Raw genomic sequence first — 121,896 nt, 5'->3', positions numbered from 1 at the left:
CACACTCTAGAGGTCCCTGTAGGATCAGGCTGAAGCTGCTCTCCAGCTTACATCCTTAGCTTCACCATTACTTGGCTTTCTTCCCCTGCCCTATCCTTCTTACTCGCTCTCCTTTTCCTGAGAGTATTCCTTCAATACATCACTTGCCCAAGGATCCCTGTCTTGGGCTCTGCTGACCAGCAGACAGGGCGTAAGAGGGAGGCTGGAAGGGAAAAGGATGAGAGAAAGGGCTTACTCCTTCCTCTTACGTTGCAGTTCCTGTCTGTGCCACCCCGGCAATGACCCCTTATCTTGTGTTTTGGATTAAATTGTGTCCCCCCGAAAAGATGTTAAAGTCCTAACCACCAGGACCTGTGAATGTAACCTTATTTGAAAATAAGGTCTTCGCAGATGATCAAGTTAAGATGAGGTGGACCTTAATCCAATATGACTGGTGTCCTTAGAAAGAGGGGAAACATGGACACACAGACAGATACCCGCAGAGGGAAAAGGATGTGAAGACACAGGGAGAAGACCATCTACAAACCAAAGGAAGGAACCCCTGAGGCTACCAGAACTAGGCAAGAGGCCTAGAACGATTCTCCCTCATAGCCCTTGGAAGGAACCACCCCTGCTGACACTGATTTCAGACTTCCAGCCTCCAGAACTGGGAGAGAATACGTTTCTGCTGTTTGAAGCCACCTAGTCTGTGTGGTTCTTTGTTCCGGCATCCCTAAGAAACAAACAGATCCCCTCAGTGGCGGGTGGTTCCAGTCTCCAGTTTTCTTCCAGCACTCTCATCAACTGCCTGACTCCATCTTGGGGGTATCCACACCAGCTGGGCAGCAGCCCCGTCTGCCTCCACCATACCACCAGGGCTCTCCCTCAGCTTCTAGGTTCTGTTAACCTCGACTCCTCCCCCATTCCCCAGTCCCCAGAGATGGGAGCTGCTCCCTGCAGTTAGTTTTACTTCAGTGTTCCTTTTCTGTTTTTTCAGTTTCCTGACACACGTTTAACCCACTCTTCTATTTAATTCGCTCAGTGGAAAAAGGAAATGGCTAGCACAGTTTATTTCTGACTAGACCCCTGAGTGACTAGCATTTCATCCAGAGTAAAAGCCCCTGGCTCCTTCTCTGTCTGCATTTCTTGTCATATCCTCTGTCACCCACTCTGCTCCAGTCACACAGGTCTCTGCTAATCCTTAAACACACTACGCAAGCTTGCTTCACGGCCTTTGACTTGCTCCTCCCCAGGCATGACATCCACATGCACATGGCTCACTGCTTCAAGTCTCTGGCCCTACCTCAGGAGACACTGTTCCAGAAAATGTATATAAAATTATGGGGCTGGCCCTGTGGCCTAGTGGTTAAGTTCAGCAGGCTCTGCTTCTGTGGCCTGGGTTCAGTTCCCCAGCACGGACTTATACCACTCATCGGCCGCCATGCTATGGCAGCAACCCACACGCAAAATAGAGGAAGACTGGTAACAGATGTTAGCTCTGGGCAAATCTTCCTCAGCAAAAAAAAAAAAAAAAAAAAAAAAAATCCCCTCAACCCCTGCACTCTTTCTCCATGGTCCCTTTTCTCTATAGCACTCATCATCTTCTGGCACACTCTATACCCATTTGTTATCTGTCTGCCCCATTAGGATGAAAGCTCCATGAGAGTTTGCTCCATGAGAGAAGTTTTGCACACAGCTGTATCCCCAGTGCCCAGAGCAGGGTCCGGCACACAGCAGGTGCCAACTTTTGAAAGAATGAATAATTGTAGAAAAACTCCTACTAGCAGCCCTACCATTGTGTCAGTGTGCTTGAACTATAACCAATCTTTAATTTTTTAAAGATGTGTATTTATTCTTCTGTTTTGTCAGCTGCCTTTCCTCTGTGGAACCACTTGAGAGCAATGTCTCCTGAAATTCCTTAATGATACTGCACTTGAGGTTGTGTGTTCCCCTCCATTTAACAATCTAAAATTTTTAAAATGCAAGTATTTCCTCCATTTTAAACCTTTAAAAAGTATTAAGTCAAACAAGATTGGCCCATCAACAGCATTTATTAAGCGGTTGGTCACCGTACCACAAGACTGAACTAGACTCTGTTGAGGTGACTAAAGAAGGAAATGTAATTCCTGCCCTCATGGAGCTTACAATCTCATGGATATCCAACTCCCATGTACAAAAAAAATCTCAGACAGTTATCAACAATGAGCAAAAGAAAACAAAGAAAATATATACATAAGTGCTGATTAGATGAGATGCAACGGCTGAAGGGTTGTTTGAACTAAAATAATTCCTAGAAGTTGAGTGAAAAGCTAGGATTTAAAGAGCCAATTTGTCCTTCCTTGCAAAAGGAAATGACAAATACATGAGTAAAACTTCAATAGTTACCTGGAGTCTATAAATGACAATACGAATTCAGCTGTAGTCTCACCTTTCTTAGTTATCTACTTTATTCTCTGCTTTCCCTTAAATGTATCATATTCTATTCTATATTCAAATGCTTCTATACTTTAAACGGCAGGGTGGAGTCACTTCATAAACTCCTTCTGACTCATCCTCAGATCTCAATTGAAATATCATTTTCACAGAGAGGTTTTTTCCAATCACTAAATCTGAAATAAATGTGCCTTGTTATTCTCCATCTTGGCATTTCTTTCATAGCCTTTACCACAATTTATAACCATAAGTTTATTTGTGACCTTATCATTTGTCTTCCTGACTAGATTATTAACTACCTAGAAGCAGGGTGTTTTACTATTTTTCATTACTGCCTACATATTGCTTAGCACAGTGCCTGGCAATTAATATATAGTTGTTGTAATGGAATTAAATAGAATATATTTCTGTGAAGGCCAGAAATCCACATATATAAAACTGATTCCAATACTCAAAATAGTTTTATTTTTTTATTTATTTTTTTGTGAGGAAGATCAGCCCTGAGCTAACATCCATGCTAATCCTCCCATTTTGCTAAGGAAGACTGGCTCTGAGCTAACATCTATTGCCAATCCTCCTCCTTTTTTTTCCCCAAAGCCCCAGTAGATAGTTGTATGTCATAGTTGCACATCCTTCTAGTTGCTGTATGTTGGATGTGGCCTCAGCATAGCCAGAGAAGCGGTGCGTCAGTGCGTGCCCAGGATCCGAACCCAGGCTGCCAGTAGCGGAGCGCACGCACTTAACCTCTAAGCCACAGGGCTGGCCCCAAAATAGTTTTATTTTAAGTATTTACCAAATTTAAGTTGTGCTAACTTTGGATACCTAGAAATGTGTATCCACATAACTATATATGCATACATATATAAATACATACATACATAATTCATATCCATGGTAATATTTGGAGCTTTACCTATGAAATTAATTTCAATTTGGGTCAAATATTTCACCTTTTACAATAAACCTAATTTGTTCATGAGAATCTTTAATCCATCCGAGGTAAGGAATATAATCCTGGATAGGAATGGGATGTGAGAGTGGGATGGTCAGAGCTGCCTTTTGCCCATACAGGGTGCCTTGGTGCAAATTAGAAAAAGGAGCCACATTGTCTGGGTAGACATGGCCATGCACCAATAAACTCTGCTTAGTGAGTGGAGTCTTGGCAAGATTTTAGGTCCCATTAGCTGCCTCAGCCAGGTCTCTTGAACAGGGCATGATCTGCATGTGGGTGGCATTCCTGGAGGGAGCTACTCCATCGTGGCAGGAGCAGAAGACAGCAACCTGGCCACTCTTGTACAGCTCCATTCCTTGCTGGAAAAGACTGATTTAATTTGTCTGCATGAGTCTGGTTGGGTAGGGGTCCCGTCTTCTCACCACTTCTGATGATTTAGCTGAAGAAGGAGCTCTCCTTGATGGAAGAAGACCATTTTTCATGTTCAAGTGTGCAGATGGATGTGCAGCCTCCAAGTGGGCTTTCAAGGTTCCATCTTAAGAAATAATCCAACATTGATTCTTGATTCTTAAAAAATTATGTTGACAATCTGGCTGTAGGTGAGCTTTGCAATTTCCCTCTGCAAAAAAAAGAATCAGAAGTTAGTTCACTTGTGTAACACTGCTCAGGGACTACTGGGACATTCTATCAGTGGCACTGAGAATAAGCTCGGCTATTTCATCAGTGACCCAATTTATTGACTGTCATGACTAACAACAGATGGGATCAATTCTAGCTCCTGTGTATCAAGAAAGACCAAGTTTGTCTCATTTCAGTAATCTTTTATAAACTCTCTATATCTCAAAACGTAGGGTCATAGGTTATAACAGGTGCATAATTTTTTAAAACCAAAATTAAGCTACCTTTAAGTGTTCTTAATCTTGAAGTACAAACCATAAGTAAGGCCTGTTCCAAAACTACTAAGATGAGTTCATCACTTGGAGTGGGAGCTCAAATCACTGAAATATAATTTTAAAAGGATTTTTATTTTGGAAAAAGAACATAAAACTGGTATTTGGGAATAAAGCCTTGGATAGTGGAAAGCAACCTAAATTGGGACCCAGGGTCTTAGTTTTTAAACTATCTAATTAGATGAGATTGGGCAAGTAATTTAATCTTTGATGGGATTCATTTCCAGATCTGTTTCCTAAATGAGAATTTAAAGTCTTAAAGTCCTTATAGCTCTATGATTTATTTTATATTAAAAATCCTCAAAGCAGGAAGAATGTCAGATAAAGCAGTCTGTGGGATCAAAGTAGCACTTGTAATCATGTGTATAAAAAGTCACATGTATACAACAGCCCCTGGGTGAAATGTTAAGTATATTATTGGGGTCCTACACTGAACCCAGGACTGGACCAGATATCCCAGCAGATTCTTCTCAGTTCTTCTAATCGGTCACCCCTTTTGGGAAAAACCTAGCTCCACCAGTAAATCTGGGCCCAAGAAGTAAAAGGGGCAGAAGCCTTATCTAGCCACTGCGACCACTTTAACAGTAATTAGTTTAATGAGCTCTCCACCTCACCATCACCAACTTTCACATCAGCTTGGTGAAATCCATGTCTGAGAAGCAAATCCAAATATGGCGAACATTCCTCCACTGCCAAAATGGGAAAACCGCCTTATCTCCTCTTTAAGAATCCATCTACCAGAGAATCAGCTCCCCTGTTAAATACTCACGTGGGCAGAAAGCACATTGTGTGCAACTCGGTAGAGGCTTGTCCTGATGCCAGCTTACTGGGATCCCGTAAACGTCGTCACCACTCTAGATGAGGCACAGATCTTTTTAGAAATACTTTCTTTACGCAGACTTTGTCTAGCTGAGGGAAAGGTTAATTTATTTAGGTACACGGGATACGTAGGGCAACTGGCTTCTGGACGACGGCAAACTTGCTACTAATTCTTCCTCCAGAACTAACACCTCTATTTACACCCCTGGGGAAATGTCCCTGGGAAATTTTTTTTTCCCCCCACTTAAAACGAACGGTGATTCCGCAGCCAGCTTCTTCTCGCGTCCACCTGGGGCCGGAGACTCTGCGTTCCTGCCTTCCGGAGGGGAGTGGGGGTTGGGCGGGGAGACGTCAAAGGAGCCCTGCTGAACTCCAGGGCACAGGTGGGGGCTTCGAAAGGGGCGTCCCGGGCCAGCAAGCCCAGGCGGGGGCAGTCCCTCCGGGAGGCATTCCCAGCCCGACACCCCACCTCACCCCACGCACACGCGCTTGTGCCGCTTCAGTAGCGTGCAGGACCTTAGGCGAGGATGGTACCTCTTCTCGGAACAGTCTTCAAACCATCTCAACCTACTCAGCGGCTCGCAGCATCTGGGTTGGTCCCCCGCCGCTAAATCAGACCGCAAGGAAGATCTTTACCGACCCGAGCTTCACACTGAAAATCACCAAGGAACAGGGGGCGTCCATGCGGCCCCAGAAAGGGACCGAAAAGCTTCCTCGCGCCAACTCCAGCCCACTCCGTCCTTCCTGCCCCCGGGCGAGGGGCGGGCCGGGGTGGGGGAGGCCCTGGAAGGGGCCCCTCCCCTCTCACCTCCCGCAGCCCACTCTTACTCACCTTCTCTCGGAGCCTCAGCTCGGCCGCCTTTAGCCCGGGGCGGTGCGGAGGGGCTGCGGGCTGGAGAGGGAGCGGGCGGGCATCTCCGGGCGGCGCCCTCAGCCCAGGCCGGCCGGCGGGAGGACCGGAGCCGTGCACGCCCCCACCCGGCGCCACGGCGAGGCGGGCGCGCTCGGTTCCGCGCCCTCGAGGCTGGCTCCGACGGCTCCGCGGGGACCGCCCCCTCCGTCCGCCGCCGCGGCCCGCGGCCCCTCCCCGCCGCATCCCGGAGGCCGCCGGCCCGGGGGACGCGCTCGCGCCGGGGCCGCCCCCTCCCCTCCCCTCCCCTCCCCCCAGCCCGGGCGGGGGCGCGCGAGAAGCGGTGACGTCAAGGGGCGCGCGGTGGCAGCACCTCCCCGCGCGCTAGTTAAAAAGAAGAAGAAAAGAGGGAGCGAAACATGAGAGGCTGTGTGAGAAGCTGCAGCCGCCGGCAGAGGAGACCTCAGCATCATCTAGAGCCCAGCGCTGGCCCTGCCTCCGCCTGCCCCGCCGCCGCCGCCGCCGCCGTTTCTGTTCCTGCTACTGTCTCACCTAAACAACTCCCGTTACATGGACAAGTGAAGCTCTGTGGCCGTCTTCTCCTCCTCTTCTTCCTCCTCCTCTTCCAACTCCTTCTCCTCCTCCCACTTGCCAGCCGCAGCAGAAAGCCCCTAACCCACTTGACACTGGCACAACTGCAGACGGTGTCATCCACACAACTTTATCTCGCTCCTCCGGCTCCCCTAAGGCGTTGGACCCATCGCCTCGTCTTTTATTTTTTGCAAAGTTGCATCGCTCTACATATTTTCGCCCCCGCCACCTCCCTCTGCCTCTCGAGCGTCCTGCCGCCCCGCAGCCTGCTCCTGGAGCTGCGCCCTAGTGCCCCTGCTGGGCAGTGGCGTTCCCCCCCCATCCTCCCGCGCCCAGCCCCTGCCGCTCGGGGCAGACGATGCTGAAGATGCTCTCCTTTAAGCTGCTGCTGCTGGCTGTGGCTCTGGGCTTCTTTGAAGGAGATGCTAAGTTTGGGGAAAGAAGCGAGGGGAGCGGAGCGAGGAGGAGAAGGTGCCTGAATGGGAACCCCCCGAAGCGCCTGAAAAGGAGAGATAGGCGGATGATGTCCCAGCTCGAGCTGCTGAGTGGGGGAGAGATGCTGTGCGCTGGCTTCTACCCTCGGCTGTCCTGCTGCTTGCGGAGTGACAGCCCGGGGCTAGGGCGCCTGGATAACAAGGTAGGCACGCACCCGCCTCGCAGTTGCGAGATTGGCATGCTGGGTGGGGTTCCCCGTGGCTCCGGCAATGCTGGTGGCTGTAAGAAGGGCAAAACTTGTTTGGGGAGTTCTTTTTGATAACTTTTCTAAAGCTCCAGCGTGATTCCGTTGTGTGTTCCTCTGGGGTGCGCAGATGCCTCTCCCGCCCCCAAGAGTCCGCGGTCGGGATGCTGTGCAAAACTGCCTGTCTCAGAAAAGAGGAGCTTCTGCGGTACCCGAATTCTTGGCTGGGTAAATATTTTAAAAGAATCACGATTAACGGTGTGTTTTGGATCTAATTGGGCATTGGCTGCGGTGAAACTGTAAATTAAGGTGACTGTGGCTTCCGGTTTATTTTTCTAGAGTAAAAAGATTCGTGCAGTTTTCTCCACGTGCTCGGTTAGGGAGAGGATTGAATCGTAAAGGATGTTGAAGCATGGTTGGTTTATGATCCCCAGCCCCGTCGGAGGGGGTTGTCTTGCCTTGCAATAGTTCAACAGCGAAAAGGAACTGGTACTCCAGTTGAAATCCCGAAAAACTGGGGAAAGATTTTGCTGGGGCGTATTTATCACGTAAAACTGAGACGATTCTCCGTCTCAGTGTGTAATGTTTTGTAACATTATAAATTCAAGTTTCAATGATAGTTGTCTAGGAAGATCTCCAGAGACTTGTTTTAGGAGTAATGGCATTTACGTTTTCCTTGTGTTAATAAGTTTAAACAAATATGAAAATACTGTTGGTTGAGTGAAAAGACATACTTATTTTTGAGTTTGCAAGATCTTTCTCGCCATGGGATGCAGTAATGTGTGCTCTCTACTGTACTCCAAGGAAAGACTGTGGGATCACGTCATTAACAACCACTGCACGTGAAATAAACAATCAGGTGTCTTTGCTTCCCCTCCCCTTCCCCATTTTAGGTTTAATTAAGAATTCCTCTGTTACAACACTGCAGTTGTCAAGGTCTGAGAGACTTGGAAAACTTGTGCTTCAGCCTTGCTGGCCCAGGCATAAAAAAAAAAAAAAAAAAATACCCAGGCTGAATCTAATTTTTATGCTCAGTTCACGGTAGATTTCACTCTATTCTCATGTAAACAGCTCCTACGAATCAACATATGTGTCTGGGTGGTATCTCTCACTTTGTTTTGTAACAAAAAGCCATATTGCATCATTTAATTTGCTCAAGTCATGCAAATAGGAAAAAATCAATAGGACAAAAAGGGGTCGACTTATCCTCCTCCCCACTAAACTGCTGCCCACACACAGAGTCCTGTTGCTTATGGCAAAAGAATAACAACAACACCATTGTGTTTGTTAGTTGGTTCACTAATGGGTGAAACTAGAGAACATCATTCTCTTTCAGTCCCCAGCTCTGTCCAAATGTTCATGCCTTTTGAGGGAGCATTTGTCCAACTCCCTCTATTCCCAGATGAGTGAGAACTGTCTTGCTACAGGTTTTCAGCTGCAACTCTCTCTTTATTCTTACCATATGCAGCAGGAGTCTGAGACTCAGGGAACAGATATTTCAGCGTTTTATTCACAACAATGTCATTAAGCTCCTGTGTTGTAATTGAATTAAATCTCAAAATAGCTACATTCACATCATCTGCAGGATTTTACCAGGAGCCCAGAAGAACCAAGAAATTCAGAGAAAGGATAGGAAATATTTGCCATGAAGTCTCCCTGTGTACAATGTACACTGTGAGTAGACCGATGATCTGCAGACCCCTGCAGTACTGAACTTACAAGAACATGAGGAATGAAAATTTTGTTCTTAACTGCATATAGTGGGGAGCTGGGAGGGGGGAACTGAGGGGAGTTAGAACCCTTAAGAGAAGTTATATAAAAAATTTTTTTAAAGAAATCATTCTTTAGGAAGCAATCTGCTACGTTAGCTATCCACATTCCTTTCCGTTTTACATGCTTCCAATCTTCAACAAACCCCTACTCATTTGGAAAATGTGTCTGAATTAAATTTGGTACACTAGACTTTGCTGGTTCCGTTACAAGTGGTTTATAAACCAACAATACTCAAATTGTTCAAAACAGAGATTTGATATAGCTACGCAGATGCATTCTTGACCTATATTAGTTCTCAGGTTTTAATAGTTTTTAAAACATGTTATTTTATAATAAACTTCAGTGTTTCCCTTTTTTCCCCTAAGCCTTCCTGGCTTATAATATATGTTAGGGTCTTATTTCATAATGTGTGTACAGGAGAGATGATGGCTATTTGAAAGGGCCCTTTTTGTTTACGAAAAATTTTTTTTCCCCAGAAAGATTTCTGCAACTTTTCCAGAAACTATAGGAGTAGCTTTTTCCTATGAGAAGAAACTTCATAAACAAACAGATAGTAGCAAACTAGGTAGGAATATTGAGCATGCACAGCTGTGCAATTAAATCCAGTTTCTAGACCAACACATTTTCTTTAATGAACTAGCATTGACTTCAATTCCTTAGTCATGGTATTATGCTTTTATATTTTAATTTTTTGTATATTTTAATAATTTTGTTTATTGTAACATGATGGTTAACTACCCTTATAAATAAGTACTGCCAAAATTTAGGAAGTTATATTGTCTCAGCAATATTTTTGCAGCTCTTAAATACAACATGCTAAAAGAATCTAATTCCCATTAGCCAAATTGAATCCACAACCATCTGAAATACCCCCATTTCTAAAACTTGACTTGTAGCCACAGAGGCATAGAAGCTCTCTCTACCTTGGGTGGTTTCACAGCCAAAGCTGTCAAGGAATGGGTGAAAAGTAATTGTTTTCAAGTGTGCCCTTTTACAATCATTTGTTTGCTCTGGCTCTTTCAGGGACAAAGGCTATTGTTGAACACATCCAACTAAACAAATAACTCATCCTGGGGTCCCTTTAACAGCTGCCTTAGTACAATGATCTATTTACATATTAGCCTAAAATTGAAACTGAACTCTTTAATGACATAATCCAGCACTATAGTCCAGAGACGCATGTGTTCCACCCAACAGCTGAACAACCTTGTAGGCATATGATTTTTAGAAATAACTTTTTGTGTACCAAGTCATCTTAACGCGACATCTTAATATGCTGTCATGTATTTTCTCCTTTTGTCTGCTCATCCAACCCATGTGGGTGCCTTTTTATCCTCTTTGTTTAGTTACTTGATAAATAAAGAGAAATACAGAAGGTCTCTGTCACCCATTTTACTATTTGTTGATAAGCTATAGTTGTAGGGCACGCTTCGCTGTGTCTTCCCGTATTTATCGTACCTTTCTTCTATGGATTTTACTTTCATGTGGCTGAAGATTAAAGGATGACCTGCCAGATGTTATAAATTAGTCAGCAACAGCCACAATCATTACTAGGCATGCTGTAATAATGTTTCGAAGTTTTACATGATGTCCAAAGTATATTTAGTTTAAACCACTATGATTTGATGGTTTCATGTATGGCTTTTAAAAATCGAAACAGGAAATTAGCTTAAATTTCTTCTTAAGATTGATGACATTGTCAGACGTAAAGTAAAAGACCTCTATAGACACAGACACATAGGCAAAAAAGAAGAAAAAATATCCTACACACACCAGTACTCATCTGTCTAAAACAGTGTTGCAGCTTGGGCTGAGTCAGTTTAATTGACTTCAGTAAGACTATTGGTTCATTGAAACCAAAGCCAGAATGATGGCTCTATCTATCTTCAAATAGGTATTTACACTGCAGACCTCACACAGAGCAAAATGTTACCATCCTGCTGGGCCAGAACAGCATGAAACTTTACAAAGAATAATATTATACTTGATTTCAGATAATTTATTGAATCCTATTTCTGAAACTTTTGATGAGAGATCTTGTGGCCAGGACACATTCCAAAAATTGTAAAAGACAAAATTCTTTAGGCACTAAAATCAAGCTCTTCCTGGATAGCAGCTGGGAGAGTATATGGGGATCATTTTGTTTCAGCTATAAAAAATGGAAGTGTGCATATTCTCCATAAAACCAGAGGTAATTACATTCCAGATTTTCAGCCAGCAAAGGAGGTGGCTTCAGCATCGTGCAGTTGTTTTGTTCTTAGTGGACTGCTGTATGATAAACAAAGTTGAACAGTATTAATATTGAATAGATCTGGTGAGGTCTGCCAGAGTATGGACAATAAAAGACATTTAAAACATTCTTGGAATGCAAATTCTAAGTGTCTGGTGTGTGTTTCCTTTTAGAAAACTTTAACCATTTAAGCAATTGTTATTTAAATAAATTGATAAAAATCAAAATGTAAATATAATTGTGATTAGTAATAACTTTTCTGAATATCGTACATAGTTACAACACATCATATGTATTTTTTTTCCCCCCACAATGGGGTAACTTCTGTGGGACTTTCAATTACTGCAATGCTGAAGGTTCAGCAGGCTTTTTGTATTTAATGATTTTTTTTGGTTGCTTTGCTCTTGCAGATCCAAATTTTGTGATCACCTAGATTATCTTTATCCTAAAAAATAGAAGCCATACAATTTACTCAAATTAGAACCTCAACTTGTGAATGAAATATTTGCTTTAAACAATGATCTAGAGTTTAAAATGTTAATTTCAATTCATAGTTCTAAAGAAATAATTCAGTATAAATATAGTTATATAAACTAGGAAAAAGTATAAAATTCAACCCCATTATAGTGTTTTTTAAAACGAAAAATCAATGCTTGATTTAGACAGTGCTACATTTCATGTCTCAAATATTGTGCTGATATTATCTTATATATTTATTAGAGAAACTCCTGAAGTCAATTTTTTAAAGTTAATACTAGACACTGAGACCTAATTTTATCTACCAGTTACTAATCTCAATGAATCAATAATTCCCAAATTGGTCTTACTGAAATAAAAGACATAATACTGTATAAATAAGGATAAAATATGCATTTTTTCACTAAAACTCACTAGATACTGTACAAAAGCACTTTTATTAAACTCTTGTGTTTATTCATGCATATAACATACCTGAGGAACTAGTTAGATGGTTTTTCCTGGCTCTAATAAAATGAATAATAAAAATTGGTCTTAAACCTGTTTTATTCAGCTTCAGATATTATTTTTATAGAACATGAAAGAGAGAGATTTCTCCTACTTCAGAAAACTTTCCCTGTGCAATACATGGATTGAAAATTAATTGAAATTAGGAAAATGTAACTTAAGTAACATTTTTGAGAATATCATATTAGGAATTTCAGGAGTGAAATAGATTTTCACCTAAAGCACAAATAAGCCATGTCTTAAAAAATTCTGCTTTACATACAGTTGGATAAAGGTGTTTCGGAGTTTTAAAGTTAGATATCAGTCGGTATACACGCTGAGGCTGAGTAAAGTGATAAAGGGTTAAAGGGCCTAAGTATAATTGTCATTTAGTTTTTCACACCTGAAAGACAGGTGAACAGACTTTGATTTGCAAGAGTAAGAAGCACTTTCGTGCATCTTTACCTTTGCTTTCCCATCCCAGCCCAAGAGACTGGACTGTATCCTTACAAAGGTATTCTGTATTGTAATATGGTAATTCTTTTCAGACAACTGAATTGGCTAAATTATACTTTTATACTTACATGATTACAAAAAAATATAACTAAACCTAACTTCACATAACTAAAAAGAAGTGTGTTTCTGATTTATGGCTTTCAGATATTTTCTGTCACCAACAACACAGAATGCGGGAAGTTACTGGAAGAAATCAAGTGTGCGCTGTGCTCTCCACACTCGCAGAGCCTGTTCCACTCACCTGAGAGAGAAGCCTTGGAAAGAGATCTAGAACTTCCCTTGCTCTGCAAAGACTATTGCAAAGAATTCTTTTATACTTGCCGTGGCCACATTCCAGGTAAAAAATGGATCAATGAAATAAACTCCTGCAGAAAATCCTTACAAGATATTTGTTCTTAAATGCTTGCTTACGAGAGTGTAAAGTTTATCTTGCCTTTCAAAATACCTGTTTTTAGTTCATAATTAACCTTTCCAAATGTGTGACCTTTTATTGCTGCTAAAAGGATTACTGTCATTTCAGTCTACAAATGGTATATTGTTTTGTTGAAATGTTTTACATCTCTTGTTAAACTGATAATACAGTTAGTAATCTTTACACGCATTGGATTATCAGCACAAATTTCTTGTCGGTGTCTTCTTTACCCATCTGCGTCAATATCAAGACAGCCTCCTTTTCTGCAAGCTGATATGTAAGTGCAGGCTGTCCACTGACTTTTAACATATTTCCTTAAGTATGATTAGAAATCCAAAAAAGTAACACCTTTCAAAGCACTTTCACATATAGTGACTAATTTGCTCCTCCAAAACCCTGTGAGGTAGGTAGGAAAAGAGTGGGGTCATATCGGGGGCTGGCCTGGTGGTGTGGTTAAGTTCACATGCTCCGCTTCAGCAGCCCGGGGTTCATGGGTTTGGACCGTAGGCGTGGACCTACACACCACCCATCAAGCCATGTTGTGGCGGCGTCCCACATACAAAATAGAGGAAGATTGGCACAGACGTTAGCTCAGGGACAATCTTCCTCACCAAAAAAAAAATAAAAAAAATAGGGTCATCTCCATTTGATAGATGAGAAAAACTGAGCCTCAGGAGAAGGTGATAGGATAGACATAGACGTTCTTATGCTACAGTGTCGAAAATATACCTGGTCACTATCATATTTTGGACCCTAATAAATGTATAGATGCTTGGGCATTGATTAATTTTACCATCAAAAGTTTGTAAACTCTGGTTGTTATTGCCTTAGTTGGAAGAATCAACATAGAGGTAGAAGAGAATTTAACGAGACAGATTCTGTTTAGTTAGGCAAAGTCACACACAAATAAATCTACTGAAGCTAACAGTTTATAAAACTAAATAGTATCGAAGGAAAAGACAAGCTTTTTAAGAACTATAGGATGCACTTGGAGAATTTTTTTCACTGCTATACACATTTCCCTTTTTTCTCTGACCCAGAAAAGTATAGTTTTTTTGTCTTTTTTTATAGAGCTCTCTTAATAACTTAAGAAAACATTTTGACTAGGGTTGCTTGCTCCCTTTGGTGTACCATAACATGTATCTACACCCATTCAATGTGAAAATATTATTATTGTCTTTCTAAACTACTGCCATGTTTCTAAGGCTTTTCTTAAACCAGCTGTTTTTTCCTCTTTATCACATTCCCCAAAGCGAAGTAGAATAGGTCACGGTTGCCTAGATGGCCTGCCGAGAAGTGATAACAGATTAGGTCCCATAAAGGTTTGCTGCAAATTTCAAGTCTTGAAGGTTTGCCTTTACCGCTGTAAGTTGAAAGTGATATCAACACTTAGCATTTTCATCTACCTTGATCTCCTTGAGATAAATGTAACTGAGCTGGGTTTAGGGAGTCATCTGTGGGGGTCTTCATGTATCTGAAGTTATTTTAGCTTCCAAAACAAACAACAAAAAGCAATATCCAGTGAAAGAGAGAGAACAGCAAACAGCTCAGGAGCCAGAACTGCAAGCACCTCACTCCCCAGAACAACATATGTGGTGACGAATGACAAATTTATTTTTCTACAAAGTTTGTGTATATGTAAAACTGCTGAAGTGCATCAAGATGTCAAGTGCTTTTGGTGGCCACCCAGGCTGCCTTGAAAGATAACCAGATGAAAGCTCCACTCCAGTGGTGGATGGAGCAGCAACAGTCCTTTCCAGGGACGGGCTAAGCAGGCTTTAGCAGCAAGCGGAGGGGGCTTCTCTGCATCCGTCAAATGCTCATCATTGCTCTAAATACTTGTCCCCAAAGTGAGCTGTAATAACACGCTCTTTGTGTTACTTATGTTAATCAATTTGTTAGCCAGACTGATCCTTGGCTTGTAGGTTACCATTTCCTAAAGTATGATGAATAAGATGGTAATCCTCCCCTCAGCCCTTGCCCCCAACCCAGAAGGCTCTTGAGAATTCTAGAAGACTCATTTTGCGAACACGCATTTTTCAGAAATTGCTCAAAAAGCAGATTTGTAACAATTTTACCTTCTTAAGTCTATTTAATGACATGGTTTACTTTTCTCTGAAGTTCAAAATTGTGGAAAACAGCTACTTTGTAGTTTTTTTATAGGAAACAAGTCAACATATTTTAACTATCCTCATTAATAGCCTCATCTTTCTGCAAATCAAAAACATGAAGAGGAGGGTACCCTAAGGGATATATTTTGCTGAGAGAAGGCAAATGCTGAAAGGAGTTGGGAGACAGAAAATAATTCCAGAGACATCTTCATTGCCCAATACGTAAAGAAATAAATATATAAATGATTATCCCTTTGCTGTCCCTAAAATCGTCATAGCTTTAAGAAAGCGCTAGTGGCTTTAGAATAAATATAGCTGAAAGATAGCTACTTTCTAGCAACTTTAATTCAGAAATATTCATGGTCTGCTTATTTTCCCAAAAATGAAAAAAGAAGTTAAAAATCAATATAGTGAGGCTACACCAGTGTTTTAGTAATCATAATATTCTCCAGTTGTGAATTTACTTAAGGAAGTAAATGCTTAAAACTTACATTTTTACAACTTATTGGAAAATACCAATATTTTGTTAAAAAAACACAGGAGCTCCTTGCTCAACACCATGGGTCTTTTCTCCTACCTGAATTATGATGGACAGAGTGGATGCTTTGCTTCTCTAAGTGATGACATAATACACTGTGGAAAGCATATAAAAGGACATCTACTGGCCTTGCTTTTTCCTTTACACCCATTATCATAATGATTTTTATCACTCTTGGACTATCGTCTCCTCAGCTGTAGGTTATTGTGTGAAATGTCTGTATACAGTTAGTTCAATTGGTTTAATCCTGTTGCTAATGAGGCCAAGGTCAAGGGTTTGATTCCACTGAGTTTCTCTAGTTCATAGCCACTCCTGACCCCAGTCAGATATCTTACATATGTGTCTTATTAATCCCCGGGAGAGCAAACCAGAAGGAATGGATGGATACATTCACTACCTCTACAGTGAGTTTTTTCCTTATTGTGATGAACAGCAGATATAATGAGGAAAAATAACTTTTCTCTCTCATACATGCTGAGAGAAAACTAGAGCTTAGAATACTCCACAGAGAATATTTATTTACATGTCAGTATTTTATAGGGTGCTTTGTGGTGTAGTAGGATTGGGTTCATGATCCAGGAGAATAGTTACAGGTCCAAGATATTTGATAAATTATCAGGAGTCAAAAAAAAACAAAAAAAACAGCTGCTGGAATAATCAGCGTACTTCCTTCATTAGTAGACTTGATATGATGATGATCCATAACACTCACTTTCAGTAAAATGCTCTTCAGTGTATACTTCCAAACAGAAGGGTACCATTTGGTAAATAACGTCTTCCCTGGCAATAAATGTTAGCCCAATGTCCTGAAACCAGATCCCCTTTAGCTCTTCACAGCAAAATATATCTTATTCGTCACTGTCTGCAAAATTGAATCATTGAAGGTAAAGCATTAATAAAAGTATTAGATATTTCCATTCAAATGCCATAATTGTAAGAAAAATGCCTATATTTTTACGTGGAAGAGTTCTGAGTTCACTCCCTCCTCCATGCCTAGATTATTCAGTTAGTCTAGATTCTGTAAAAAGCTAGGAGTAATTCATTGTTAACATTCTGGTGTTTTGTTTTGTTTTTGTAATTTGCTAACAGAGCATAATACCTCTGGAGCCACAGAGTTTATGAATCTGCACTCATTAATCTTCAGATGTTCCACTTGAAAATGATTTCTCATTTCCTCCTGTTTGTCCCCAGCTAATAATTCCTTATCAAATGGAATCAGCCACCAGCATTGTTCATTAGTTTCCCCTTCAGATGGTAGTTTCCCCTTCAGATGGTATTGGTTTGCAGACAGTAATGCTAGAATACAGATATTTTTTAAAAAAGCAAACTCGAAATTTCTTCTGAATTGTACTTTGAAATTTTCCTGTGACCCTGCAGGCAAACATCACATTAAAACAAAATTTCTCGTATACACGTTCAGTTATAAATATATCCAGAGTATGATGGTATTCCTGCATGGGTAATATTGGCATGGAGATCTTGCCGCCTGATGGTAAATATATATATATCTCTCCAAAAAAAGATCTAGCCCAAAACTGCGAAAAGTTTGATTTAACAACTCAGTTTTCCTTCTCTTCTTTTTACCTCAAGCAAACTTGTTTAACACGACTAGGCATTTTTCATCCATATGCTTAGCCATTAATGAGTGGAGAAGACACTTATCCTTTGCCCGCAGTGAATTGCTGAAGATGCGTAAATGCTGCTGCAGCCTTCATTCCTCTTCCCAATTTCTAATCCCTGAACTTCTTCAAAGAAAGATGAACTTCCAGCTGCCTTGCCCCTCCCATGGAGCACCCTTCCCAGCTGCCAAGCCTCTTTTTTCTGGCCCCGCCTCCCCGCCTCCCTCCCATGAACATGCTCCCATGGACATCTGCTCTTACTTGCCTGGTTCCCAAAGAGATGTTTCCCAATAGCCTGGTTAGATATTGGCCTTGAAGAGTCTATCTCAGAAATTTAGGGGTGATGCATTTCATCCAAACATTAAGTCAAAATGTACATCAAGTTTTAACCATTTGAGACCCTCAGCTTCTAAGATTGGTTTTAGGTTTGAGGAGACCTAGATCAAGCTCACAGAAAATGAACTTTTGATGTCTTTTATGTTCCATGGATAACCTTCACTTGGTTGTCCCCAAATTCTTGTTCTTAGAAATCCTTGCAAACCTGCATCCATTATACAATTTCTAAACTTCAGCTCAGTTACCAGATGCCTTTATCACAAAATTGATGATACAGTAATCTAATTTGTTAGATTAAAATCAAAACGTTAGGCATAATTAAAGGGTCTGAGACCAGGAGCAGGAATTTAGGACATGATAGAAAGTCAACTGTGGTAGCAACATCATATTTTGATAGCAGAAATCATCAGAATATAGAAGTGAATCTTGTTAATTAATATGCTCTCCCTCCAGAAAACCAGTACCTTATTAACTCAAATTGTAAAACTAATGTCGAAATTCTTTTTTGTCATAAAGCTGTCTTCTTTCTTATTCAAATATAGCTGTTTATATTTAATAAAAATAAAAGTAAAAACATCTTTCTCTCAGATCCCTTTCAGTAAGTCTACTTTGCATTTTTGTTTTGGCTTGTTATAATTTTTTTTTTCAGTGAGGGGTGATATGTCAGCTATTCTCGAGAAGATTGAAAAGGTATTTTAAATATAATTTTTTATTAAAAATAATCATTATCTCCTGTAAGTGAGGTGTAGGAAAAATGCACCTATATATTTGAAAATGAAGCCTCTGTTATTAGCATCAATTCACTGTTTGATCATTGCACAGTGAGTCAGTCATTTATTATAGCATGTAGTGACCTTGTGATATTCATTAGATTTATTATTCAATTATATGTGAGTGACAACACAATAAGAATTATAAAATGACCAAAGTGGCACCTGATGGTCTATCTCTTTCTTGATGTTAATTTGTTCTTCTTGGGAAGTTACTGGTACTGTAGGAAAAATTGCTAAATGGTGGTCAGATAGCTCAGAAGTGCAACATATGGTAACTGGGGAAGCTTGAAAATAGAGTCAGTGCGATAATAAGATTAATACTGGGTTTGTATCATGTGTATTTCATATGAGCCTTTTAAAATATCCAACACAGTATGATTTCACTTTTACTGCAATTCTTAAATTTTTGTTAAAAAAGAAATGGGAATCCCAAGCCAAGAAAGGGTTTTTATTTCCTTTTATTTTTGTCTATACGTTTCCTTAAAATATTCATATAGTTTCTAAAAATTCTTTTTCCGATGTTTAATCTTTCAAATAGGGTATTTTTACTATGACACTAAATATTCTAATGAGTCTTTTTATATTTTTTTAAAGGGTTCCTTCAAACTGCTGCTGATGAGTTTTGCTTTTACTATGCAAGGAAAGATGGTGGGTTGTGCTTTCCGGATTTTCCAAGAAAACAGATCAGAGGACCAGCATCTAACTACTTGGACCAGATGGAAGAATATGACAAAGTGGAAGAGATCAGCAGGTTCATAAAGATAAATACTCTTTAATCTTAAAAAAAAAATGACAAATCTTGTGGTTTTGACAGTCAGTCAACTGTCTGTGCTTATATCCAGCAGCTGTATCCTCCAGATGTTTTTGGGTTTTTTTTCTTTTTGGTAGTTTGCTACTCTAAAATCATATTAGTTTAAATACTTTTAATGCTTAGACTTGTAATCTTCTATTGTGAGCTTGGCTTCTCTATGATTCATGTGAATTTTATGAATATAGTTTTAAACTTTAATTTTATGATTGTTATTAACTTATGGCACTGTGGAAATATTCAGCACAATTATTATTAGCAAATCAGGGTTTCTTAAATAGATCTTAGAACTTTCTCTGTGAATGCCTTTCTGTAAGGTTTAATTATTGTGAGTAAAGCTAATTTAATTATAGTCATTGAAAGATGAGATAATGAGCTTAGGAAATTTTAAAATACCTACATGTTTTTATTCTCTCCTTTACTTTCTGATAGAAGGCTGTTTTGTTTTTTTCCATTGAAAAGAATGTAAAAGAATCATATTGTGACCTTGGGTTAGCAGCCCTTAATGAGTATCAAAAACATTGATGCCTAGAGGAAATATATTTTGAAAAGGATGCTAAGTGCATCCCTTACCTCCTTCATCTCAAGAAAAGCTTACTGGTTTTCTTTAATTTGTTTAGAAAGCACAAACACAACTGCTTCTGTATTCAGGAGGTTGTGAGTGGGCTGCGCCAGCCTGTCAGCGCCCTGCATAGTGGGGATGGCTCGCACCGTCTCTTCATTCTGGAAAAAGAAGGTTACGTGAAGATACTTACCCCTGAAGGAGAAATTTTCAAGGAGCCTTATTTGGACATTCACAAACTTGTTCAAAGTGGAATAAAGGTTGGCTTTTTAAATTTTATTTATCTTTGTTCTGGCTATGTTAATTTTATTTTAGTGTTATCCTCACTGAAGGTATTTCTTTGTAATAAAAGAAGGAATATTTAAGGAGAAAGTAAGGAGACAACATAAGGGAACAATAATTATGGCAACTGAATCGGGACAATAACATTAAATTTTTAATGTTATTTGGTGACTATTAACCAGTACAATCAGATTGATATTTTGACATGCTTTCCCTATGTAATTTGCACATTTAAAATAATTCTTGGTTTTATAAAGTATTTGTTTAAATATCGTTTAACAGGCATAATACTTAGAATTGTACATCAGCATTTGCTAGTAGAAACAAAGAGGTCTTTTGGTTATTTTGGCAATTGCACATTTCTTTTACTGCATCTGTATTTTGAGTCTGTGTCATAAAAAAATGCTACTTTTACTGTGCTTTCCTTGTACAATGTTTTTGCAGGTAAGTCAAATATTTTTATCTATAATTAGCCATCTTTATAATATATAAGCACATCTATTGCCTTCTTCTTCACTTCTCCTATTTGAATTCTCATGTTAAGTAATCTAGTAGGTATACAAATAAAATTATTGTCAAGTTTGTTTCACAAGAGGGTAACACAGTACAATATTAGCAGTACTAAGCTGTACAGCAAATGTAGCATTCTAAAATTAAGATACATTTAACAGCTCATGACTATTTTAGAATGAAAAAAATATCTGTATGATTTGGGAAGAACTGGTTATCTTTTTCATTTCTTGACTGGACAATAAAATCAAAGGAGGATTTATACTCTTCTACTCATGTGAAAATAAACTCCTTCTTGCTTTGTTGAGTTCTATTCAAAGGTAAGAACGTCAAAACTGGAAGAAACAAGTCGGAAAAAGTATATATATTTTCCTGATATCTGTCTATTCAGTGCCTACCATGTAAAATAATTAGCATGACTCAATTAGAATACAGGGAGTGCCTTATTGTTGGGACCACCCAACCTCAAGCTCATGTTTTGACAGCATCACCAAGACATGCTGCATAAGAGAAGTACGGTATGGTACTAATGGCCCTTTAAGGAAAAAGACTTTGGCATCAAGACAGATCATTTGGAAAATCTGTTTAACTCAGTAGTTTCAACTTTCTCCCAATAAAATTTTTCATTAGAATTCACAGCAAATAATCAACAGTCTCTTAAAATGAAGCATTAGTGTTTTGCACATCAGAATTCAATAAATACATTCTGAAATGTGTTCTGATAACTCACTGCCTGTGGTACCTAATGAGCAAAGAATAAAGATGCAGCGACAAGTGCATTACTCACCCAGCAGTGTATTTTTCTTATTATGAAAGTTTAAACATACTGTCTATAAAAGAAAAAAATGGGGGAAAGTATTTAAAAATTCATCACCTATAATCCCATCAATGAAAGAATATCACTATTAACATTTTGATACACTTCCTTCCAGTTTTTATATTAAAATTAATTGAATTTTTCCTGACTACAAAGGTAACACAGGTCCTTATTAATAAATGTGGAAACACACAACAAGAACAGGTTTTCTTGTAGCTTTTTTCCTAAACAATTTTAAAATAAAGTTGAAATCAAGTTATATATACATCTTTTTAGCTTTCTTTTTTCACCTAACAATATATCATGTTGCAAGATTTGGAAACTTTTCTCAAAAACTTAGTTTTTATCTCTTTTAGGTGTTCTATTTCCTTATTATGAGACATTTAGGATGATTCCAGTATTTTCTTTTTATCATTTTAAATTGTGTCATTTGTCATTCTTGTATATGTTATTTAATCTGATCATGGATGACTTTCTTAAAATTCATTCATAGAAAGAACATTACTGAGTTGAAGGGCATACACCATGATATACATTGCCCATTTGCTCTAAAATATATTTTAAAGTATTTGAAAGAATCATATATCATTTTCAAATATTATTTTAGTAAAAATGTTGGTATTAAAAAGATATAAACATAGGTGAAAGAAATGGGCTCAGAATACTTGAAAATTTTGATGTTCTTGTTTCTACTTCAATTTAACTGCCAAAAGAATATCTTCCTTATTAGAGTGACTTGAGTCCCGCTTTTGTAATTTACAACCATTCATTGGGATATTGAATGAAAATTTATCTTCTCTGACATTGAGACGTTTCATCATGCAATAAAATTGTACAAACCAGGTTATGACGGTGCCATGTTCTATAGGCCTCTAGGAATTCTGCAGAACTGCCTTTGACCCTGCTTTCCTAGAAGAGCTCCAGGGCTTCTGGGGCTTGAAATAAACTTCAAAATCCATTATTCTACAGATGTAGAGTTACATAATATGACGTATTTTAAAGTGCAGTATTTTGAATTCCCTTAGTACTACTTGGCCCTAGTGATATCAATAAGATAGGAATCCATCACATAGATATTTGAGTGTATACTGTATAGTGAGCAATGAGACCACATCCGTATCACCCTAAGTAGGTTCTACTATAACTGGCCTTTATCTCGGTCTCCGTGGGACTCCTGTCACAAGTCACGGATTAAAAGTGTTAGAAGAGGCTGCTGTTGGTGTGATGGGCAGATGCCAACACATTCATGAGTTGACTATACCATTGATTTCTGTAGTATGCCCCTCAGAGACTTCTGAAGTGGAAATATTTCCACAACAATTTCATGTAATTTTTTCAGGCTTCCTGATATATGAATAGACAGTATGTTCACGGCAATATTCTGTGTTTGTTAACAATCGTTTTGCATAAATAATGCAAATAGGAATTTTCACAAATTATTATGCATATTACTTCTTCTCTATGCTTTCAGTTTTAAAATCCTAAGAGAGGGAAGAAAGCTGTTTTAACAGACCAAAGTATTGATTGCAATACTCAGATCACAGAATTAATAATGTATACTAAACCTATCTTTCATATATTTGAAATGAAAACAAGGCAAATGATAGTGGCAGTCCCCCCGTGATATTAATTAATGGCCAATATGAGGATATTACATCAGACATAAAGAGGAATTCCTGATTACAAGAGTTTCTAAAAGCTAGTGCTGGCTGTAAGAGAATCTGGGTTTCTTTTTCTGCTAATTGTCAATTAAGAATTGACAGTGATTTCTGTCACATGGTAAAGGACTGACCATTTTGTGGCAAGCAGCTGGACTTGGTTGATTTCCTTAAACTTCTGCCAGCCCCACTGCTCATAGCCACCAGCAAAGAGCCAATCATTCAGGGAACTTAGGCAACTCCTGCCTAAATGGGTCCTGACTGAAGCTAAAAATACGATGTCTTGTTTGAAACACCCAGATTGTGCTGCCTATATTGTAGGACGTCTCGGTACCCTGTGAATGTAACTGTCTACATTTACTAAGCAAAAGTTATATGCAAAAATGCGAAGCACAAACTAAGGAATTGACTTGTTTTTTTGCTATAGGAAATAAATTGTGGGGTTGAATTAATGGAATAAATTCTATGCCATATGGGTTTAAACTGTCATTTCATTTAGGAAGAGATGATTCCATTCACAACAGCTCAAATCCTAGAAGACTGAGCTTTGTGAAATCGCCATGTAAAGAATGAGTCAGAAATGTGTTTTAAGAATATGTAGTGATTTGATAGGTGTTTGGTGATAGTGCACCGTACAAGCTAACCACTCATACTGACACTGTGAAGAATGGCTCTGTTGTCCAACTGGTGAGCAGACTTTAAATTAGTCTTCATTTTTGTGTGTGTGTATGGGGCAGGGGGTGCACATGCATTGTTTGTTGCTGTTGTTGTTTTATCCCAAAGGGAGAAATTCCAAGATACCGGTGATTTGAAATCTTTAAATTGAGCTTGTATCTGAATTCTGAATCAGAGCTTCTGGCAAGTAGTAGAACCATCTTCATCTATCTGGAGTCCTTGGCAATGATAGACCAGAGGTTCTCACGAATGGCTACACAGTATAATTGCCTGGGAGCTTCAAAACATTCCATGGCCCCAAATAAATCAGAATATCTGGGGTTGAGACCCAGGCATTGTTTTTAAAGCTTTTCTGGCGGATTTCAACGTGGAGCCAATTTGAAAACCACTGGTCTAGATTAAGCCAAACCCCTGGGTCAGCTATATATTGAATGAGACACATTTTTCTCTGCCCAGTCTATGCCCAATTCATATTGCTGAAATGACCACTGGTAGCAAATGATTGGACACTGGTTGTCATTTGTTCTGTACCTTTTGTTATTTACTTGGCCCACACATATTACTTGTCTACTTTGAGTGAGGAGATGAGTTAACTCTGGCAGCATGTAAGATTCTTGATATAAAGTTTTGTGAAATGATATTTAAAAATCTCAACAACTAATTATAACTGGACAATTGCTTGACACATTAAATTTTTCCTGTTTTTGGTGGTTTTTTTCCTTTTTAGAATCTGATATTCAGCTAATTGGCAAAACTGTTATCATTTTCTTCTGAAAATATGTAGTTTGCTATTACATCTGAAAACTCTTGTAAAAAATGACAGGGACACCAGAAGTTACTCTAGTGTAATTTTACCAAACTTCCCGACTACCAAGGATCTGAAAGTCAGCCTTAGCTTTGCGTGTGTGCAGCAGTAAGGACAAGCCGGCACCTGTCACCTACAGGGTGGCCCCTCAAGGAAACCAACAAGCACCCTTCTCTGCCACTCAGTTCTCATGAGCAGTCAGAGGATGGAGGGCTCACACCCACAGCAGCCCTTTTGGCTTGCAGTGTGCAGAAGACAAAGCTGAAAGACTTGTCTATCATTGGAACAAGTGTGACTGGACTCCTGTCCCTCTCTATCTACTTGGATCCTCATTTCAAAAGATGCTTTTTGAAGCAGTCCTTTTACTGGAGGAGGAGAGGACATAAGGCTGAAAGCTGCCGATTGTCCGGGTGACTGAGCCCATTGAGGTGGGGCTCTTGAGAGACAGCGACCCGGGCGCCCGGGAGCCACAGGAGCATGTGGAGGAGGACGCAGGGTGCGCCAGGGCAAGCCCCGATGGGGCAGCCTCTGATTTGACATGCTTGTAAATCACACGCATAATTATGAGCATCGAAAGTTTAGTGAAATCCAAGTGCTCATCAACCCATTGGAGTTGATGTCCTACTTTTCTGAAGTTTGTCAGAGACCTAACTTGTCACATTTTCATCTCTTTAGTCTGCGATCTTATAGCAGCCCATGAAATGTTAGTGTGTTTTTGTTTGAGTGAAATGAGTCAGAGCTTAAGTGAGAAGCAATTTGGTAGTGTTGGAAACATAGCTCGCACACATATGCATATGGCGATGATTGGGCCATGTATCAAATCCTTCCTGAGAAAAACTGTTAGAACTCTGCTTTTAAGCATGCTTTAGGTTGGAAGAAAGCATGTGGTCGGTTGAAAGAAAGCAGCAAACTATATTTGGTAAATATTACAATGGAACTGTCACTATTTGGAATGTTTTGGTATACCTGACATTGTAAAGGTTTTCGACCTATCAGATTACTGCATTAGACATTACTAACCCTCATGTAAAAGAGAATTGCTATAGTGGTAGAAATAACCATTAGATAAATTCATTCTAAAAGTGGTAGAAAATTAATTGAATAGTGTTCTCCAAAATAAAAACTTTAAAATGCCTTCCTTTTTTGGTAGTTTAAAATTCTGGATCCAAACTGTTAAGTTAAAATGTTAACAAAATGTGAATCTGCATGTAAAATTTTTCACTACAGTTATTTTTTTATATCAAGGTAGTAATGATATGGTATTAAACCCAACTATCTTCATTTTATTGAGTGTTGTTGACACTTTACATCAAAATGCCCTGTACTCTCGAAAAATTTTGTTTTCCATTTTTAAATGTTTAATCTCATTTGCAACCTACTATGGATGTCCACAGAGAAATTATTTTTTGCAAAGCAAAAAGTCCCTTGGTCATGTGAAATAATCTCAGTGTAATTTTGTTTGGTCAAGTTAGTTTTCATTTCTGGTGTTCTTATTTCTTTATTTTGGCATTTACAATTCGATTGATAAAACATTTTAATAAATATAAATGTGCATAGATATGGTAGATGCCAGCATAAGCCAATTTACTCTATAAATTATTTTTCCTCATGCATCGTGTTTTTTACTGGAGTGGCGTATGCAGTGTCCCTCCAGTTGAGTAGAGAAAGGCCTGCCTTCTCCTACAGTTTAGGTCCCATAAGTCACAGCTGAGGTGAGGAAAGTTTTTACATTAATGTCTTTATATTTATCTAAGACTTGAAGGGCAGAGGAAATAGGGCCCATAAATCTCAGAAGTCCTAGGGTAATCATTTAAAACAAGTGGAAAACTAAGAAATCTGGACCCTAGAGAAGGCCCCTGCCTTTAAAAAGCATCTGTCTGAATGTGGCAGCCACCACCTCGCTGTATCTGACTGGAAAGAGAAAAGAGAAGAGCTGTTGGTGATGTTGGCATTGCTTTCCAGTGGCTATATTATCTAATAGAAAGGAAATAGCAGACATCACAAAACCATCTCTAAATGGCAGAAGGTAGCACAGCACTCCCTCTTGGATATATTCAATAGCTTTTCTTTCCCAATACTACGGTCTTCAAGCAAGCCATGTTGTTAGCAAAGATACTCTTGTCTTCTTTCTTGCTAATCGTAGCTGCCATTTTTTAAGCACTTACTTTGCTAAGCCATTGTATAGATTACCTCTGTAATCCTTACAGTAACAATGTGAGGCAGGTATTAATATCCCATTTCTCAGATGAAGAGACAGGCCCAGAAGCTAAGTAAACAGCCCAAGATAGCACAGCTATCAAGTGTCAGATTTCCAAGGCAGATTTCCAAGGCAGTTGTCTGCTGCCATGCTCTGAACCACAGTCTCTACTGCTCTGTGCTTCTGACCAGCAGCACTGCATAAGAGGAAAGACTGGGGAGCATGTTCAAGAAACAGACATTGGTGACGGTGGGTGTTAGCACCCTCAGTGCTGCTTGTCCTGGCTGGCAGGACAGTGAGGAGGCTGAGGGCCTAGACCTAGCGTCAAGCTTACAGACTTGGGTTCCAGTCACTGCATCCACACTGTGTGCTGGTTGTTTGGCTCTCGGCAAGATATTTAACCTCTCTAGGCTTGGTTTCTTCATCTGTAGAATAGAGATAAGAAAAGCTTGCATCTAACATTTTACATGCACGATGTCACATGAATCTGAAGTCCTTTGTAAGCATTAGCTGTTATCATCATCCATCATACTAACATGAAGAGGAGAGGAAGCCCCTAGAATGACTCACAAGCTGCAGTAGCTCCTGTTAACTCTACTCTCTTTTATTTAACAGCCCCCTTAGTATGGGACTGAATGATAATTTATGGAAATTCTGTGGTAGTGTTAGCGTTCACACCAAAACTATATGGCAGTCCCATGGAAACAAAAATTACAGTGATATATGTGTGTGGGTTTTCTTTAATTCAAAAAGATAAACCTAAGGGCCAGTCCTGTGGCCAAGTGGTTCAAGTTCCGCGCACTCCTCTCCAGCGGCCCAGGTTCATGGGTTTGGATCCTGGACGCAGACCTATACCACTCGTCAAGTCATGGTGTGGTGGCGACCCACATACAAAATAGAGGAAGACTGGCACAGATGTTAGCTCAGGATGAATCTTCCCAAGCAAAAAAAGAGAATGGGCAACAAATGTTAGCTCAGGGCTAATCTTCCTCAAAAAAAAAAAAAAAAAGATAAACCTAGAATATATTTTAATTTAAATGTATAACTAGAGAAAGACAGCACCTTCATTTGTGCGGCATTACCTTTTGACATTATGTGTGTGGCATTGCTACCTACCTTATTATGCAGAAGCTCCCAGTTCTGGAGTTTCTCAGAGCACATGCCTCACGATGATGAAGCACAGAGCAGCTGACCCATGAGTACGGCAGCAACCTTTCATCAGGATTTTCTTGCTTTCATAGTAGTTCTTCTCGACCTGGATATTATAGTAATGTAGGTCTTTTTGTGTGTTTATTTTGGAACACGGTGTGTGTCAATCTGCCATAGAGTTAATAAATTATAGGATTTGCAAAGGAAATATACTGGGACTGAAAACTAAGGCGGCACATATTTTTGCCCACTAGCAACTATTGCTCAAAGCACAGATTTAGAATCTCAGGATTTGGGAGGGGAGCAGTTGGGCAAAGTTGCTATAAAATTAACATGTAATGTCATGATACAAAGAGTGTATTACTCAACAAAATATTTTTTTAAAAAAAGTGGATCAGTAGATTGTACCATGAAGTTGGGGAAAAGAGAACTTTAACGGAAAGTTTCAAAGTTGAATAACAGCAACAACCATCAGTTAATTTATCAGTGAAATGTGCTGGCAATCAGGTGCAAGAATGTATAAGTGGATCTCAGCTACCTCCCTCTCAGACCCCAGGCTACAAGAGACACTTTTCCTGTCACATTAACTCAATATTTTACAGAAAGTTTCCTAAATGTGTGAGCATGTTTGCTCTTTTGTTTGTGTCTATCTTTCTAAGATCAATTTTGGGAGTTTGTTTATGTAGCATTTTGCTTTTAACAGACGTCTTTCATTTTTACGTTTATGTAATAAATATATAGAGAGATTTATTTATATAATTTATAATATTTATATACAATAAATATCTACGGTAAATATGTTATCAATTACTACAGTATATCTTAATGTATTTGTTGGTAATATTCATCAGTTGACATTTAGTTAAGTTATTTTAAAGTCTGTAAGGTCTGTGGTTATGTTGAACTATCATAATATAAAGTGGCCGGAACTGGGGACATTTCTAAAGTGTTTTTAAAAACTAGATCACTGCCTAGAAATTAAAATCATCTTTGGACTTTTCAATCAAAATACGCTTTGAAAAATAAGATGCTGTTTATCAAGACCATTCTGTAATGTGTTATAATGAGAAAAGCTTGAGAAAATCTTTTTTCTGAGAAATCATGTAATTTTCTATCTCAGCTTGACTTTGTGATACCTGGTGACAATGCATATGGTCACAGTGGCTCTCAGGAATTTCCATCAAAAGAGAGGGAAAATTTGAATCATTTTTTAGTGAATTTCCATTTTACTCTATCAGGGCATGCCATATACAATTTAACTTTAAATTCATCCATTTGTTCATTTTAAAATGTTGTGCAAGTACATAGGCCTAAACTTTAAATCACAGAAAATCTGTAAGAATAATTATTTGTTTAAGATAAACAATGGATGTGTTAACTAACCTAAAATATATGTGTATCAAGTCATCACATTGCACACCTTAAACTTACATATGTTATATGTCAATAATATCTCAATAAATCTGGAAAAAATAAATGCTAAAAAAAAAAAAAGATAAACTATGCACTAGTTACTCTTATCATACATATATGTAGTAGAACAAGAACAGAAAAAGAGAATATCAATGAATTTGATCTAAACAAATTCCATCATTGCTTGCAGTCAAAATTATTTAATCTGATTGTAGAACTGAGCCCAATAAACTAAAGCTAATATAGAAATGAAACATTATAACAAAGGATCTTAAAGGTTTATATATTGCCACAAAATTCTTGAGAAAAGAACATTCCTTTCAAGTATTCAAATATTGAATATTCTGGCTTTCTCTTTGAGAGTAACTTAATTCTTTACCTTTTTTTTTTTTTTTTTTAATTCTAATAAGCTGTTTCTAAACCAGCCTCTTATCCTAAAGTGCCTTTGATCCAAATGGATCACAAACTTAAATAAAATGACATCTGTCCTCAGGCTATTTCAAGATAGGGAAAACACATCTGTTCTAAGAACCCATAGCCAACAGTTTGAAACTCTACAGAAGAATTGCCTAAAAAAAGAAAAGCCTGTGTATCCAATGCAAATTGAAGATGGTTGGAGTTGGAAAAAAATTAGGAAAGCACTGCTCTTAAGAGGATAAACAGATAACCGAATTTAATTCCCATTAAATTCTTAGCCTTTCTCTGAAAGATTTGGTGATGAGGCTCCCACAGTGCAAACATCTTTGTGGATGGATGTGAACACACCTGTTCAGGAAAAGTGAAACAAAACTTGAACTGACTTCCCTCCGCACACAGGTCACCAAACATCTGTCATAAGTTATCAATTACCAGCTTAGACTGGACTCAAGCCTGTGACCTGAGGTTGAAAAAGCCACGTAGCTCATTCTCTCTCTTACCCAGTCTGTGGTTTTTTCCCTGTACCACCATTAAAGCTTCTGTTTAAATCTCCAGGGGTTTGGAAGATCAGATTGACCCCATGACATTAATAATGGATTTACGCCCAGGGTTTCTATGCACATCACCCTGGGGCTGATCTTAGGATATTGTGACTTGCAGTAACGTAGCTAGCTCCAGAAAGATTTACCCAATAGTTGGCATAGTTCCTTAATTGCAAAAGTTTCTTAATTGCAACCTCAAGACAGTGTCTCCTTGTCCAAGAAAGGTTGTGTGTGTGTGTATGTGAGTGTGTGTCTGTGTTAAGATTTTGGCTTTGATTAAGTGTCAGTACAGATAAAACTTCTGCACAAAAACAAAAGAACAAAAACAACGAAGTCTTATGGCATGACTGACTAAGTGAGCATCTTCCTTTGTAAATAATTATTAGAGGTGCTACTAAGTAAAACTTTGGGTGATAGTGTCAGTTGTCAACACCTTTGATCCCTATTGTGTCACAGTCCTGTTATATCCCACCTCAGTCGGGCTCAGTCTCAGCTCAGACCACTGCGTGGCCGTAGCTCTCATCCACTGCCAAGACAGTGGCACCAGTGTGCCAGTGGTTGTGTAACTTGGAGCAATCTGCTTTGCCTTCTAGGATCTCTGCATCCTGATCTTTGAAATCAGAGGATGAAGCTAAATGATACCTTAGGTCCTTTCTAACTCTCGAATTCTGTGAAATAGAATGCAGTGCAAGTCTCCAACTGTTTCCAGGAGAGAATCATGGTAAAGAAAATTGGTCAGTGTGACTCAGGCACTGGAAATGCATGCTTGACCAGGCTCAGAGTGGGGATGTTACTTTTTTTATTCTGATTATTTTTTCCTTGGTACTGATACAGAAACCCAGTCAGTGTTTCTGATGCAGAGCCCCCTGGGCAACCTTCCACATTACAAATAAGTGCACTCACCTTTCTGTATCGTCACCATTGCTCCACTTAAACTTTTTAAAGCTGCGTAACTCAGCATGAAGTGAGACTTCAGGTGTCAGTGAACGGCAGGATCATGTCTTTAACGTGTAGGGATCACAGGGTGGTAAATTTTCAAATGTAGATTTGAAGGTGAAGATATACCACGACCTTGAAGTGGGCAGGCTTGGTGTGCTGGGGAGGAGACCAGTATGGAGCTGAGTGAAGGAAGAGGGGAGTAACTGTAGGAGATAAGGTCTCAGAGTTGAGCATCTATCTATGTGTTGGTGGGATGGGAAGTGTGCATCAGTTAATGTAGCATCTTATATGTTCTACTATGGTCTTTGACTTTTACTCTGAGTGAAATGGGAATCATTGGAGGATTTTGAGCAGAAGAGTGATATGATCTGACTTAAGCTTTTTAACCAGTATCAATAGCAGCTGTGTAGAGAGTAGACTAGTTGAGGCAAGAGTGGAAGCAGGGATATAGGGGCAAGTCCTGACTTCTAGGCCAACTCTGCTATGAATGTGCTTTGTGCCCAGAGGCCAGTCATTGACCACTCCAGCTCAATTTTTCATCTGTAAAATGAGAGATCAATAATAGGTGAGTTTCCTTTCAGTTCCACCTTTCAGTGGGTCAATACTTGGAGGTAGAAGTCTACTCTATTAAATGTAAGCATTTTTACACATAGCATTTACTGAATTTACTTCTTTCTCATAGTTTTAAAGTGCAAATTTTGAAATTCAGTACATTAGCCACACAGGACCTTTAATGGGTTCTGGTGAAAGGTTGTAAATTACAGGAAAATATCAATTGTGGTAGTACAAAGAGGAGGGCTCATTCTATACCAGTTGTGAATGATAATTCATGAAAATGGTAACCACTAAAAACTATCTGTGTATACACACACACACAAACACACACACACATTCCTCTTTGGGAAATGCAGATTTAAATAGAGAAAGAGGGTCAGGTGATTATTTTTTAAAAGGATAATTATACTTGGATTTAGCACATAAGAGGCCAAAATCCAGGTATCCTGAAGTCAGAGAGGATTAGCATGATGACAGAATACAAAACTATAGACCTCTAATAAGGAGGATAGGCATATGTTGTTGTAGGGAATTTCTAACTTTAAATCATAAAATAATAATCTTACTTATAAAGTACCCATAATTCACTCTCAAAAATAGAATATTCCCAGATATCCTCAGTGAGTTTCTTCTTTGCTGTTCGCAGTGGAACCTCATTTAACTAATCAGTCTTTCGGGCTTTAAATTAAGCTGGCAAAAAACTGTCTCCTTTTCTACCTGCGTATGAATCTACAAAAGTTAATTTGGTTGTGGATAGAGTAAACTAGATGTGAAAAATTGAAAAGGGGAAGAGGTTAATGCTTGATCATTTTACTTGCATATGTAGGGATTTCAGTCCTCTGTTTCCTTGAGAGAAATCCCATGGTGCCAATTAACCTAACTTATTCCAAAACAATTCTCTGTTTGGAAAAAATAATTTTCATTGTGGGTGTTCCTTGAAATTGTATGCCTCATCCCCTGTTATTACTGAGATGTGTGCTGTGCAATTGAAAGTACCAGCTTCATTTCCATGCACTGTATAGATTAGAGCTGTATCCCACACACAGTGTCAGATAATCTGTTTTAATTTTGTCCAATGCACACATATTTTAACCTTTAGTAATTTTTTTCAATGTGGAAAAGCCATCTCTACCTAGTATTAAACCGAATATTTTGTGTCAAAATTATCAAAAACACTAAAAGCAGGAGATTTGTTTTAATCAGGAAATAGCTTTTCTTGCAACAATTTTACAATAAGTCAACTTTGTTGGCTTGGTTTAAATGGCATCTTCATTTTTCTTTGAAATGATGTGAATGCATTTTACCTCTAGTGTGAGACAAAACTGGACTAGAAAAGACTGAAAAGGATTTAACTAACGTGGTAAATGCATTCCCCATTTTATTAGGCTATGCTGTCTATTCGGATTTCTGGAGTATTTTTTTAAAACCTAATAAATCAATTAACCAATATTCATTCTAAGATTTAATTTGGTGAATAGAATATTTGTGCTTTTCATCAGGGCACACATCTTTTTTAAGTCTGAAACCACCACACACAAAGAATTTAATTCTGACAGACATTTGTTCTCAGCATAAATACTTTAGGGCCAATAGTTGTCCCCACTTAATCATGCTTCTTAAAAGTGAATTCCAGAAGACTTGAGGCCCCAGATGACCCCTGGTAAGGTGAGTTGTCAGTAAATTACTTTTATGATGTGCCCTAGGGAAGCAGGTCTGCTAGAAACTTGGTAGGGAGCCGGCCCCCTCTTGCCCGTAGGGGGATGACCTTTAACTTTATCTAACCTCTGCATTTCTAATTCTACATTTCTGAGAGGCATTTAGTCACATTGTTGGATATCATATTAAAAGAGAGACCCCTCCTGTGCCCATAAGATAGTGTTAACCACACATTTGTTTTTAAACTTCTAGATGAAGCATGCTTTCATAAATAAAAATAAAGCTTTTTATTTCTATAAAAGCTTTTTATTTCTATAACTTAATTTTAAATACTAAACATCAGTGAGTTGAAATGTAAATGAGTTCAAAACAGATTCATAGTTAACTGCCTTGGGTGACATTTGGAAAACGCAGTAGAAAATGTAATTCTGGAAATTTGGCTACTTTGAATTTATTGTGGCACTTGAAAATTTATAAGAGACATTGAAGATGAATGAAGATATTGCATCAGAATACATTTTTTTCCCACAAAATATTTAGTTATTGAAAACAAATCTTGTCAATATTTTTGTTGTCCTCATTCTGGGAAAGCTTTTATTGTGCTTTTTGGGGATTATAATGTACATTGAAATTATCCAATGTAGGAATTTAGATTCAGTTTTGGATGGAAAAAATATACCCTTATTTGGCTATATTATACTGAAAACATTGGTAAACAATGCTGTTTCACAGGATATAAAATACAAAGTGATCATTAATTTCCTATTAATTTCATTAATGAAAATTAATTAATTAAAATCATTAATTTCCTATTAATGATCAGGGCATAACTTAGGTAGACCCAGATGTCTATGTTTTAGTTCCATGAATATCTAATTTTTCTTCTTTTCCCATTAGTTTTGGATGACATTAAATGGGCCAGTATTTTTAATCCTTTCTTAAAGTATTTCATTCTCAGTTTTATTGTCTGTAAGTGCATTATATGATTTAAAAATATATATACACACACACATATTTACATATTTATAATAGAACACTGTGTGACTGAATGAAATATTACTAAAGATAAGCTTTGCAAAAAAATTACACACCTGACTTTTAATCAGAGTTTAGGTATATAAATGCATAGACTAAATGTAGAATATTTCTATAATCTCTTTGATTTATATTTCAGATTGTAGCATAAGCAAAGCCAAGCAATCTAAGCTTTGCATTTGATATCAACCCTTTGAGGAGATCAACAATACGCAGTTGTAGAAGCAATTAGTGTAACTTCGGTAATTTTTTAGTGGGGAAGGAAAGAGATCAGCAAATTCTTTCGTATAAACCAAAGGTTCTGGCTCAAGAGTGTATATAAACAAGATGTAAGTTTTAAATATAGCTTAAATGCCACCCAGGAGAGAAACTCAATGGTAAAAGAGTTGCCAACAGACAGGGAGCAATCTCTAAACGAAGGGGAACATATTAAATTGGTGACACTAATGTTAGGAGTACCCAGGCAAGTGCTTCCAAAAGATTCAGCACAGAAGGTCCTCTTCCCCCCAGCCACCCCCAACTGTTTATCTTGATCTAGGAGATGTTATAATAGTAAAGCAGAATGTAGATGTAACTCATTGATAACCGTAAGAAGATTTTACTTGAGAAAATGGCAGTCAGACTCACAATTTTGAAATGAATTTGGAAACAATAGTTAGAATAAAATAAATGACACATTAAGACACTAATATTCAAAGTGTCTTAGGCTGCTTGCTAATTTTAATCCTACCAAAAGCATTTATTTGTCTCATGTAGGCTCCTGGTGAGATATGACTAGGTGGTTTTTGTTTGTGTGTTTGTTTTGTTTTGTCAAAAATTTCATGTGAGAATATCTTGATGCTTTAACCATTACAGCCTGTTCATTAATATCATTGTCTGGAAACTTGCTGTTCAGTAACCAGTAAAAGTAAACATGGACCAAAAACCACATTCATAATATGTGTTAGGTGCTGAACAGGGCCCATCTCTGGAGCCACCTCTGGAACCCAACCCAAAACACAGGACCTGGAGTATGGAAGGCAGTTCCCCGAAGGAAAATCAGTGCTCTGACCAAAAGGGATGGATGGTGGGCAGGAAAAGCAACAGGGCTGTGAGAAACTCAAATCTAATGAGGGAGAAGAAACAGAATAAATGACCTGGTACATGCGATAATCAAAATATAAGCAAAGTCTGGGAGATCCCAGAGGAAAGAACAGGAGGTAACTCCATCCATCTGAGGATGGTGGCGCTTCACATAGAGAATGACTCTTAATGGGCGTGGACCTAAAAGAGGGAAGAGTCTTTCATACAGGAAGCATCATGAAGGGATTGAGATCATGCTAGACATGTAAACTGAGGCAAAAGATAGTACCCATAAGGGTCTTATATACTCAGCTAGGGATTTTGAGTTTCTTTCTCTGATAGACAGCGATGGCCAGTCCCCAGTGATGTCTTAGGCTCCTGTGTAACCACTTGGCTCCTTCAGGCTGCTCTGACTGCCCTACTCCCCCTTGTAGGGGATTTGGAAGCTTCTCCTTGTCTGGAAGGCAAGGCAGCTTAAGAACTGAATCTAAAAAGAATTGAAAAAGGAATGCAAAGGGAGAAGATCCTAGGAAAAACAGAAACTCGATTCAAACGGGCTTAATCATAAAACAAAACAAAACAACTCCCAGCTTTGCTTTCCCCTGTGTTGGCTTCGCTTTCCTCTGTGGTAGCTTCATTCTTGGGCAGGCTTTCTTCCTGTAGCACAGCAGCTCCAGGCTTACATCCTACCAGTTTAGCAAATCCAGGGGAACGAAAGCTGCTTTTCCATAAGAGTTCCAACAGAAGTCTCACAACTGATGCCCCTGGCTTGAGCCGCACAACCACCCTGGAGCCAGTCAGGGGTCCCAGAACATGTGCTACCCTAATGGGCCCAGCCTGGGTTATGTGCCCTTCTCTGGAGCCAGGGACAAAGATCAGCGTAGTGCAAAGCCCTGACTCCCAAGTGTGGAAGGGGTAATGCCCCAAAGGAAAAGCGGAGTATTGTTACCAGAGGAAGAGAGAGTGGATGTTGGGCAAACTGAACAACAGATATTCACTTTTCATTGGACAAATAAGACTACTTTGAATCAGAGTCCAAGCTCTTAATATTCAATCCTGCCTTCCTTCCTCCTCATGCTGCTTGTTACTGGACTTTCCTCTGTGTCATACTTTAGGGACATTCAAGGGTTGTAAAGCAACCCAACTAAAGCTTTCTGTTGGTACAATATACCTAATTAGGTGGAGTTTCCTTAATGTTCACATAATATTAGTTTCTTGCTTATGTCTACTTTCATTTTTAAGACATGTAGACCAAGATGCCTAGACTCGATGTACCAATAAAATATGCATCAGAAAGCATTGCTGAATCACCAGAAGCAATGGGGTTAAAAAGACTGACTTAATAACTTTTAAATTGCAGAAAATAACTCATCTCCAAAAACGGGTAGCTGAGGCCCTGTAAGATACACATCTGCACAACCCACAGTCCTCTCCTTATTTTGCAAGGCTTTTGTAAAATTTCTATTTTAATTCCGTCTATTAATGGTATTTATTAGTGAGTCACTGTAGAGTTTGCATCCAAACCTGCAAGAATACCAGAAATATACAGGGAATTGCCTTCAAAATGTTTAAATAGAGGACATGAAACATTTAATTATAAGGTTTTGTATTTTTGTGACATACAGTTTTGAAATATTTTGCACCCTGTGGCTCTAGGTTTTACATTTTCTTTCCAATGATCTTAAGCTCCATTATGTGCAAGTTAATTAACTTTGGTAAACAAGTATGACATGTTTTAATTCATCTTTAGTCATAATAGTGTAATTAATGTGCTGTAGACTACTTAAAGAGTAATATTGTCATTATTTGTTTATAGTTGAATGTTTACAGGAGTCTGTTAGTATGCCTTTGCTAGGTATTTAATATGCGTATTAAAATCTGTTCTTGTTTATTCACTTAAATGATAGCAAGAGAAAGTTTGAAAAGCGCAAATCCTGACCCTGCCCAAGAATGTGTGTACTTTTATTTCTAACAGTTAGGAAAACCTTTAAATTAGTCATTTGTTTTCTCGTTGAAAGCCTTTGTCACATTTAAACATGTTCTTCTTCAAATCAATGCTAACTACATGCAATAAGCATTCAAAAATAAAATGTTAATTTCTTTTTAATGAAAAAAACTAGTTTATGTCTTATATATCTGAGTTTTAAATAGGAATAGTATTACATAAGTATATGACAGGCTTTCCCTTTAGTTCTCTCATCCTAATAACGTGCCTACATTACTCACTCTCCCTCACTAAAAAAATTTACTTGTTTTCCTTAGCATATATTGTACCAGTGTCTCTCCTGTCCATTCCTTCTGAAAGCAATGTTTAATTGGCTCATGTAGAAAGTTGAAATGACTTACCCTTCTGTTTTATTTCACCACCTTGACTCCTTGAGACTGTTCACTCTGCCACTTGATTATGTCAAATGATGGGAAGGTATTTTTCTTTGAAACTTGCTTTTCACCCATAGAAGGTTCAGGTGGGATCCAGCTAGAGGATTGTTAACCAGAAGATGGTAATAAAGGTACTTTCCGTTTGATCAAAAAGCTGACAGAGCTGTGGAATTCAGCTCAGAGGAATAATCTGTTTTCTGAAGGTCTCAGTGAAGGAATTTATTGAATATCTTCCCTGTGCTTTATAGATTTGCAAAAATAATATGGGTCAGCTCCATATGGGGGAAGTGGCTCTAGGTATGTCATGCATTCATTGAGCTAATGTTTATTGGACTTCCAGCTGAGCCAGAGGAACTGGGAAAAGTCCAAAAATTATGTCTTTGTATGTTGATGGATTATGATGAATTAATTGTAAGCATTCAGACAGAGATTTATGATATTAGGAAGAGAGGAAGATGGAGGAAATGAGGGCTTTTGGATTTGTGTCCCAGGGTTACTTTCTAAGCAGGTTCAAGTATCTCCCCATTTGCTTGTTCACTTATTTGGAATGAGGCTGTCTCATTGTTCCCAGTATTGACCTGAAAAATACTAAAATGCATAAAATTTCCATTTGTCCATAACAGGGAATGGGGACTTCTTATTAACTGGATATTTTGATTAACTGATAATTTAAAAGATACATGGTGAAAATTATCAGTTTTCAAAGAAAGTATGTGAAAGTATCATGAAAAACATGTAAACAACACCAAGCACCGTTTATACTTAGATGCAAAATTTGAAATACTGTAGTACTCAGGTCAGCATTAGAAATATATCAGAAATACATCCCTTATCATCCTTTACGTAAAACCCTTGAGACTAGATAAGTTTCAGAATTCAGAGATTTTCAGATTTATACTTAGTCAATATGATATCATATTACATGTTACCTGACAATCCTGGTGGGGCCTGTGATAGCACCTCATAATAAATATATTAATATATCTGCAGATAGACTTCTGAATATTCAAACTGAATGGAGTAAATAAAGACTATAAACTGCTTCACAACAGTTCAGGTCTAATTTTGCTAACAAATAAATTTGCACTAAACTTATAAAAAAGCTTTTGCTTTTCAAAGCTTTTTGGATTTCCGAATTGCCTGGAAGCCATTGTGGACCTTTTAGATCACAGCACTGTGCTTTAGCATCGCATTTGTCCGGCAGTTAGTTCAACATCAACTTTTAGGGACAGAGCTGGGAGAGCAAAATTAAGCAAAAAAGGGCTTCTGAGCTTCAAAGAAAAGAGCTGTCACTAAGCACCATATGCTTTTGTCATAAAATCATAAAAACTTTTAGAAGTCAAAGGGACCTTTGGAATTATTTAACCTAACTCTTTCATTCTACAGTTGAGGAAACTAGACCCTAGAGCAATGAAATAATTTGAGGTTGGTTAGCCACATAGAGCCATACTGACATTGAATTATATGTAAAATTAGTTTTCATTATTTAACAAGTCTGATGTTTTGCTGTTAGCTTTCCCGGAATGTTCATGTTTCTGAGTGACACTGAACAGTGGATTAGAAATATGCGGACATAGAGGGCATTCTAGAGGCTGGTTTACTAGAAGTGGAAGCTGGTGGCAGGGTAGAGAGCAATAGATTTGCGGAGCACAGAAACCTTCATGCCGTAGCTACCCTGAAGACCAGACGGCAAGACTGTCAGATTCATGTCAGGATGACAAGACCTGTCGGTTGTTCAAATGCTCTTAATCAAAAGAAATGCAGTGTTTTTTCATGAACACAAAGTGAAGGTCTACTAGACGCTACTTGTTCACCTATTCACCCTGGGTTAGATTTATTTCTTTCAAAACATCCCCAAATGTCAAAGTAAAAAAGAGAACTGCATTCACTTCTCAATGATATTTCAATTAAGTGGAATTTCTTAAGAGGAGACATGAAACAGCAGCAGTAGTGCTATTGATAATTAGAGTTATTTTCAGGAAAAAATCTCCGCGTGTGAAACAAAATACAGGTGAGATCGTTTTTTAAAAGGAGGACACTAAGACAGTAAGAAAGAGTTAAAATTGTATTTACAAGAGCAAGGATGTATGAAATATATTTTTTAAAGATCATCAGTCAGATGTTTACTAGCTTGATCTCTATTAAAATTCAAATGTCCCTGAGAAAGCTGACTCTTGACCAGTCTTTTTAGTTTAGTGAAAACAAATTTCAGCTCTTTTCTCAAATGCAGATTTTAATGATGAGAAAGCTTGAGAATCTTTGGGTTCAGAGAGGAAGAAATAGATAGCTTTAAGCAGAGAGAGAAAGAAAGGCAGAACCTGAGAGAGTTTGAACATCGAAAACAAATCTCTGGTTTTGTAATCTGGCCCACATTAAAGTAGGAACTTCCAGAATCAAGCTCCGTTTTCAGATCATAGGATTTTATGTTCTTGGTCAGGAATTTTGAAACGTTATTAATTTGCTTAGGCTATTGATAGACAATCTGATGTCTCTCGTTTTCTTTTTAAAATAAAGAACCTTGGATCAGATTGAACAGAGATAAAATATTTTCTCAATCTTAATCCACACTTAGGATAAATGTCCAGAGCAAATGCTATTTACTTTATTCTTTATTTTTATAGAAGAAATAAAGAATGATATATTTATGAGGAGTTTCTGAATGTAAAAGTCGACCCATCATTTAAAAAACGGAGCTAATAACATCATTTCTTTTTGTTTTAGTAACGTTAAAGAATTAAGAAAAGATCACTGTGGTTACAGTGGTTGGTTCTTGAAAATTAAATTTAAGATTTTAGTTAAATAATGGAATTTAAAACGTAGTAAATTATACCAACTACTTCCACGTATGTGGATATATAGCTTGTGGGCCATAGTAAAGTATACTTAAGACATACTATGTGGTAATAACTTAGATTAGAGGTTGACAAACTAAAGACCAAATCTGGCCCACTGCTTGTTTTTATAAATAAAGTTTTATTGGAACACAGCCATGCCATTTGTTTACATATTATCTGTGGCTACTTTTATGCTACAACAGTGGAGTTGGGGAGTTGCCATAGAGAGACTATATGGCCCACAAAGCCTTAAATATTTACTATCTGGCACATTAAAAAAAGTTGGCTGGCCCCAAATTTAGATGGTCAATTAGTTATTCTCAATACACTCCTCTCTGAAAAATTACGTCACTTTAAATCTTTGAAGACACTGGACTATCATTTACACAATGATATTTTAATAAAATTAGGAATATCTTGATAAAACATGTTTATCTAACTGCATATTTTAGTCCTATCTAAAAGAATCCTAATGTTTTTTATGGCTTATATTTCTTAGGACTTTGAATTTTTTAAGACATTATTACAAAGAACTATTTTTGAGAGTTCCATACATGGGACTAGTGAAAAGAAAGTGGTGTAGGCACTTTTGATTGCATTCTGCAACTTTCTATTCTAAATGACTTAGATAGGCTTCACATCAGTCATTGGCACTCCCGGGGCTTTTATACATATCTCAAATCCCCATGGTCTTGTCCCCCTGGATACACTGCTACTCTTTACCATCAACAGCGCAACATTGTCTGTATATAACTACCTCCTTCTGCACTGTACAAAATAGCCTGAGAATGCTCTTTATGAGTTACATCCTTTACTGTAGCAATAACCACCTTACACTGCCATTGTCTCCCCATGTGGGCCATAAGCTCCTGGAGGACAAGGACCATACTGATGTCATCTTCCTACACTGGTGCCTTTGGCACCATTTACTATACAAAACTGATATTTTCATCTAAAAGTGTACTTTTAGAATTTTCTTTCTCTGCCCATGCTGAATAGTTGAAATATGTATTAAAGACAACCATTTAATTTATCATTCAAACTAGGATACTTTTGAGAGTAAAGGAGAGTCTCTAAGTAGTTTACTAGAACATAGACCATACCTGTGTCCAGGCAAACTAGGGCATATGGTCACCCTAAGTTTTATAAATTTTAAAATTACAAAATATCTTTAACTGTATACCATACCTGATCATTAACCAACTCTTTATCATAAAATAGACATAAAAATAACCTTGATGATGGCAACAAGATGACTAAAAACAAAAATGTTTCAAAAATTGAGGCAATGTCAGTTAACTTGAACTTAGTGTTTTGTGCCTGATACAGGCAGCATGATGACCAAGCCTCCTTCTTTTGCTCTCCTACTTCCATAATACCTTCACCTCCTTTCAATCATCAAGAAAAGCAGGTGGCTGTCACTGTAGACAATTGCCAATAAAAGAAGAAGAAAAAAAAACAAGAGTAAGCAGGGTGCTGATCTAGGATTGTGTCAGGATTAGGAAGTGATATCTTGTATAGCCATCTTGCTTCATTTTTCTTTTTAATCATTATTTTCTAAAGAAAAAGCATAATCAAGCATGCATCAATCTTGCAATAAGCTTCACTTATATGGTAAAACTTGGGCACATGTTAAATTATGCAGTTCACTATATTATGCCAGGACTTTCCAGTCCACCCAGAGTTTCCAGTAAAGTTCTGTTTGACCTTTGTATAAAAGACCACCTTTACTAGGTGACTTATTTTTGCTGCCCTCTTGGGTGGTCGAATGAAGCAGATTTCCCTGCTGAACAACATACAACCTTCTTTTTGCCAACTGAACATTACACTGGGATGTGGCTTGGAGGAACAGTTTCTCAATACTATAAACAACGGCTTTCTTGGAACAGCTTGTTGCTGAAGCATAAAGAGAGGTTACTCGGTTTCGCCTTGAGTAGCGTATGAATTGGTTAAGGAAGTAAATGTGGCTGACCCACCAAATTACAGTGGCCATAATATAATTAAGTTCAGTATCCTCCCTGGAGGCTCTAAGAAGTATTATTATGACACCAAACTTAAAGAAAAGGAATTTTTTAAGAGCCAGGAAATTAGTGAGAAGCGGTCTTTGAGGAAATGTTGCAAAGTTAAAAAAAATCAGTAGAAACAGCATAAAAGTTGTTCAAGGAAAAAGGCTGGTTAAAATACAATGTTTTTTTATCTGTGATCTTGGATATATTAAGTCATTATCTTTCAAAAGAGTAGGGTGTCTTGGGATTAGAGATGCTTTTGGAGTTAGCATAGGGAAGAAATGGAGGATTAAAGATGTATCTGAAATATTGAAAATAAAGAAAAATAGGAAATGTTCCTAAAAGAAATTATTGGGAAGACGTTTGCTCTCTGCTTACCCAAATTAAACTGTACTTAAAAATAAAATTTCTGATAACGACTTAGACTATTAAGTTATAGACTTAATATAGACTATTAAAAGGTTATTAAAGGGGCCGGCCCCATGGCTTAGTGGTTAAGTGTGCGCTCTCCACTACTGGCGTCCCGGGTTCAGAGCCCGGGCGTGCACCAACGCACTGCTTCTCCGGCCATGCTGAGGCGGCATCCCACATACAGCAACTAGAAGGATGTGCAACTATGACATTCAACTATCTACTGGGGCTTTGGGGGAAGAAAGGAGGATTGGCAACAGATGCTAGCTCAGAGCCAGTCTTCCTCAGCAAAAAGAGGAGGATTGGCATGGATGTTAGCTCAGGGCTGATCTTCCTCACACACACACAAAAAAGTTATTAAAGACCTAAAGGACTGAGTGGAAAGAAGGGGACAAGGGAATGAGAATGTCGAGCTATTTCCTGGCTCCCCATAAGGCCGCAGCTTCATCAGCAAAGTAGCTTGTGTCATTGTTAGAACTTCCCAATAAGACTTTAAACTGGCCGCAACAGTCACGGGGACAAAACGTTCCTCAGAATATGTATGAAAGCATAAACACTGAAAAGAAAGATGCTTAGCCTAGATTTCTTTCCAAATCATTGCTGTTCAAAGCATTGCTCTGTATCTCTTAGGTCCATGACAGATTGGCTTAAAGTAAATGATCAAGTCTTCAGGGCAAGCGGGATTTCTTCTTTGGTAATATACTACAGCTTTGTCGCTCTATGTAATTGTTATATTCAGGCAGTCCTCTTGTATTCGTTGGAGACAACTGAATAATGTAGGTAACCCTATTTATGTCTGTCTGTCTAGGCGGCAGCCATCCATGCAATAACTCCTTCAATATCCTAATAATATTCTCTTCATGTATCCTGCCCAGGAAGGCTACATTGCAATAAACATTGCTTTCATATAAGTAGAGTGCTTTGGGGTAGAGGAGAAGGACTGCCACTCAATGCAAAATGTGACCCCACAGGTGGTGCTGGTCAAACAAAATCAAGGGGCTGAGTGTAGTATCTGGCAAATCATCTCTGATACAGCCCGTCTTCTACATACCTTTGGTATAGAATAGACATTAATGCATTAACTGTAAACTAGTGTAAAACTTAATGTTACATTCCTACTTAATTTCTGCCAACTTTGTGGAGGATATTTCAGTCTCCTGCAAATAGGAGCCAAGAAAGCATTAGATGTGCTTAAGGTTCAGTGAGCCTTACATGAAAAAGGGAAAGCCAGCACCTTTCAATTCTTTGGTTCTCTGTGGAGTTGCCCTAGACTGAGCAGCTGCTGTGGGGTCTTCCTTCCTCACACAATCAATTGCATCATCCCCCACCACAAAGCCATAAAAATTATTGGTCTAGTGAGTTCTTTAGATGTTCCAGGTGCCTAATAATTTTTTGGAATCTTTTTGCTATTGGCCTGTAAGCCATTTCAGCCTTACCAAAGCTAAATTTGATACCTTACACTCTATTTGCATACATCTTTTAACTTTATAGGGAAGGTGATGCATCTTTTTGAAGTTGCAGTATGTTTCAGAAACTCTGTAAAATACATCCCCATTTAATCTTTACCATAGTCCTATGATTTGGGTATTATTATCCTTTTTATAGATAAGAAAACTCATGTTCAGAAAAGTTAAGTAATCTTCCCAATGATATATATCTAGTAACTGGCAGACCTAGGATTCAAATTCATGTCTATCTGACTCTGATAATTGTGCAAAATCGTCCAGTAACATCCAAAATCCAACCTGTGAATATTTGAAGAAATTTTGCTCCAGAATCAGCACTGATTTCCAACTCTGTTGTCTTCTGTGAGCATTACATAATAAACAAATACAAAGTTAGACTCATCATGTTCCTGCTCCTCAGCCTCTGTTCTCAAGTATGGGTCAACCTTGGAACAGCTTGTTGAAGCAGACAAAGAAGCTATGCTTGATTTGGCCTTGAGCAATAAGAATTGGAAAGGAAGTTAAGTGTGGCTTGCTAGAAGAGCCCCAGTTTGATGCTGGTTGACAGAGTGTTCTAGTGTAGAATAAATTAAAGATACTTTTTTTTTTGTGAGGAAGATCAGCCCTGAGCTAACATCCATGCCAATCCTCCTCTTTTTGCTGAGGAAGACCAGTTCTGAGCTAACATCTGTTGCCAATCCTCCTCCTTTTTTTCCCCAAAGCCCCAGTAGATAGTTGTATGTCATAGTTGCACACCCTTCTAGTTGCTGTATGTGGGATGCCGCCTCAGCATGGCCTGACAAGCGGTGCGTTGGTGCGCGCCCAATCCGAACCCGGGCCGTCAGTAGCGGAGCGCGCGCACTTAACCCGTAAGCCACGGGCCGGCCCCAGGAGATTCTTTTTTTGAAGTCCCAGGCGTTCGACAGGTGAAAATGCATTATTCATGCAAGTCTTGGGGAAAAGACTCACCACTGGTGAGATAAGCTTTCCCTATCCAGGACGAGTGGGAAGTTTGATTTTTCTGCCAAAATAACTTGGGAGTCTAAATGTTAGAACTTATGGAGAAGGGTTATGCCCTTCTAATGTATTTGAAGACCCCTGAGGCACTTTTGTTCTTTAGTTTTTCCAAAAAGACACATTTCATACTCCAAAAGACACATGTCATAGGGAGCATGTTAAATGTCAAAGAAACTATATAAAGTGGTAAACATTAATTAACTCTGCCAGATGAAACAGTTGCAGAATGGGGTAAATGAGGAAATGCATCATCTAAAAAGTTATGTGTAAGAATGGAAGGGTTGAGAATTCATTCTCATATACACAAAACTTCTCAATTCTCCTGTGTCTCCCATTCTGTGTAAGTTGTAATTACTTGTAAATTGGATGTGGATAAAGGTCAAATTCATTTTATGGGTTTATAGTGGAAGCACCAAAAACTGCAACTATAAATGTCATTGGAGCACTCATTTCTCCAACAAGTTTGGTGTGTTATAAATGTCATCTAGGGCCCGTTCCATACCAGTAGGCAGATATCATTTGGGAGCTGGTTTTAGATACTGAAACCGTTTTAGTGACAGATAAATAGCTTCCAAAGAGTTTGGGTTGCAAAACAGAAAAAAATCTTTTCATAACTTGGTGGATTAAGTCATACAATTGTCCCAGTCCATAGTGTTTAAGCTACACCTGCACACGTGTGACTTAAAAAGATAGTTTGACTTCAGAGGGCTTTTATTAATGTATTTTATTTCTCCCAGAAGGTGTTCTTTATAACAAACAGGAAACCTCACTAAATATAACCCAAAGTTTAAGCAATGGAAAGGCACATAGATGATGTCGTACATTATAAATATTTTTTGTACTTGCTAGTTTATTTCTAAGGAAATTATGAGAATGACATCATAATGATGACTGACTTTTATTAGTGTTTTTGCTCTGAAGCTCTAGACAAGTAGTTAGGAAGAAAAACAAATTGTCTAGTGTTATCCCCTAATATTTTACCTGATGTTTTGTAGTGACATTAATCCTAGGAAGTAATTCTAGGACTGTTATATTATCATTAGTTCTCTTTGACACATTTATCAGGAAAAGCGACATAGGAGTAAAGCACTAAATTTCTCAAAACTCCTGATGGGAAATAATTACCTTTTATTTTTGTCTGAATTACTGCTCAGATTAGTCTACAACTCAAACAACAATTTTAGACTAATATTTTATAGACTATTCCTTGCTGATGGAGAAAGTGTATTTATAACAGTTTATTATATATTTTAAGAATATGCTCCTTTGTTTTACTAATACCAAGTGGAAGTTAACTTTCTATTCTTACTGAAGCTTTACTGTATTACTTTTTCTAGATAAGTCCTTTTAAATGACGTTTTGATAGAATTGAGCCTTAGAAGAGCCTGGGGTAAAGATATACATAACACATGAGATGCAGCTATAGGTCTTATAGTCTTTTATTCATACCCTCAAATATTTGAGTGCCTATTAAGTGTCAGCCATTGGGCTGAGTGCTGATACAGTTGAAGAATAATAAGACTTGATTTCCATTCAAGATTTCTTCTTTATGGGGTAGGGAGACTGGTAGGTACAATCAGCACAAAATGACACGGTAGTGGTGTGGTGTCTTAGCAATGTGTAGAAAGTACTAGGAAGAAAAGAGAGGCACGATGAGCTCTGGAGTCAGAGAAGACTTGGCAGAAGAGCTGGAGCTGGGTCTTAAAAGATCAGGAAGTTCTTCCAGAGCAACTAGATGGGGATGGTCTTCCAAGCAGAAGGAATAGCCAAGTACAAAGCCATCAGGATGTGAACGTCTAGGGGAGCATCGAAGTTGACTGGCTGAAACGACAAGAACATGAGAGAGAATGACACAAGTTGAGGCTGGAAAAAAAGGTTAGGGCTGTCTTTTGAAGGGTCTTGTGTACCCTATTAAAACATTTGGACTTATTTTTTAGGTGATGAGAGTTAGAATGTTTTGTTTTGTTATTGTTTTAAGGAAGCAAAGTAAAATGATCAGATTTGTTTTTTATAAACCTGTGTGAAGGAAGTGGGGTAAGGCTCTTCTTGTCATCAAACATAACCAGTAGAAACAAAAAATTGTCATAGCCAAAGAAGAAAAATGAGCAGTCCTTTATCCTGTCCATGGTTTTCTTACCTCCATTTAGATTTATATCAGGAAATTACTGGATTCAAGGAAAACTTAGCTTTATGTATGTTTTAACCAGCACAACAACAATGGATGGATGCCAAAGTCACTCCAGCATTAATAAGGGCAGTTCTGTCTTGAGCCATTTCCTGCTTCTAGACTGTTCTAGAATGATGTGTGGTATTATACAAAATAATATTCATTGTATATTTAAGACTTCTTCAGATAATCACACATGTATCTGTGATAGTCTACTGTTTATCAGACAATGGAAAAATTGCCAATTTTCAATAAAAGCAATAACTTCCTTTATCATTTTTACAATGATAAAGCGTGGGTTTCCAGATACCTGAATTTCTAATATTCACATCAACATGGCCCTAATTTTGGTTATAGTGTAAGGAAAAAATCCTTAAAAAGTTTTATATTGTACATATTAATTTTGATAGGTAAAACTCACATTTCCTAAGTCTCTGATTCCTGCTATCCAGGCTTATAGGTGGAACAGAAAAGGCAATATACTTTGTATCTGGAAGTATTTAAGAAAGAGCAGAACAAGGCAGCCTGTTGATATTGCTGATATTTGTGTCCATAATTCGGCTGGTGAACCCCTGCTTCCGGAATTTTGCTTTTTGAACCATATGATGATTCTTGAAGTATCTATGTAGTTTTTGCTAATGTGTTTGTTTTTACATTTTCTTTTTTAAAAGTTCACACATTATGTATAAATACAAACACAAGTATCTTTATTTATGTAGTGAAATAATTCTGTGTAAATTTAGATTTCATACATCAGAAGGCCTTTTAAGTTGGTCCCTTTATTTGATTTCAAATAATTACTTGTTTGCACAGTGAAACAAGCAGCTGTCCCGCAAATGTCCCACACAAGACAACCAGGCGCCAGCAGTGCCCCTTCCAAGGCCCCACCCCTAAAGTTACTTTGTCACACTTGCCATCAAATGAGAGAAAAATCAAACATTTTCTCCAACTATAGTTTTCCACTTAAAACCATCAAAATGCAAAAAAAATTTTCCCTATCAAAATGAAAAAATTGGAAGTGCCTCAGAGGAATAATTGAATTATCATTTCTCTTAGAGCTGGCGTTATATATTTTAAGAGTGGCATCTTGGTTTGGAGTTACAGCTCTGATAAAATAATCAGAGAATGAATAAACAATTATTCATTCCTGGATAGAATCCTAAACTCTGGATCCTTCCTTATATGTCAGGACAGCACTCCTGTTGCCTACTGTCATGTACGTGAACTATAAGCCCAGCCCTCCGCCCCCCACCATGAAGAAGAAAAGAGCAGCTAATATGTGCCAGCTGAGTGGTAGTAACTTAAAATTTTTATTTTCTGTATTTTTCATTAAAAAAGAAACCTTATGAGGGGCTAGCCCAGTGGCATAGTGGTTAAGTTGGCGTGCTCCACCTCAGTGGCCCAGGGTTCGTGGGTTCGGATCCAGGGCACGGACCTATACACCACTCATCAAGCCATGCTGTGGTGGCATCCCATATACAAAATAGAGGAAGACTGGCACGGATGTTAGCTCAGCAACAATCTTCCTCAAGCGAAAAGAGAAATGAAGATTGGCAACAGATGTTAGCTCAGGGCCAATCTTCCTCACCAGAAAAAAAAAAAAGAAAGAAAAGAAACCTTATGAAGTATAAGTTATAATTCATTTACAATAGAAAAAAACCTGAAGCTCAAGGGTGCTAAATTACTTTCCCAAAGTTAAGCAGCCTGTAAGTCACAAAACAAGGATTCAAACCCAGCTCTCATACTAAAGAACCCACATTTGTTCCACTCTATTAACATGTGCCCTCAGATACTTAAAACTCTCCACAATCAGAGAGCAAGAATGGGAGAGCGTATGTACTTTTGTACTCTTCCCTTACACTTCTCTTTTCCCAAAGAATCATACTCAGTATTAATAGTGTCTCTCTGGGAGATGCTATTCTTTCTTTCCTTGGAATTTTCTTCCTTTTCACTCTCTGGACCCTTGAATTCTTAGCTTGAATGTATATCTTCAGAGAGGCCTTCCCTGACCCCCTGGTCTAAATTAGACTCCCTCTGATATGCTTTCCCCTAACACTCTATTCTTTTCTTTTATAGTCATCTCCAAAATTTAATCATGTATTTATTTGTAGGCTTACTTGTTTAAACTCTCTTTCCCCAACTAGAATACAATAGTCCCAAGTCATGGCATGTAGTCGTAATGGCAAACTTTTATTGAGCACCAACTGTGTGTCGAGGGCTGTTCTACATTTTGTCCATTAACTACCTCAACAACCACCTATGAGATAAAAAATGTTCCTGTTTTGAAGGTGATAAAGCTGAGACACGAGAGAGGCTAAGCACTTTCCCATGTCATAAAGCTAACAAGTTGAGGAGCCAAGTTGCAAACCTAGGCCCCTGAGCCCATACTCTTGAACACAAATGAACAGGAATTTTATGTACAATGACACGGAAGCAGCTGGCTTACCGTACTTGCCCCCTGATGATTGAGTGGAGTGCTGGAATCTGGGAGCGAGAGCTATGCAGTGAGCGAGGATGAATGGTAATGACGTTATAGATGATGAAGAGAGTGGGTGCTGGCAGTCGGGAAGTGGAACCTTTATAAACACTTCATTTACCCTGTGATTTAGAACCAGGAACTTGTCTCTGCAGGGTGATTCTGTGAATTAAAATGAGAAGCATTAATTTGCCATCAGTTTTGTCCAAATGGCTGCATATCTTGAATTATGAATGTATTAAAAAACTCTGGTCTGTCTTTCACTGTTTGGCTTTTCCTTCAGTTAGCTCAAAACAGAATCTCCTGCGATGTTAATTATCAGAAGTTCCTCCAAATTCTGCCTTTTGGTCCAAGATCATATTATCCCTAGATTTTTAAAGTAAATTTTGCATTAAGAATTATAAAGGAACGGAGCTTCCTTTGCATTGAAAACTCTCCTACTGGTGAAACTTCCATAGAAAAGGTGAACAGCCAGACACTGTCCTCCTTAAAGTAAATCTTCATGTATTTAAGGCAAGTTACTTATACTCAGATTTTTTTCTTTTTTAAACTTAAGAAATCCAAACCCTCCCTTTAGTCTTTCTTCATAAATCATATTCTGATTTTATAATTACTTTCCTATCTTTATCTGGAATTCAGATTTTTCAGGTACCTGTAATATATGGTTCCCACACTTATTTCATCTTAATGGAATAGTATCATATTGTCCTGCTTATAGAAAACATGAAACTGCAAAAGTTTATATTTTGTAGTGTTACATAATTTAATGGTAAAGATTCATTTTTTTCAGAAATATATATTGTTTTTATTCAGAATTAGTATAAATATGTAGTATATCAAATATCAAAGAGAATTGCTTAATTTGGATATCTGAGGCATAGCAAATTTTTGTTTTCTAAATGTTGATTTGTAAGTACTATTTTGGAATGAGAATGATTTTTTAATGTAAACATGAATGTTTGGATTGACCATTTTTTAGTCTTTTAGTATTGCTGTGTTGCTAGAATTCTGCATTTGATCATTTTGTAAAATAGTGATTAATGAAAATATCAAAGATTCAAAGAATTTGATTTTGCTGTTTTGGTAAATTGCAAGTTTAACTGACATATAAATCATGTAAATGCAAACTCTAGTCAGAAGATAATTTTAAAAGTACCAGAATTTTTATATGACCTTGAAGTTCCGTTGCATAACATTTCAAGAGAAGTCACATAGAGGAAACCTCATATTTTCTTAAATTTATTAGTGCTTCTTGGTGGTCTAAACTGTTGGAGTTTTTTTTCAAGGTTTCTTTTCAAAGCAGTAATCTTACTTAATTGTTTAATGTTTGTTCTCATATAAGTCAATTTGAGTTCTTTTTTTAGAGTAACAATAGGAAATATATAATGACAAAGAGCAGTGAAACATAACCAGGAAACTCAAGTGTACTAGTGTTATATTTCTATATAATGATGTGAAGATAATTCTTTTAGCTGCATGACCACCATATTAGCCACACATCATAAAAAACAAACTTTATAAAAGCAAGAGGTCAAATTCATTAAAAACAATTTTGTACCCTTTGCTATAGTTAAGCATTTATCTTTAATATTATGATTTTCCTTTCATTGAAAGGACCCTGAATTTCCCATTATCTGACAGGAGCAAAACTATTTTTCAAACTACAAAGGTATAAATCAGATGAAACTATCAAGAAACCATGCCTTCTATTCCTGGGTTTAATGTTTAAAACAAAATGGTCAGTCTTTATGCCTCAGAGATTTTTAGCTTTAAAGATGGTAAACAAAATCATATGAGTCCATTTTTTCTCATTAGTTTTCAATATAAAAATTTAATATTCCTAATAATGTCATTAAAAATTTTACTTTTATTCTTATAAAAGTTAATAGTCATTATGCTTGTAAGACCTTTTTTAAAAAACTATGATTTATACAATGTTATAAACCAATGTTACTGCAATAAACAAAAAATTTAAAAAAAAACTATGAAAAATTATTTTTCTTTGTTATAGACCAAGTTATTCTAAGAAGGATATTTCCAAGTCGTAAGACAATAGAAGGACATCTTCCTACTCATTAAGTAAAATAAATTTGGGGATTGAAGAAGTTAATGTGTTTTCTAAATTGTCTTCCTTGTTCCAAAGGAATTATTTGCTTTTCTAGCAAGGTTTGCCCAATATTTGTCAATTTAATTATTTTTAAAAAATATTTATACTCTAAGAATGGTCCTAGGAAGGAAATCCTTGAGGGAGTGTGAGAAGGAAAAATTGAAACTCTCAAAACGTAAACAAATATTTCCTTTATTCTTTAGCATCATCAGATCTTTGGGGATATGTATATTTTTAATGACAGTGCGTATTCTCACATACACCCTGAATAATCTTATATTCTTCCTTAATTTATAAGTGGAGATCCAAATTTGAATCTAAATTTAGTATCTTTTTAAATTTATATATATGTGCATGTTATATTAGTCAATATTGCTCTAAAGTAATTTTCACAGCTGTTTGCCAATATCAAGAATGCACATTTTTCTATCATAAATCTTAGAAGTGCATTTTTAATGGAGCTTGGTTTTGGTGGGGAGGAAATGTCATTGTGATTTGCCATCAGTGTTATCAGAGAACACGCAAATGTTGGGATCGATTTGTTTCTCCTGCTGCTTTTCCTTGTTTACTTAAGAAATTACTTTATAGTTCACTTTAGAGTGTACGAACAGTATATATATTTTTTAACTGAAACAAACAAACAAACAAACAAGTAATATTCCTGGGGTGGCCAAGTATGTAGTTTCAAATCTAGAATAAAGATTCAGATTACCTCAAGTCTTGCAAATCATTAATAAGGTACTGGTAATACAAGAAACCTAAATCTGCTGAAGAGATATAGACAGATCTTTATCAAAACTATGTTCTCAGTCTGATGCTAAATATAAGTATAAATGTGCCTTTCCATGCCTGTAATTTTCTGAAGTCTAAAAGTTCTTTGGATGGTAGGCAGCAAGCTAATACTTCCTCTACATGGCTTAAATACATTCCTCGTCTGATTAAAAAGTAGGGCTACACATTCTCTACTTCAAAATCACATTCCTATCCAAAATCTTATTATTTTATGGGTCAATTGAATTTGAGGATGGCTCTTACCTTTCTGTCCATTGTAATAGCTATATCCTCAATTCAAATATCACGGAGGAATTTACAGTAGTTTTGCATTCATTGCCTTCTTTGATTATCTAAGCAACCTTACCAGGGGAGGAAGGATACTTACCAAGAAGTTTTTGTTTGCCCCTCTACCCCATTAATAACCAAGTAAACTTGAAAGGATTGTTGAGTGTTCTGCTCTATTTTTTGGTGGTATGCTAGTTTTTATGTATGATTCATCTAAAAATCTGGTAAGAAATATCTCTTTTCTCGTGTTTAATTAATTATCTCTTTAATTATTTTAAACCCTTGTTTAATTTACAAAAAGATTTGAGTGCTTTACGTTGAAAGAACAGGCATAAAATTGTAAAGTGGAAAATTTTAAAGCGGAGAAAAAAGAAAAGAGCACAATAATAATGGAGAGAGAGAATAAAAGTGTGAAGGAGAACAGAAATATTCTATGGTGGTGAGCTTGCGAGAGCTAATTGTGCTCATCTCTTCACACACCACAGTCAATGGCATCAAGTTGCCAGGCTGAAATCGACCATGGTGAGAGTATATACACCACGGAAATGTACACAGATCGGGACTTTTTTTGTCAGCACATTGCCCTAAAACCTAAATTAACCTTTGTGTTAAATTACTGAGATATAAGTTTCATTTATTTCCCTGTAGAGCTTTGGGAACCTAAATAAGACTGTTTCATCACTGCCTCAGTCCATGAACAATGGGTGCTGATGAAGGAATACTATCTATTCTGTTTATTGATTTCTTCATTTAGAAGATATTTGGTGAGGCAGTGAAACATAGTAGTTTACGTTATTTGTCCTCCAATCACAGACAATCTCTACTTTGCCACTTCTGGTTATGCATTTTGGGCAAGTTACTCAAACCCTCTATGCCACTGTGTCCTTATCCAGAAAATAAGGATAATAATAGAATAGTGTTAAACTCTAGAGTTGCTACAAAGTATAAACAAGATAATGCTTGCAAATTACTTCACACAGACTGGAGCTCATGGTTAAGAGCTCAATACATGTTCTGTTTTATGACAAGGCTGCGGTAGATGAGGTCCTTTGTAAGACACCAGAAATACCAAAATAAGGTCCCTGCCTTCAGGAAGCTTACAGTCTAATGGAGAATTGGTAGTTCCTAATTTATGTCTCTGACATTCTGCTTTGTCTATGTGGCTGCCAAATATTTTACCCTTCTACAATTCAGTCTAGAAATGTGTACTTTTAGAAATCTAAGGTCCAACATTTATTAAACCTAGAGATTGTAATAGAAGAGTCTAGTGAAGTTACAAAGCTTTTTTTAATTGTCATTTTTAATTCCCATGAATATTCTTGTAGTTTTCATCAAACCTTTCTTTTCATATAGCCTAAACACACAGCAAAAGACCTTTGCTTTCTCAAAGTGTTGCCAACATTTCTATAAATTTTCTGTCTTCAAAAAAGTGTTTAGTACTAGATTTTGTTTTTGAGAAGAGTTTATAACTTTTTTGTAGTTTTATTATTTTGTTACTTTATTATTTAAACTAGAAGTTTCACACAGTTTAATTTCATTGAAGCATTTTGTCTTTTAGAGAGGATGTTTTGGAGAACTGAACTTTGGAATATTACAAATATTATTAACTTTTGACACATGTTGAGCCAATAGTCCCTAGTGTTCAAGCCATTCCCTGATACCATATTGGATTCCGTGGGCAGCTAACTGCTGTCTGAACAAGATAAAAGTCAACCCGCTATCTGTTATGCTATTCTCTATCCAATATCACAGTTTAAATAGGTAAAAAGCATAGGGAAAAATAGAAATATGACATTTATTCCATTTGACAAATATAAAGTTTATATAAAATAAATCCTATACATACATAAAATATTGTGACCATAATAATTTTTAGGTATGTAACTGAGTATGTATATACATTTTTCCCCATTGGTGTGAGATGTCAAAAGAGCATTAATTATATATAGAATAAGAAGCAGCTGAGAAGCTGGAAATTCTAGAAAATAACCACTTCTAGTATCTTCCCTCCATGTAGATCATAACTTAAACCCAGTGTGACTGATTTATTTTGTTTATGTTTGAAAAGAGTAGGGAAAAGAATTGTTGAAGGAAGTTAGTGTGACTTTCAGGTAGCTGGTCTCCATCTAGAATATCTTTCATTCTCACATTTGTACTTTTCTAATCTGTCTTTGCATTTGCTACTTTCAGAAGATAAAATGTACAGTCCTAAACACAGATTTGACACAAACCGATTGCTACATACCAGAAATTACATACCCCATGAGACACTTCCTAAACACTCTGAATTGCTGGGTATCTTCTAGCAACTCTCCCACTTCATTTGTAGCAGGACATATTTCTTTGTCAGGGGAGTGTGGTGGAGGTGAGCTTGGGTCCTGCCAGCATTTGAAAATTGTATATAATTTCTTAGAGAATTGGAACAGTAGGTAAATACAATTAAGCAGAAACGAGGCCTCAAAGAGAGGAGTTGAGCCTCAGCATTCTGTTGTCAGAAGTCAGAGAATAATTAGAGTAAGTTAAAAGACTTATTTAAAAGAAAAGCCAAATCTAGAAAAATAGAGGAAATTTTAAATAAAAGGGGAGAATTACTACTCTAAGTGATAAGTCCTCAGTATATTGTGGCTGGTTTCATCCTCAGAGAGTAGTAAAGGTAAGAAAAGCCAACAATGAATAATAAAATGACACAAGATATTTTATAAAAATGTTAAATTCCAAGGTAAGATTTGTATGAAAGACTACCACATTATTCCAAGTATTCTTTAACTTCAACTTCTTTGGTAGAGTTGATCATGATCTCCCTCTCCCTAGAAAGGAGGATGGGCTGAGGAACCTCTCAGGTTTTTTTCTGGAGTGTTTTCTGACACCAAATGGGAGGATTTTTTTCTCATGCCAACCCATTCTCCAGCACCAACTGGGTGTCCAACAATTCAATTCAATTCTGATGCGAACTATCCAGGTTTAACCCAGACCCTGCAGATTAAGGGCTCAGCCCCAGAAAACTGCTTCCACTTCAGGCATCAGCCACAGGTGGGGTGCCTTGGCTATCTACATTTCTGCCCAGCTGACTACAAATTCAGAGGTTCCCACAAGCTCCCCTCAGGCTCAGTAGTTCACTAGAATGACTCACCGAACTCAGGAAAGTGCTTTACTTAATATTTCGGGTTTATTATAAAGGCTACAACTCAGGAACAGCCAAATGGAAGCGACGCACAGGGCAAGGTGTGTGTGGGGGAGGGGGGTGGGGTTGGTGTGAGCTTCCATGCCCTCTCCAGGCGTGCCACCCTCCCAACACCTCCATGTGCTGACCAACCCAGAAGCTCTCCGAATCTCATTGTTTAGGGTTTTTATGGAGGCTTCGATACACAGGTATGATTGATTAAATCATTGGCCATTCATGATTGAACTCAACCTGCAGTCCCTCTCCCCTCCCAGCAGGTTGGGGGGTGAGGCTGAAAGTTCTAATCACATTTTTTGGTGTCTCTGGCTACCAGTCCCCATCCTATAGCTATCTAGGGGCCCACCAAGAGTCACCTCATTAGCATAAACTATGGTAAGGTTGATAGGGGCTCATTATGAATAACAAGAGACACATACTCATCACTTAGGAAATCTCAAATGTTTTAGAAGCCCTGTGCCAGGAACTGGGAACAAAGACCACATATATTTTTCATTATATCACAGAACCAAATTATATAATCCCTCCCGTAAGCTAACTCGGGATCCTCGGGCGATTGACTGCTCTTCTGAGACCAAATTAGATTTTTGGAACTAGTGAAAAGCAATGCTTCTCATCTTTCCCAGGATTTGTGAAGAAATTAATACTCTACAATGTGTTTCAAAACTTATGAACAAAGCAAAATAATACAGTTTTAGTGAGCTTAAAATCCTCCAGTTAGTAGAACTAACATTTAGCTAACGTTTAACTTTACCTTCTTTGCATCCTATGATTAACACAGGAGCTTCGCTCTTGACTGAGTTTATATATGAAAGTGTCACGTGCCCACGTTATCAGATGGTTTCCTCCTCCTCAGGTGCTTTTCCTTCCTTCTCTTGAGTGTGTTCTGTTGAGAGTGTTGGTTGTTCTTTCAATACTGACAGCTAAGAGAGAATGCTTACTATGGCAGAGCTTTCCTTAGGTATCTCCTTGTAAACCTATAGATGAACATCAATATAGAGGAGACTATCCTCTTTCAGGGTGCTCACTTGAGGGCATGGCCAAGACGGCTCAAGTCATAAATGCCTTGGATCCTTTTTTAAAAACAGATGAAAATATTCCATGTGGTAGGCAGAATAATGCCCCTCCCCAAAAGATGTGCTCATCGTAATCTCCAGAACCTGTGAATATGTTATATCACCTTTCATGTCAAAGGGAAATAAAGTTGCAATGGAATTAAGATTGTTAAACAGCACATAGGGAGATTATCCTGGATGACCTGGATGGGCTCAGTGTCATCACAAATTCTTCAAAGTGGAAGAGGGAGCGGAGGAGTTCAGAGATATGAGATGTGCTATATGATAAGGACTCAACCCACTGTTGATAGTTTTGAAGATGGAGGAAGGAGGACACAAACCAAGGCGTGCGGTGGCTTCTAGAAGTTGGAAAAGAAAAGGAAATGGATTATCCCTTAGAGCCTTCAGAAAGGGATACAGCCCTGCCGACACATTTATTTTAGCCCAGTGAGACCCATCTTGGACTCTAGCCTACAGATTTTAAGATAATAGATTTGTATTGTTTCAAGCCACTGAGTTTGTGGTGATTTTTACAGCATCAATAGAAAACTAATATAATCTGGTATTGTGTTTGAACTAACAATTCTAAAACAAATCTATTTCTCATTTCTGAACAGCAAAATGTTCCAGTCTAAAAGAAGCAAAGGTTTGCACAAAGAGAGGCCAACATTGGTCCCCAGGTCTTCTTGTTCCTTTCCTGATGTCTGCCAGCAAAACATAGACATGTGAATTAAGATGTGAATTAATTAAGACAATTAATAAAGGAAATGTGATGGCCTGCCTCATAAAAAATTTACATTTGTTAGAGAATTAAAAATACCACCACTCCGTTCTTATGTTAATTCTTAGAAGCTTTTCATTATTATGAGAACAACAATTCTGCCAGAGGTCTTCATTCATACCTGTGTGCCTGTGTCATGTACATAAAATAAATTAGAGGATGGTCTTGCTGCTTGCAGAAACTCTGCCTAATTCTTCATGTAACTTAGTTTTCATATAACCAAGCTTTTTTCTTTTCCTTAGCAAGTTTGAGAATGGAGAAACTTCAGGTGCTAATATACTAATTAGTCTTTGTGTCAAAGTTATGCAGAATACATATTTATTCTCTTTAATACATGTTCTTTGGGCCATGCACATTTCTAATAGTGTAGCATTGTTTAACCTCCCCAAAAGTCAGCATCATCAAGAAGTATGGTGGGAATGAAACAACTGAAACCTCTACTTTGTTATCTGCTTCCATTTATATGCTCCTTGAGGGCAGGGATTGGTTCTTATTATCTTATCCCTAATGCCTATAATAAATAGTTGATGATTGAATGTTAAATAGAAACTTTTTTTGACAAGGTGGTAAAAAGGAATATCTGGAAGTTAACACTGCATTATTTACTTTAATTTACATTTTATTGCTTTCTCAATGCCATAGGGTTATTTTACAGACTACCAAACTTGAAGCCAGTCACTTGCCAAAAGGTTATTAAGAAAAACTTGGCAAAAATGAGAAATGGTGCTTCCAGTTCAGTGCTACCCAGTCCTGTTCCCTAAAATATACAAGTCAGCATTCCCTGAAAGAGATTAAGGCAAATTTTAAAGAGGTCAGAAATCGGGAAAAATTAACTTGAACCACACTGAAAGTATAAAAGGAATGTTTTCTCTAAAATAATATCACAACGAAAGACTGCACCACAATTTCTCTTAAAAAAGAAAAAATACTTTCTGTTATAGTCATTTTGTGATTATCTCTCTTTTTCAAATAGATACTTCATTTTCTTCAAAACTGAGGAATATTCTTAGTCAGTTGGCTAGAACTTTGATCTGTTCACTAGAGAAGAGTTTATCCCAAAACTACAGGACTAGATCTGATCTTGTACTTACATTAAAGTCATCAATACTCTGTTTGGGGTTTTGTCTCTTTTCTGTTGATCCTGTGAAATTGCTCCTGAGAGCTGAATGATAATTGAATGGCAGTTAACTCCTTATTAAACATCCCTAAGGGGGTTTTATGATTTACTCTGAAACATGGGTCAGTCTCAATGTTCCAAATGTATAGGGACATTATTTTCAAACCATTCAACTACCTGATTTTGAGGAGTTATTTGTGCTTGGCGTGGGGCTGTCCAGAAGTTGATGTAGTACTGGGAGGGCTCAGCAAAGGGGAAGGGCGAATCTCATGGTAGACTACAATGCTAAGCTTGGGTGAGGCTCCAGTCAGGAAGCTTAAAAAAAGGAAGCATAACCCAAATAGAGGAAACTCTAAAGTATTATTTGTACATTACTTGTTGCCTGGTTGGTTCTAGCAGTGATGTCCATTCCCAGAAGTACAACATGCACACAAAGCGTTCAGTATTAATACTGAAGTACAAAGTATAAATGTGAATATTTGGACAAATCACTGATTTTCACATGGGTAAAGATAAACATTTTGGACATTGGTTAACAGTTTTCAAAAGTATAATGTTAAGAAGTCAGTGTCTTTTTGAAAGGTGTGGCTCCCCGCACCACGAATCTTCCATGTGCCATTCTATTCCTGTGGTTTTCTCCCTTTTTAGCCAGCTTGGCTGAACTAATCACTAGAGATTCCTTCTCCCCAGATGCTACCTAGAAACAGTTCAATACTTTGACATTTCTGGAAGGAGTGCATGAGTTTAATTCCATAAAACTACACGTAATGAGGAAAAAGGATGGGAAGAAGTAAGAAGAAGATAGTCAGTAATATTGGCACAGGGCTTTCTGCTGAGCCTGGGAGAGCTGGTCTGCTGACCAGTCCTGCTCCCAGGCACCAACCTTCAGGCTCTCAGGCTGGGGCAGTGTCCTGATGAAGACTACAGTTGAGGCAACCATTGAGGGCCTGGAGGCCTCAAATGTCTGGTAGTGTTTCTGGTGTTGTGGCCTCTGACCCTGGTCCAAAGTTAAACCTTCGATGCTCAATCAACATTCTTCTCCATATAGAGCTTGAAAAATGACCCAGATCTCTAAGATAGGTTTGCATTTGAGAAGTAAATCATGATTTGTCACTAGCATGCTTGAAATAGACAACATAACTGAAGGCTGATCCAAGCTAAATGTGAGCTATCAGTACTTTAATCTCCTGATAGCATTAGTATATCCCTCTTTCCCAATCTCTGAACATGTAGGAGTCGTGTTATACCATGTAATTTAAAAAACTAATTTCGAGAGATACTCTAGGTTATTTACATAATACGTTAAATTTTTTCATCCATATAGTTATGAAAATGAGTATTTCTCTGAAAAGACTTAAGAGTTATTAGTCACATTTCTAAATCAACCAGAACAATACTTCGCACCTGGAAGTTGACTTAAAAAATATGAAATCATTTGTAATGATTAAACAAATGTAAATCCTATAACCTGAAAAATTCAGAATTACGACATTTTTTAAATTGCTTTTTTGATTTACTTTTTTGTCATTCAGATATCTCATTCAGTTTCCATATTTGGCACTTTAATAAATGTCGGTGATGCCCCCAAATTCATTCATGTGATAGGTGAATCTCTAAGATGAACAACTATCTTCTGTCACTTGTAGATTTGTTTAAATCTCTTTTCCCATCTGTCTTTCGACAGTGCATGAATTCTACATTCCTAATTCCTGAAAAGCAACCAGCAAGTTTTAAGCCAGGTTGCTATCCAATTCAAACTGTATTTCAGATGATTTGATTAAAAACTACAAAAGAACCACTTGCAACAAAAGCTTCTTAGAGTGGAACAGAAACATTTGTGAAGGAGGCATGTAGGACTTACCCCACACTCACAGCTTCAGAGGGAAATATATGCAGAAAAGGAATAAATCACAAACTAAATCCCACCCCTCAGCCTCCTTACACATGCATCAAGGAGGTTTAAATGTGCAGTGGCTTTTCTACAACTGAATCTTAGTTACACATCCCAGCTTTCAATGCCTTACAGGAAAGGCAGGAGATATTTGATTAATGAAGATACAAAAAGAAAAACAGCAACATCAAGTCAATATTAAAGTCATCGCAAAAACAGAGGCTCATTCATAAATCATAGTCATCAGAGCCTTACCCTTCAATGAGATCTTTCTTTCGATTAAAATTCAAAGTAAGCATATTGTGATATGCAAATGAAAAGGTTGACTTTTTTGATACTTGAATGATGATCAAGTAGTTCTGGGATATTTGCATCCAAGTATTATTTATGCACTCTTAAAGTTTGGATGTTTCCACTTTGAATGGCATATATTTGAAAGCAGCTTTTCTCTAATCCAGGAAACAAAACAAACGATGTTTATTATAAGTGAGCTTTTATGCCCAAAATATTAAATTTACAAATCCATGTCGAATACAAACTACAAACAGTTCCATGCTTTGCTAATAACACATGCTGTTCCGAGGGACAAAATTGCAAGAGTACTTCCATTATTGAGCAGAACCTTGTGAAGAAGTTGCAGTGTTAGAGATTTTTCCCCTTCTCTAACACTTCTGAGGAGTAACATACAGCTTTTTGCCATAGGAGATGTTTAATGAAATAGTGTGTATAAAGTGATGTACTAGAAGCAGTTGCAACATTCAATTCTTATGTCATGTTTTTCACCATTGTGGATAACTCATCAGACTACAGAGAAAGTGCTCACTGGCTTACTAGATTATGAACTTTAAGTCTCTGATCTAAATAATTTTAGGTACTTTGATTTCATTATAGAAATTCCTAGACTACTTATGGGATAAAACAAATGCTAAGACCATATTGAGTTTCATCGAGCTGAATTAGCAGAAAATAAAGATAAAATGCCTTTCTATTTAAGAACATGATGATGTTTTAATTGTTACAGCATTTGGCATGCCTAATGTATACAATCCTTGACATTCACATAATCACAAAAGAAAGTTGTTTGGGATTTTTCTTTTATTTCCTAGTGTCCCTTTTCCTCTCTAGTATTTCTCCCACCCCCACCTCAGCCCTGGCTTTTAGCTCTCCTCCCATCTCTCCATCCTTCTATAAGGAAAAACTCTATGCAGTAAAGGGATACATGTAAAAATACCTCATTTCTATGTAGATAGGCCAAAGCTGCTTATTACCTAGCTATGAAGAACAGACCACCATCGTTGTGACAACTGATGTAGATGCCTCCGGGGTAAAACAAAGGTTTACATATTACACAAGCAATTTAACTGTTTTCTAAACATATTGCCAAGACAGTGGGAGTTGGCAGCCCACACTGTGTTTTAGGTTTTGGAGACTTGGATTAGAAGTGACTGCTGATTATGAACCTTTTTATTTGTCTTCTATGAACTACCAGCAACCTAGTAACCCAGCAAAGAATTCTTCACAGCACTTAAACTTGTCTTCCTAGCTTCCCAAGATTACATACACAAATCACTTGACAAAAGTGGTGCAAGGGTCTTGCGCATAGATAACCACACAAGACAATTGTCTTGTTCTAACCCTTAAAGAGTTCCGCAAAGTGAAATGTTTTATAATCCTTTTTTGTGAGGTAGGCAAGGAAGAAAAGAAAAGAGTTTGGGCAAAGATTATCCAGAAGAAAGAAAGAGACTCTTTTGGGGTTCCAGTTGAAACACAATAAAGAACATAATTAACTTCACAATTCTTTGTGTTTTTCATTTGACTGCAGGGAGGAGATGAAAGAGGACTGCTAAGCCTTGCATTCCATCCCAATTACAAGAAAAATGGAAAGCTCTATGTGTCTTATACCACCAACCAAGAGCGGTGGGCTATCGGGCCTCATGACCACATTCTTCGAGTTGTGGAATACACAGTATCCAGGTATCACTAAAATGCATTGAGGCATAAATATTTTTTAATCTTATTTTCTCATTATCTCTTCATAATTTTTTATTTAGAAGTTACAAAGAAATAGCCATAAGGTGGCAATAATTAAACCATAATCTCCATCTTGCTTAAAACCCCATATGTGTCTTTAAGGAAAATTGAGAAAAATGATAGCTTTGGCACTTTTCCTCAATTATCTTTCAACTTAAGTACTACTTCTGAAACTTAGAAAATAAGGTAATTTTTCAGTCATTTTTATTAAAATGCTCCATTTCAATTATGTTTGCTTATTTACATGCCAGGTATTTGCTTCCCTGTTTGTGTACATTTACTTACTAATGGATTCACCTTACATCTTTAACAATCATGGTGTATTGTTTCCTCCTCCCAATGTAGAAAAAATCCCCATCAAGTGGATCCGAGAACAGCCAGAGTCTTTCTTGAAGTTGCAGAGCTCCACAGAAAGCATCTGGGGGGACAACTGCTCTTTGGCCCTGATGGTTTTTTGTACATCATTCTCGGTGATGGGATGATCACACTGGATGATATGGAAGAAATGGATGGGCTAAGGTAAAAAAAAAAACAACAGGTTCCTCTTGATGTTAAAATGTTTTAAGTGCCAGGAAAAAAGGTCAAAGCCAGTGAGTTAAGAAGTCTTTGACTTAATATCCCCTTGGCTAAGTATTTAACTGTTGTTATCAGTGTCTGCATTTATAAAATGCAGAGGAATTCAATAACACGCTGATACCGTATTTTTAGTCGCTATCCCCAGATGTCCTAAACTGAGTTACTGCTGTGTGGCTTGTGCTCGACACACAGCTGTATCCACAGCCCCGAGAAACATGCAGCACCTCGTGCTCTGCTCAGCTGCTGTTGTTCAGCCACCCTGCGCATCCGTGCTGCCTTCAACACTGCGTAATGAGCTAACATGGTCCAGTGAAGCTTCCAGGGGGACATAAGAGACATGGATTGGCAAAAAATAAAGAGGACAGATGCAAAAAGTAGCACACTACTGATGCTGCCGTCCTCGACCACCCTCGAGCTGTGTCTTGGCGCTGTCACTTGTCTGAAGCCAAACTGCCCCGGGTTTCCTTTCCCACGATACAAAATTTGGAACCTTAATAATTTTGTCTCAAGTCAGGGATGATTCTTTTATTCATAGTGCAACCTCCTGCATTTAGTTTAGGTGAAATACATAACAGAAACAGAAAACACTCACGTCGTCATCCAATTTCTTAGTGATTTCACAGGTTCGGTGCTCCGGCTGGATGTGGACACAGATATGTGCAGTGTGCCTTATTCCATACCGAGGAGCAACCCGCACTTCAACAGCACCAACCAGCCCCCTGAAGTGTTTGCCCATGGCCTCCACGATCCAGGCAGGTGAGCACACCAGCCTGTCCTCTTGCCTGCTATGAAGCCAGGCTGGGGTTTGGGAACTGGGAAAAGAAGGATGGGTCCAGGCACAGGGCCAAGAGTGGTGTCCAAGGTTGTGCCTCTAAAATCACACCAGCTCATTATCTGAGCACTCTTTCTCCTGGTATTAATGTGTGAAGCATTTTGAGAAGGCAGATTAGACACAGAAAAGGACAAATGCATGGAGAAAAATCACCTTAAAGTTTTGGAGGGTTATTATTAGGTAAACAGTGTTGGACTAGTGTAATGAGTAAGACCTTAATTGGTCAAATTCAGAGAGATATTAAACCTTTTAATTTGTCTCCTTAAACCCCTCTAAATGATCATTTCCTTATATATTGGATGGAGGTGGTAATAGCTACCTTGCAAGGTTGCTGTAATGATTAAATGCACATCTGTAAGTAAAGCACAAAATAGAGTGTCTGACACCCCTTGTAGGTTTCAAATAAATTATAGTTCTTATCATAACTTCACTTAACATATGATGATTTAGTATCAATTTGTAAGGGATTGAGCTAAATGTTAACATTTTTTCACTTGAAAAAAATTACAAATACTAAAGGAATTCATATTAACAGTCTACTATAATGAACCACAAAGAAAGGAACATTAAGAAGTATGTGGAGTGAGAAATTTGGGGAACACTAAAAAAATGCTATGAAGTGTGTAGCAATTCTATGATGAAAGCTTCATCCAATCTGTGGTCTGTTATTCATACGAAGGGATATCTGGCCACATTCATTCATTTACTAGTGAAGTTATTATTGCTATTTAATGTTTATTGAGTGTTCACTATGTGCAAGGTGAGTATTTTTCGAACTTTTTATTTTTATAATCCCTCATGCCCTTCTTCTCCCCTCCATCAAAGTCCAAGTCTACAGTTCATTTCCTTTTTGGCATCTCAGCAGATCTTAAAATCTGTGCGACAGGGAATACTTAAGGTGGGTTCAGGATGTGGAGGAAACTGTCACATTCCATTCCTATAGCTCAGAACTCACAGATACCAACACAAAGCAGCACTTTGAAGTTGAGCAGCCTGAGTCACCACAATCCCACTGGAGCTTTCGTGCAACCTTCCCAGGGGTCCTGGACCCTCGGTGCAAAAACGCAGGGTGAAGTGCTTTACAGACCTTACATATGCAAGATGCCTGTGCTGTGGAGTCTTACCTCCTCTGGCCGCAGAAAGCTGAAGGAAAAGTTCACCTCCCTCCAAAAATATTTCAAGCAGAGGATGATTTAATAAAGCAAAAAGGAACTAAAATAATTACTGGCTAAAAGTAAAGCTGACTTTTATTAATCACCTTGGTGCAGAGTACTGAACTAAGTATCTTGCACACATTATCTCATTTCTGCCTCTCAGCAATACTCAGGTAACTGACATCAAGCATCTCCCTTTTTTTTAAAAAAAGATTTTAATTTTTAGAGCAATTTTAATTTCATAGCAAAGTTGAGCAGATATGGGAAACAGAGATTTCCCATATCCCCCTGCCACCACATATGCGTCCCCCATTATCAACATCCCCCACTAGAGTGGTCCATTTGTTAGAATTGATGAACCTACATTGACACACCACAATCACACAAAGATCATAGTTTACATTAGGGTTCACTCGCTATTGTACATTCTATAGACTTGGACAAATGTATAATGACATGTATCCACTGTTACAGTACCGTACAGAGAAGTTTCACTGTCAGGCCTCTTTTATTACATAAGAAACTAAAGCTTAGAAGCATCAAGTGGTTCCCAGTGGACCTAGTCTTCAGCCAGAGCTAGACCCATGGCCCCCAGCACCCCCGCCTTCAAGAGACCTGCCCTTTTCTTGCAGATTTGCTCTTTCTTGTTAGAAAGAAGTCGAACTTTTTTTTTTTGTCATAGTTTCTCCATCTTCAAAAAAAAGGCAATGCAGGAAAATTTTCTCATCCTGTATGGATTTAGTTCCACCTTAAGTCACAGCATGTCTATGTCATGATCCATGCCAGGCATTGTATTCTGTGAATCATGGAATTAACGAGGACAATAAAGAGACTGTTGCCACAGAACAGCTAACCCATCTTTGGCAGGTCAGCCTTATAGTTTCCCCATTATAAATGGGATCATTTGGAGCCAACAGTTTTTGTTTTGTTGTTGTTGTTGAAATAATTGCTACATTTGACTCATGTCTCTTAAGCCCTAGAACCTACTTTCAGATTTTTTTATTTTTTAATTAATTTAATAGCCCCAATGGTTTTCTTGTTGTTGCTCGTTTTTTGTTTTTTAAGTCATTAAGGTATTTGTTGGTCTAAAACAGTGATTCTCAATGGGATGATTTTACCCCCAAAGGACTTTTGGCAATGCCTAGAAACATTTTTGGTTTTCACAACTTGGGAGGAGGGGATCATGCTACTGACATCTAGTGGGTGGAGGTCAGAGATGCTGCTAAACATCCTACAATGCACAGGACAGCACCTCCCTCAACCCCACCGAAAGAATTATCTGGCCCAAATGTCAATAATGACAAGGTTGAGAAACCTAAAAAACAATGCAACACTGTTTTCCACATTTGTGAGAACTTCAAAAGTTATGTTATTCAACTTCTTTCTTCCTCCAACCCAAACTCCACATGCCCAGTCCGTCACTGACTTAAACATTCAACTAATATTGAGCCCCTTCATATTCCCAGGTTTGAACTAGGTAACAGAAATATATTGATAAAGAAGTTGGAAGTGGTCCCTGGTCTCAAGGAGTTTACGGTCAGTGGCTTAAGTCACAGAAATATTCTGGCCCCAGGTTAGAGGTGACATGAAGACACAGTCAATGTAAAAGCCCATAATGGTTGTGGGGGCCAGCTTTATTTTATCCCCTAAATTGGAATGCACGCTTTCCTTTGTTAGAGCAGGCTGAGCTTTAGAATACAGCAATTCCATGTAAGAAACACAAAACTCACAAAACTACCGCTGTAATTCTATATTGTGTGTTGCAGGTGTGAGTTGATGCTGCTGCTGATTCTTATACTTTAACAGTGTATTATATAGGTGATATTCCTTAACAGCAGCCTAACAAATGTTTTAAGTCAGTGTGCACGTTCATAATGGAGGGAGATACCAGGAGAAATTAAGAAATATTCTCCAGAGATCATTAAGCTTCAGCAGAGTAAACAAACACATCAGGATGTTTCCTTCAGCGGTTTCTAGAGGATCCAAACTAAATAGCCCATAGGATCCTTGCCAGCCCACAAAGGGTTCCTATGTCAGGAATCTTCAGTCTGAGCTTGGAAGATACCCTGGTAGGAATTCATGGGTGTCCCTCCTTTTCGTTATTCAGATGTGCTGTGGATCGACACCCCACTGATATAAACATCAATTTAACAATACTTTGTTCAGACTCCAATGGAAAGAACAGATCATCAGCCAGAATCCTACAAATAATAAAGGGGAAGGATTATGGTAAGTAGAGCATAATTTGTTGATTTGGCTTTAGTTTGTGCTTTGTTTTATTTTAGTCTGTTAATTGAAGAGAAAAGCATTTCTGCAAAATGAGCATTGGGAAAGCATAAAAACACTGGCCTAACAGTGGTGAGGGAGTAAATTGCTCACTTTTTAAAGGTCCAGTGACTCTTACAAGCCCTAGGTGTTCCATTTGGGTAATTACCTTTCCCATGGATTGAATGGTTCTCTGTAGGTCCAACAAATTTAATGGACCTTTAAAAGTTAGCAGTTTATATTTTGCTCATCTGAGAATCAAGATGAATAACTTCTATTTATTTAATATATAAGAGAGAACTTGTCTTAGCTAACATCTTATACACAGAGGGAAAAACAAGTGTTAAAGGTAAGAAATTTCTCAATACCCAACATACTAGCCTCAGCAATTAGGAAAATTATAAGTGTTTCAAATAAGAATGTAATTTTTTTAAAGGTGTTTATTTTAGAGAAAACAAAGTAATAGACTTGTAAAAACATGTTATTTACCCAAGGGATGGAAATGGGACGTTTAAACATTATTTTTAATAATATGATTACTAGAGTGTTTAGAGATACATATACAAAAATAAAGTTGGATAATCATGAAGTCCAAAAAAGTGAATATTTTTCAATGTTTTAGTATTTACTCCTTTTGGAGGAAGCAATATATCAAATATTATTATGAATCAGGGAACGTAGTAGATTAAGATTATTAAATTGATTGCTTCTTCTCTTTACTCATTTAATACAGATATTTATTTAGTACCAGGAATGAAGCAGCTGTGTTAGTTCATGTGGTATTCAGTTATTTTACTTTATTTTTTTTCAGGTATTCATGTATGTGTGTGTATGCATCTTATAAAAGCCAAACCAAAGAATAATGTGGTTTGAAAAAAAATGTAATGAGTCACTAGCTTGATGGAATTTTGGCTATATTTGTAGATTAAATTAAATTCTACAATCACATTAATTGAGGTTTAGCTGAATTTGGCTACAATATTGGCAGCCCTACATTTCTGTATTAAAAACACATCCATGGAATCCTCTCACAATGGATAGATATATCAAATCACCACAATGTACACTTTAAATGTCTTACAATTTTATTTGTCAATTATACCTCAATAAAACTGAAAAAAACAAAAAGCCAAAATAACTGCATCCGCAGTGCTTACTACATGCCAGGCCCTGTAGTAAACGTTTTATAAACTCTACTCATTTTATTCACAGAACAAACTTATGTGATAGGCTCTATTGTTAACCACGTTGTACGGAACTCAGACACAGAAAGGTTAGTTATCACACAACATAGAGTAGCAGGGTCTGGATCTGAACTCAGGCAGCCTGACTCCAGAGTTCGTGACCTTAAGCATTCAGTTACGCTGCCTCTCAGTGAGCTGGTGATTTAAAACTTATCTTTTCTACTTCTTATAATATCATACTCACCATAGTCACGTGGGGAGGGGAGAGGACTTTATAATTACTGTCTTTCCACAAAAGCTTTTTCCTAAAATACTGCCTGTTGATAGTGACTTTTTAACATTAAGTATGTAATAATTAATTTTCATGTTAATTTGCGACTGGCTTTAGATCTTTTCCGTTGCAATTTGCATAAATGTATTCAAATATAGAGTGACATGCTTAGAAAGATTGAGATACATGACTATACACTTGTAATTGAAAAGGAATGACAGCAGTAGACTGTTAACCACACAACTCTATAAACAAAACTGTTAAAATATTTTAAATGAGGATATTACTTGACTAAGTGACAATGGTTTTAAATATACAACAAATGTGGTTTTAAAGACATTTTATGTACTATACTTTTTTTTCCATTAAAGTATGCACTGTTAAACATTTTATATAACTTGACAGAAGTCTGGCTCAATTTATTAAATATATGCAGAAGTATTTCTACAAATGATTCAACATTTAAGAAGTTAAGTATTATTTTTTTTAAGTATTTTGATTCTAAAGTAAATAACCATGATTTCCAAAGTATCCAGATTCTAATTTCATTAAAATTTGGTATGTCTTGACAATTATAACAGCAAGCATTTGCAGAGCATTCCCATTTCATTAAGCTGTACATGGAATTTTATTTAATTTCATACTATTTTTATACTATGCTTTTAAATTTTATACTATTTAAGCAAAGGGAGTAATTATTTTCACTAAATATCTATAGCAATGATTCATCTTATGCATCATGGAACATGTTTCAGAGTTAAATTACTGTAATAGTTTTTGCTTGGCCTACATTACTTTTACTTTATGGAAATATTTTTCATTTGATCTAATGCTTTGTTTATTTCTTTCCAGAAAGTGAGCCATCACTTTTAGAATTCAAGCCATTCAGTAATGGTCCTTTGGTTGGCGGATTTGTTTACCGAGGCTGCCAGTCTGAAAGACTGTATGGAAGCTACGTATTTGGCGACCGTAATGGGTAGGTTTCCTGATACCAGTTTGATATATCAAATGACATATCCTTTGATTAGTGGGCAAACTGCCATAAAATAGTCAAATGATTGCCTCCCTTTGGAGGTCAGGTCTGGGACACACATACTTTTAGTTTCACTATATGTGGTGGTTTAATTAAAGAACTTCCTAAGAGATGCTTTTTAAACAGACTTGATCAAGTTCATAAAATAATTTTTAAGAGCAGAGAAGTCCTCTGATGGACTTTTCATATTATGTAGGCTCTTCCCTTCACCCTTAACATAAATTTACCATGATAATGAGTAATTTGAAAACTATTATTTTACATGAGTTGTATAAATATTTTAAAAATTATCTTGGAAGGCTAACAATTTTTGTTTTTGCCAGACTTTCAAGACTTTTGGCAAAAGAACTTAATTTGTCTCTATTAGTAGGAATGCTAAAAAATTAAATTTTAGAAGTCACGTTGTGGATATTTATTAGAAACTCTGTGATGAAACCCAAATTAAGAATCTTGTTTCCCAAGTCGCTGGCATTCAGGCATATGGCAGAGCTGATATGCTTGGTCGCTAAAAGGAACTAGACAAGTGTACTGACCCCATGATCTTCCCCCTGTCCCTCTCTCTGATTAATAGCACAGCATGGAGTCTAGTCCTGGAGAGGAAGTATCATTCTCTGGATGAAGGGGAGGGCTTTTCTCATACTCAGGTACTTTTAGTGCCCCCCTCCAAACAAAATATTATCTTTAAGTACTTTTTCCCCACATGGGAATTTCACAGTAGTCACACACAATATGGGCTATATTACTTTTCCCTTTAGAAGCCAGGTCTATGGCACAACAATTATTTATTGTGTTTTATTTTAAACATTTTTATTGTGTTTTTTAAGCCAAAGCATGTTTTCATTGTAGGTTTATGGTCCGTTTTTGTTGTAGGAATTTCTTAACTCTCCAGCAAAGTCCTGTGAGCAAGCAATGGCAAGAAAAACCACTCTGTCTTGGCAATAGTGGTTCCTGTAGAGGTTACTTTTCAGGTCACATATTGGGATTTGGAGAAGACGAATTAGGTACTGTATAAACTATTTCTATTAAGTTCCATTCTCACTCCCTTTCCCAAGAGACTTTGTTCTTCTCTGAGGAATAAGCATAACAATCTTATCCTACATTTGTCGGAAATGTAACCTACAGCAAAGATGACCTACTGTAGAGATTAGATATGGTCCAGCTATGTATTCTCTTCCAATAACCTTTCTCTGAGCCTCTTTAAATCTTACTTCCACTCCAAAAATATAAAAGTAACAAAGCAGGAAAATGGGAGGCAGGAACAAAAAATTTTGAGTCCTAAAGAGAGAGAAAATTTTAAATGTCTACTGATATTTGTGATAAATCTGAGTCATTTGTTTATATTCTCTTTTGAAAACCCGTACACTTATCCATGTCTCTTGGAATAAATAAAAAATTTGTTGCAATCTGAATCTCACCTTATCCTCTATTTCCTAATTTTGTATTTTTTTGCCCATTGGGGCATGAAATTTGTGCAAGATAATCTGAGTTTGTAGATCTGCTTTCCAACAGAATAGAAATTATCTTCTCATTGATGATCTATGGGATAACATACAATATATGTTATCAAAATGTATGCAGCTTAACAAGCAAAAAGAAGTTGAAATTGGAATGTGATCAATCAAAGAATGAAAATGCTACTAGTTTTAAATTACAGAGATAAATGCAGCTTTTAGAATGACTCTCTTTAATGAACAGTATCCAAACAAACCATAGCTACTATGCTCCTTTAGCCTCAAAGATGAATTTCTAGGTATTAAGAAAGAAGAATTATGTTTCTCATCTAAATCAGAATATTTTCTCTAAGAGTCCAGATTTTGTTTATCTATATATCAAATGGAGAATTCATCAGAAATAATTCCATGTCATTCATTTGGGTTAACAAGGGACTTAGACAAGATTCCTGAAACACATAATACATATTTCAGAGCCACAGGAATATAATGATTCAAAGAAGAGAAGTCCAATCTATTCTTTTCTTGTTCCAGCATTAAAAGCATTTTACAATTAATTTTCCCTTGATATTCTCCTACCCCACTCAAAGGAACCAGAAAGATACTCTTTCTCACTTAATCCTCTGTAATGTAATTTAAATTTCATTGGCTAACTCTGATTTTAAAATATAAATTATAATTAAATTGTTTTCAGCAGTTAGAGATGAATTTTTAGATGTTGTGACTGAATCATTTTGATTTCCCCAGACCTTACTACACATGACTCACCATCAGTCATCCTGTTAGCATCACCACCATTGGTTAAAATATCCAGACATCTATCTACACTTAATTCTGTGTTGGAGCAGAACCAACAAATGAAGCATACACAATCCTTACTGTCCAAAAGCTACAACATCATGTATACTTTATAATTAAAAATAAATATACTTTCACTGAATTACACTTTAATGTGAAACTCTTTGGCTTTAGTTAAAAGCCATATAAGAAAATGAGTAGGTTTTTACATTTTTTGAAACAAAAAGTATTGAGAGTCTTTTTTCTGTTTTTTTTTTTTAAGTATAAAATCAGGAGGGTTTGTTATAAGGATTAAATGAGGTAAACTATATAAAATACTTGATGAAATAAATAGTAATTTTTTTGCTTATATTCCTTTGCTTTTTAGTGCAAACCCCATAACATCCTTTTCAGAAATAAAAAGTAGTAAGGTGTGCTTAATATACAATAATAGAGTGGAATGGAGAAATATAGACTAAATCAAGGACTATTTCATGAATGAGAACCAAATATAAATTTTAAAACCTTATAAACATCTAATCATAAATACAGCTTATAATTCCCTATTCATGTGATGCATTCTATACATTGAATTATATGGAAGTGGTGGTAATAATTCTCTCCTAAAAGGGCGCTCCATCTGCTGTGTTTCATCATCACGAACACAGCCGCGCATCAAGAATTAGAGAGGTAGAGCTGAGGGTGAGCATGAGGGTCTCTCTCTTCCCAAATATTTATTTTAGTATATTCTGTTTTTAAAAACTAAAAATTAAAAAAGGAGTACCCCAATTCTATCTGGCCTCAAATTATCAATTGACAATAACAACTTGGTAACCAAACCTTTCAATCTTTGGCAGACTAAATCAAGATATAAAACTTACCATTCAACACTCATTCTGCAAGTATTTATTGAACTCCTATTCCGTGCAAAGGTCCGTTCTAGGTGTTGGGGACACAGCAGGTGATAGACATGAAATTTATATTCTAAAGGAGAAGGACAGTAAAAATAAATGTTGCTTTGGTTTTTTTTTTTTTTTAATATACTGTATGTCAATTGGTAATAAGTGTTTTAGAGAAAAATCTAGTTGTGAAGAGGGATCGAGGTTACTAGGGTTGGGAAAAGTACAATTTTAAGTAGTACAGTCAGGAAAGATGATGTTTAAGCACAGACTTGAAGGAGGGGAAAAAGTCAACCTATTGGAGATCTACTGAAAGGCAGCAGCCTGAGACAGAACCTGGGACAGATGCTGAGACAAGAGCCTGGGACAGAAGCTGAGATAGGAACTGAGTCAGGTGCCTGGGACAGGACCCTGCCTCAGGTCTTCAAAGCCCAGAGGCCAGTGAGGCTAGAGAGGAGTGAACAAGAGGGCAGAACATTGCAGATGAGATCAAAGCAATAAGGGGATCACAAAGACCACTGTCAGGACTTACCTTTGCTTGGAAAGAGATTAGCATCCATTGGAGTATATTGAGTGTGATCCAACTTATATGACCTTAATTGCTTAAAAGAATCACTGTGGCTGGTCTATAAACATAGAAGAGCAAAGTTAGAAGCAGGGAGATCAGTTAGGAGGCTGTTACCATAATCCACGTGAGAGATTAATATCTGCTTGCACTGGAGCAGTAGTGGGATGTGGAGAGAAGTGATCAGAATCCGAATGCACTGTGAAGGTAGACTTGTGAAACTCATTCATAATCTTTTGGCAAGTGATCTTCCTGAGGATGTATGGAAAAAAAAAATAGATATATATATATACACACACACACACGCACACATATACGTAAATGTATATACATATATATACATATACATAAATATCTGCTAGGCAATAGGAAGTAAGGCCTTGTAGTACTGTGAATTAACTTATTGTATCTCTCTCTTCATAGGTGAAGTTTACATTCTATCAAGTAGTAAAAGTATGACCCAGGCTCACAATGGAAAACTCTACAAAATTGTAGATCCCAAAAGGTGAGGTTTTTTGATATTCCTTTAAGTCAAGTAATATTCTTCACCAAGTTATTTTAGTGCATTCAGATTAGTGATAGACGAATTACAATAGCAGTCAACAAAGATGAACACTTCTGCCCTGTCCATATGCTAAGTGCTGTCCGGAGAGGAGCTTCAACTCCAGTCTCTGAGGGCTAGACTTGACCATGCTGAACTTTAAAAGCCTTATTGCTATCATACATTCATGTCACTCTTGTTGTCATCAGAGAGCAGCATTATATTTGTAGAATCAGAGTCCTCAGTCAAATGCCAGAGGACCCTGACGTGTGAGGCAATGGCTTCAGCTCTCCTGTTGGAAGCAATAAACCCTCCTTTTCTTTTGAGAAAACTAGAAACATACTGGCAGACATTACAGCTGCTTAGTATGATTTGTGTTAGGTAATCAGGATAAGTTATTTTGACAGTTCAACATCTGAGCCTTATTTCAAAACTATCTGGAAGCTCACAGCTCTCAGGCAGGCTTCTGTGACTAAACAAATGAAAACTGAAGTGTTTTGTTATTTACCTCAGGAAAAGGAAGATTTGAATGTTTTAATCCTTTAAAGAATATATTTATCCCTCCCCTGCTCCTTCTACCCACCCATCACAACTTCAACACGCACAACTTTCAAATTATCTGGAATTATAATTAATCACTTGTTAATTTTGTGGACAAAATAGAAACTATTGAAGCTGCTAAAATTATATACTGTCAAATAGATATTAGTCATAAGTTTGGAAACAACTATTACAGAACTGAAGTACCCTCACAGATATGACTATTGTTGAACACCAATAGTTGTCAGACTCTAGCTACACCATGCTGTGAATTTCAGATTCTTTCTATACTAACTTATCTTCATGAACCCATTTGCAAATTTAAATTCTCAAATTTCAAGTCTCTTTTGGAAGAATAAATTCTAATAGTCTGAAATGTTTACTAAAAGCATTAATTTAGTTCCATTTTAAAAATATTATTTGCGACTTGTAAATTGTGTATGTTTTTCTGAAAAAGTCACTGACTGATAAAATGGAGATTCTTGTCCTTTTTCCATACCACAAAACTCTATCTTTCCTGAGAAAAATATAGGCTGACATTGGTACTGCAGAACAAAAAGAGAAATAATCAATGGTAAATGGTCTCTCTGCAGTATCACACACACTCATCTATCACACAATGAAAGCATTCCTTCTCTACATGACAGTAAACATTTTCTTTCACAATAAGAGAAAAGTACCCATATATAACCTGTAGGAGTTCTTTTCCTCCTTGATTGTGAAACCAATGTCCTCTTTGTGAAAAGCAAAGTAACGAATGAAAAAATTATCAGACATTTCAGCAAATGTTGAAGTTGGCAATATTAAGAACAAAAATCAAACTAATGTTAATTCATAAAATAGCAGCATTCTAATGATTCATAATGAGGTCTAGGGATTTCACTCAGATGTAATGCCATTAGTTTCGAAATAGTCTTTGTTATTCCATTATATTCATCAAAGTTGATATGCTTTTGCAAGCTTCCTGATGGTGTTATAATTCTCCCTCCTCCTCACAAAAGTCTTTTCCTCTTCGTCTGGATTGTTTAGTCTGTTGGTGGTGAGTTGAGGTGAATTTTACACCTTCAATCCATTATTAGTGTCTAATTACCAGCGTTGCCGTTAGGGACCTTGGCTTTGTGATCTTAGGGCCTCCTCTAGTAGGGTGGTCTCAGAGTGACATACCTGAAAGGCCTGACTTCTCATTATGGTGCCTGTTTCTGGTGAGTTTTGTCATGTGTGGGGCCAGGGTTAAGATTTGTGTTTGGTTTTCAGAACGTGGGAGGAGTAACAGAGTCCCAAAGACATCGTCCTTGTACACAGGCATAGGCATAAATTTCAAAATTAAACTGACTATAAGAAAACAAATGTTTGCATAAACATTTGTTGGGGGCCTCATGCTGTTTCGATTTGGATGCCAACGTTCATTATTACAGTATTTCTCCCTAGATGAGTTGAAGTTCTAAATAAGCAGACACATTAGTGTATGTGAACGGGATCATTTTGGAAATATGAGCTAATTACTAGCCTAGCAGTGTTCAGGATGTCTGCTTCAGAGCAAAACAGTTTTTCTAAAACTTTTGAGGGAGAATTTGAAGAAAGAGCCTCATCAACTGAAAAAACAGTATACAGACATTTCTTGTTATATCAAAAATCTAATTGAAATTAAAATCTTAGGTTATTGAATTCTTGGGGAGGAGCCCTAGACCTGTTAGAATAATGTTTTCAGAATAACTTTCAAACATCAATTGACTTATGGCCCTGGAAGAGAATAATAGCAAATTATAAAATTTTTATATTCTATATTATGTGTCATAGAAGTTACATTCTTACTCACTATACCATTTATGTTTTTTCTACATTTCCCTAAACATGCACACACTCGTGTATAAGAAAGATAAGGGAGTTTAGAAACCATATGCAATATTCTTAGGTCATTTTGGCAAAAGCAAATGAGGATCCAGTATTTCCCTCTCAGTCTGTAAGGACAATTTGCTCTAAGGCTATATGTTATATAGTCATTTACATAACTTTAAAATCATTTACAGTGTGCATCCTTCTGAGAAAAGAATAGCAAGATAACTTGTTATAAAAATCAAATGCTGGGGCCAGCCCTGTGGCCTAGTGGTTAAATTCAGCACGCTCCCCTTCCGCAGGCCAGGTTCAGTTCACAGGCGTGGACCTATACCACTCATTGGTGGCCATGTCGTGGCAGCAACCCACATACAAAATAGAGGAAGATTGGCACAGATGTTAGCTCAGGGCAAATCTTCCTCAAACAAACAAACAAAAATGCCATTATTTATAATGAAAATTCAATAAGAATACAACCAAGTTTCTCTAAGGCTTAACTAGAACTCAGGAGTTATTTAAGGAAAAAGCAGAAAAGGGATGAATTTTGCCTCCATGTTAGAACATTGAACATACTTCAGGAATATCTTGCAGAGGTGGAGCAGTTGTATTTCATGGCAGAGTGGAGTGAAGATCAAGTCAATACCGAACACTCCACTTGCTGGGCCAACTTTCTAAGTTCCAAAAAGTCTCTAGTACTGGGTTCTACATGCCCTAGTCTGGGGAGCTCCTTCAGCCAGCAGTTCCAGAAAACAGATTTCAATACATTGAGCCCAAGAGCTGGGTGATAATTTTAGTTTCTCTTAGAAGTGCCATCTGAGACTGGTCAAATCTAGGAGTGAGTCTATCCTCGTAGGACAAGGAGTCAGTTGGTCTTGTCTCTGAATCTTCTTTAGTGTGGGACCCTGCATTAAGTTATTTCATATACTGTGCCCCTTTGCCCATCAATAAAGTGCATACGATCATTATGCCTCTGCCTTATTTCTGTGGTGCTCTGTGAAGATAATTAAATAACATATTTAAAATATATTAAATTCTTTAATATTGTTGGTGTTCATTCCATGCATTCAAGAATTATTTTCAGATGATTTCTCAACTTTTAAGGTTTTCTTAGTTTCAAAACTGGGGTAAAGGTGTCCGTGGAGCTTTAAAGAGCTCTTAATACCTAGTTTTCAAATATCCAAGTCATGCCTTGGATGCTTGATGTTTATTAAATCTTTTCAGAACCAAACAAATGTTCCTGGAGGTGGAAATTAAAGAATTCTAACAGAGTTATGGACTTTCCAAGCATTATTTTTATAGAACACAAATTTTTTCACACTATTGACAAAGATTCAGATGAACTTAAACCAAGTGACCTTTTTTTGATTTTGAAACATTTCCAGGGTTATTTCTCCAGGAATTTGTAAAACAAAATTATTCTTAATCATGTTGATTTAATTACTATGTACGCAGTCTTACTGTATTTTAACATATTGCTTATCTGTTACCCAACCAAGTCACACAGACCCTTCCCTTAAGAGGTCTATAAATTAACAATGCAAATTCCAGGCTTGAGAGGTCATTTTACAGAAATGTTGGGTCCCAAACTCCTGTGTGACCAATATCAAAAACTGCTCCTCGTGCCTCCACACTACTTCTCCCGTCAATGACCCCAGTTACTGCTCTTTGTTTATTTTTTTTTAATATCTTCATCCTACTCTTTATTATACTGGATGCTGAAGAGTGCTTTTTTCCAAAAAAATCACCTCATAAGGGGAAATCAGTTCTGTTTAACCTTCACATATGTCTCAGGGAGCCTCAGGCAGCTCTGCCATCCTCAAGAAAGTCATGCATAATAGAGAGGCTTTAGCCCAATAAGCCAGTCTAGTCCCAATTCATCAGTCGAAGTTTTATGCAAGTGGCCCCCCTAGGTTGATAAATCCCCACGGTGCCTGTTGACCCAGCTGCCAAGTCCTCTTGCTGCAGGCGGTGTTTTCATGGCCACCCTGACAGTAATACAAACTGTTTAGCAGCTCCATTGACCTTTCAGCTATTAACAGGGACACAGGCTCCACTAGGGACCAGTTTTCAAACATGACAGAATTTCTTAACACTAGAGGTCATGAACAAGTATATGCCCTATAAAAATCCATTCAGCATGGTGGATTTGAAGTCTAAAAGACAAGGAAGCATGTTCCACATTTTTGCTATTATTATTTTTCTACATATCCAATGACTGAAAATGGATATATACTTATCTGCCAGCTTATATTTTATTCTTAGTGTACTATATTTTATGTTGTGGTACACAATACCTTTTTAACTAACAAATCCTTTCTAAGCTACCAGATGCATCTGAAATTTTAAAAATATATTACAAAAGAATGGGATAAGATCAAAGTCAAAACTTCCAATGAATGGATGAGCATGCATATCTAATATATGGTCATGGCCTAAATATAACTAGAATGTTATTCATACTTTACCAAGATTTGTGTATGTGCATGTGTGTTATGCACACACACTTAAACATACTCTGGTAATCCATACAATGCAATGTAGAGGCATCACCTATTTCAAAATAAATAGAAAATATTGTATGATGATTTATAAAAAAAAATTTATCTAGATGACCATGTTATTTTAAAATGCTTATGTAAGGTTTCTTATGTGTGTATCCTATTTCCTGGAGATGTGACATATGACCATAGCATTCAAAGGAATTTTCTGCTTTATACTAATTATAGTCTCTCTTAAACTATCAATTTTGAATGTTGGAATATCAGTTCCTAGAGTAATTGTACAGATTGCTGTGAAAACTTCCACTTACAAATGGCATTTGTTAAAAAGACATAAAATAAAGAATATGAATAATGAAGAATGTATTCTTCAAAATGAGAATCGTTTAAGACTCAAAAACTCTTAAAAGCTTTTCTTTTTAATTCCTATGTTTCTCCCCACAATATATCATCAGATATTGTGATAGAGATAAAGGTAGATTTAATCTTGCATAAAACAGCCACAAAAATGTGTAAAAAGATGTTTTCTAGAGGAAGGTGTACTTAGAAAAAAATACATCTCAGCATTGTTTTTTTTTTGCTAATTCATTTTAGCTGAGTTAAAAAATCTGTTGCTTAAATGAGTTTTTTTTGTCGACATTGACAAATCAATCAAAAATATGTAACATTAAAATTTGGAAATTTGTCACCCTAATAGTTTTCAAAGAGAATTTAAACTGACATTTTTGTGCTCTTTTAAAGGACAGAAACTTGTTTCAAATTTTTCTTCCCTTGTAAAGCATTTAGTGATATTTAAAATTTCCGCCTTTATATGATGTAAAATTAATACACTGGTAGATCTACAGCTTTATAAGTGGGAATAAGATTTATTTTTTTAAATGATTTCTAAAAGAAAAATACTGTAGGCTTTAAGTCTTTTGAATCATGTTGTAATCAAAGTGTTATTTAAAATGCCTATTACAGACATTTCTTATGTGGTGTCTAACATTTTTGTCAATTATGGTTTATGAATTAAGTTTTTAAGTTGAAAAATTGATTTTGGACATAAAATTCTGAACAGAATATATTTCCTTTATATTAGGAAGCAACAGCATTGGCTTTTTATTGTACCTTAATTTTTCAGTTTTTTTTTTAATCATATCAAAGTACACTTACATTCCAAGATTAAATCAGGAGATTGAATCAGTCTACAAGAATCTCTTGCATGTCTCCTGTGTTCAAGATACTGGATTATATGCTATGGAGGGAGAATATAAATGAGAACTTAGTCCCATCCTCCACAGAGCTTATTTTCACTTTAAATCAGGTGATTGCTCACATTAGCAAAAACGTAAATAATATTATCTGAGATAAATAACACTTTGGGACAAAAAAATTATGCCAGAACATTGTACATTATAAATTGCCGAATTAGTGGGCCAGAAGGCTGTGGTTACTGAGGTGGGCAAAACTCGGTGATTTGGCTTTCTGGTCCAGTGTGATTTTCTTTAACTCTAATTAGCTCAGGTATAAAAGAGAATGATGACTGCATGACATGGAATTATGTAGCTTTTCAAGCAAGTAATATAGCCAGAATTATAAGAAAAGCAACAAACCCTGAGCCTGACTGTTATACATGCAGAAGGAGCCTTCTCAGCTGAGTGTTAAAATGGAACATAAATGCCTGCGCTGGGTTTCCCTCCCCCAAGAGACATTCCTCCAGCTTTGCCTGGCTCTCTGCAGGCTGCCCTTCCTCCTGAGTTCAAAGCTTCCCTTCCATCGCCATTTTGTTCTTGTGTGTTTCTAATCTCCCCCAAGGCAGCCTCCAGCTACTGCCATCCTGCTCACAGGGTTGCACAAACTCTCTCCCAAGGTACCTTGTTTTTGTTAGTGCTTTAGTTACAAAGTTGCGTAGCTCTTGAGGAGTCTGCCTCAATCCTATTTTCCCTATAAGCCTTATTATTTTTAATATGTAATTCTGTAGACTACAGGATTTTTTAGGAACGTGTACATTGAATTAAAGTGGAAACACCTATTTTTCTATATTCACCACTAATAATTAGAGTAGACCAGTTTCTTGAATTTCGGACATTGCAAACAATATAACAAACACCTAAGGCAATTTAATAAAATTGGACTTTTTTTTTTCTAAAAGCAGATGACATTATCATCTAGTTTTATTAAGCTTTTCTCCTAGGTTTTCTCTTTAAGGAAATACTTAACTTTTCATTTCCTAATTTTCCCACAAAAATACATAGATTGAGTTAAGCTGATACAGTTGAATGAAGGAGATCCACACGCCCTTTGAGATACTTGTGTGTTGTGGTGGTGGTGTCAGGTTAGTGAGCTTAATAGGGCCTGAAATATAGGTGCCTTGCTCCCTTTTTCCTAAAGTAAGAGCAGCAGTTGAGTGGAAAGAACAATGTGCTAGGAGAGAGTTCCAGACTCTCTGTAATTAGCTGTATGAAAGCCTTTTAATCTCTTTATACATGTTCTGATCTTTTAAATTTGGGAATAACAAGACCAGCCCTGTCTCATGAGGATAAAGTTGAATATGAAATCACTGGAAAATATAAGTGGCTTCATTATTTTCTTGTGTTATCTTTAACCATAGAGCAAAATTTAGTGGATATTTGTGAAAGTTCTGGTCATCTTATTAGCACTAGAGAGCCAAACCCCTGGCTCGCTTCACCAAATCATCACCGCCTCTGCCCTCTTTGACTTTAGCGCCCATAATGCCAATCAATGCTATTTCTGAGTGAGCATGTGCTCAACGTTTAAACCACAGACCTCAAAATGAAGACAACATTGGTCACAGAAAAAACAGACAAGGCCCAGCCCCATTTTTTCAACATGTTTCAGACCAGAGAAATGTGGTAGTCTGAGAAATGAAACATAATGTACATAAATTCAGAGTTATTCTTAAATTTAAGTTTTCTTTCCCTTTATTGCAGTATCAAGGTTACTTAGGACATACGTAAAAAGATATTTCTGCAGCCTACATATGATATAATGCCTTCCTTGACATGGGAAGAACAAAATGAAAGCAGTAGCTCTTAAAACATTCCATTTCTTGGTATACCTCAAATAGTACTTGAAAAATACTGTTCAAAAATGTTTATTGCCATCTGCACTGCCATGAAGTCCCATATGAGACCAATATTGCTTGGTTACCCAGAAATAGATTCCATTTTCTCTGTTCTCCTACCTGGAATATGATTGTATCACGAATGTATGAGATTCCTCACAGCCAAATTGAATTTGTATAATGTATTATCGTTTTACTAGCTGCCACAAAATGGCTATGTGTAGTCACAAAATGTGCTGTAAGTCCGTCGGAATCCAAAATTCTACTCCTCCTGGGTAAACTGACACTGAAAAGAGGAATTCCAACATGAGCAAAAAGAATTTAGTGAACGTGCAGACTAAAGAACACGATCCAGACTAAAAAAAAAATCAATTTGTGTATTGACCTTGGAGAAAGGCACTAAAATGAGTATTTAAAAGATAACACAGCACCTCTGGGGCCAGCCAGGTTGCATAGTGGTTAAGTTTATGCACTCCGCTTCAGCGGCCCGGGGTTCACGGGTTTTGATCGTGGGTGCTGACCTACACACTACTTGTCAAGCCATGCTGTGGCAGCATCCCACATACAAAATAGAGGTAGATTGGCACGGATGTTAGCTCAGGGCCATTCTTTCTCATCAAAAAAAAAAAAGATATAGCACCTCTATACTAGTGCTTATTCCTATACAGATGGGAAACAGTAAAATCTTTAAGCAGACTGTTGTCTTTAAGCAGACTGTTGTCTAAGAAAAACTATAGGATTATTACATCTTCTGAAACTTCCAATGACTCAAGATTTTATAAATGAATATTACTCATGATCTATGTACCTTATTTTACAATAACATGAATTTAAATCTGGATCCCTAACAAAAATTTCAGAATGAGCCCCTTTACATTTTTGTTGAAGACATAATAGACAGATTTCTTCAACACTCACTCTGAAGAGCAGCCCTGCTCAGACAGAATTTATTCCTGTGCTTTCAGATGCACAGAGGACTTCTCATTTATTGCTGTATTTATTCACTTATTAAATTAAATATTGTAAAATTAAAACCATCATAATACCTACCCAAAGATATTCACTGTCGGCCTTAGTAGTCACAAAAAGTCATCATGTATGGTTTGTGTTATAAATTACTTATGCTTCTCAACTTCTTCCTTGATTTCAGGAAAGTATCTAAACCTTTATGCTACTACACAAAACCGGCCAAAGTAGGTTTCTAAGAAAATGTCTTAAATTTCTGAAAACAATGCTTTATACGTTAAAGAATGTTGGGCAGTTTTCTTCACTAGCCCTTTAGTGTTTCGTTACTTGTCATGTGTAAAGGGATGAGGAAATGTGTTTTTCTGATTTAAATTAAGATTGAGGACTATAAAGATAACTATCAACAAATGGGCTCCATATATTCTTAATTACAAACCTAAACATCCTCTTGGGTAAGTTTTCTATTTTGAAAGCTACCTCGGACTTGATTCAGTAGAGCTGAGGGTCCAAAAGTTTAAAAAGTAATTGTTTAAAAGAAGAACAAGACTGTTTAAGCAATTCTTATTATACCTCAGTAAAACACTGAATTTTCCAGTCCAATAAAAGCAAGAATGAAAAGTGAGTTATTCTATCACAGGTATAGTCTCTAGATTTCTGTTTAGATCCCACCTAGCTGTGTATATGTAGTGATTATATATACATATGATGGTCTATTTCAAGGTGACAATAATAATAAAGTTCAAATTTACTTGTTTTATTCCCTTTTCTTTTCTCCTTATTCCTTGTAAAGGAACCCTATTTTTTTTCAATGAAAGGAAGAAATGTCACTAGAACAAAGAGTGAGTAGAGGAGGAATGGTTGGGATCACCAAAAATCTTTATTAGACTTGACCAAGTATACTACCAGAAAAATTAATTTTAATAGATTGACCTAATTCCCAACTAGAGGAGGAAACAATGATATCTCTTTATGTCATGCTTACTTCTCAGCTTGTTATTTATTTACTCTGCTTATAATTAGTGAAAATGCTTCATTCAAAATGAATTTAACCATGCCTTAGAAGAATTTCGTGAGACTTGAGTTAATTTAGGAAATAGAAATACAGGATGTGTTTTTAGTTTTATGCTTATGATATAAAAGTATAGCAATATGATTTCAGTGATATCCCTCCTCTAAAATAGTCTATATATTTCTAATATCTCAATAGCGTAGAAAAGAAACAAACACCGTTTTAAAACTCCCTGTTCTTATGAATTTCATTCATTCATTCAACAGATTTTTAATAAGCATCTTCCATGTACTATACACTCTTCTAGGTCCTGGGAGATACAAGAGAAGAGAGAGAAATGTTTCTCTTCATGGAGTTTATATTCCAGAAAAGAGAAAGTTGCTACGTATGCATTCCATTCAATTTAATAAACATTTATTGAAAGCCTATGTAGTATTTTCCTAGCTCCTATGAATATGAGTAGTTGAAGGAGATAAAATACTTTGGTGGCTTAAATGTCATCTTTCTGTAACATCCTTCAATCCTAAATGAATTACTCCCTCGTCTGTATCCACGTGTTACTTCATGTGCACCTGTCTCATAACCAAGATCACGTGCATTATACTTTTGTGTTTGCACATCTGTCTTCCCCACAGTGTGTCCATGAGGATCAGGACCCTCATTTGTTCTTATCCCCATGAAGAGCACGGTACTTGCCGGAGTAAATGACTGAACTTGAAGAGGATTGAATATGTACCTTTTGCCCTCATAAAGTTTTCATTTCAGTGGCAAAGGGAAAAGGGAGATAGGATAACCCATTCCTTAAGAGAAGGGAAGTCCTATAAGTGATGGGCTATGTTTTATGTAAATTTTCATGTCCTAGAGGATTTATTTAACATGCTAAGTGAGAAATATTATTTGTCAACTTTATAAAAGAAAAAAGAGATTATTTTCCTAGGTACTTAAAAATTTAAGGGAATCATAATGTTTATATATGACATTAAGACAGCCACACAGTCTAATATAAGCTATAGTAGAGATGCCCAAGTATGAATAATTACATCCACAGATAGATAAGCATGTACTAAATCTTAGGGAAAAAACAATTTAGAATTCCCTCTATAATCTGAGTTTTCACGTGTTGGAATGTTTGGTGAAGAACAGCCCAAGCATCTCATTGAAGGATCAGCAGGGAAACAAGAATTAGATACCCTACGCTGAAGAACTGCACTTCAAAATTGGATCCCTCTTTCTCATATCCTCATTCCTTTTCCCAGTGCATATGAATCAACGCCCCCGTGCTTTGCCTCAGACAGGCAACATCTGGTTGTTGTTTAACCGATGTCACGTACCTTCTTCATCTAAATGGTGTCTTCTCTTTAGATTCGTCTGCTCAGGCATAAACCATCTTGTTGAATAGCACAAGAACCACGTGCCTGCATATTTTGCATCACATATAACATGTATCTTTTTGACTCACTCTACTTCTGGGTCTCTTTTCTTGAATGAGTCAGAAAGAGAGTGAACAAGTGAGTAACGAAGAGAAATTGGAAGAATTTCAGCTGCCTGTAAAATTTGAACAGTATCTGTTTACTGAATGCTACTTAGTAAATGATCCCGGCCTGTGACTCAGAAGAGCTTCATGGCTGTGGAAAAACAGCTCTTCTACTGATAAAAAAAAAATGCCACCATCGTTTCACAAACAAAATAAGAATTTTATATGAGGAAGAAATGGAGCAGAGTTGGGTTATTCAAAACAACAATAAGAAGGTGAAGATCATGCCCTCACTTTCCTTGGCATGACCATTTAACTTCACCTTCACCCACCCTGCCCTTACTCTCAGAAAGACTCCCTTGGGGTACACATGGAAAGTATTTGTTCATGTTTTCTGAGTGAAACTATGGAATGCCTTAAAGATTCACATAAATTGACCAGTTCTAGATTTAAATAAGAGGTTGAATAGATTTACAAGAGTTTTCCCTTAAGTTGTCACATTAGTTGCAAAACACAGTCCTTTCAACATAGAATGGGACTTTTATTGGAAAGAGGAGCTAAAGGAGTCACTATATATTTTTAATATGGTTTTGAGTCAGTGTAGAAACAGCCTGAGGTCAGGCCCCAAATTATTATCACTGTTCATCTTGCCGTAGGGGCATAACAAGATAACGTATCTCAAGAAAACTGGGTCTACAGGGCCTAATTATTTGCTTCTCCCAGAAAGCTATATCATTTACCTCTTGTGGTGGTTTTGACCTATAATTATCACCTTCTTTGTTATGGTACTTAAGGAGTCCAACTGCCCTGGCCATCCTAATGGTGCTGATTTGACTGGTGATGAAGTGTTTGTTTACATTCCTTAACTGAAAAGAGCCTTCTCACACACTGTGGCACAGGTAACAGTGACAGATAGAAGCATACCACTACACATTTTTTCCCAAAGATTAGGTAATGAGCAGTTGTGACCATGATTCCAGCCTGACCCAACTCAAAAGACAGCCTCTTATTTCAAAAACAGTAAGAACCATAAAAATCTTCTGGAGGGCTCTCAGTCCCTCTGTAAATGATGGCAATTGTAGAGCAAGGAAAACAGTCTGACTTTTTACTTGGCAGATAAGATGTTTCTGTTTGCTACTATTAGCATTCTTTTTCTTTAGAGCAGGACAAAATCAAATTATAATATATATATAAATCTGTATATACACATATATATGTATGTATATAAAATCTCTCTATATATGGATCATTCTTTGCATCAAGAGTTTAAACTTTGAGTCAATAGTATACACACATAGATATTATGATGTCCTTTCAAGAAAATCAATCTGAAAAAAGTATCTCAAGAGAAATGTAAAATTAAACCAAAATTGATTCCCAAGCTTTTTAGGCTCCAAGTGTTCATTTTGATGAATGCCTTCAGCCCTGTAATGACGCCAAATATGCCAATAACAAGTGAAATCTATCTCAGATACTATTCCTAAAAGCTTTTGTGGGTCTGGATAAAAGGTTTTAAAATAGCTATACATCTTTGTTTTTAAACTTGTAATTACTAGAAATTCTTAGCCACCAAAATAGCAATATAATATAATTACATTTTTAATCAATGAGTTCTGATCATGATAAAGTTTCTTACAATGTTAATATGTTCCTTTTGGTTCAAAACTGGTTAGTTTGTTTTCTCATGAGTGTGTTTTCTATTCTTAGAAGGCTGTCGACCTTTCTGACTGAGTCACTTAAAAGAAAGGTCTCTTTAGAAAGCAAGAGATATGCTTTGTAATCTACAAAATCACTAGATTTCATTCCAATATTGATTTTCAACCAAAATACACTTTCAACTGTTGTCTTTTGATGCAGACCTCTAATGCCCGAGGAATGCAGAGCCACGGTACAACCTGCCCAGACCCTGACTTCGGAGTGCTCCCGGCTCTGTCGGAATGGCTACTGTACCCCCACGGGAAGGTGCTGCTGCAGCCCAGGATGGGAAGGGGACTTCTGCAGAATCGGTGAGTATTTCTGTTCTCCCCGGAAAGACGAGGCATGAGGCAGCCCTTAGGAACTTGAGAACTTAACATCAGTTATTTCTTCTAGAATTATCTAGTGTTCAAAATGGTTTAGACATTTACAATAATCTTACTGCTCAGTCTGTTTCTGAACTTGTAAATGAAATCCTTCCCATTTTCGTAAACAAACTCATTTGTATAAGTTAATCATAAACATAATTGAGTCCTTTCACAGAGTAAAAAATGGAAACAGCACAACCAGATCATCTCTACCGGCTCTCAGTCCTGGGTTTGAGATTTCACACCAGCCAATGACTTAGTGTTAGCAAACCCTCTTTCCAAGTGCCAGCATTTTCCAGACACCCCATAAATGCCCTCCCTAACTTTACTGCTTGCTTTCTTGCCACAGTGCACTAAAAACAGGGTTTTTCAGAGGGTCTTACTAAATAAAAGGGGAAAACGCAATTATCTGGAGGCGTATTATGAGATTTTTTAATTCTTTTCGCCACTCCCTTATGAACCATCAACTGGGTGTGCAGCTGCTCGGAGAGAGCAAAGGAGATTTATTCCAGGGTTATTCTAGCCTTCAACTTGAGATTTCCTCAGTTACACGCAATGATGTTTAAATTCTACTTCGTGTGAAGAAAATTAAATTTAAATACGTAGAGTTTAAGATGTATATGTTGAAAGTACATTTTCAACAACCACCCTATACATATCTCTTACAAAATATTTTGACCTCTGCTATTTCAGATATTAAAATATGTCTTGCCAATGAAAATTAAAGTCCCAAATTAATATTTAATATTATTCTTAATTCATCAATGCCATCTTTCTTTATTCTAAACATGATTTGTTTCAAAAAATTATAACTCTGATTTATTTACTTTATATATTGTCTAACAAAAAGTAGCCAACATTTAAAGTCACATGTACAGTATATCTTTTAAGCTTAAATTGCTTCAGCACTAATAACATTATGACGTTGATTAATATTATGGTTACAGATCTAGGAAAAAGCTATCATAATTAAAACTCAACAGAAATTAAGTAATTGCATTATTTAAAACAAATGCTTACATTTTAATTGACCTAGTCTGTCTCCCTTTTTGTTAGTTGACAAAAAAATGAGAATCAGTGTTCAAATGCAGTAATGTTCTAATTCCTGATAATATATCTTCCTTCTGCTTCCTTTGATGCCTGACAATATCTATTTTCTCTGCTTCCTTTATGTAGTGTCCATTCTGTTTTATTCCTTACTTTGCATTTTGCCTAACCTCTTAAGTCACCTCAAATCATCAGATAACAATTATTTATTGAGTGCCTTTTAGTAACAGTATATTTAAACTGAGGGTAAACAAATTATTTTGAATATAGGTGGCATTATACATACTATAATAGACAATAATAATAATAATATGTGATATAAATGAAAATAGACACTCTTTGAGTTAACAAGAAGTTTTATTTCAATAAAGTATTTTAATCTATCTACTAAATCAGTTTAAATAGTTTAAATATATAAGCTAAAACAGAACCATTTTATAAATGTAATATATTCATGATATTTTTGACCCAAGCAAGAATTTTATTCATATAGTCACGTAATTGACTCATCTCCCTCAAATTTAAAGGAGAAAATAGTCTATTTTCTTCTTGTTCTTTCCTTTCCTTGTGTCAGCCACAGACCCCTGGATTTTGGTTAATGCGTATGAAAAGGTTAAAATAACCCTGTTCCCTGAAAGTATGAGGACATGTATTCAAGGAATTTGATTCTGTCTACAGTGGCTGCACACCCCAGATTTATTCTATCAAAGACAATGAACTTATATAACCAATTATATCTCTCCATCTCATTTTAGCAGTAAATCTTGACATTCCCTACCTATATTGTAGTGGTAAAAATTCTTTCATGAAGAGATTGTGTGCTGCAGAGTAACCCTGAAAAGGATTGCTGAGAACATCTTTCACTGGCCAACTGCGCTGACCCCAGGAAGGGGCTTCAGAGAGTAATCAGAGATGAGGCACACGCTTGTGCACCCACTGGGGGCAAGGAATAGGAGGAATGCAAGGGAGTCCACGTGGTGGATACTCCATCCAACCAAAATTGAAAACCAACCACTCCTTATGTTGCATTGGAGAAGCTGGAGCCACTGGGCCTCCCTCTCTGGCCACGCCCTTCCCACAGAGAGGTCCTACCCTGGAGGAATGGGAACAGAGTTTTGGAAGGCCCTCTGTTGGAAATATCCTAGTGGAGCAGAGGTTTGAAAGAACTGAAATCCTCGTTTTAAATAGAGTCAGTTCCGCAAGGGATTGAAATTGTTTCCCATGATCTCTGCTTCTCTGGAAATGTCTCCCATTGTCTGCCGAGTTCTGGCCCCCAAATAATTGCAGGTCTGAAAGCCTTCTTTCCTTCTTGTATTTATTATTTTTTGGATCATTCTGTGATTAGATTCCTCCTTCTTTCCCTCCCTTCCCTTACTCATCAAATATTTGTTGGCCTCATACTCGGTGCTGTTTCTGACCTACAGAATGAGAGTGTGATTTCATTGCCCTTTTTTCTCCCAGCAAAATGTGAGCCAGCGTGTCGTCACGGAGGTGTCTGTGTTAGACCGAACAAGTGCCTCTGTAAAAAAGGATATCTTGGTCCTCAATGTGAACAAGTGGACAGAAACATCCGCAGAGTGACCAGGGCAGGTATTCTTGATCAGATCATTGACATGACATCTTATTTGCTGGATCTAACAAGTTACATTGTATAGTTTCTGGGACTGTTTGAATATTCCTTCCAATGGGCATTTATTTTTTATCCTGTCATTAAAAAGAAAGACTGTTATCCTGCTACACACTCCTGTGATTTCATTTTCTTTTATTAATTTAAAAATAATTTTCAGAAATGTGCAGATCCTGTGTGTGTATGTTGGCACAGTGTTCGCATATGCACGTACACACACACACTCACAACCCCTATACGCATGGTTGCATAACAGATGGGTTTTAAAAATATATATTTCCTTGTGTGGAGTAATTTACACAAAAATTCCTTTGTAAATTGATAACGGAATTTTTATGTCACCAGAAGATATTATTTGACTTCCCAGGAATTTTCTGTCTGTAATAATGAAAGTCAACTTTAATGGAGTTTTGAAACATTGCTGTGCAATCTGATGGATCTAATAAAAAAAGGCAATATTTTTATATTAAAGGACTATAATATGAGAGAATGTTTCAGAACTCCCTGATGATTTTCTAAATGGGCAACTTGATATAAAATTGTAATCTTCATTTTTATCAATGTATCCAATTACAGAATGTTACACACTTACCTTTTTATTGGCAGAGAAGTCTGGTTACTCTAGCTTAATCACAAGATTGTTTTCAAGTGTTTTATAATTAAATCCTAACAGCACATGTATTCTAAAACCAATCTTCCTAAAAGGTCTGCTTTTATTGTATATTTTATTTAACAATAGGCACTGGGTTTGTGTTACATATTTATATTTTTTATTTTATTTTTATAATATAGACATCACCTAGATGAAACACCTTTACCCTGTCCTGTAAAATACTAAAGTTACATTTTTCACCAACTTAATTGGAAAGAATGGGAGTGAGAAACAGTCTTTAATGTGCTGTGGATCTAATCTAGCAATGTATCCTTGTGCCAACATGTAATCATTAACGACGGATGAAAAAGCAAGAAAACAGCCAATCCTTATAAAATTCCAGCATTAAACATTTGTAAAGTGCTTTTCACCATAGCAAGATGGTCAGAGTATATGTAATTAGAATGTTGCAGATTTCACATTGAATCGAACCTCACTGGAGAAGAGCTCACTGGTTTTAACAAATCTTGGTTATGTAAGCTGTCACTTGTACAAATTTTTAATATAATAATTCTTGCCAAATATGACTTTTAATGTATATGTTCTTTCAGAACTCAATGAAAATCCTCTTTGGTTAATGTATGAATAAATTTTCTGTAAATGTTCTGTTCAAGTTTTTAAAGAAATGCCATGTTCTAACTTAAAACTGCAAAAAGTCTGGTAGACATTTGTCTTAATGGTTTTCGAGGCCAGCTCTCCATGTTTGGGTTATAACAAAATTATAAGGGCTCTTTGCACTACTGAAAAAACATCTACTCATGACATGCACACACCCACTATAGGTTGCCCTTCTGTAAACATCTGTTCCTCCAGAATCTAAATTGGAGAGTAGTATAGATTGTACAGCACAGGCTGACTTTCTAAACCTGCTCCTTACCTTTAGGAGTATGAGCCCCAATTAAAAAAAAAATAAAATCTTGTAACTGGCATTTCTCTATTGTTTTAAAGTGAGAGATTTGCAATTAAAGCACAGTGAGCATTTATATAGAAACCACAATGTAGAAAGGTTGGTTAAGTACACTGCTCTTGTCTTCCATATATGATTACTTAAGTTTCAAGTGACCTCATGCCAAATGGAAATGGGTTGAGAAATCTTGGTTCAGTGCTTAGTGAACAATAGCCTGCATTAAAAAGTGCATGCATAATTTTGCACAATTTAGATTCAATTGACAGTCTATTCAAAGAAGTCTCAGGATTAAATGAGCATGGAGACCAAATTGCCCTCTTACCCCAGAAAAGGGGTGGTCCCTTCTAGTCACACTAGCACTTCATTGGCCCAACAGTGTGACAAATCTTGCAGTGAACCCTGCAGTAGCCTGCATCTGTAGGTTAATAGCAGTCTTTTGTCTCCATTGCTTTCTCTTCATAGCCCTTTTACAGAATTCCATCACAGAAAGTTTTACAATTAAAAAAAAAATGTCCTGACAACCATTTTTGTAAATGGACCTTACCATCTAATCGTCCCTTATTCAACGTGGGTGACATTAACAAAATGTGAACTTCTTGTGAGGGAGCCAGCTGTCTAAATCTGTCAAATTGTGCAGTTTTATTACACATTCTCCCGTTCATAGTTTCACTGAAAACAATAAGGATACTGCTATATATTCAGCAAAATCTGAAAAATCCAGTGTTTCTCTTACATCCTTAATCTTTCCATTTCTTCCAAAAGAAAAGGTGTTATATTGCCATGAGTTCTCCTATTTAAAAATATCTATATTAAATTGACCAAACCCAGATTGTTTTATACAGTCCTTTCCCAAGTGAAAGAGTTTCAAATGACTTAGAAAAACATATGTACCCCAGGTGTCATTGCTTGTTCTATTGTGAGTCATTAGAATAAAAGACTAACATCTTCTAAAAAGAAGATAGCAAGATCCATGGATATTAAACCCAAGCAAAAAAAGTAAAGTCACTGGAGTCATTTCTTTATGTTCTTAGGAAAGCGGAAAATAGCAATGGCTAATTGATGGCTACATATTTTAAACGCAGTGTCATTTCAAAAAATCATTTGATCTTTTCTTTCAAGTAGATTTTTTAAATATGTGACTGGAGAATTATCTTAAATAATTCATGATGAGAGGCAGGTAGTTAAAAAGTTTGAGCTAGGGAAAAGTTATTGATTCATCACAGGAATGGCATCATCTACTTGGTTCATAAAGCACACAATCAAAATAGACGAAAAATGTCCTTGGTATGAATGCAGATGTGTGAGATAAAGATAAAATAAAGAAATAGAAAGATGTATATTATTCCTTTGTCCATTCTATAGGTTAAGCTTTGGGTGTCAATTTAATGTGAAATGCTGTTATGGTAGTTATAAAGAGTTGGAAAAAAACTTTCTACCACTGCTTCTGCTAAACCCTTGTCCTGGTTAACAGAACTTTGTTTTCTTGCCGGTTACTTAAGGTAATGCGAAGAAAACTGAATTGGCACATCATTAAAGTGAAAAGAAGGGAAGATATAAGAAACTTGAGTGATGATAAAAAGTGCTTCCATCCATACCTTTTCTTCTTAGAATTTTGTTTCAGTGTGGCTATTGTGAAATATATCTTTTATTTTATCACAAAGAATACTCAGAAGTTTTCTCAGATTAATGGACCATCTCACAAAGAGCAAAGAAACTTACACATACAACATATTCATACAACCTAAATAGAAAACCATTCTCCTTTTTATTTACATACTTCAGAGCAGGGACTTCTCTATTTCTTTCTTTGAAAATAATTACATAATAATATACTAACAATTTTTAATGTATTTCTATTAGATATTGTTTTTATCTCTGAATCATAAACTATACAATAAGGTTAGTGGGTATAAGACATGAAGTTGGATGCTACATTGGGATCTTTCAAAGTACACATTAATTTAAACTTTTATTAGTCTAAATTTCTTAGCTTGGAAATATGAAAGAGAAACCAAGCGCAAATTTTTAAGAGGAAAACTAAGATTTACCATAGGCTGTTGCATTGACTGACCAATAAATTAAAGTTTCTGAGCATCTCTATAGAAGTTACCTACAATATCTCTCTCTCACTTTCTCTATCTCTATCTGTATCTTTCTTCTCCTCCTGCCTATATCCTTCTTCCTTTTAACCTCTGCCTTCTCCTCTATTTCTATTGTTTTTGCCTAAACAGACATATCCTCAGTACACCCATAATGAAGATGTTCTGGGATAGTTTGCTATTGATTTTGATCGTTATGATCTTTTCTTTATTTTCCTGAAAAATGGCGTCTCCTGGTGTCACATTTGCTCAGACTCTATATCATGAATAACAGTAGACAAATATGAACATACTAGACTGACCTATTACAATCGTTGAAAGAAATAACCAAAAGCATAAATGACTGCCAACCTGGATACTCCAGTTCAGCTGGTGTTCCATCATAAATACAGGAAAAACACAAGGAATATCCCCAGTCGAGAGCAGGGCTAACAATAGTGAAAGTTAGTAGCTATTTCCTATTCAATTAACAACCATTTCTATGGAGTCTCTTTTGAAGATTATTCCAAATCTCTGAGGAAAAAATAAGAAATAATTCCTCAATGGAGACTTCAGAATCTTCTTTCCCCATCCCTGGGATGAAACTTGAACTTGCAGAGAGCTCAGACCAAAATTCCATGCCCAGAAAATGTACATATTTCTATATTACCCCCAGGAAGTTAGTGGGCCTATTATTGTGAATGTTGGCAATACCTTCAGAAAGTTCCTCTTTAGAATATCCTAAAGAAATAGATATTTGCTATCTTACCTTCTTTCTCTTTGCTACACAAACACATTTAATCATATCTCCAATAATTAAGATGGTGTCAAAGAAGTTGGAAAACCTAAGAGTAGAAGCATTTCAATATTAAAAATATTAAAAACATCACCGTAGAACCTGCCAAACACTAATCCTAGCCAACTTCAACACTTGTTTCTCTTAAATATCTCCTCGTAAGTTTTGGAAATTGCGTTAAAGTGACTGTTTAGGACAGTGAGTTGATGTATTCATGAGTGCATGAGGAAGTGTTGTAGCACCATTTTCTTCTCAATCACAGTGGTAGGTTCTCTAGCTGCTGTGGAGAGGTTTATTCATTTATCAAATTAGCACTTTTCTTAAATTCGTCGTTAAATATGAACTCAAGCCACACCCATCATTTACCCTGCTTTCCCATAACCATTTGTATAGGTCATATATAAGTTGGTTGAAAAAATAAAAAATAAATAATAAATAATGGATCCCTTGTATCAACATAAGGCCTTAGCCTAAAACCTGTTATTGCTTTTTTTAGCCAGTAACATACAAAAAAAAAAAGGTATCAACTCAACATGAATTCTAGGGTTATATCTCATGTATATCACAAAGTCAGACATCACATTTCATTCAGGATGTTTTTTGCATATATACATTATGTATGACTTAAAATACATGTATATATATACAAGCAAATTAACATAAATGTGTGGTGAGTTATCACAATTGACTATAATATTTTCAGTTAAAAAAAAACATTTTAGCACATAGCATAGTAAGAACAACATTAACAGTGATGGGAAATTCATAATGGCTAAGTATAAAATCAGTTTTGTCTTCACAGCTGGAAACTAATTCTTGTACATTTCCTTTTGCACTAAAAAATAACTAGCCAATAGTTTCCATTCACACGAACAACGTGTAATCAGGTTTGTTATAGTCTATGCCCAAAATGTATGTTGGATGTTTATTTACCTCATATTCTTAAAATCTGAGACATGATTTTCCTAGAATAAATTAAGATTTCATGTATAGTAGAAGCCCTTTCATAACACTATTTTGAGAAATTGAATTGACAACCTTATGAGATATCAGATATTTCCCTTATGGCATTATATTTATAGGACATTTTTGGATATGCATTTCACCAAGAACCATGTAGTAACAAGATAAATGATACTGAGGGACTATGGAATTTTTGGACCCTGATTCCCTAGGACATGCTAAAGAAGACTATTTATTTAAAAGAAACCCATCTGATTCAAATGAAAAAATTACCGAATCATTATAATTAATAAGCATAAGAGAAATCTGAAAAGAGACCCCCGTGTATTTCTGGGCTTTGTCTGTGATTAATTTTGTCCAGTTGTAAAGAATGGTTAACTTTATCAGTCTTCTAACATGTTTTGGTTTTCCTAGTTGTTCATTTTCATTTAGGTTGTTGACAATTAGGGCAATCTGTCCATAACCTTATACTCATGGAGGATACCAGAACCAATCCTTGCTTGAATTTCTGTTAATAAGAGGCAGAAGCCTGAAGGAACAAGTAGTAAAAGCTGGTATACTTTTGAGGGAGCAGAGTTAATATATGAACTAGTTGGGATTTCTATAAATGCTCTTCTAAAAAGTAACACACAGTCATTGGCTCAGATATTCCCTCCAAATTTGAATTAATCTGTTTAACCAAGTTATTATAATATGCCGTTCTCTTTGATCGATCTATTATTCAACCATTCATTAACTCAACAAATATTTATTGAAGTGCCTAGTATGTGCTATAGAAAAGACAAGGACGTTTACAGTGGGGAAGTGTGAGCCCAATGGGTATGATGAACATGTTGGAAGCAAAAGACAGTAATCGCACTCAATCAGCTCCAATTCAGCTCATTAGAATCCAGCAATAATAGTACAGATGGCCTAACGTACATCTGTGTGTATCTGTATGTGTGCACACACCCATGTATATATATTTATCTATCTGTACAAACACTACATATGTATACACACTATCTATGTAATATATAATATATGTATAATGCATATAAATTCTAACAAGTGTATTTGTGTTCTCTTTAAAATAGAACAATTGTATCTTGAAGTGGTAAATGCAGAGAATTGGTTTTTATTGTTGATCTGTGGATTTAATGATTTTTAGGTAAAAAGGATGTTTAAGTGTATAATTTCTTTTCTTAATTTAATATATTTATGTAAATGCATGCCTGAAATTTGGTTAGATTGGCTGTGTTTTGTGTCCTTTAACATGATCAAATGTATTAAACTTTATCTTATGACCTGACGTACATGTGCTATTTTAAAATTCTTTTTTGTTTTAGAATTTTAAAACATTTTTCCTAAATATTCATGCTAATTACATAAACACTAATTTTTAGCTATTCTGTACCCACACTACTTCTTCAAAATATCCTTGCCTTTTTTCGTTTTTCATGTTCTAATTTTTAGGTTTTACTCCCCAAACTATACGCCAATGTTAAGAGTCAGTTTCATTGTATAAATGTATTAGGCAGCCGTAAGATGTTATATTGCTTTAAATTTACCCTAAGTTGTAGATGATTTAAATCTGATCCTTTCAAGTAAGTAAGAATTAATAAGTGAAGACTATCAAAGGCCATTGAGAGTACCAAGTGCCCAAACTGAAGGGAAGAAGCATGTAGAGGGAGGGACATGAAGAAAGGTAATTGCCGATACCCCCAAACCTTGCTGACCATCCCATTTTGCTTCCAGTTAACCCTGTCAAGGGTTTTTGTATAAGATCAGATCTGCTATTTTGAACATGAATTTTAAGTCTGCCAATATTCTTTAGAAGAGCAAAATGCTTTCATCTAGATCTCCTTTCTTCCTGGATAGATACATCTCTTTGACTCATTGAAAGGAAAAGCTATTTCTCTGTGAGATGATTATTTCTAGGAGAATAAAATGTGTTACAAGGTGCTTATTCACAGACGCAGTCCCTGAGCTCAAGGTACGGTCTAGAAGTTTTAAGTTAGGCAAAGTGACACACTGAGAAGTGTCCTTTAGCCATTCCACAGTGGCCCAGGAAGCCCCAGAGTTCTCCTTCAGGCACTGCCTTTCCAGTCCTTAGACTCTGTTCCCGTGGCTTAGCCCTTAATTACCCTCTTTGTTTCCTGGGCATGTCTGGTCTCTCCAAACAGATTATAAGTCTCCCGAGGGCATATCTTATACTTTTTGAAGGCCTGACGGACTTAGAATTCCCGCATACTTGATATAAGAAAAATAATAATAATACGTGTATACAGCCTAGAGATGGAAGTGGTTTCGTGCTATTGCTAATCTCTCTGGGTTCCTTCACTGCCCCTTGATTGGCTTCTCAACCAAGAACTGTCCCAATGGAAAAGGCCATTATTCCCACAGTTCTCACTAAAAATTTTCATACCTCACATTTGTACTTCTAAAACTATCGGCTTCCAGTTTGTCCAGAAGTCTGACAGCTAACGTGAGAGAAAGTTCTATGAACTTGCTTCTTTACACTCCCTTTTTTTTTTTTTTGTAGAATTCTTTAGACTAATGTACTATTTCCAAAGGAGGTACAACTTAAAATAGCAGCCACACTTAGTAGCTTATCAAAAAAAAAAAAATACAGTTTTTTCTCTTCGGAGTTCCAAAGAGGTTTCTCTGGAGATTAAATCCTACTGTCATTCAAAGAAATGAAAGGATAAAAGGAAGAAAAACAACTTGGATGAAATATTTCTTCTGCCTTTTCATAATTTGATTAATGTTTGATTTCTATACAATATTTTCTATGATTAAAACAAAGAGAATTTAAAAGGGGAAAGGAAGGGGCAGGGAGAGAGAGGGAAAAGGCTGGGTAGCTCCTGAGTATAAAATTCATTCTTCTTGGGACTATGCCCACATCAGAAACTACTTGAGCTCACTCTTGTAATTTAATAAGATGTCATCAGATCACTTATAGCCTTCTAATTAAAACTACTTGATGCAAAATCCATGTGCTTCATGTAAAGCAATTTAGATTATCATAGACACTATTCTATGATGTATAGCTACCAAAAGCCATGCTTGCCAGGTGTACTGGCAGGAACCCTGGGCTAGGGCTGTGCAACATGGATCCTAGGCCTGTGTCTCCAACTAATTAGCCAGGTGATAATGGGTAAGTTCCTCACTGTACCAGGACACAGTTTCCCTATGTATAAAATGGGAGACTTAGGTTGCTTCCAGCTCTAACAAGTATTGCTATTAGATATTACTAATCCCAGCATCCATGTGGGTTGCAGATTTGAAATTACAAATTTTGGAGAGGAGTCCATTAACTACTCCATTTTATTAATTTGTAGTGGCTAAATAATTAGAAAAGACACTCTCACTCATTTTTTTTCTCTAGTCTTCCAGCCTCCTCTCCTCCTATCCTCTGTGGTTCTTTGCTGCTTTCTCTGATATGTTCTCTGAATCTCCTTTTTCTGCTCCTCCCATCCCGGTATGGTTCATTCTTGAATCCTTTCATGTCTCCTATAGCTCTCACTCTAAATTTCTAAAACACTATCTGATCTGTGGCTATCATTTTCTTTGTGCTGAAGAAATACACTGCTACAGGGAGCCTGCCACTCCCTCCAGGGTCCTTAATGTCTAGTTTTGCAACTATCAGAAACGTAATTGTCTCTTCCATGAGCTGTGTTTCCAAGAAGACTGCTATAGGCACCCTACCTGACAGATAGGGATCATATTCGGGGCAGATACAAGAGCATAAATGCCTGGTAGACATCATCTGAATGTTTAATTCTTGATTCAGAAGAAAGAGTAACCATGTGTTTGCTACAGCTGTCTTAATAAAGTACCACAGACTGGGTGGCTTAAACAATGTTAATTTATTGTCTCACAGTTCTGAAGACTAGAAATCTGAAATCAAGGTGTCAGCAGGGTTAGTTCTTTCTGAGAGCTATGACGGAAGGATCCATTCCAGGCCGCTCTCCTTGTCTTTTAGATGGCCATCTTCTCCCTGTGTCTTCACATAGTCTTCCTTCTACGTATGTCTCTGTGTCCTAATATCCCCTTTTTATAAGGACACTAGTCATATTGGATTTGTGCTCCCCCTAATGACTTCCTTTTAACTTGATTACCTCTGTAAAGACCTTATCTCCTAATAAGGACACATTCTGAGGTACTGGGGATTAAGACTGGAACATATGAGTTTTGGGGGCAGACACAATTCAACCCATAACATCATGCCCCAGAAATGGCATCAGACTTGCTGAACCTTCATTTTCATCGTGTAAAGCAATGCTTCTCAAACTTCAGTGTGCCCCCGGTCACCTGGGGGCTTTGCTAGAATACAGATTCTGATTCAGTAGGTCTGAGGTAGGGCCTGAGATTCCATATCTCAATAAACTCCCAGGTGATGCTCATGTTCTTGGTGCATGGGCCACACTTTGAAGAGCGATGATTTAAAGCAAGTTTTATAGCCTGATTTAATTTTACAGACAGAATAGTAATACTGGAAAAGACTTGATGGAAACACGGCTTTCTGCCTCCAAAAAGGAAACAATGATACGTCCTGTACCTCCATTCCAGGCTTGTGCTTAGTTGAGTAGAATGTACACAAGAGCATAGAGTAAATATTTGTGCATGGCAGTCAGTCATCTTCGTGATACTGGGGCTGCGTGCTGTTGTTACTACAGCTGCTGTTTTTATTTTTAGCAATAGCATCATAATCACACAAACAAGTACAATATTTTCATATACATTGGAATCCGTCTATCTGTTCAAAATAAACTTCAACTGGGTTGCTAAGCAATATGTACCATAAATAAAATATATGTTAGTTTTAAGCTATGTAAATTGTGCCACGATAGTATGTAGTAATAACAGAAAACTGTGAAAGACTCCTATGAAGAGGAAAAATTTTAAAAGAGAAAATATCACTATGAATAAAAATATTTAAATGAAGACAGAGACCTTGAAAAAATAGAAAATGAAGTTGTGTGTTGTAACGAATTTTCAGAAATCAAGTTTTATACCTTTATCTTAACACCAAGATATAATCATGTTGCTTAGAGTTGTAAACATAACTAGAATTATGTCAAAATGCCTTGGAAGCAACTTTTAGTGCTGTTCACTAAAGAACACTACTTACTATCTGATTCAAACATTCATGTATATTTTACAGCAGAGCTGCCCAATAGAACTTTCTGTGATAATGGAAATGTGCTGTATCTGAACTGTCCAGTACAGTAGCCACTAGCCACATATGGTTATCAAGCACTTGAAATGTGGCTAGTGTGACTGAGGAACTGAATGTTTAATTTTATTTAATTGTAATTAAATTTAAATTTAAGTTGCCAATATAAAAATAAAGTGTCTTTTTATATTGGCTACCTCAAAAACCAGAGCTAAAGGCAATTCTGACAGTTCGGTTAAAATGTTCTGGTGATGTGTTCGTTTGATAATCCCTTATACATAATTCACACTGGAATGTTTTACATTCCCTTTAACTTTGTTCTCTGTTGATCCTGTAGCTTATTCCAAATAGTATACTGAACATACTCTTTGTTCTGAAATTTTTTACATTGGCCTTTGACCAAAACCAATAAAATTCTTAAATCTAGGTGTAGTTTTATAGTACAGTCAAAATCCATGGTGCATGTGTGGAAACTATGCACTGTGATAACGTGAATGCACATCTCTGAGTATAAATAAATGAAGAAGGAGCACTGTATACACAGAATTGTTGGATAGAAGTGATGGGGCTGACAGTTGTCATGTGTCAAACTCTCCTCTGTATTAGAGAAAATACAGACAGAGGAACCAGGAGCATGAGAGTGCCACTATGTGCCTTTATATTTAGTTCTATAAAATTCTCCTGGAAGAAAAGAATTTTGGAGCAATAACAATATTTGGAGAGAGAAAATCAAATCCATTAGGCTGTATATAAGATTTGGCTCTAACAATTTCACCACACGCTACGTGAAGTAACCATGAGGCATAAGCAGTAGGTCATAGCCAAGGGGAATGTCAGAGGTCCAAAGAAAGAGTAAAGAAAAGATCTCTCCCTTAGTGGAAGTGGAAGACACAAAAGGCATAAGACAGTAGCGATTCAGCTAAACCAAATGGAAATAAGTGGAGGTAGTAGTAATAATATCCAACACTTATATGGTGCTGTGTGCCATGCACCTATTCTAAGTTCTATGAAGGGTCTGAGATTTCACTCTACTTAGAAACTAATAAGTTAGTCTTCCACAGTTTCATGGCTGCTGGCAGAAGATACGAGACTTCTGGGTCAGAGACAAAGGACAGTTTACTATTCATAGCAATAGCCATAACCAGTAACTAGTTCTCTGAGCCCAAATTCTCACAGGGTAACACAGAAAGGGCCAGGTGATAGTTGCCCATGCAGTGGGTTAAGTTATAGAAGAGGAATTTTGAGCTTAGGGACACCAAAGCTTTTGCAATGGACAGTAGGCAAACCTACCTGATCTTTGCATTAGAGGGAGAAGCTACCTCTATCTTCCAAAGCTGTTTGCTATACAAGCATCCTTGAAAAGATAGTTCAGAACAAAGGCATTCAGTGCTTCTGCTTACAAGATATGCAGAAACACAAAAGACCCATGGAGAACTGTCACCCAGTGAGCACTTTACAAATATTAACTCATTTAACCTTCTCAACAACCATGTGAGGTAGGTACTCTTATGCCATTTTACAAATAAATGGAGGGACACAGAGTTCCCACAGCTATTAACTGATAGATGAGGATTTGAACCCAACAATCTGGCTCTGGAACAGCATTGTCCAACAGGAATATTATATGAGCTATGTGTATCATTTTAAATTTTCTAGTAGACACATTAAAAAAGTAAAAAGAAATGGTGAAACTAATTTTAATAATATATTTTATATAACTTCATGTACCCAGAATATGATCATTTCAACATGTAATCAATATATAAATTATTAATGAAATATTCTACATTCTTTTTTTATACTAAGTCTTTGAAAACCAGTGTGCATTCTACACATATAGTACATCTTAATTCAGACACAAAATGTTTATCAAAAAATACTTGACAATTGAGGGGCCAGCCCAAGCGGTTGTGTGCGTGCGCTCCGCTGTGGCAGCCTGGGGTTCACCGGTTCGGATCTCGGGAGCCCACCAATGCATCGCTCGGCAAGACATGCTGTGGCGGCATCCCATGTAAAGTGGAGGAAGATGGGCACAGATGTTGGCCCAGGGCCAGTCTTCCTCAGCAAAAAGAGGAGGATTGGCAGATGTTAGCACAGGGCTGATCTCTTCACAAAAAAAAAAAACTTGACAATTGAAAAAGTAGGTTCACATACCCAAGTTGTTCCAAACACACTTAAAAGCTTTCCAGTAACTGAATTAAGTATCAGTTTTTAAAGGTAAACTAATTAGGATTAAGCAAATTAAACATGCCGTTCTTCAGTCACAATAAGCCACATTTATGTGCTTGATAGCCATACCTGGCTCATCATGGCTCCTGTATTGGACAGAATAACTTTAGAGCCTGTGCACATAACCTCTGTGCACTCCTGCCTCACAAAGTAAGTTCATTAAAAGTGTAGAGAATTTTAACTTAATTCTGTGTTCTTCTATTTTAATTGTTTAACAGTCACAGTTGTTTACTTCATTATGCCTGAGTGCAGCATGGAGGATCAGAGCAGAGGCTCTGATCCCCATATTAATGTGCTTCCCTTCTCCATGCACTCAGACCCGGGCTGAGCCACGTTCCATCACTTCTTGTCACTTCTCAGCTGTGTGACCATAAACATATTTTCTGACCTCTTGAAGCCCCAATTTCTTTATCTTTCAAGTAGGGCAATAATAGTATCTCTGAAGATTGAAAGAGGCCATTCATGTAAAGGGCCTGACACAGTGCTGGGCACATAGTTCTTACTAAACAAATGTCAGTCACCATTTGGTATCTAAAATAAATTTAATATGAGAGACCAAAAAAAATTTTAATAGCACATCATTTTAAGATGTCTGTTTGCTTCCTGGGGAGAGGCCTTGCTCACTTAGCTGTGCAGCCCAATATCACCCTCTAGTGCCAAAAACCTTGAACAGCAGGCATCACCAACCAAACTTCCAGAACACCAAACCCCTGAGAGAATGCATTCATTTCTTCCCCCTCAGGCGCTGTGTCTGACCCAGGTCCCCCACCCCAGCCATGTTAATTAGTTCTCTGTCTTCTAGGCCAGTGCTTCTGAGACTTTAATGTCCCTTCTTACTAGTTACCTGGGGATCTTGTGAAAAGCAGTTTATGATTCACTAGGTATGAAATGGAACCTGAGAGTCTGCATTTCTCCTCAGCTCCCAGGTAATTCCAATGTTGCTGTCCCATAGACTCCTCTTTAAGCAGTAAAATTTTAGGAAATTCTATTTATCATTTCAACTCTTTTAAAAGTAATCTCCAAATTGTTAGAATAAGGAATTACAGGATTAAACTAAATGTTGTCTTCATTCTCCTGTGGACATGTGCAAGAGGAAAAGCCCTAAATGGATACTCAAGCTGAAATACACCTGAATATTAAGGATGGCTTTGAAGAGAGCAGCAGTGTTCCTCCAGGGAGAATGCCTCAGCAAGAGACTATGAGGGTAGATGGGCCATTCTGGCAATTTTTGTATTCCTTTGACCTCAGAATGTAATTCAAGATCATGTGCTATTCTAACTAGATATCTATGAATTAATAATGACTATATAAATTAATCTGTGTTCATAGTTCAAGGCTCAAGATAATTTGGACTAGATAATGGCATGGTGGGGGGATCGCTGGACCAGCAGTGGAAACTGAGTCAGAATCTCAGCAGTCACTGATCAGTAGTCTTTACAATGTCATATTCAAGAGACATTGGAAGATTAACATTTGGAAGATATCATCATCTATACTTATTTCATATTTGATAAAATGGATATAAGGATAACTGCCACATTTCTGCAAACATCGAAATGAGATAACACAGTGAAAGTGCTTTGAAAATAGTGTTCCATGGATATAAGTACAATTCATTAGAAGTCTGAAAGATGAAACTGGTCCGGTATCTTTTTGGCATAATAAACAATATTGGTGGTTATTTCTGGTAAGGATAAAAGGGGAAAGGGGACTTGGAGTTTATTTAAATTTGTCTATCCATTTTTTAAAAACTTATTAAGATTACAATAACTTAATTACTCCGAATTTCTAGGTATTTGTGTTGCCTCCCATAACGTGACTGCCATGTTAATGATAATATTTATTCTTGCCTTGTTTTCAAACATTTATTTCTGATGATGAGTTTCATACACTACAACACAGTCATGCTTTGTTGGTAAGTTTGCTCATTATCTAGCTGGACTCACTGTTACCAACTTTGGTAAAAACGAAGTCCACAGGGTTTTTCAAAGGCATGCTGAATATCAAACACAGCAATCGTGGAGGGTCTTGTATTTATCTCATGAGGTATTGTGATATCATTCTGGACGTGAACTCACTTTTTTTACCTACTTTCAGCCCTCCTCCCACCATGGATATATATGAAGACTGGCCTCTATACTTCCTTGTTTCATTGTAAGAAATGACTTGATTTGTTTCTGTTGGCTTCTTAGAAGCTTGTTTTAAAGTATTTCATTTCCACTTGTTTTGAGTTAGGATCCCATATTAATGTGTTTCCCTTAACTGGTCCCCTCAGTGATATTAGATTTCAAAAAATAAATTCGTATCAATGTGCTATTCTTACTACAAATGTAAAGGGAGAAAGAGAAGTTTGCTTACCAGAGTTTGGGAAAAAACGAAAACAATATAAATCCAGCCCTACATTTCTATAATGAGAGAAAATCAAAGAAAGGTAGGAGGGAAGACAGGAGGGAGGGAAGAGGGAGAAAAAGGAAGGAAGGGAAGAAGAAAGGATAGGAGGGAGGGAGAGAGGAAGAAATTGGGAGGTTTCCTTCCTATATACTTTCTCTATTTTCATTTACACAATAAAATCTGACATTAGGACTAGGAAACACTGATTTCATCACAGGATAATGTTAGGAACACTTACAACAATCCACCGATAGATTGATAAATAATTACTAAAGACTATTTGGGAAGACAAAGGTATATATAAGTTCTTCATTCTCAAAGGAAGTTTCTTCATTCTCAAAATGCTGAGAATATGGGAGAAGAAACAATATCCAGACGTAAAAGATACACTATTAATGTCTAAAAGTACTTACCTAGCAAAGCCAGTTTTTTGGCTTAAATCTAATTCACTTTTATTATTTACCTAAGGCCTGTGTTTGGGGCCTGGGTCAAGAGAGAAGGGTGAGATTTTATGTTACAATTAAGATTCCAGATGAGGTTTCACTTAGTCCGTGAACCCATCATTGTTTGTCACCCTGGGCATTGTTAAGATTCCCATAACCAGGCCTACTGGACTCCTGGGCCAGCCAAACATCTTCCCACCATCATTATTAGTGTCACAAGCTCTTGCTTTCAACCTCTTTAGTCAGTCTGCCTATTCAACTTCAGTCCAAGATTGCTGCTTTTCTTTTCATTATTGTGTTTACGAGCTACTTCACTAGAAGCAGAAGCAGCCACAATAAAATACATATCCAGATTCAGAAAAGTTTATTTGCAGGCAGGTAGCATGAGCCAATAACAGTATGGCGTTGTCATATTGCTCCAAACATAATGCTGAATTCAGTTAATGTTCTATAAAGTTAAATTCCCTAACAAAAAGATACAACCTGAATATTGCCATAGAAGTGAAACAGGAATGCAGAGCTTCTCAAGATTAGAACTTCATACTGCCAGCCTTACTTCATTATCCAATTTGCTTCTATCCTTGTTATGGAAGAAAAACAGCAATGTTAATATTGGGAAGGAATCCTCATCTGAAAATCACCATGTGAAGATACATTATTACTCTTCCTTTGGGAGACAATCAAAGTGCATTTAATGTATGGCATCCCTAAAAAGCAGCTCAAGAGATCCCCTCAAAAGTCCACTTGGAAAACTTAGACTAGACCTATTCAACCTCAATTCCTCTTGTCCCCAAACGCCTTTCCAAGCAATTTAACAAAACACTTGAGGCATGTGTAGTAGAGAGTTGAGCCAAGTGAAGAAGAAACTGAAGGAAGTCAAACAATGCTCAGCAAATACTTCCTTGCTTAGATGTGAAAAATTATATGGAAAGCTAATCAGTGGCCAAATGTCTCCTATCTGGCTAGGTAAAATGGGATCTAATAATCATCCAATTAGGTGTCTGCAGCCAAGAATTCTCTTGACATACCCACTGCCCTGCACTGGAAAACTTGGAGTGCTGCTGGAAAATCTAGATAGGGCAGAAGAAGACTAGAGGAAAGGAAGGTACTTGATTATCAGAGATTGCATCTCTAAGAAGTGGGTCTGGGTCATGGGCTCCTGTGACAAGAAGACCAAGGAACACAGGAAGGACCTCAGGATGTCTGTGTCTTTCAAATGAGAACTAAACAGCACTGGAGAAATGTCAACTTAAAAGGAAGAAGGGATGGAGGAGACGTCTTACCGCTGCTGTGTAGTTATTGCTGCATCCTTTAGAAAGTGGCCGGGTCAAAGGGGAAAGACTATTTCACAAATGATGTGTTTTAGTTTGATGGATGAATTGAGTTGAAGCATCAATTTATCCTGGCATTCGGGCATTCATTCAACATTCAGCTAAACAATGACTGCACACCCACTTTGGGTTAGTGGTACAGAAATAACTAAGACAGACAAGGCTCCAACCCTCAGCGAACATACATTCTAAGGAGGGAGACATGATAGAGAAATTAACAGTAAACATACAACACACAAAACAGTAAACATACAATACACTATAATTATATATTGTAATAAATGGTATTGTGGCAGATTGTATTATTCAAAGGTTGCATGCAACAAGATCTCCCATCCCACATGCTTTCCTAGAGTCGTCTCCCATCAAGAAGACTTGGAGTCTTATTTCCCCACCCTTGAATCTGGGCCAGTAAAAACTAGAAATGATGCTGAGTGACTTTCAACATCACTACGCCATAAAAGGTTATGCAACTTCCACTTTGCTCACAGGAACTCTTGGCTTCTGAAGCCTTCAGCCACCATGTAAGCAGTTGGACTAACCTGAGGCCACTATGCTGTGAAGAAGCTAAAACTAGCCTACCTGGAGACACCATGAGACTACATGAAGGAGAGTGATGTCCAGCCAGGCCAGCTGCTCCAGCCCCATGCTGTTCCAGCTCCGGTCACCTCCTGACTGCAATTGCATAAGAAACAGCAAGCAGAAGCCACACAGCCAAGCCTTTCCTCAATTCCTGTCCCAAAGAAACTTAGAGATAAAATAAAATGATTGCTTTTGCTTTAAACCACTAAGTTTCGGAGTGATTTATGGCATAGTAATTGATAAACAGAACAGTTAAGAAGGAAACGAACAGGGTGATGGCACAGAGAGTCACTGGGAGCAAGAGCTACTTTAAACAGATAGGCCAAAGAAATCCCATCTTAGGAGGAGGATGGGAAGAGTTTGGAAAAGGGCATCCCAGACAGAAGCAGAAACCAAGACCTGGAAGGAGGAAACGACTGTTCGTGGTCATGGAGGCCAGACTGGCTGAAGTATTGGAAGCAAAGGGAAGAATGAGGTTGGAGGTGTAGGCAGGAGAGAATTATGCAAGGTCTTGTAGGTGCTGATAAGGAGTTTGGGTTTTATTTTAAATGCTTTGGAAAGCCCTTCGGTGATTTAAAACCACTAACACCAGTCCATACCCGTTACTCCAGCTGCCTCTCCCTCCAGGCCACAACTCTCTTGGCGTATGATCATTAATCCAAATAATGGGCTTCAGTGTCCACTGGAAACTGAAATTGAGTAACATCAAAAGACAGTACATCCACAACCCCAATCACCAGTTTCTGCTCATACTGCTGTGGCCCAGGTCTCCTTTATCTCAGAGATTGATACGTATCCTCTATAGGGTTTCCTGGTGACCGATATATCTGGTCCTGAACTCTTTCAACCCCACACTCCAGTTTTTTATCTTCACACTTGTTTCCCCTATAAGGAGCTTCGTTTTTGTATTTCCCCATAGAACCTTCCCCACAGACACTGAGTATATACTCGTTGAATGAACGACTTGCTAGAACAATGCAAAACCATGAAAGATGCGCCAAAGGTTGATTTAGTAGCCAAATCTGCACATTTAGTAAACTGTAATCTGCAAACCCTGTCCTTGCCTATATATCTTGATAGGGTCTTCTGGCTGAAGTCCTTTGTGCCCAGGGCCTTCAATAAATCTGCCTTGATTTCGGAGGTTTGTGGAGCCTCTTTTTTTAAACAGCATTTGAAACTCTAAAGACACTCTGAGGCATCTCAGCTCTGTGAGCAAAGAAGGGAGGTGGAGGGGGTGGGATGAGTTGGGGCAGGGTGGACCGGGTGGTCGACTGGTTCTTATCATAACTGTTTAGTTTCATTTACATTTTTCCCTGGGTTGCTCAGGTCCAGGGCAGTGTTATTTGATGTTGAACACCTGCCTTCACACAGGGAGAGCTGCGGCTAGCCCTGCTATAGAGCACCATTGACATTCCTGCTCTACAGAATTGTACAACAGGGCTGAAAGGTGGACAACCATGAGCTCCTGTCTGGTTCACAGGATTCTGGCTCAAAAGGAGTCACCCCATTCATGATTACAGAAGTAGTGCTAGAGTCTCCTTATGCTTTTAGTTCCTGTGGTAAAAGCAAATTTGTCAGTGTACTTAAACCATTTGATTTTGTTCATTGGCCATTTTTATAGGTCTCAGTGCACTCTTTGATGAGACATGAGTGAGAGATGAGTTAAACCCTAGACTATACTGTGCTAAGCTGATTCTCAGGGAGTCCTTGGTCATATTTAATCAGAGCTATATTCAAATTGAAAGTTACATGACTCAGAAAGCTTTCCATCCTGAGACTCTGTGACAATTCACAGCTTACTGGATAATTACAAATATGCAGGGGCCTCGAGAGTGGCACTTCTGAAACTTTCATGTCCATGCTAATTCTGTGGGCATCTTATATAATGCAGATTCAGATACAATAGGTCTGGAGTGAGGCCTGAGACTCTGCATTTCTAACAAGTTTCCACATGATGTCGATGCCCTGGTCCAGGACCATACTTAGTGTAGTAAGAGTCAAGTTAGACTCCAGTTTCTACAGCCCATGCCCCTAGCATAGTTGTTCCCAAAGCATGGTCCCCAGACCACAAGCATCAGCATCACCTGGAAACTTGCTAAAAATGCAAAATCTCGAGCCCACCCCAGACTTACTGGGTCAGAAATTGCAGTGGTGAGACTCAGCATTCAATGTTTTAATGGGCCTTCCAGAGGATTCTGATGAACCCTAAAATTTGCGAACCAAGGCACTATCAAGATTCACTCACTCAGGGGAACTAAAGAATTTTAGCCACTGTCTCTAAACTTTGATCTAACAATCAACAACTCTAGAACAAAAAGTTTGGTATATATAACACAAATCTAGAGTTTAAAGTATAAGTTCATTACAAAATTATCCATTCGTTTCATCCTTATCTTCAAAATGCAACTTCCATATAAAAATCCTAAGCATTTTTTCACATTTAAAAAGATTAATTCCTTCAACCCTCAATTAAAGATCTTCTGGTTCATTAATATGATCTTTGGACAAGTTCAAAATCCTGAAAGCCAGGGTCTTAATGCCCGAGTATGGTCACCAGGCCAAGGTGGGCTGGAGTTCTTGAAGTCAAGGCACTTGTTTGAACATTTCCAGTGGCCTTGTGGTTATCCCTGAAGGGAGGTGAATAGACAGCTCAGTGATATCTCAGACTGAAAAATTGTGGACTCAAGAGTCATTTCTTATACTCAAATGGAGTAAGCCAAATGGATGACCTCCTAAAATGATTGGCAGAATCAATAGGCTAGTACAAATTAGACTACCTTCCCAGTGTAGGCTGGAAAAACATCTGTGACCTCAGACATTGAGGCAAAATTTCCAGGGCTGCCAGGACCCTGTTAACTGTCTATCACCTGTAAAAGTGCAAAAGGGCAGGCTACCCCCCAGGTCACCAGAGAAGGTGGAACCTGGAGTCTGTCCAGGCCACATAACACCACCCGGGATGCCTGTGACTCAGGCCTAGAGCCTTCGTACCTACTCTGGTTTCAACTTTCACAACTGGGACCACTTTGCAATTTCAGTTTTAAGAGTAGTCTTGGGGAGAAATACATAAACCCCTGACTAATACCTTCTCAACTATAACTATGCCAGTACCAGACTGTGCAGCAATTGAATAACGCTGACTAATAATATGTTAGACTCCTATAGCTCTTTTCATCTGAAGACCTCAAAGCACACGGCCCATATGACCTCACTAATCCTTAAAACAACCTCTGTGAAATATATTGGAAATATTATTATCTCCATTTCTCAGACAGAAAAAAGAAAGCATTTATGAATTTCCCAAGTCTCACTCTGAGCTCACAACTAGGCTCAAGGCTAAGAGTAGGTAGAGAGATTTCCGGCATTGAAGGGGTTCAGGAAGAAGGCACATAAAAGAACAACAATCCAGAGAGGAAATGACTTTGGTTGTCCTGTAAGCAGCATTAATCATGGAACCAATAGAATTACTAAGAAACAGAAAGAGGGCTGGCTTTTGGAATTTTTGTGGTTATTGTTTTGTTTCAGAATACATATTTTTATATCTCCATGCTTTGTTTTAGTCTTTATTCGGGTCAGTGTAGGTTTGGGGGGACAGGGTTGAAGGGAGGTCATTGCTTTATCTTTCCACATTGCTCAAGTTCATCTTGTGAAGTTTTGCCCAAAGTCAGTGGCTAAGCTTACACTTAAGATTCTGATCCGTGGTTTCCTGATTGTTCCCTTGACTCCAACTTCTTTTTCCCAATACTGTTTTTGTAATCCACATTTTATTTATGCAACAATTGCAAAAATTTCCCCAAGGGGGTCATTGAGGATATTATCAAAAGTACCTCAGATTTCCTGAACTGATACGTTAATATTTAAAACTTTTTAGAATAGTGAAACTGCCTTTCTTTCTCCCTTTTTTTTCTTTCTTTCTTTCCTTCTTTCCATTTTCTTTCCTATTTTAAAATGTCAAAGGCTTCCTGACATGCTTTGGCCATGGAAATGGAACATATTTTCTCATTAGGTTAATTAATGGCTCTGCTTGGGTGGCATAATTTGGTGTAAGTTTCCTTTTAGAATTCTGTCATAACTAAAAAGGATCTTATTTTTGTTATGTTTTGTGGTGTCTTTAAATTTTTATGACTTCTACTTTGTTTAGTCTGTGTGTAATCCTTCTTTTGAAACCTAATGTCCTAGAAAATTTACAGTTTTCTCTCAAAACTGGCACTTTTTACATTTTACAGTGATTCCTGTTTCTTTGGTTCTCACTAGAACTTCATTTAAGTCCTTAAGGTGTAATTCGCAGCTCAGGGAATTTATGATTACATCGTCAAAGTAAACTCCCCAAGTGCAATATATTAAACCTGACAAGATGCTGTTCATTAATCTTTGAAATATAGCCAGGTGTGATGTAGTGAAGTGAGCCTTCCAACTAAGAACAGCTAAAGAACTCCCAACTGCCCCCCACTGGGGAGGATTCCTTCCTCTTCACTGCCAAGGCTGCCTGGGTGGGGACTGAAAGGGCCAAACGCCCTTCCTTTGCCAACTGTGGTGTTCCCTGCCTCTGCTGGTGTTCCTACAGTTCTGCAGCTTCTCACCTTTTCATGCATTCATTCAATCAACAAATATTTATTAACAACCTACCTTGGGTCAGGCACCAAATGGACCTGGAGAGACAGTAATGACCAAAACAGAAACAATCCCTTGCTTCATGAGGCTTATAGTTTTAGGGTCTAGCTATAAACAAAGGCCTCAAGGCTCCTTTACTCAATACCGCCAAACCCATGTGAAACAACCTACATTGCCTGAATGTGTAGAATTTCTCCTCTGTCCCAGACATAGCTTTGATGCTAAATGACTCCCATTATCTGTGAGTGAGGTTGCAGGACAGCTTGATGAGTGCCCTGATGGAGATTTGCAAATGGTACTATCAGGGAGGAGCAACCAAGCCATCTCAGGGGCAATCAGCACTTGGTCAGAGAAGCAGAGTCTAGCAAATCACTGTGCCACACTACCTCTAGAACAATGCAGACAATCCAGATTAAAGGAAGTACCTCTTAAAGGCATCGATAGGTCTTTTCCCAGAACAGTCTGCCTATATAAAACATAACGGACTAAACGCAATGCAGTATTCTGAATTGGATTCTAAAACAGAAGAAGGACATGAGCAGAAAAACAGGTGAAATCCGTACAAAGTCTGGAGTTTAGTTAATAGCCATGTACCAATATCGATTTCTTAGTTTTGTCTAATGTGCCATGGCAATGTAGACATTAACACTAGGAAAAACAGGGTGAGGGATATTTAGGAACTCTCTCTGGTACTTTGGCAACTTTTCTATAATTCTAAAACTACTCCAAAATAAAAAGTTTATTTTAAAAATGTTTGCTTATGAAACAGAATCCTTAAAATGAATAATAAAAAGCTACTAAAAAAAAAAAAAAGCGCATGGTAGGCATGGGGAAAAGATACAGCTTCCAATGACAAACTACAAATTTTTCTTGAAACTAAAGAGAAATACATCTAGAAACTCAAAACCGGAAACTGACATTCTGCTAAAGACAATATTCTCACTGGACCTGTCCCTTTTTCTCTCACGCTACTTAGGTCTACTCTCATCGGTTTTAAAATCTCCTTTTAAGGTATGTGTAAAAGGAACGAGTGTGTAGAAGAATCATATGCCCCAAGCTCAAGAAGCATGATTCCTATCATTTTATTTTTTAGCTCTCTGAATTTACAACATTTGCTCTTTCAATCATCGCCACCTCCCTAATTCACACACACACACTGACATCCCAGATCATGGCTGAAACACAGCTAGCTGTTCCTTTCCTGTCTGCACATATACTCTTCATTTTCCTGTATTTGCCTGGCCGTGTAGAAACTTCTTTTTAAGTAACATAACAAGCATTCATGTGTGCAGATTGAAGATATTCCAGGCTTAGAATTACATTCAAGAGGACTTGGCTTATGGCATCCAATAAGTGATTCCTGTTTTTGTTAGACTTCTTACACTGTGGAGTAGTTACACAATATGTGCAATACACACTCCCATTTAGATCTTTTCAGGAAGAATTTTCTGTTTCAAAATAGAAATGGTAGTGATGAAAGCAATGTTTTTTTAGTTAGCTGCCTGCTTGAAAAGATAATGGTTTTGTAAACTAAGTGGAAACCTCTAACACACTGCTGGCTGCAGTGGGGACTTCCTCCAAAAGCCGAGTTAGCCATTCAGAATTCAAATGGTGCCTCGTTTAAGAGAAAATTTCTCCCCACCCAGGGAAATGGATCACAGAATTAGAATATTAGTGCCGGGATGATTCTTAGAGATCATCTAATATAATTTTATCTTATTAAAGATGAGAAAAATAGGCCTGGGGGCTTGTGCCTTATTCAAGGATTTGATGACTGAGCTGAGCCAAAACCAGATATCCAGATGCCAGGCTCACTGCCTCCTTCTCCATGCCACACTGGCCCATCATTTTAGGGCTCAAGGTCTGGGGGTTTAATATGAATAGTCAAAAAGCTTGCTTTGTGTTCCATACCTTTTTTATTCAAATGAAATAATGTGGGCAACCAAGTCATTTATAAACTGGGATGTACCACACACATGTCATCTGTAACTGATGCTGTTGTTAGTATCATTAGTATCTATATAGGGCTAGGAGAGAGACACGACACATGCAAATTTTACAAATTCTAAACCAGAAAGAAAGGCAATTTTTACATGCCTATGATCATCTTCTGCTCTATCCCTTCTGATTCCGCTGCTTTCCCCTGGGGCCCCCCGTTTTCTTTAAGAATCTGCTTTTTAAAATTCCTTTCCTCCTTTTGGACTTTCATTCCCTCTTTTTTAATATATATAAGCTGACAAGGAGGACTTACTGAAGAACAGAGTCCAGGTTTCTAGAAAGGCTCTGCAAAGAGGAAGTAAAACCACATCACACCCTTCATCTGCCAAAAGTAATAAACCCAACCAGTCTCAGCGCCCTCTTGACTTCATCAGCCACGAACGCTCCTCATTTCTCCCATTCCTTGCAGAAGAAGAGGAAAGAATGCCAGGCAAATCAAACCATGGGAAAAATAACACCTTCAAACTCAGGGCAAAATTCTCCTTTCCAATCCTGGTTGCAGATGTCCCATCCGGTATGCTTGGCAGGATATGCTGCTCTTGGAACAAGATGCAGAACACAGGTTAGAAAGAAGATTTTGGCCAAAGACTGTTTGTTAATTTTTAATTCATAGTTGTAAAGCCTGAGAAATCTCACTATGATTTAGTTTCATACAATAATCAAAACAAATCCATATAAGACATAGTTCCTTATACAGCTTTAAGAAATACACCTTCTGATTTCCCACAAATTATATTAATTAATTGCTCTGCAAATCAGTGCATCTGTGCTTATCATTAACTGGTAGAATGAATGACAAACTCAAGATTCAATATTCCAATATTTGCCCAAAACAGAAACTGCTGTGGGAATTCCAGCCTAGAAAAGCCATTCTTGATTCTTGCCTTTTTTTTCCAATTTGAATCCACCTGCCTCCTCTCTCAAATCAGTAGAGGATCATTTGAAGATGAATAAGAAAGCCCACCTTCTTAATATCGACTTTCATCTTTCCAGTCAACCAAGAGTAGCAACTGAGAGAAAAAAACAAACGCAAACACTTATGATGAAACACTTTCTGAAACATAGGTTTTTGGATTAAAAAAATCAAAGAATCTGGATTTTAATCCCTGTTCTGTCACGAACTCACTGTATGGCATCTCTAGGTTCTCAAACTCCTTCTGGGTCCCCCAACATTCTGTTTTAAGAATAAGGATAGTTTGTTCTAGTTCTAATATTCTTATTTTATTATCCCCGAAATTAGATTTCTATCAAACAGGCAGGAATACATCAATATCTCCAAAAATGGCTGGCACGTGGGTGGAGAAAGGCACATGCTTGTATCTCTAGAGATGGGTATTAATTGGGGAAACAAAAGTTCTATGACCAGAAAAAAGAAATCTCCGTGATTAAGGTTCCGCTTATATTTCTATTCATTTCCCATCCACCAAACATTATCTTTAACTGCTGCTTTCTGTTCCCAGGATTTTTTCCAGGAGACAGCAAAAACAGCAAAAAACTCAAATGCATCCAGAGAAACTTTTTTTATAGTGATTAAAAATCTACCAAGAAGATAACATTTCAGAGGCATTGCTTCATGATTAATCTTTGTTTTAAAACAATTTCTCCCATGAATGCTTGAAGGAAGGAGCTAGCATGCACTGAGCCCATGCTCTGCATCAGAATGAATGCTCCACATTTAACATTCATTGATATCTAATCAGGGCCCTTAAAGAGAGAGATTAATATCTCCATCTTACAGAGGTAGAAAACTAAGGCACAAAGTATAAATAACTAGTCCAAAGTCATTATATGTAATAAATGCTGAAACAGAAATTTAAACCAAATGTATCTAATTCCAAAGCCTTTCTTCTACAACATGTGAGCTTGTTTCTACAGTACTTCGCCTCTTAGGAAAGATTAGCTTATTAATGGTATCCAAGTTAAGTTTCCTTTCTCAAGACAAACTGCATGCAGTCATGTAATTATAACACTTTATTTAAACTGTCAGCCACAAACTATTGGATTTGGTGAGTACTAACATAAATTCAAAATAAAGGAGGAAAGATTCTTGCTTTATAAGTGCGAAAACCAAGGTATGACCGCCCTTGTGGAAGATCCAACCGATGTTTCAAAAGTCACTAGAGGGATTACACAGCGGGCTGAGAAGACTTCACACTGGTCGTTCTTTTCAAATAATATTTCCCTACCTCACCCTGGCTTCAACCCAGAGAGTTTCAAGGGGCAAAGGCAGCAGGAAGGAGAAGCAGCGCTGGCGGGCAGTGGGTCAAAAGTGTGCCTCGTAGAGTGTAAGGACCACCGAAGTGAATATCAAAGAAGCACCCCTGATGGCTTTGTTTTCAGTCATGAGAGGCTTTTTGAAGTTCACTGGCTGGGATTAAACTTCCCAAACATCCCTCATCCCATCCTCCCTCCACACACACACTATTTATTTACTTGTCTCCATCCTCCCATATCTGACACAACCTGGGACCTTTAGGCGGAAGTGGCAGGAGAAGCCTCCAGGTGTCCTGCTCCAAGGGATTAGAAAATCTCAGCTTTCAACTCCCCAGCATCCCACCCATTTACTCGTTCATACTGCACCCATCACTCACCCTGACAGGCACACCTTACACCTTTCCCTGTCTTCACGGGAGGTGTTTATAAATAAGGGCACCTGTCTGTGAAAGCCAGACATTCACAGGAGCAGCCGAGGAGACAATAGATTACATATGTGAGGAGATTCTGTGCCTGAACTTTCCCAACAGCTGTATCTGCACTATAGAGGCTTTTGTGGGGTTTTGTGTTGCAGGAGAGAGAAAGAAACAGGTTCCTTGTCTTTGTATCGGAAACACATCTGCAAACCTGTCACATTCTGCAGCAAGTGAACCAAAGGTAAACATTTAATAGTACTTGGAACTCTACCCCTTCTCCGCTAAGGAAGGTTGAAACGTGTTTGTTACATGAAAAGTTTGGCTGAAACTAGAATCTTCTCCAAACACAAAAGGAGGTTGTAATTTCAAGCATTTTCCTCCTTGGATTTATTCATGAATATTAAGTATTGGTACCCAAGTGCCAGAGTAACAAACTAAAGTAAAGACCACCCATCAACTTAATTCCAAAGGCTTATTTCATGTAACTCAAGCTCCAGCTATCTGAGAGTGAGTGATGTTATTCACAACTGCCCATAACAAAAGCCAAGGGGTTTACGGCAACTGGACCTTTTCATTTTTCACCAGTTTATTTTCAAATAGCTGGGAAAACATTTTCCACTTGTATTTGATGACATGATTTCTAAAGCATCTTGACTAATTTCTCAATTAGCCAGGATCACCCCAAATGCCACTCACATTGAATCATGGGCCAAAAAGGCCATTATACAGTGATGAAATTTAAGCAAAACATAATTTGAACCCAATAATCCACAAGATCTTAATTCACAGAAGCAATTGACTTTCTCTTATATTTGTGGTATTTGCCACATCTTAATATCATTTCTTTTATTTTTTTTAATGTATTTTCATTCTATTCAGGCCCAAATGCTCCAACCTTCTCTCACCAGCACCAACACTCCATTCTCCTCCCTTGCCATTTTAGATGGAAATGAGAGATTCTATCCTTTGTCATTTCAAAGTCCAGAGTGCACTCCTCTTTCCTCCCGAAAACAAGAAACCACAGATGTTTCAGTTGAAGATCTGTGATTAAAATCATTTCTGCAATGAGACATGATGCCAAAAGCAAAAACACATTCTTAATGCATTGTTTGCCTGGAAAAATAAACTGCATTACAGGGAGGAATGTAGAGCAAGGTAATCATAGAAACCCAGAGGCATAATCCAGTTAAACTCCTTGACCTGCATTAAATGTTGACAATTCTAACTTCTCTCTTCCAAGAGAACTTTCTGGGACACATTTGCAACATTGCTTAAAAGTCCTGCCACCTAGTGGAAGAAGTAAATAAATTAAACCTCAGGTAACCTGCTGGCTAGAGAGACATTTAGAAAAACATCTCCTCTATCAACAAGATTTCCCTTGAAAAATCATGTTGGGTTAGCTTTAGACCTGATTTTTATAAAGTGTCAAGATCCATCAAAATGGGTCTTTTTACTCTTCCCTGTTCAAATCCGTCACATTCAAGTTAGGAAAGACTTGAGTTCAGGCCCTCAGAACTATGAGTGGAATCCGCAAATAGTTTATGGTAATAGTTCTGTTAATCTGCTTTGGTTGACAGTTTTCAAAATGGATTCTACAGAGTTAAGAAATAAACCAAATCCATTCCAGCCTTCCCTGGTGGAGGGCAGTCAACTAGGCACTTAAGCTTCCAAAAGCCCAGCAGGAGGCCTCTTTGTAGAAGACATTTCTTTAGTTGGCTAAGGGAAAATATCCTGCCTGAACAGGAAGGTGGGTCATTAGTGGCGGGACCTCACAGATAGCCACTAAGTTTCTGAGTAAGTTTCTGAGAAAACTTCCTGATGAGTCATGCTGAGAAGGAACTCTCCAGAAAGTCTTTGAGCAAAGTAGTGTACTTGAGTAAGATCTACAATGCATGCTTGGCCCCAATGATATCAACAGATGTGCTATGACAGCAGTCAGTTCCCCAGGGACTTGAAGGAGTGAACTTGCCTCCCTACCTACCTGGCCGAGGAAATATGAGAGTCTGAGATGGACAAGATCAGAAATAGTGTGAGACTACTGTACATCACAAATAGACATGTTTCTATGATGCAAGGCCACTAAATACACTTGCCATGTGCCAAGCCCTATTTTAGATTCTTCTTTGTCCATGATTAAATGCAGATGCTATTAGGCAAATGCCTACCAGTTCTTTCTAAGAGTCCAGAGCTAGTCAGAGGGAAACATTTGCTTCTGGTAAGAAAATTATGATTCCAGACTCCATTAGTTGTATCTTCAATTCCATCTCCTATCTCTGGGATAAATGATCTGCTGGCAAACACTTATGGATAAATGATCTACCAGTGAACATTTGTGAGGTTTAAATTAATATGTATAAAACACTTTGAAGGGAGTTATGAAAGACAATCCTATCACTCAATATTCAAAAATTATGTTCTGTGCCTTTACTCATACTTCCATTATTTGTTCAGTGTTTTTAAACAAATATCATTGTTTACAGAGCCAGATTTGATTTCAGAAAGAATTTATTTCATAATTTGAGACTGAAGTGCTTTTCATAATTTGATTATTAGCATGCTACATTCAGGAAGTGTTTTACCCACTTTTACAGAAAATAATTTTTTTCGGTTTTAAAAACAAAAGAACCTTTAAAACTGGTTTAAAATAAAAGAACTATAGTATTTCCAAAGAATGTGATATATTTTTTGTAACAAGGAGTAATTATTGTTTTATTATCTTATCAGTCATTTTTAATGATTTTCATAGCTACTCATATAGTTACATGGTCTTCTTTCTGAAAGAAATAAATGAGAAAACAATACATGGACCTGAGACTTGCCCTACAAGAAATACTAAAGAGAGTCCTTTAGAGTGAAATTAAAGGACACTAGATAGTAACTCAAATCTACATGAGGAAAAATAAGGTCCAGTAAAGGTAACTACATAAGTAAAAATAAAAGACAGAATAAATAAAATTTTGTCTATAACTCATTTTCTTCCTCCTACCTGATTTAAAAGAAAACTGCACCTAACAACAGAGCACTAAAAGATATGAAGCAACAACTGACAGGATTGAAGGAAGAAATAGACAATTCAACAATAAGAGTTGGGGACTTCAATACTCCACTTTAAATAATAGAACAACTAGACAAAAGATCCACAATTAAATAGAAGACTTGAATAGCATTATAAGCCAACCACAACTAACAGAGATCTATAGAACACTCTACCCAGTAACAGTAGAATGCACATTCTTCTCAAGTGCACATGAGACATTCTCCAGGTTAGATCATATGTTAGGACATAAAACAAGTATCAATAAATTTAAAAGGATTGAAATCACACAGAGTATGTTCTCTGACCACAATAGAATAAAATTAGAAATCAATGACAAAAGGAAATTTGAAAAATTCACAAATATGTGAAAATTAAACAACATTCTTTAAAAAACAATCTTTCAAGGAAGAAATCACAGGAAAATTTAAAAAGGCTTTGAGATGAATGAACCTAAAACACAACATACCAAAACTTATGGGACACAGTTAAAGCAGTACTTAGAGGGAAATTTATAGCTATAAATGCCTATATTAAGAAAGAATAAAGATCTCAAATCAAAAACCTAGCCTTCTGCCTTAAGAGGAGCAAACTAAACCCAAGGAAAGTTTTCTTTTTCGATGAAATTAACAAGCTGATTCTAAAATTCATATGAAAATGCAAGGGACTAAGAATAGCCAAAATAATGTTGTAAAAGAGCAAAGTTGGAGGACTCACATTTACCAATTTCATATTTACTAGAAAGCTACAGTAACCAAGACTGTGTGGTACTAGCATAAAGATAGACATGTAGATCAATGGTAGAGAATTGAGAGTCCAGAAACAAACCCACACATTTACGGTGAATTGATTCAGACAAGG

General features: G+C 37.3%; 1 protein-coding gene and 1 pseudogene across 4 annotated transcripts; one reads left to right on the top strand and one right to left on the bottom strand.

Annotated features, from left to right (window-relative positions):
* Positions 1-2,011: 2,011 nt before the first annotated feature.
* Positions 2,012-6,784, bottom strand: LOC147915834 (uncharacterized; annotated as a pseudogene). The gene is made up of 3 exons (XR_015553815.1): positions 5,966-6,784; positions 5,084-5,168; positions 2,012-3,983 (listed from the first exon to the last, which is right to left on the bottom strand). The product of XR_015553815.1 is annotated as an uncharacterized LOC147915834 (transcript).
* HHIP (hedgehog interacting protein) lies at positions 5,918-97,919 on the top strand. Of its 3 annotated transcripts, none has more exons than XM_087437571.1 (14): positions 5,918-7,211; positions 12,880-13,072; positions 19,119-19,275; positions 19,953-20,154; positions 63,352-63,503; positions 63,906-64,079; positions 64,749-64,892; positions 68,230-68,351; positions 70,695-70,818; positions 71,746-71,876; positions 74,991-75,072; positions 88,353-88,501; positions 91,067-91,191; positions 92,025-97,919. In XM_087437571.1, exons 1-14 carry the CDS (start codon positions 6,933-6,935, stop codon positions 92,037-92,039), a joined length of 2,049 nt encoding a protein of 682 aa, XP_087293697.1. In that variant the 5' UTR covers positions 5,918-6,932; the 3' UTR covers positions 92,040-97,919. The 3 variants fall into 3 exon arrangements, with proteins under 3 accessions (XP_087293697.1, XP_014635665.1, XP_004420935.1); XM_014780179.2 differs by having other exon boundaries at positions 91,067-91,195; XM_004420878.3 differs by lacking the exon at positions 92,025-97,919 and having other exon boundaries at positions 91,067-91,344.
* The last annotated feature ends 23,977 nt before the right edge of the window (positions 97,920-121,896 follow it).

The sequence above is a fragment of the Ceratotherium simum genome, chromosome 12 (genome assembly GCF_057802395.1).
Source record: "Ceratotherium simum simum isolate JZ-2026a chromosome 12, ASM5780239v1, whole genome shotgun sequence".
In the NCBI taxonomy this organism is placed as follows: Eukaryota; Metazoa; Chordata; class Mammalia; order Perissodactyla; family Rhinocerotidae; genus Ceratotherium; species Ceratotherium simum.
This window is presented reverse-complemented; position numbering and strand designations above follow the sequence as displayed.

Bases quoted from the DNA above. Each gene is read 5' to 3' on its own strand.
- HHIP (XM_004420878.3), top strand. From the start codon at position 6,933: ATGCTGAAGATGCTCTCCTTTAAGCTGCTGCTGCTGGCTGTGGCTCTG. The intron at 13,073-19,118 runs GTAAAAAATGGA...ATTTTTTTAAAG, and splicing joins TTGCCGTGGCCACATTCCAG to GGTTCCTTCAAACTGCTGCT. The intron at 68,352-70,694 runs GTAAGTAGAGCA...ATTTCTTTCCAG, and splicing joins AATAAAGGGGAAGGATTATG to AAAGTGAGCCATCACTTTTA.